Genomic DNA, 144,179 nt, shown 5'->3' with positions numbered 1-144,179 from the left:
AGTAAGGGTGCCTGGACATCCCAAAGGAAGAAGCAGAATGCGTCATCACAAACGGTCAACTTCCAGGACTTCCTTAGTCCTTCCTTGAAAAATGAGGTCTTTTGGTTTTCTTAAAGTCTGCATTTGATAATGTTGTGATTTTCCTTTGTTCCCAGAGGCTTTTTACCTGTGTGTAGGATTGAGGATGATGATTCTTTTCTCCAAGGATGGCTGTGCCATTTTTTTGGTCGCATTGGTCTCTGGGACTTTTTTTTTCATTTTAATTGCTTTGGATTGTAAATTGGTATGATTTTACGTGTCTGCTTTCAGCAATGTTTTCTTAGTTTTCAGATGTTTGCTATGGCATGGTAGTATGGATTTCTTGGTTTGTTGTGTTTGGGGCTTTCTCGGATTCTTGAACATACTAAAAACAATAATCTTGAGATGATTTCTTCAGTTAGTTTTGTCTTCCTCACTATTTCTCTTTTCAGGGTTTTCAGAACACAGTCTAACAAGTTTGGTAGTGTCTGAATAACCTCTCTGCCTCTCCTCCCATATTTTTAATATTTTTTTCTACTCAAGTTGAGAAATTTCTATAATTTTTTATGTCATAAGTTCAGTAATTTTGTTTTCCCTCTCACTTTCATTCCCTCTATTCTGCTGTTGTGTCTAAGTGCTGAGGTTTTGTTGGTGGTGGTGTTTTATTGCTGGTGACGGTTTTGTTGTTGCTGTTTCTTATGCTTTATCTATGGTGGTCTGGATGATCAATGTTGTCAGTAGTCCTGGGCTTTGAATATTTCATGCCCTGTTGCTGATGCTGGTTGAGGGGTTTTAGATGAAACAGCCTTGCTAGAGGAAGTGTTGTTGGGGGAGATTTGTGATTAAAAGTCTCTATTTCTCTGTGTATGTATAGTTGAGATGACAGTACTCAACTTCTTGCTATGGCTACCATGACTGCCAGCTGTGGCCATGCTTCCTGCCACTGTGGACTCTCCCTTTGAAACTGCAAGTCAGAACAAACTCTTGAACATAATTTACTTTTGGTCACAGTGTCTTATTACAACAATGGACAGGTAGTAAGTATAATGTTGTAGGTTCAGAAAGTTGAATGTTTATATTACATAATTTCTTTGCTGAGACTAGCTCTTTCCTGATATTTTCTATTTTATTTTGTAGCATATTTTAAAACATTTTAATTTCTCTATGAAATATCCATCATGATCATTTTCAAATGTACTATCTCTATTATCTTGGTGATTATTTTAAAAATAAGTTTGAGTTCTGCTTTTCAGTGATTTCCAACCAAATTGTGAGCATTTGCATTTATGTCCAAAGCTCTGGCTATGTTTTTAATCTCTTACTTCATATTATTTTCTGTACTATGACCATGATTGCTAAATGATTTCTATACCTGGCTACAAATATATGTTGTACACTTCTGCCTGCTGACTCTCCTTCTTGTCAGGTGGAGATGAATGTTCTGAACCACAGCAAGTCCACTCAGATACCTTCCTGGGAGGCAGAGTTGGGGTGCCTCCTCATTGTTCCCCAGGAACTGTGTTGATGGGAGAAAATATTATATATTGCTGGCTGGAAGCAAGATTCAGGTTTTTAGTTACCACTGGCATTGCTGTGTTGCTAGATCATGGGGTTGACAATTCTGGTTGTGAGTCATACATGCAAGTGTCTGGGTGTTTCTTAGTTGCTAGGAATGGAGGGCTAGCCACTCACTTGTGTAATTCTCATTTGAATGACCATAGTATTTCTGGCAGGAATCTATGTATAAAACCATATCATTCTTCCATTACCTCAAGAACCTGCTGCAATTTACCACAAGGATTAAACAACCCACCAGGTACAGTTAAGTAAAGGAATGTTGAACTAAAGTATACATAGCCATACCAGGGAAATTTCTCTTAGGACTCAGGATACTTAGGGAAATGGAGGAAATGGTCAACCTGTATGGTCCAAAAGGTCTTTTATTTCCCATTTGGGCCCCATCTCAGATGTGGATAAAATGACCCACTGGCGCTGCTGCTAAAATAAACACACAACAGGCACGAAGTGTAGTTCAAGATTCATACCATGATCCCTTACCTCTTAATGAACTGCTAGGTCACCAGAATGATAGTGCTAATTTACTTCAAATTGCCTTCCAACCTGAATTCTTGAGAGTATTTCAATAGTAAAGAAAGTTCCCCTACTCTTTTCAGCAGTCACACTTAGCCAAAAGTGCTTAGCACTCATCATTTGAAAAAAAACAAAACAAAACAGCCTATTGATTTCATGGACACACACACACACACACACACACACACACACACACACACACACACACCATAAGCACACATGATTATTTAGAAACAGGAAACTCACAAGATTTGATTTGGCAGAATGAAGAGAACACAGCACTAAGGAACAGAACATCGAATAGGATGTTCTGCAGACTCATCTGATAATAAAAGCAGAAGTAAAACACCCCAGGTGAAGTCCTGAGGGACTACACTGATGATATATTAATATTCCATCGGTGATGAAATGCAGCCAATGGGTTCCAAGTAGAGAAAAATAGACAAATAGACAAATAGTGTTCAGTTTTGAAAAGAAATAAAAATACAGCAACTTGGAACCATTTATACTAGAAGGCAAACCCTTGAAATGAGAAACATCTATAGTCCTGTTAGCCTTTAGGGCTGACTGTATACCAAACAATGTTTCAGTACTTATATATGTTCAATATTTCTGCATAGATTTGTAATGAAGAAAGACATATATCTATATCTATATCTACATCTATCTATCTATCTATCTATCTATCTATCTATCTATCTATCTATATATATATATATATATATTTATCTGACAGTTGTGACCATCTGTCAGTATTCAAAAGCTCAGGAAATACAGTAGCAATATTATTCTAGAATATACTCACGCAACCAGTATAAGAATTACGTATGGGAAATTCAATGACAGAGTAGACATGATTAATAGCACTGAAATACTTAGCTAGTAATATTAATTTGGCCAAAGTGTCATAAATAGTGTTTAGAAATAGATCATGATCCATACGTAGATATTGATGAAAGAAAACATATACTGTAAAAGAGTAACTTGGCTCCAGTAATTTGTTTTGTGGATGGCCTAATGGTAAGAGTGGGACACTAAAGTCTATCACTATCAGTTTGTGAGAGACAATATGTGATATTAGTAGGCATTTTATAGACTTCAGTGCCCCTGTGTTTGGTGCACAGATTTTGAGAATTGCAATGTCTTCATGATGCATTTTTCCTTTATGTCTTTCACTGTCTTCTAATTTGTTTTGGTTTGAAGTCTATTTTGTAAGATATTAAAATGGCTGCACCAGCTTGCTTCTTAGGCCCATTTATGTACAATATACTTTTCCATCTTATTACACTGTAATATAAATGAACAATCTTTGTTGATTGCTGTTCAATCTTGATGTTGATTGTGGTGGGGGTGGTGGTGGTGGTGGTGGTGGTGGTGTGTGTATTTGCCTGTATGTCTGCTTGTCTATGTGTCTGTGTGTATTTGCCTCTGTCAATTTGCTGGTCTGGGATTATTTATTTCTTGTGTTTTCTTTGGTGTCAATCATTTTATGCTGGAGTTTTTTTTCTCCAGCACCTTATGTAGTGATAGTTTTGTAGAAAGATACTGCTTTAGTTTGGTTTTGTTATGGAATGTCTGATATTTTTCATCTATTGTGATTGAAATTTTTGTTTTGTAGGAGATTATGTTTCCTTTCATCATGACTTGTGCACATATTAAATGCTTTTAACACTGGGGAACTTAGAATACATATGCCTGAGATCTATTTCCCTGTGCCTTTAACATTAGTTTTGGCCTTCTCTGACTCTTAGTTGTCCACATGTAGAAAAATGCAAATAGATCCATACTTATTACCCTATATAAGCTTAACTCCAAATACATAAAAAAGTCAATAAAAAACCAGATACACTGAACCTAGTAGAAAGTGGGAGAATAGCCTTGAACTCATTAGCACAGGAGAAAATTTTCTAAACAGAACTCTGTTCGCACAGGCTCTAAGAGCAACATTTAATTAATTAGACCTTATTCAACTGAAAAGTTTCTGCATGGTAAGGGACACCATCATTCAGACAAACTGGAAGCCTATTGAGTGGGAAATTATTTTTAGCAATAATACATCTGATAGAAGGCTAATATTCAAAATATATAAAGAAAGTACAATAAAAACCCTAGCTATCAAGAGCACTAATAAACTAATTTAAAAATAGAGAACAGGTCTCAAAAGAGGAAACTCAAGTGGCTAAGAAATACTTAAAGATCCAATCATTCTTGAAGACCTCATCTCCAGTTAACTTTAACACACAGCCTTGGGATTATATTTCCAATGTATGAATTCTAGGGATATTCATACTGCATTATTCTCCAGGCTGTTCTTTAAGAACTATGAGAAAATGAGAATGCATTTACATTTTCTGAGGTATAAAATTTTATGTTAATGTGATAGTGTAATATTTTGCTATTGCTGTTTATATTATCAAGGAAGTGGATATATCTTACTAAGTACTCTATCAAAATTCCACCAACTCAAAAGGTTCAGAAGGATACACATCTTTCCTTTTGTAATTTCGAAAAAATGTTATTATTTTCAAAGCCTAGCCATATAGATTTACTAAGTGAGAAAGAACTCCTTATAATCAGAGGGACTCCATGGAATAAATACTCAGAATGCACCTATTTTGATCTAATTTGTGGATATGCATTTATTTGAGTATGGAAGCAAAGTTTCTAAATGATCATTGTGATTATAAGCTTCGGAATGAATTCAATTTAAATTCGATTGCATCTCTTTTCATTTTAGGGAAATGTGTATGTAAACACTACTCTACAAAAAACTGGCAGTGGTGTGTTTATAATGAAAATAATTCATTATATTTATTGAAATCGTATCTTCTGTAGCAGCAGCATCCTTACAGAGAGGATGGGAGATAGTACTCATTAGATACTTTTCTTCATTTGTGAGCCAGGCAGTAGATTAGTTTTATCCAATTGCCATCTGCCATCCATTTTGTATACAGTATGCCTGAAGAACTCACTACATAGAAGGGTCTAGAAGATAAAGGTAACCATATTGTATTTATATTTGTAAATACTGTATGCACTAAATTACAAATATTTTTGTGCCATTAAGGTCTGGATAAACGATATACAGAGTGGAAACAAACACATCTTTTGTGCTTAAAGCTAGGGTTTGGGGATTAGGATTGGCTAGAAGTGTGCTTCCTTCATATGTATGTTGTGATTGTCAACTATATGAATGAATTGCTGTGATTTATTTTCTTACTCCTTTGCTCAGCACTGCTCATTTGGAAAGCTATAAGGAAGAATTTCTATATGCTTGCATTGACATAGTTGGAGGCACTGAATCCATGGATGAATTAGGAAAATACATAAAATATTTAAATATTGAAAGAATTAAATGTTTATTAAAATTATCCAGTGATATCACTTGATAATTACATCAATAATAGCATATCAATAGAGGGCCACACATTGGAAAGAAGAGTTGGATTGTTATTTATATTCTGAAATATTAGCACTCAGCATAAAAATATAAGCTATGTATTATAACAACTTTAAAAAATAAATTATCTGTAGTCTAAACATTTAGATATACCCAGAAATGAATATATATGAATATATTCATATATGTATATATATGAAACCTCAAAAATTTATATTTTGTTTGAAATGGGGAACTCATCCATTTTGATATTTTGAGAGTAGAAATCTGACCATTACTTATTAAGCAATGGGTTGACCTTGATGTTTAGGAAGGCAGGGATAAAGCCAATATGACAGATCTAGTGGGCCCTGGCAGATTATGCATTGCTATTCCAGTATGACAAAGAGCTGTGTGAACATGAAAGCACATGTAAGTGAGTATGGTGTGTACAGGCAACATGGTGCCCAAGGAAATAAGAGGAAATGAGCCAGAAACTCCACATTTTGCTGGCATCTATGGAGTGTCACCATCTGAGAACCATATGACTACTGGCAGATTGATATGTCAGTTCAGGCATGTCAAACTTGACCGCGTTGAGCTTGGGTTGTTTTATCAGTTTACAACAGGATTATTGGTACAAGTTTAATGGCATCCTGTCCCAGAGACTCAAATCCAAACACTTTGAAACCTTCTCCAAACAGATATGATACATGTATTCATGGTTTAAAACATTCATGGCCATGTCTGAACATCTCTCTTTCCATGTTTCTACTGTAATTGAACTATTGTACATATATATAAATTACACTGAATACTGTAGAAATAATAGCAATGTTTTGTGTGACAACACTGGCTTTTACCCTGTTTGATTAGTAAGTGGTAATTGCCATGTTCTGTCATGAGCCAAACGTATGTTTTCAGATGCCCCATCAATGTATCTACTAAAGCAGGAAGCATGACTGCATCTTGCCATCTGAGTTGAGTAAAGGAGGCCTATCTTGACACGATGCATACTTTATACAAGTAGAAAAGGTTGGCACATTCAGTTTTCATTAACATAGGGAGGAAGTTAGTTATATTGATGTCTCTGGGGTAAAATAATCTAAGGTATGAATGAAACAGTCTGTATACTGTGAAATTCCCTCCAATAGAATCTTTAGTCATCTGCTGCCTTATGAGTAGCTTTGAGGACTAGAATATTGCATTTCATTTGTAGAAACAGGCAAGAAAGACTAGAGGAAGGCAATCCATTTATTTTATAAAGTCTACTAAGACTATACTATTTCTAGTTCATTTTATGAACTGACAATGGAGAAGAGTAAGTTTGTGCTCGTTCCTGTTAAAATAATCAAGGCAACACTAGCATGCTTTCAGGAGCACCTTGGCTCATATCTCAGTCAATCCCATTTCAGCACAATGATGAGAGAACTTGTGTGTCAGATCCCTTCTCAGAAGTAACCCCATATACTCTATTTTGCATTCCTGTAGCCCTTTCCAAAAACCTATTGCCAATGATGTTGGGATACGAGTTCACTCTAAGGGCATTTCTCCAACAGTTGGGGGACAAACAGAGATGTTTCAAGACACCATCTTCATACTCCTTTCCTCCTAAATGAAGCACTAGAATATCAATTTCCTGTTGTCCCAAGCACTAACAGGTTCTGTTCTTTTCCAAGTTATGTATTTAATAGATTCATTCTGTTTGTTTAGTTTTAAAGGAATGGTCATACACTCCATGGCCATACTGCCTCAGCTTTTAGAGTGCTCAGATCATAAGTTTGTGCCACAAAGATGGCACTGGCATTTGTTTGGCAATGGTAAGATCCTTATTGTTGAAGATAAATCTTGACAAGTATCTTCAGAGTTGATTCAGGCTCTCTCATGAAAAGTCAACATTCTTATGCAGCTCCCTAGTGACCTAACGTTTTCCTGTGAGGTCTTACCTCTTTAAAATCCTACCGCTTTCCACTCCATCACACTGATAATGAACTTTCTGGCATTTTCATTCCTGGGGAAAAAAATCTCATACTATACCCAGTGCCATATCTTATATAACCTAGGTCCTGAAAACATGACTAAAGGTGGCAAAGGAATGAAAATCTGGGATATATGGACATGTAGGTTGAATAAAAATGGCCCTCATAGATCCATAGGAAATAACATTATTATGAGGTATGGCCTTGTTAGAGTAGATGCAGTTTTTTGGGGGGAGAAAATGTTTCACTATAGAAGTGGGCTTTGAGGTTTCAAAAGCTCAAACCAAAGCTCAGTGGCTCACAGTCTCTTCCTGATGCCTGCTGATCCATATATAGAACTCTTAGCTCCCTTTCCAGCACCATGTCTACTTGTATACGTACATTCTTCCAGCAATGATGATAATGGACTAAACCTCTAAAACTGTAAGGCAGCCCCAATTAAATGTTTTCCTTTATAAGAGCTGCCATGGTCATGGTGTCTCTTCACTGAAACAGAAACCTTAATTAAGACACTAATTAACTTCACTGCAACTCATGACCTTGGCATGCTTATTAATTCTAACACAAGGTGAGGAGGTAGCTAGTCAGGGCAGGAGGTATCTATAGGAGAGGAGTCTCAAGGTGAAAGCATCTGAGAGGAGGAGGCTGCAGGTGCTGTTTTTGCACCCGCTAACCAATTATTTGTCTGCATTGATACTTCATATACTGTCAACATTCTTTCCCATGGGTAAAGGGGCACTGGATTTTTGACATAGCTGTATTCATATCAAACAATATACATTTACTTCATCTATTTTTTATACATTTAATCATGGCTTCTTTGACTCCCACAACCCAAATTATAATGTGGCTCCTCCATTCCCTATCTTTTACCACAGCCTTATTATCATTTACATGGCTCAGACTCAAACGAACTTCTTTTACCAATAACTTCATCTTAAACACTGTCTTCACAGTTAATATGTCTTGTGTATTTCATCCTCCCACTGCACAGCCTTGTTAGACTGTGTGTCGCCAAAGATGAGTTGTGAGCTGCAGTCCTGGTTTTTTCATGCCCATGACCCACACTCCAAGGTCTAGATGTCATCTCATTCTTACATACCATGCAGGATTTTTCACATTTTGTTTTAATTCCTTTATGGATCCAAAGTTCTTTGGAAATTAAGGTCCTCTAAGTGTATGCTCAAATGGCACCAGTAACTATGATTTATAGCATACTATAACTATATGTTTTACATTGCTATTTTACTAAAGCTTTAGCTCAAAGCTGTGAGACCAACTCCTGTCAAAGAGGCTGATGCCAACGTTACACTTTAGAGAACTTTTCCTGCCAACCCGTTCTGTGAAAAACCACCACCCAAATGCACGAGTCAAATGGAAAGCTGAGAACAAAATACAATTCTCACTTCTAGCACCATTATACAAGCTATTTAAAAAAGTCTTTTTAGTTGCTGAGTGGGGCACCTTACATGGGAAATACACAAAATGATGAAATTAACTAAGAGATTCTGTACACAGCAAAAAGAAAATGTGTGTTATGAACACTGATAAAGAACATTTTATAAATACACGACATTGTTCTGTAGTTACATTGTTCTGTAGAATGCTCTATGTAGTATGCAGATCATTTATCTGTCTGTTATTTCCATCACCTAATCCTTTACTTATGCTTTAGCAAACATTTGTGGAAAAATACAAAATACATAACTTCTTCTGTTAAATATTTTTACAGCATAAAGTTTGGATGAAAGACTTCAAAGCAAAAATTTAAACTAGTGTTAAATGGGATTTTTCAAGTGATAATTCTGAAATCACACAAAATTTCTCAAATCTAAAATAGAATTCAAGGACACGATGAACTTCATTTAACTTGGGGACAATTAGACAATGGTGAAAGACAACCTGTGACCCTGCCAATTACATTCTGGTTGAGATTTTGCCTAATATCCCTCAAACCACTCATTTAAATGTTGGACAGTGGTATTTATTTCCTAGAGAGCTTTTCTCGTCCTTTTGGTAAATGTTAACATACCTGTTCTAACTGTTTTCATCATTGTAATTTAGTCAACGAGTGACAGAGTTCCTATTTAAATATTATACAGTGTATGTAAGTATCAAAACATCTGAAATTGGGATGTAGGATGGGTCATGTGGTAAGGCTGTTGCTCTGAAGTGTAGGGAGCTGAGTTTAGTCTTGAAAACTCTCATTGTAAAGGAAGAAAACTGATTTGAGAGGTTACCCTTTCACTTCCACATGTGCACTGTGGCACATGCATATCCACACAGACAAAATAAATGTAATAAAAAATCATGGTGCTCCAATTATGGACAATTTTCATGTTTCACATGTCAATTAGAATAGATTTTAGTAAAAATCAAAAATCTAGCTTCGTTCTTCTCAAGTTGGTATTCTGTTGATGGTTAAGTAAAAGACCAAAGCAAAATTCCATAATATAGACGTTGTTGATGAGAATATAGAATTTTTTTTAAAATACAAGTATAAAGTTCCTTTGACCTGGTATAACTAACCCACACGGTGCTAGATCAGGTATAAAACAACACACACACACACACACACACACACACACACACACACACACACACACACACACACACAGAGAGAGAGAGAGAGAGAGAGAAAGAGAGAGAGAGAGAGAATGTGTTTCCTAAAGTAAAAAAAAGAAGTCTCCTTTACTTTATACTTTATAATAATAAGGTAAACCAGATGTCTCTTTCTTTAAAATAGCACTAAACAATACACTTAGGAATAGAAGACCATTATGCTGGGCTTTGTAGTGCCAGGAGTACTGTAGTGCACAGGAATAAATTAAAACCTTTGTGGTGATTCTTTGAACCTCATTTCTTAGTAGATCCTACAAAATCCAGGTTCTGTTCATATCAGATCTAACTTTTGCATTGTTGCCTAACTCAATAGGAAAAGAATATGAGTTAGAGCTGAGATTTTTTTGTCTGCTTGAACTGAAATTTTATGTTAATATAAAAGCCAGAAAATGAAATAAAATATGACAAAGTTTCACAGTGATAGTGTGTCTCCTTACATGTCAGGATCCAATGGAAACCAAATAACAATGCCCAAATCCTGGACCTCCTTAGGCCCTTGAAATACAGGTCCTTCCTCTCATGTTAAAGCTCCCTTTTGTGAATTAATGTGCCTCATTAGTGCTGAGGACTGCTACTTGGACATTTCCTTTGAGGAACTGTGTCATTCCAAGTGAGAGAAGCCACAGCAATATTTCTTGAGAAGTTTTACCATAAATTTAAGCGCTATAAAGTCTAAAATTAACCTTTAAGCCCCACTTGTTCAAGACTGATAGCTTCCTAGAATGCTGGGGGGCTGTGGTTCTTGTGAGATAGCAAGTCATGTATTTTCACTTCAATAAACAAGATTGGTTGTCCCAACTGAATGTGCATGATCACACATAGGCAGGAGATACATAGACAGGAAGTACATCAGGATAGATGCTTGTCCCTTTTTCCCCACTGGATGAAAGTAGAAAGTATTTAAACTTGGAGGAGGGTGTGCTTTTATAGACACCTGTCTACAAAGCTCAAAGCCATTCTCTGAGGATCCCAGGCATGGACTTGGCTAGTGGCCCACTTCCTGGCCAGTATTAAATAAAGCTTACTTTAATAGGATAATTGTGGAACTGGTCTTTAACCTCACCAGTCTCAGGTAAAACAGTACAAGCTTTGGAAGTTTCCATTCGCTCCTACAGGTGAATTTCAGCAATCAGAAGAATTTGAGGCAAATAGACTTTTAATCAAGCTATTTATTTTTGAAGAAAATATGTCTATCTACAGTTACAGTGCGTAGAGTTGCTCAATTTTCCATGTATAACAGAAATTTGTTACTTGGTTGCAGAATTATATAGAGAAATATGCCAGAGAGAGTCTGATACTTAATTCTTTCTTTAGATGGCATCCCTAGATTATCTTCTGACCATTCCCTACCCTTTCTGGCAAGAAGATGCTCTGTTTCTGCCACTCAGAATTTATAGATTTATTCCATATTCTTAGCTGTATATAATAACTAATAACTGAGCTATATAGCTTTGTTTTGTCAGCCTTCTATTGTGGAGAGCTTTTGGGACCGCCTTGTACGGAATTTGGCAGGAATTTGCCATTGGGCTGGAACACAGAAGTAGGGTCGGGGAGGATAAGGACTCAGGAAATAGGCTCAGATTAAGATTATTTATATTTTGACTAATACAAAGTTTAAGGCAAAGTCAGTCAAGGAATGTGTGGCATTCCTTTGATTTTGGTCATCCTGATAAGCCCTTAAAAAGTCATCATGGGATTTTGTTTATTGCCTTGTTTTTTCTTTGACAATGTGTGTTTTTTGCCTTGTTTGTTCCTTGACCTAGAACTGACTTAGAATGGTATCAAAGCAGGCTGGAGAAAAATAAACTTGCTTCAGCCTTAGCACTGTCTGGAGTCGTGTTATAGTGTCTAATTGTCTTTTTCTTTTTAATCCTTGCTCTCTCCTCCATTGAGACCCAGTTGACTGACTGAGCTGGCTTGGTCATATGACAAAATCCCTGTCAGAAAGAATTTGTGGAAGAAAGACTTACTTTGGATCACTGTTTCAGGGGGTCTTAGTCCAGAGAGGCTGTGAATGCCTTGGGGAGGTCTTGGTATCAGCAGAGTGTAACTGAGGTACATCTTTTTTTTTCTTTTCTTTTTCTTTCATATGACCACAGATCAGCCAGCAAAAAGAGTTGGACTGAATAAGGGCTATACATAGTCTTGAAAAGGTTACTTTTGTGGCCTTCCTTCTGCCAGCAAGGCCCCAACTTTTAAAAGTTTCCAAGCATGCCACTAGCTGAGAAATAAGTATTCAAATCAAGAGAATGGGGGGAGGGACATTTCAGACTCAAACCTCAGCACCGATATTTCTCACCTTCCTTTGGGTAGGCCCAAGGGTTTTATATCCTCTTCCTTGTTGACAAACTGCCACAGATGAATGAATCTCTTCCCACTTTCCTAATTCTAAGCAAAACACACATCTTCTCTTCACTGACTATAGCTGGCCTGTCTCTATAACAAATGGCTCTCATAACCTTCTCTGGAAAAGGATGAGTTAGGTGAGTGAACCCATCTACAAGTCAGAAAGATACCTTTTGAAAGACCATCATATTTCAAGAAGAATCTGCGTTTGAAAGAGCTGTCTTTAGAGAATCTGAGTGGAATGTATCAAATAGCTGAATTATGCCCATCTGGAAAGATGCATGTGGAAAGAACATTAATAGAAGCCTCACCTACAGAGCTGCTTGTAACCATCAAGGAAATGTTGGTGTATCAACAGGCAGGACAGACCTCTTTTGACTAAAAGGCACTTACAGGAGGATAACAAATCAAGCTCTTTTAGCCATTTTGGTTCTTTTCCTGAGGTGAAGTGGGAAAGGGATGCAGCTGCAGAGTCTGAGTCATTCACATAGGGGAATTCATTTTCAGTGGCCTGTGGATGGCTTGGAGTCAGAGCAGATTTCCTTGCAGGAATGATCTATGGGTCAGGCATTCCACCCCCTTTGCTCACACAAAGACTGATTGCATGGCCCACAGCTGGATCCAGAGTCCTGTTTAATTAAATGCGAGCCCCTCATTCTGTTGCATTACATCAAAGCAGGGGAAGGTGACTCAGAGGTGAAATGTCTAATGTAAATCTTCAACCCTTAAAGGATTGAATGGGGAATGGATAACAATTCTAGTTTTAGGCAGTGTTTGTTTGGAAATAAAGAGTATACATATAATTGAGACATCTGTGACTGTTTCTTTTCCTATCAAGATCAGCCTTCAGAAAGACATTTTCTGTAATGCACTTTGGTAGAATAAACCTAAATAAGTAAGTAAATAAATAATCCGAACATACATAAAACTGCCTATGAAATAGTTCATCGAGAAAAGTCATGTAAATGGCATCATAGGGCACATAATGGACTCGGCTGAAGTAGGTTTAGGCAAAACTAGCACTAAAGAGTCCTGTTTACATAGTATAATGCTTTAGGGCCTCAGAATGTTTAGCATTACCATTGTCATTTGAAACTTAGGTATACATTAAAGTCAACACTTGAATAGATGGATGTATGCATAAATTTACACAAAAGATTTTAAAAGCCAATTTTATTCTTTCTATAACATGATACGTGCCTTATAAATAGTAATGCTTTTGTTTTCATATTAATTATCATTCTACTATGTAATTAATGAAGCAATACCCAAGATATGGCTAAGAGAAAACTTTGGGATGGACATATTTTCCAAAGAGATTCTCTACCTCTTCACTTTGCATACTATGTCTTAAACATTTGTTCACTTCCTGCCTCAGCACTGGGAGCTGATCTGGCTTGACCTGTCTAGGTGCAGTGTATTCTGCCACTGACTCTGTTACTTTGTATGCTGTTTGGAAGATACACTTTCTTTAGAGTCAATCAACACCTCTGGGCCTTACAATCTGTTTCTTCTGGATAAATTCAATGACCCTTGAGGAGAAGGGTTTGACAAAATAGTTCCCATTTACTACTACAAGTTTCTTTCTTGAGGGCTGAGCAAGGCGTTGATCTATGGCTACATGTGTCATGACTATATAGTAACTTTATTGCTAGTTTCTTTAGCAGATCAGTAGTATTAGGTTTGTTATCATCCCTCCTTTCCCCTAAGCCATGACCTTTCTAGTCTCAAGTTCTGGGTTAATTAGCAGTGTTAGAAATGGTTTTTATCTCATGAAGTGTGCCATAATTTCAGTAATTCATTGGTTATTCCCATATATTTATGCTACTATTGCACAATTACAACTTATGGAAGGTCATTTTTATAGACCACATGGTAGCTGAGAAATATTAATGATTATCTTTCTCCTCTAGTAACATGTAGAGTACTTTTTGTTACCATGAACACTAGTCAGTAGGGAGGAAGCTTCTAGTTAGGCACAAGTTCAATTTCTCCACAGTAGATGACATCAATTTGTGCTATCTTTTTTTTAAAAAGATTTATTAATTTATTTTATTTACACGAGTACACTGTAGCTATCTTCAGACATACCAGAAGAGCATATCGGATCCCATTACAGATGGTTGTGAGTCACCATGTGGTTGCTGGGAATTGAACTCAGGACCTTTGGAATAGCAGTCAGTGCTCTTAGCCACTGAGGCATCTCTCCAGCCCAATTTGTGCTATCTTAAACAATAGGACTTTACCAAGAAATTGTGGAGAGCAAGCAATATATTACAATCATTTGTGATGTCTGGGAGTTTCCATAGTGTTCTTTTGGCCAATGACTCAACAAGATGCAGCCATTTTGGGCACTGGGGACTTTACTTGGTAAGATAAGATGTCTAGTTAGGACACTGTCTTCCCTATCGTTTGGTGACTCTATTTATATTCCTTTAATATGTTAATACATTTTAGGTAGGTTCTACAGTAGTGGATTTATATATGATTTTTCAAATGATCTTTAGTGTTACTTATGCTCATTAGACTCCCTCCTTCTCTTCCATCCCTTCTCTATTTAAAAATTCTATTTCAGTTTCTGTCTTGTTTCTACCTAACAATATACATTATTCCAGTCTTATTGGAAGATCCTCTCCTTTGCCCTCTCCTCATGCCTGGTCCCTTAGTAGATACTTAACATATAGATAAAAGAGAAAACACACAATGTTCACTTTAGGTTTACTTAAATTGAAAGACCTCCGGAGAGGACCTTTCCCTCAGGAGGAGACCCAAGCGCCCAATGACCAAGCCCAGACTTCCAAATGCCATCAGCAAGAGGGTTTATTGGAAAACACAGGTACCTGCGGGCACACAGTCTCTTCGGAGGACTTGCACGTCCAGCAGCTCCAGCATAGGGCTTTTATAGGGTTTGGGGAAGCAGAAGTGGGCGTACAGAAGCAGATGCATAGTTACGGGGATTGGTGGATATAGGGAGCAGCACGGCGAAGTAAAGATGGCGCCGACAGCCAGCCCCGTCCGAATGTGAATAATTTACCGTGCATGCGCAGGCTTGTCCCCTGTCAGGGCAGCTGTATGATAATGAGGTGAATCTGGCGCCCTCCTGTCGTGAACAACAGTACTGCACATGCGTGGGGTTTTGCACCTGACGTCAGTCTGGCTGGGGCGGTACTATGCTAATAAGGTTCATGCCTCACCAATCTCTGGAGGACAAGTAGCTGGGATGACAGTGGGGTGACTCGTGCCCCACCAATCCCTGAAAGAATATTAGCATACTGTTGTGTATATAAGGTGAGCGGCTTTGCCGCTCAGCGTGGTAATATTTGAGGCGGTAACATTTGAAGCTGTAACACTTGGAGCTGTAACACTTAGAGCTGTAACACTTAGGGCTGGCTGCTGCTGCCGCCTCCCTGTATCAAGAATGAAGGTGTCCTGCAGTAAAGGCTGTTGAGAAGAATCCAACCGTGTTTTGTCTTCCTTGCCGGCCGAGGTGGGCGCGACAAGTGGTGGCCCTGGACGGGGAACGGAGGACATCCTCGTGGATCTCAGAACTCTTTACCTTCAGGACGAGCGACATCAGAAAGTTCCCGGATAAGGGAGGTAAGATAAATAAAGTTCTCTGGAGGTAAGCAGAGACGATAAAAGCCTTGGTATAGAGGCAGAAAGGTTTGGGAACTACGGCAATGTTGTTTCCAATTGATCCTTTGTGGGTGGGGCTTGTAATTTTGTTTCTTTTCTTCTTTGTGTGGGATAGAGAGGCCACAGAGGGCAAGCTTAAGCCCGGACCAAAACCTCTTTGGCAAATGGTCCCTGCCTGTTTAGAGGATAAACGATGTGAGGATGATGAGGCTGATCTCGAGGAAGAGGCTGCTCAGTGTGAGAGGGAGAGACTAGGCAAGAAAGCAGTTATACCAACAGCACCTCCATATAACCTTCAATATAAAAGCATGGTGAAGCCAGCAGGGGCTGCTTCCTTTTGCCCAGAGGTGTGGAAAGAGATGGGATTAAGTTTTCCAGTGTTTCTGGATGCTAACGGGCATAGATATCATGAACCCGTTGACTTTAAGACTGTGAAGCAATTGGCAGAATCAGTCAGAACCTATGGGGTCAGTACAACTTTTGTTATGGCTCAAGTTGAGGCTGTTGCTAGGTATTGCCTCACCCCTGGGGATTGGGGAAGTCTGGCTAAAGCCTGCCTCTCCTCAGGTCAATACTTAGATTGGAAATCTTATCTTTTTGAATACGCTAATACTCAGGCCGCCATTAATCTGGCCTCAGGAGTAGACCCTCAGAGACATTGGGATGCTGACATGCTATTGGGTCTAGGGAGATTCGCTCTGGACCAGACTGGTTATCCAGAGCAAGTTTATAGCCAAGTAAATGAAATAGCCATCAAGGCATGGAAAGCACTGCCTAATAAGGGTGCAGTCTCCAGGAACCTTACCAAGGTTCTGCAAGGGCCCACAGAGCCGTTTTCAGACTTTGTGGCCCACATGGTAGAGGCTGCTACCAAGATTTTCGGAAACCCTGATACAGCCATGCCTCTCATTAAGCAGCTGGTATATGAGCAATGTACAAAAGAATGTAGGAATGCCATAACACCATACAACCATAAAGGTTTAGAAGTTTGGATGAAGGTCTGCAGGGAACTGGGAGGACCATTGACTAATGCTGGCTTAGCAGCAGCTGTAGTACAGTTAGGGAAAAATACCACCATAGATACCTGTTTCAAATGTGGCAGTAAAGGGCATTATCGAAGACAGTGTCCTGAAAGGGATAAGGGAAGATTTAGTGATAGACCAAAGCAGCCTGGACTATGTCCACGATGTAAAAAGGGAAGTCACTGGGCAAGTGAGTGTAGATCTATGAAGGACTTAGATGGCTGACCCCTAGCGACAGGATATGGTGGTGCATGGCCAAAAAACGGACAACGGGGCCCACGTCCCCAGGGCCCTCAAATATATGGGGCTCTGCAGGGTGACAGACAGGATCAGGACAATCAGAGGCCTTGGCCTTTCCTTCACCACCCAAAGGACCGAGGAGAGCCGTTAAAGGCTCCGCAGGACTGGGCCTTCACTCCACCACCAGACTCGTACTAACCCACTAAATGGGAGTGCAGCCTGTAGACACAGATTTTAGAGGACCCCTCCCTAAAGATACAGTTGGGCTATTGTTGGGATGCTCCTCCTCTGCCCTGGAAGGTTTACAGATTGTACCCGGAGTAATTGATCCTGATTATTTAGGTACAGTAAAAGTGCTGGTAGCCTCCCCCCAGGGAGTCACTGCCATTTCTCCTGGAGACAGAATCGCTCAAATGCTGCTTCTGCCTAACTTGCATAAGCGCTTTCCTGATGAAAATAGGAGTAGAAGGGATAGGGGCTTGGGATCTACAGGTTCCCGATTTGCCTTTATCTCATTGGAACTGAGTGATCGTCCAATGTTAACATTGACTGTGGAGGGACGTTCATTCCTTGGCCTATTGGATACTGGAGCAGATCGTAGTATTATCTCTGCTCATGACTGGCCACCTAGATGGCCTACGCAAACATCATCTCAGGCTCTGCGTGGTTTAGGGTATGAAATGGCTCCTTTAATGAGCTCCAAAGAATTGACATGGAGAGATACAGAAGGGAGATCAGGAAAGATTACTCCCTATGTTATAGACATTTCAGTGACACTGTGGGGCAGAGATGTTTTGATAAATCTAGACATGAGACTGACTAATGATTACTCCCCGCAAGTCAAGGGTAAGATGGCAGAAATAGGCTACGTGCCTAGAAAGGGTCTAGGAAAAAACTTACAAGGACGAGTTGACCCAGTACTGTCGAAACAAAAACAAGACAGGACGGGTCTGGGTTTTTCCTAGGGGCCATTGAGGGGGGAATACCCATTACGTGGAAAACGGGGGATCCTTTATGGGTTCCTCAATGGCCTCTATCCTCTGAAAAATTAATTGTTGCTGCCAAATTAGTATTCGAACAATTACAATTAGGACATATTCAACCATCCAGATCACCTTGGAATATGCCCATATTCGTCATTAAGAAATTACGGCAGCCATAATTTCAGCCATCGTGCTGTCTGCTGCCGCAGCTACTACAGCTGCAATCACTATGACCAATCAAATACAGACAGCTGAGACTGTCAATCAGATTGTAGAAAGAACTGCAGTGGCGCTAGAGATACAAGAAGAATTTAATACCCATTTGGCATCTGGCCTTTTATTAGCCAATCAAAGGATAGATTTAGTTTAAGAACAAATTGAAGCACTGTATCATATGACACAGCTGTCTTGTGTTTCCTCCCTAAAAGGTTTATGCATTACTCCTTTGCAAGCTAACTTTTCTCAGCATTCTCAACAGAGCAAAGAAATCTCGAATGATCTGAAAGGAAACTGGTCCATGAAAGCAGAGCAACTATCAAGACAATTGCTAATGCAGATTGCTGTCTTCAACAGCACTAGGCTGAACCCCATCACAATTGAAGACTTTACCTCATGGGTTACCAATGCTTTCTCCTTTTTTAAGGAGTGGGCAGGTATGTTTGCTTGGGGAGCTATTGTCCTCCTGGGATGCAGAGTATGTCTCTGGCTTATTGGCCGTTTAAAAAGGGAACATGCCAGACACAAAGCGGTTGTTTACCAGGCTATAACCGCTATTGATGATGGTGCTTCTCACAATATATGGCTGGCCTCTTTGAAAGATTAAGAGTTCGCCCTAGATCATTTTGTCACAGTCATGTGGGGTCATTGTATCCAGGGATGGGCAACTTTCCTCGAACTCAGACCAACCTAAGACACGGGGCCCGGTGGCGATAGGGTGACCCAGCTACGGGTAAGGCCGAGTCATCGTAAGGAACGACCTAAGACAGGAGTAATGACAAGGTTGACATGGCACCCAGATCTAGACCAGTCATTTTATTAAACAAAAAAGGGGGAGATGTAGGGAGCGGCGCGGCGAAGTAAAGATGGCGCTGGCAGCCAGCCCCGTCCGAATGTGAATAATTTACCGTGCATGCGCAGGCTTGTCCCCTGTCAGGGCAGCTGTATGATAATGAGGTGAATCTGGCGCCCTCCTGTCGTGAACAACAGTACTGCACATGCGTGGGGTTTTGCACCTGACGTCAGTCTGGCTGGGGCGGTACTATGCTAATAAGGTTCATGCCTTGCCAATCTCTGGAGGACAAGTAGCTGGGATGACAGTGGGGTGACTCGTGCCCCACCAATCCCTGAAAGAATATTAGCATACTGTTGTGTATATAAGGCGAGAGGCTTTGCCGCTCGGCTCGGTAACATTTGAAGCTGTAACACTTGGAGCTGTAACACTTAGAGCTGTAATACTTAGGGCTGGCTGCTGCTGCCGCCTCCCTGTATCAGGAATGAAGGTGTCCTGCAGTAAAGGCTGTTGAGAAGAATCCAACCGTGTTTTGTCTTCCTTGCTGGCCGAGGTGGGCGCGACAGGTGGATTTAATCGAGGCATAAAGACATGTTCACATATGATTGGTTATCTCACATGATGAGGTAATAAGGTATAGCTACACACATTGGCAGGTTTGAATCATATTCGAATGAGGTTGTAACGTGGTAAGAGAGTACGTGCGGGCTGGGACGTCCTGAATGTCGGGGGCTAGGGGCTTATCGCTTCCTGCCAGGTGGCCTGTGAGTCAGATCCGGTACTCCTAGTCTGTTCTGTATTCCTTTCCTTTTATGGTCTGTTAGTTTTAATGGTGACTCGGCCCTAGGTATCTGGGTGTGCCTGGGCTAGTTCAAGCCTGTTGCAGCTCTGAGTTAAGACTCATTGGGGGGGGGGGTCTTTCATTCCCCCATTTTCTTTTAGACTTGAGTAAAATCTTTTACTCAAATTGAATTCTAAGGAATCTCTTCCTGTTGCTTACCCTCTGGTATTGTTGGGTGAGAACAAATGTCTGAATGACTGAGAGTCTGTCCTTTATGAACTGCATCAATCTGTTTAGAATGCAGGGGCCAAAAAGGAGGATAAGGAGGAGGATGATTAAGGGTCCCATCAAGGTGGACACCAGGGTAGCAAACCAAGGGGATCGGTTAAACCACCCCTCGAACCAGCCTTGTTGGGAATCAAACAGCTTCTGTCTCTGGGCCAAGCGTTCTCGGAGCTTAGCCATGTTATCTCTCACTAATCCTGTATGGTCTGCATAGAAAGAACATTCTTCTTTTAGAGCAGCACATAGCCCTCCTTCTCGAAGGAACAGCATGTCTAGCCCTCTCCTATTTTGTAAGACTACTTCAGACAAAGATGTTAAGGACTTTTCTAATGCGCTCATGGATTCCTCGATAGCTTTTAGATCTGCATTCATAGCCGCTTGTAGCTGATGAAAGTGACCCGTCTCGATGAGGGTGGTGGTCCCTGTCCCTATACCTGCAGCCATTCCTCCTAAGGTGATTCCTCCTAAGAGTAGAGCTAGGGTCATGGTGATGGGTTCTCGCCTGAATCGAGTCAGCCCCTCAAAATGTGAGTATATGTACTCGGGCCCATGGTAGGTGACCTTAGGCCGGATTTCTACCAGTACACAGTAGTCGGAGGAACTGCGGAGGATTGCGGCGGAGATATAAGGTGTCAATCCGGTGTTACAGGCCCAATAGGTGCCTGTAGGAGCTGCTAGGTAGTAGCTTCCAGTGGGGATCCTCTTGGTGATAGCGCAGAGGACCTGGTGAGTGGGGGTTATGGTCCCTATACAGAGTCCCTGTCCTGAGACTTCCGGCAACGTCAGCCTATGGCTAGGGAGGGTTGTGCAGCTGGCCGGGGCCGTGGTCTGATTAGTATAATTCCCCATGACTGCCACACCCTCATAATAGGGCAGGCTAGAGACCAGGCACAGCCAGCATTCTTGGGTCTTGTCAGGTTCTGAATAATTGAGTGCCAAGTATGCCCCAGTCACTAAGTTGATTACCTGGTCTCCCGTTCCTAGCAGCGGAGGGGCCGGTGTGGAAGGGTCCCTAGTCGGGGAGGGAGTTGTCAAGATATCCCCAGAGTTCTGAGTGGTGTTTAGCCATAGTGTGGGTTCGACCGGGGGCAGTGCCGGTGCTGGTCGGGAAGGGGGCTTTTGATCCATGAGGACTGGGTTTGGACCAATCTCTTGTCTGACCCATTCTCTCACCAGTTGGAGGGAGAACAGGAGTCCTGGGTTAGTTTGGCCAGGGGTATACAACCGTATCCCCCACCTATGCCCCACCTTCCAGTCTGTGTTTTTACCTTGATCCGTGAATTCTATTGTAATTCGAGATTCGCCTGGAGTCTCAGGGGAGAAGGCCACTAAGTCCCCCTTCTTGGTCCCCCACCATCCTCGAGTGTAAGTCTTACACCCCCACTTAGCGCAGTAGAAGGTCTCAGGACCTCCGCACTCCAGTGTCCTCTTAACTCCGGGACAAGTATACCAATCAGAGTGTCTGCAGGGTGGGTATGAGTTGTGGGGAGTCCGCTCAGTATGCTCCCAGGAGTCCTGAGCCAGTTGACAAAGGTCGAAAGTCAAAGGGGGCCACCAGGTTCCTTCAGCATGCTTACCATTAACTAGGACTTGAGACCAGCCCATCTCTAAATTAGTTATTATCCAGGACATATTGTATACCTGGTGGGGGCTAGCCCCCAGACTCGCCCCACCCCTAGTCCATAAGACAGTTAAGAGCAACAATGTGAAAATCTTAGCTTTAGGGGGTTTTGAGTGCGTTGAGCCTTCCATGTCTGGGGTGCGATGTTGTGATCTGACGTTTCCTCAGGTTGGGCTGCCTTGGTGTGAGACGCGTGGATCCAAGCCGCAATTCCGTCTACCTTCAAGGCTGTCGGGGTAGTCAGAACTGTATAGGATCCTTTCCACCGCAAGATTCTTGGTCTGATGTCTGCGCACCCACACGGTGTCTCCGATCTGGAACGGGTGCGGCACCGTCGGTTGTTCAAGCCTGTCTTGGTAGGCCGAGGCTAGAGGTTTCCAGATGTCTCTCTGCACGATTTGTAGGGCCTGAAGATGTGCTGCCAAGGAAGGGCTATTAGCGAATTCAGCGGATTCAGTGGATATTAGCACCCCCACCCCCCGCCAAAGTACAGAATACCCAAGATACAGTCCACAGAACTCAAAAAGGTCAACAAGCTGAAGGGTCCAAGTGAGGATTTCTCAGTCCCACTTGGGAGGGAGGAATGGAGGGACAAGGAAGGGACATGGGATGTGGGTGGGGGGAGAGGGGAACATGATCTGGTATTGGGTGGGGGAAAACGCTGGATCTCAATAATAACAAAAACAACAGATAGTCATACTCAGGGAAACTGAACAACTTTGTACTCAATGATACTTGCCCAGGAAAGAAATAAATTATATAAAGCCTTTAATTTCTTTCTCTAATGAAAGTAAAGACACAGCATACCCAAACTTATGGGCAGAATGAAATAGTGTTGAGGAAAATACATAGCACTAAATGCCTTCATAAAGATATTGGAGAGATCCCATACTAGCAACTTTAACAGTACACCTGATAGCTCTAGAATAGAAAGAAGTGAACACATCCAAGATGAGTAGAAGGTATGACATAGTCAAACTCAGGGCTAAAAACCAATTAGAAACAAAGAGAACAATACAAAGAATCGACAAAACCAAGAGCTGGTTCTTTGAGAAAATCAACAAGATAGATAAATCCTTAGCCAAACTAACTAAAGGGGACAGAGACATTATCCAAATTAACAAAATCAGAAATAAAAAAGGAGACATAGCAGCAACTAAGGAAATTAAAAAAAATCATAAGAACTCACTCTAAAAACCTACACTCAGCAAAACTCGAAAATCTAAGTGAAATGGATGATTTTATAGGTAGATACCATGTCCAGAGTTAAACCAGGGTTACTTAAACTCTCTAAACAATCCCATATAACCTAAGGAAATAGAAGCAGTCATTAAAAACCTCTCAATCAAAAAAGAGTCCAGGGCCAACTGGCTTTAGTGTAGAAGTATACCAAACCTTCAAAGAAGAGTTAATACCAATACTCCTCAAATTATTCCACAAAATAAAAACAGAAGAAACACTATCCAATTCATTCTATTAAGCCACAGTTATTGTGATACTTAAGCCACACAAGGACACAACAAAGAAACTGAACTTCAATTTCACTTATGAACATCAATGCAAAAATAGTCAGTTAAATTCTCACACCGAATTACAGAACACATCGGAACCATCATTCCTTATGATCAAGTAGGGTCCAATCCGGGGATTCAGGGATGATTCAATATGCAAAAATCCATCAATATAATATCCTATATAAACAAATTCAAGGAAAAAAGTCATATGATCATTAGATGCTGAAAAAACATTTGTCAAAATACAACACTCCTTCATGTTAAAAGTCTTAGAGAGATCCTGGCACATATCTAAACACAATAAAACCAATATATACCAAAGCAACAGCCAACACCAAATGAATTGAAGTGAAACAAGAAGCAATCCCACTAAAATTAGGGACAAAAAAAGTTGCCCACTCCTTATTTATTCAATATAGTACTTGAAATTATAGTTCGAACAATTAGCTAAACCAGATACAGTGAATCTAAAAGAAGAGGAAGTGGGAAAGAGCCTAAAACTCATTGCTCAAAAAAGGAGATCAAAGAGATACAAATCGGAAAGGAAGAAGTCAAAGCACCACTATTTACAAATGATATGATAGTATATATAAACAATACACAAAATTCTACCAGAGAACTCCTACAACTGATAAATAACTTCAGCAAATTGTTAGGATATAAAATTAACTCATACAAATCAGTAGTCTTCCTTTACACAAATGAAAAACAGGCTGAGAAAGAAATTAGAGAAACAACACCTTTCAAAATAGCCACAAATAGTATAAAATATCCTGGTGTAACTATTACCAACCAAGTGAATGATCTATATGACAAGAACATCAAATCCCTGAAGAGAGAAATTGAAGAAGATCTCAGAAGATGGAAAGAACTCCCATGTTCATGGATTGGTAGGATTAACATAGTGAATATGGCCATTTTACCAAAAGCAATCTACAATTTTAGTGCAATCCTCATCAAAATTCCAACACAATTCTTCACAGACATAGAAAATCAATTCTCAATTTCATAAAAACAAATATCCAGGATAGCCAAAATAATTTTGAACAATAAAAGTATGTCTGGGTTAATCACCATCCCTGACCTCAAGCTGTACTACAAAGCAATAGTGATAAAAACTGCATGGTATTGGTACAGAGACAGACAGGTTGATCAATGGAATAAAATCAAAGACCCAGCAATAAGCTTTCAGACTTATGGACAATTGAATTATGACAAAGAGGCCAAAAACATACAATGGAAAAAAAGAAAACATCTTCAATTCATAGAACTGGTCTAACTGGTGGTCTGCATGTAGCAAAAAGCTCAAGTCCAAGTGGATCAAGTACCTCAATATAAAACAAGACACAGTGAATCTAATAGAAGAGAAAGTGGAAAATGGCCTCAAACTCATTGGCATAGGGAGAAATTTCCTAAATAGAACACCAGTGGCTCAGGCTCTAAGATCCCATGAAATTGAAAATCTTCTGTAATGCCAAAGGCCATCAATAGGAAGAATCAGCAACCTATAGATTAGGAAAAATCTTTACTAATCCATCATCCAATAGAGGGATAATATCCAAAATATATAAAAAGCTCAAGAAGTTAACCTCCAAAAAACAAATAACCCAATTAACAAATTGAGTACAGAGTTAAACAGAGAATTAACAAAAGAGGAATCTCAAATGGTCAAGAAGAACTTAAAGAAATGTTCAAGTCTTAATGACTTTGAGATTCCACTTTATACCAATCTGAATGACTAACATCAAAAACTCAAGTGACAGCATATGCACTGCCATCCTTGTCTTTGCTAAACATGCTCATGTCTTTCAACTTCCCTATTTTATCACTAGCTTTATTTTCTCTCAGTAGTTCCCACTTTCTCAATGTATCACTCTACAAAGTTTAAAATGTTTAAATTGCATTTGTATGTGTACGTCCACATGCACTCACACCATGACAATCATGTAGAAGTGAGAGGACAGCAGCAGCTCTCTGCTCCCAGACCCCGTGGGAAAGAGACCTCACCGCCTGGTCAGGTGGGCACTCCTGAGGCGGCAGAGCGGAAGACACCACCAACACTGCCCACCCCTGCCCACATCCCTGGCCCAAGAGGAAACTGTATAAGGCCTCTGGGCTCCCGTGGGGGAGGGCCCAGAAGCGGCAGGACCCCTGCCTGAGACACAGCCGGAACCTGAGGGAAACAGAACAGATAAACAGTTCTCTACACCCAAATCCCGTGGGAGGGAGAGCTGAACCTTCAGAGAGGCAGACAAGCCTGGGAAACCAGAAGAGACTGCTCTCTGCACACACATCTCAGGCGCCAGAGGAAAACACCAAAGGCCATCTGGAACCCTGGTGCACTGAAGCTCCGAGAAGGGGCGACACAGGTCTTCCTGGTTGCTGCCGCCCCAAAGAGCCCGTGGGCAGCACCCCGAGAGCGAACTTGAGCCTCGGGACCACAGGTAAGACCAACTTGTATGCTGCAAGTGACCTGCCTGGTGAACTCAAGACACAGGCCCACAGGAACAGCTGAAGACCGGTACAGAGGAAAAACTACACACACGAAAGCAGAACACTCTGTCCCCATAACTGGCTGAAAGAAAACAGTAAAACAGGTCTACAGCACTCCTGACACACAGGCTTATAGGGACAGTCTAGCATATTTGATCATGATGCTGGAGGAATTCAAGAAAGACATGAACACACTTAGGGAAACACAGGAAAACATTAATAAACAAGTAGAAGCCTACAGAGAGGAATCGGAAAAATCCCTGAAAGAATTCCAGGAAAACACAATCAAACAGTTGAAGGAATTAAAAATGGAAATAGAAGCAATCAAGAAAGAACACATGGAAAAAACCCTGGATATAGAAAACCAAAAGTAGAGACAAGGAGCTGTAGATACAACTTTCACCAACAGAATACAAGAGATGAAAGAGAGAATCTCAGGAGCAGAAGATTCCATAGAAATCATTGACTCAACTGTCAAAAATAATGTAAAGCGGAAAAAGCTACTGGTCCAAAACATACAGGAAATCCAGGACTCAATGAGAAGATCAAACCTAAGGATAATAGGTATAGAAGAGAGTGAAGACTCCCAGCTCAAAGGACCAGTAAATATCTTCAACAAAACCATAGAAGAAAACTTCCCTAACCTAAAAAAAAAGATACCCATAGGCATACAAAAAGCCTACAGAACTCCAAATAGATTGGACCAGAAAAGAAACACCTCCCGTCACATAATAGTCAAAACACCAAACGCACAAAATAAAGAAAGAATATTAAAAGCAGTAAGGGAAAAAGGTCAAGTAACATATAAAGGCAGACCTATCAGAATCACACCAGACTTCTCGCCAGAAACTATGAAGGCCAGAAGATCCTGTACTGATGTCATACAGACCCTAAGAGAACACAAATGCCAGCCCAGGTTACTGTATCCTGCAAAACTCTCAATTAACATAGATGGAGAAACCAAGATATTCCATGACAAAACCAAAATTACACAATATTTTTCTACAAATCCAGCACTACAAAGGATAATAAATGGTAAAGCCCAACATAAGGAGGCAAGCTATACCCTAGAAGAAGCAAGAAACTAATCGTCTTGGCAACAAAACAAAGAGAAGAAAAGCACACAAACATAACCTCACATCCAAATATGAATATAACGGGAAGCAATAATCACTATTCCTTAATATCTCTCAACATCAATGGCCTCAAATCCCCAATAAAAAGACATAGATTAACAAACTGGATACGCAACGAGGACCCTGCATTCTGCTGCCTATAGGAAACACACCTCAGAGACAAAGACAGACATTACCTCAGAGTGAAAGGCTGGAAAACAATTTTCAAAGCAAATGGTTGGAAGAAGCAAGCTGGAGTAGCCATTCTAATAGCAAATAAAATCAATTTTCAACTAAAAGTCATCAAAAAAGATAATGAAGGACACTTCATATTCATCAAAGGAAAAATCCACCAAGATGAACTCTCAATCCTAAATATCTATGCCCCAAATACAAGGGCACCTACATATGTAAAAGAAACCTTACTAAAGCTCAAAACACACATTGCACCTCACACAATAATAGTGGGAGATTTCAACACCCCACTCTCATCAATGGACAGATCATGGAAACAGATATTAAACAGAGACGTAGACAGACTAAGAGAAGTCATGAGCCAAATGGACTTAACGGATATTGATAGAACATTCTATCCTAAAGTAAAAGGAAATACCTTCTTCTCAGCTCCTCATGGTACTTTCTCCAAAATTGACCATATAATTGGTCAAAAAACGGGCCTCAACAGGTACAGAAAGATATAAATAATGCCATGCGTGCTATCGGACCACCACGGCCTAAAACTGGTCTTCAATAACAATAAAGGAAGAATGCCCACATATACTTGGAAATTGAACAATGCTCTACTCAACGATAACCTGGTCAAGGAAGAAATAAAGAAAGAAATTAAAAACTTTTTAGAATTTAATGAAAATGAAGGTACAACATATCCAAACTTATGGGACACCATGAAAGCTGTGCTAAGAGGAAAACTCATAGCGCTGAGTGCCTGCAGAAAGAAACAGGAAAGAACATATGTCAGCAGCTTGACAGCACACCTAAAAGCTCTAGAACAAAAAGAAGCAAATACACCCAGGAGGAGTAGAAGGCAGGAAATAATCAAACTCAGAGCGGAAATCAACCAAGTAGAACCAAAAAGGACCATAGAAAGAATCAACAGAACCAAAAGTTGGTTCTTTGAGAAAATCAACAAGATAGATAAACCCTTAGCCAGACTAACGAGAGGACACAGAGAGTGCGTCCAAATTAACAAAATCAGAAATGAAAAGGGAGACATAACAACAGATTCAGAGGAAATTCAAAAAATCATCAGATCTTACTATAAAAACCTATATTCAACAAAACTTGAAAATCTTCAGGAAATGGACAATATCCTAGACAGATACCAGGTACGGAAGTTAAATCAGGAACAGATAAACCAGTTAAACAACCCCATAACTCCTAAGGAAATAGAAGCAGTCATTAAAGGTCTCCCAACCAAAAAGAGCCCAGGTCCAGAAGGGTTTAGTGCTGAATTCTATCAAACCTTCATAGAAGACCTCATACCAATATTATCCAAACTATTCCACAAAACTGAAACAGATGGATCACTACCAAATACCTTCTACAAAGCCACAATTACTCTTATACCTAAACCACACAAAGACACAACAAAGAAAGAGAACTTCAGACCAATTTCCCTTATGAATATCGACTCAAAAATACTCAATAAAATACTGGCAAACCGATTCCAAGAGCACATCAAAACAATCATCCACCATGATCATGTAGGCTTCATCCCAGGCATGCAGGGATGGTTTAATATACGGAAAACCATCAACGTGATCCATTATATAAACAAACTGAAAGAACAAAACTACATGATCATTTCATTAGATGCTGAGAAAGCATTTGACAAAATTCAACACCCCTTCATGATAAGAGTCCTGGAAAGAATAGGAATTCAAGGCCAATACCTAAACATAGTAAAAGCCATATACAGCAAACCAGTTGCTAACATTAAACTAAATGGAGAGAAACTTGAAGCAATCCCACTAAAATCAGGGACTAGAGAAGGCTGGCCACTCTCTCCCTACTTATTTAATATAGTTCTTGAAGTTCTAGCCAGAGAAATCAGACAACAAAAGGAGGTCAAGGGGATACAGATCGGAAAAGAAGAAGTCAAAATATCACTATTTGCAGATGATATGATAGTATATTTAAGTGATCCCAAAAGTTCCACCAGAGAACTACTAAAGTTGATAAACAACTTCAGCAAAGTGGCTGGGTATAAATTTAACTCAAATAAATCAGTTGCCTTCCTCTATACAAAAGAGAAACAAGCCGAGAAAGAAATTAGGGAAACGACACCCTTCATAATAGAGCCAAATAATATAAAGTACCTCGGTGTGACTTTAACAAAGCAAGTAAAAGATCTGTACAATAAGAACTTCAAGACACTGAAGAACGAAATTGAAGAAGACCTCAGAAGATGGAAAGATCTCCCATGCTCATGGATTGGCAGGATTAATATAGTAAAAATGGCCATTTTACCAAAAGCAATCTACAGATTCAATGCAATCCCCATCAAAATACCAATCCAATTCTTCAAAGAGTTAGACAGAACAATTTGCAAATTCATCTGGAATAACAAAAAACCCAGGATAGCTAAAACTATCCTCAACAATAAAAGGACTTCAGGGGGAATCACTATCCCTGAACTCAAGCAGTATTACAGAGCAGTAGTGATAAAAACTGCATGGTATTGGTACAGAGACAGACAGATAGACCAATGGAATAGAATTGAAGACCCAGAAATGAACCCACACACCTATGGTCACTTGATTTTTGACAAAGGAGCCAAAACCATCCAATGGAAAAAAGATAGCATTTTCAGCAAATGGTGCTGGTTCAACTGGAGGTCAACATGTAGAAGAATGCAGATGGATCCATGCTTATCACCCTGTACAAAGCATAAGTCCAAGTGGATCAAGGACCTCCACATCAAACCAGACACACTCAAACTAATAGAAGAAAAACTAGGGAAGCATCTGGAACACATGGGCACTGGAAAAAATTTCCTAAACAAAACACCAATGGCTTATGCTCTAAGATCAAGAATCGACAAATGGGATCTCAAAACTGCAAAGCTTCTGTAAGGCAAAGGACACTGTGGTTAGGACAAAACGGCAACCAACAGATTGGGAAAAGATCTTTACCAGTCCTACAACAGATAGAGGCCTTATATCCAAAATATACAAAGAACTCAAGAAGTTAGACTGCAGGGAAACAAATAACCCTATTAAAAATGGGGTTCAGAGCCAAACAAACAATTCACAGCTGAGGAATGCCGAATGGCTGAGAAACACCTAAAGAAATGTTCAACATCTTTAGTCATAAGGGAAATGCAAATCAAAACAACCCTGAGATTTCTCCTCACACCAGTGAGAATGGCTAAGATCAAAAACTCAGATGACAGCAGATGCTGGAGAGGATGTGGAGAAAGAGGAACACTCCTCCATTGTTGGTGGGATTGCATACTGGTACAACCATTCTGGAAATCAGTCTGGAGGATCCTCAGAAAATTGGGCATTGAACCTGGACATTGATCCAGCTATACCTCTCTTGGGCATATACCCAAAAGATGCCCCAACATATAAAAAAGACACGTGCTCGACTATGTTCATTGCAGCCTTATTTATAATAGCCAGAAGCTGGAAAGAACCCAGATGCCCTTCAACAGAGGAATGGATACAGAAAATGTGGTACATCTACACAATGGAATATTACTCAGCTATCAAAAACAACGACTTATGAAATTCGTAGGCAAATGGTTGGAACTGGAAAATATCATCCTGATTGAGCTAAGCCAATCACAGAAAAACATACATGGTATTCACTCATTGATAAGTGGCTATTAGCCCAAATGCTTGAATTACCCTAGATGCGTAGAACAAATGAAACTCAAGATGGATGATCAAAATGTGAATGCTTCACTCCTTCTTTAAAAGGGGAACAAGAATACCCTTGTCAGGGAAGAGAGAGGCAAATATTAAAACAGAGACTGAAGGAACACCCATTCAGAGCCTGCCCCACATGTGGCCCATACATATACAGCCATCCAATTAGACAAGATGGATGAAGCAAAGAAGTGCAGACCGACAGGAGCCGGATGTAGATCGCTCCTGAGAGACACAGCCAGAATACAGCAAATACAGAGGCGAATGCCAGCAGCAAACCACTGAACTGAGAATAGGACCCCCGTTGAAGGAATCAGAGAAAGAACTGGAAGAACTTGAAGGGGCTCGAGACCCCATATGTACAACAATGCCAAGCAACCAGAGCTTCCAGGGACTAAGCCACTACCTAAAGACTATACATGGACTGACCCTGGACTCTGACCTCATAGGTAGCAATGAATATCCTAGTAAGAGCACCAGTGGAAGGGGAAGCCCTGGGTCCTGCTAAGACTGAACCCCCAGTGAACTAGACTGGTGGGGGGAGGGCAGCAATGGGGGGAGGGTTGGGAGGGGAACACCCATAAGGAAGGGGAGGGTGAGGGGGATGTTTGCCCGGATACCGGGAAAGGGAATAACACTCGAAATGTATATAAGAAATACTCAAGTTAATAAAAAAAATAAAATGTAAAAAAAAAAGTGAGAGGACAACTTTCAGGTGTCATTTCTCTCCGTCCAACATGTGTATGCTGGGCATTGTCTTCAGGGCATTAGCTCTACTGGCAGGAGCTTTTTCCCTGTGAGCCATGTTACTCACACTGTGATTGTCCTTTCTGTACTCCAGTGTTATATCCTGATTCTATCATGCAAAGTCTGCCTTGATTTCTTAAATGCTTCCTATCATGTACTAAATTTTGTGAAGGACAGATCGCTGATTAAAGTGGATAAAGCTCCTTTTTTTTGGTATGGTATACATTTTTTTTATTGCAAGATAGCTATTTGAAAAAAAAATCTCAAGATCAGACTATTATAAAATTGTAGTGAGTATACTGAGGTGCCAAGAACAGTCTTTGGAAAATGTTACTGGAGCTGAGATCCCAGGGATAAATAGAATTGAATTTTCTCTCAGATAGGAGTGCTTCATTCAAGAGAACATTGCATCTGTTTGCTTCTAAAGGCATATAGCATAGCAAGTATCTGGGACCAGCTAGAAGGAACAGCCTCATCAGACACAGAATGTAAGATATGAGTAAGGACTTAGCAACAGCTAGATTGTGGTGAAAAGTGTGAATTTCCATCTTAATCCAAACAGCAATGGAAAAAGCATTTATTTTTAAATCAAGGGGTGGTACAAAAGGAAATCTATTATAAGATGATGCAACTAGGCAAAATTCATTGGGAAAGGATAATAGAAAACCTGAGAAGTGTGAACTTAGAGCAGCCTGATAAATGAAAATAGAGTAATGTGGGCATCTTCAGGACAGATATCAGTCTCATTAATTTGAAGGCATCATGGTAAATGCCATAATGTAAAGGAACTTCATTGAGAAGCCTTGGGAGAAGGCTCAGTTGGCATCATGTTTGTTTTTGTTGTTTTTGTCAACTTGACACAGCTAGAGTTCAAAGGAAAGAGAAACCTCAATTGAGGCCATATCTTCATAAGATCAACCTGTAGGCAAGCCCATGGGACATTTTCTTGATTGATGATTGATGTGTCCATCTTAGCACACAAAAGAGATAGTGGATCAATTGCAGAAATCCTCTTCGTGGCCTACATTGTTCTCCTTAAACTCTAGGCTTGGGCAGTTCTGGGTCTGTGCCAAGGACCACATTTTGCATCTTAGATGCAGTGTGTTGATCTTCAATTTGCATAGTGATTATAATGGACATGCTTCCAGAGTGTAGTACATACACAGAAAAGACTGTGTGCTATCCATCACACTCAACCTAATAAAAGTTGTGTGTTTATGATTTAGCAGCATAGTTTATGATGATATACCAATTTAGTTGATAAATGATACCCTAAACTTAGATCTTCTGACCTTTCAGAAATCAAATTATCAATCTAATTATTGATTAATGGTTGTAGAACTGAAACAGGGGGTTAGATTGACTTATAGTTTGTGTTTTATATATAAAGTAATAGTTATTTGAAGGATAAAGATCACAGACCATGCAATAGTTAATATTGATTGTCAACTTGATATAAGCTAGAATTATTCAAAGCACAAACCTCTAGCATTTCTGTGAGGAAATTTTTTATATTAAATGTAATAAAATGGAAAGACACACCTTAAGCATTAGGGGAATTTCATGAGCTAGGATCCCAGATTACAAAAAAGGAGAAAAGCTAGCTCAATAAAAGCATTCATCTGTCTCTTGTTGGAATAATAATTTTATTACTGTGTGAAGGTGTGTCTCTCTGTCCTTCCTTACCTGCCTAAGGCTCCTTTTGATTTGTTTAATAAAGAGCTCAATGACCAGTACCTAGGTAGGAAAGGAGAGGCAGAACTTCTGGATAGAGATAGGCAGTCTGGGAAAGAATCAGGTTCAGAGAATTCTCCTACCAGACAGGAAGGAAGAATCAGATGCCAGGACAAGAGACTGAGAGGTAACTAGTCATGTGGCAGAACTTAGAATAGAATAAACTGAATAATAAGTTTTAAGAGCCAGTAGGGAACTTTTAAGCAAAGGACTAAAGCATTGATAATTAGAAAAAAAGAGACAAACTGCTTAGATGATCACAGACCAAAACTAAAGGTATTTATAAACGATACAGAAATTGAAGGTATGGCAGACATAGGAACAAATGTAACAATAATTTCATCTAAGTCTTGGCCTCCATATTGGCTTCTTTAGGAGATAAATATTCAGTTTCTAGGGGTTGGCATTTTATCCCAGGTAAGAGAAAAATGTGAAATGGCTTAGAAGTGAGGGGCCAGAAGGTCAATAGGAAAATTAAAGCCATATGTGCTTGATATAGCCATGAATTTATGGATATGTGATTTGTTGTAGCAATGGAAGAAAACACAGATTAACATCATTTCAATCTCAGATATAAACCATAAGATAAAAAATTAAAAAAAACATAAAACCAGTTGAAAGATATTATCAAGAACAGTCACAGAGTGTCCAGGTTGTCTATAAACAGGACATGACAAGTGTTAAGACCCCCAGAGTTAGATTACATAGTGCTTTACTACATTTACATTTTTAAATGCTAATGAGCAAAAAACAACAGCTGCTGAAAGATATAGGATTGTAGGAAAAACTTCTGAATGAAATCATCCTATATATTATAAGGATGTCTTTACTTCAGAATGGAAGTCAAGAAATGTGCTACATTGGGGAAGAGGATTTTCCTTTGTTTCAGCAGGAAATGAAAAGTTATGGATTCCTTCAAAACACATAAAAAATTAGATTGGACTCTGGGTAAATTCCTGAAAAATTTGTCTTCAGACATAAAAAGACTGATCCCTCTACTTGGGAACAGGTCTGAGAATGGCTAAGACATGAATGTTTCTGCATAGTCAGTAAATCCTGTTGGCTTCTGAACTTATAATATGTTGTTCTTTTATATGGTAGAATGGAGATTTATATTGCAGTTTGGTTATAAAATTCAAACAAATAGCAGGGAATCATCTAGCTGATTTGTGCACACTGCACATTCTATACATGTGTTAATTCATGAAGGCATTACCTTTAACTTTTTTTATTATTATTAACTTGAGTATTTCTTATATTATTTCGAGTGTTATTCCCTTTCCCAGTATCCGGGCAAACATCCCCCTCCCCCTTCCCCTTCCTTATGGGTGTTCCCCTCCCGACCCTCCCCCCATTGCCGCCCTCCCCCCACCAGTCTAGTTCACTGGGGGTTCAGTCTTAGCAGGACCCAGGGCTTCCCCTTCCACTGGTGCTCTTACTAGGATATTCATAGCTACCTATGAGGTCAGAGTCCAGGGTCAGTCCGTGTATAGTCTTTAGGTAGTGGCTTAGTCCCTGGAAGCTCTGGTTGCTTGGCATTGTTGTACACATGGGGTCTCGAGCCCCTTCAAGCTCTTTTAGTTCTGTCTCTGATTCCTTCAACGGGGGTCCTATTCTCAGTTCAGTGGTTTGCTGCTGGCATTCGCCTCTGTATTTGCTGTATTCTGGCTGTGTCTCTCAGGAGCGATCTACATCCGGCTCCTGTCGGCCTGTACTTCTTTGCTTCATCTATCTTGTCTAATTGGATGGCTGTATATGTGTGGGGCACATGTGGGGCAGGCTCTGAATGGGTGTTCCTTCTGTCTCTGTTTTAATCTTTGCCTCTTTATTCCCTGCCACGGGTATTCTTATTCCGCTTTTAAAGAAGGAGTGAAGCATTCACATTTTGATCATCCATCTTGAGTTTCATTTGTTCTAGGCATCTAGGGTAATTCAAGCATTTGGGCTAATAGCCACTTATCAATGAGTGCATACGATGTGTGTTTTTCTGTGATTGGGTTAGCTCACTCAGGATGATATTTTCCAGTTCTAACTATTTGCCTACGAATTTCATAAAGTCATTGTTTTTGATAGCTGAGTAATATTCCATTGTGTAGATGTACCACATTTTCTGTATCCATTCCTCTGTTGAACGGCATCTGGGTTCTTTCCAGCTTCTGGCTATTATAAATAAGGCTGCTATGAACATAGTGGAACACGTGTCTTTTTTATATGTTGGGGCATCTTTTGGGTATATGCCCAAGAGAGGTATAGCTGGATCCTCAGGCAGTTCAATGTCCAATTTTGTGAGGAACCTCCAGACTGATTTCCAGAATGGTTGTACCAGTCTGCAATCCCACCAACAATGGAGGAGTGTTCCTCTTTCTCCGCATCCTCGCCAGCATCTGCTGTCATCTGAGTTTTTGATCTTAGCCATTCTCACTGGTGTGAGGTGAAATCTCAGGGTTGTTTTGATTTGCATTTCCCTTATGACTAAAGATGTTGAACATTTCTTTAGGTGTTTCTCAGCCATTCGACATTCCTCAGCTGTGAATTCTTTGTTTAGCTCTGAACCCCATTTTTTAATAGGGTTATTTGTCTCCCTGCGGTCTAACCTCTTGAGTTCTTTGTATATTTTGGATATAAGGCCTCTATCTGTTGTAGGATTGGTGAAGAACTTTTCCCAATCTGTTGGTTGCCATTTTGTCCTAACCACAGTGTCCTTTGCCTTACAGAAGCTTTGCAGTTTTATGAGATCCCATTTGTCGATTCTTGATCTTAGAGCATAAGCCATTGGTGTTTTGTTCAGGAAATTTTTTCCAGTGCCCATGTGTTCCAGATGCTTCCCTAGTTTTTCTTCTGTTAGTTTGAGTGTATCTGGTTTGATGTGGAGGTCCTTGATCCACTTGGACCTAAGTTTTGTACAGGGTGATAAGTATGGATCCATCTGCATTCTTCTACATGTTGCCCTCCAGTTGAACCAGCACCATTTGCTGAACATGCTGTCTTTTTTCCATTTGATGGTTTTGGCTCCTTTGTCAAAAATCAAGTGCCCATAGGTGTGTGGGTTCATTTCTGGGTCTTCAATTCTGTTCCATTGGTCTATCTGTCTGTCTCTGTACCAATACCATGCAGTTTTTATCACTACTGCTCTGTAATACTGCTTGAGTTCAGGGATAGTGATTCCCCCTGAACTCCTTTTATTGTTGAGGATAGTTTTAGCTATCCTGGGTTTTTTGTTATTCCAGATGAATTTGCAAATTGTTCTGTCTAGCTCTTTGAAGAATTGGATTGGTATTTTGATGGGGATTGCATTGAATCTGTAGATCGCTTTTGGTAAAATGGCCATTTTTACTATATTAATCCTGCCAATCCATGAGCATGGGAGATCTTTCCATCTTCTGAGGTCTTCTTCAATTTCTTTCTTCAGAGTCTTGAAGTTCTTATTGTACAGATCTTTTACTTGCTTGGTTAAAGTCACACCGAGTTACTTTATATTATTTGGCTCTATTATGAAGGGTGTCGTTTCCCTAATTTCTTTCTCGGCTTGTTTCTCTTTTGTGTAGAGGAAGGGTACTATTTTATTTGAGTTAATTTTATACCCAGCCACTTTGCTGAAGTTGTTTATCAGCTTTAGTAGTTCTCTGGTGGAACTTTTGGGATCACTTAAATATACTATCATATCATCTGCAAATAGTGATATTTTGACTTCTTCTTTTCCGATCTGTATCCCCTTGACCTCCTTTTGTTGTCTGATTGCTCTGGCTAGAACTTCAAGAACTATATTGAATAAGTAGGGAGAGAGTGGTCAGCCTTGTCTAGTCCCTGATTTTAGTGGGATTGCTTCAAGTTTCTCTCCATTTAGTTTAATGTTAGCAACTGGTTTGCTGTATATGGCTTTTACTATGTTTAGGTATCGGCCTTGAATTCCTATTCTTTCCAGGACTTTTATCATGAAGGGGTGTTGAATTTTGTCAAATGCTTTCTCAGCATCTAATGAAATGATCATGTGGTTTTGTTCTTTCAGTTTGTCTATATAATGGATCACATTGATGGTTTTCCATATATTAAACCATCCCTGCATGCCTGGGATGAAGCCTACATGATCATGGTGGATGATTGTTTTGATGTGCTCTTGGATTCGGTTTGCCAGAATTTTATTGAGTATTTTTGAGTCGATATTCATAAGGGAAATTGGTCTGAAGTTCTCTTTCTTTGTTGGGTCTTTGTGTGGTTTAGGTATAAGAGTAATTGTGGCTTCATAGAAGGAATTCGGTAGTGCTCCATCTGTTTCAATTTTGTGGAATAGTTTGGATAATATTGGTATGAGGTCTTCTATGAAGGTCTGATAGAATTCTGCACTAAACCTGTCTGGATCTGGGCTCTTTTTGGTTGGGAGACCCTTAATGACTGTTTCTATTTCCTTAGGAGTTATGGGGTTGTTTACCTGGTTTATCTGTTCCTTATTTAACTTCGGTACCTGATATCTGTCTAGGAAATTGTCCATTTCCTGCAGTTTTCAAGTTTTGTTGAATGTAGGCTTTTATAGTACGATCTGATGATTTTTTGAATTTCCTCTGAATCTGTAGTTATGTCTCCCTTTTCATTTCTGATTTTGTTAATTTGGACATACTCTCTGTGTCCTCTCGTTAGTCTGGCTAAGGGTTTATCTATCTTGTTGATTTGCTCAAAGAACCAACTTTTGGTTCTGTTGATTCTTTCTATGGTCCTTTTTGTTTCTACTTGGTTGATTTCAGCTCTGAGTTTGATTATTTCCTGCCTTCTACTCCTCCTGGGTGTATTTGCTTCTTTTTGTTCTAGAGCTTTTAGGTGTCCTGTCAAGCTGCTGACATATGTTCTTTCCTGTTTCTTTCTGCAGGCACTCAGCGCTATGAGTTTTCCTCTTAGCACAGCTTTCATTGTGTCTCATAAGTTTGGGTATGTTGTACCTTCATTTTCATTAAATTCTAAAAAGTCTTTAATTTCTTTATTTCTTCCTTGACCAGGAAGAGTAAAGCATTGTTCAATTTCCACATATATGTGGGCATTCTACCCTTATTATTATTGAAGACCAGTTTTAGGCCGTGGTGGCCTGATAGCACACATAGGATTATTTCTATCTTTCTGTACCTGTTGAGGCCCGTTTTTTGACCAATTATATGGTCAATTTTGGAGAAAGTACCATGAGGAGCTGAAAAGAAGGTACATCCTTTTGCTTTAGAATAGAATGTTCTATAAATATCTGTTAAGTCCATTTGGCTCATGACTTCTCTTAGTCTGTCTACATCTTTGTTTACTTTCTGTTTCCATGATCTGTCCATTGATGAGAGTGGGGTGTTGAAATCTCCTACTATTATTGTGTGAGGTGCAATGTGTGTTTTGAGCTTTAGTCAGGTTTCTTTTACGTATGTAGGTGCCCTTGTATTTGGGGCATAGATATTTAGGATTGAGAGTTCATCTTGGTGGATTTTTCCTTTGATGAATATGGAGTGTCCTTCTTTATCTTTTTTGACGACTTTAGTTGAAAATTGATTTTATTTGATATTAGAATGGCTACTCCAGCTTGCTTCTTCCAACCATTTGCTTGGAAAATTGTTTTCCAGCCTTTCACTCTGAGGTAGTGTCTGTCTTTGTGTCTGAGGTGTGTTTCCTGTAGGCAGCAGAACGCAGGGTCCTCGTTCTGTATCCAGTTTGTTAATCTATGTCTTTTTATTGGGGAGTTGAGGCCACTGATGTTGTGAGATATTAAGGAATAGTGATTATTGCTTCCTGTTATATTCATATTTGGATATGAGGTTATGTTTGTGTGTTTTCTTCTCTTTGTTTTGTTGCCAAGACGATTAGTTTCTTGCTTCTTCTAGGGTATAGCTTGCCTCCTTATGTTGGGCTTTACCATTTATTATCCTTTGTAGTGCTGGATTTGTAGAAAGATATTGTGTAAATTTGGTTTTGTCATGGAGTATCTTGGTTTCTCCATCTATGTTAATTGAGAGTTTTGCAGGATACATTACCTGGGCTGGCATTTGTGTTCTCTTAGGGTCTGTATGACATCTGTCCAGGATCTTCTGGCTTTCATAGTTTCTGGCAAAAAGTCTGGTGTGATTCTGATAGGTCTGCCTTTATATGTTACTTGACCTTTTTCCCTTACTGCTTTAAATATTCTTTCTTTATTTTGTGCGTTTGGTGTTTTGACTCTTATGTGACGGGAGGTGTTTCTTTTTTGGTCCAATCTATTTGGAGTTCTGTAGGCTTCTTGTATGCCTATGGGTATCTCTTTTTTTAGGTTAGGGAAGTTTTCTTCTATGGTTTTGTTGAAGATATTTACTGGTCTTTTGAGCTGGGAGTCTTCACTCTCTTCTATACCTATTATCCTTAGGTTTGATCTTCTCATTGAGTCCTGGATTTCCTGTATGTTTTGGACCAGTAGCTTTTTCCGCTTTACATTATTTTTGACAGTTGAGTCAATGATTTCTATGGAATCTTCTGCTCCTGAGATTCTCTCTTCCATCTCTTGTATTCTGTTGGTGAAGCTCATATCTACAGCTACTTGTCTCTTCTTTTGATTTTCTATATCCAGGGTTGTTTCCATGTGGTCTTTCTTGATTGCTTCTATTTCCATTTTTAAATCCTTCAACTGTTTGATTATGTTTTCCTGGAATTCTTTCAGGGATTTTTGTCACTCCTCTCTATGGGCTTCTACTTGTTTATTTATGTTTTCCTGGAATTCTTTCAGGGATTTTTGAGATTCCTCTCTGAAGGCTTCTACTTGTTCTGTAAGGGAGTTCTTCACATCTGTCTTCAAGTCCTCCAGCATCATGGTCAAATATGATTTTGAAACTAGATCTTTCTTTTCTGGTGTGTTTGGATATTCCGTGTTTGCTTTGGTGGGAAAATTGGGCTCTGATGATGCCATGTAGTCTTGGTTTCTGTTGCTTGGGTTCCTGTGCTTGCCTCTCGCCATCAGATTATCTCTAGTGTTACTTTGTTCTGCTATTTCTGACAGTGGCTAGACTGTCCTATAAGCCTGTGTGTCAGGAGTGCTGTAGACCTGTTTTCCTGTTTTCTTTCAGCCAGTTATGGGGACAGAGTGTTCTGCTTTCGGGCGTGTAGTTTTTTTCCTCTCTACAGGTCTTCAGCTGTTCCTGTGGGCCTTTGTCTTGAGTTCACCAGGCAGGTCACTTGCAGCAGAAAAGTTGCTCTTACCTGTGGTCCTGAGGCTCAAGTTCGCTCGAGTGGTGCTGCCTACGAGCTCTCTGAGGTGGCAGCAACCAGGAAGATCTGCGCCACCCTTTCAGGGAGCTTCCGTGCACCAGGGTTCCAGATGGCGTTTGGTATTTTCCTCTGGCGTCAGAGATGTGTGCAGAGTGCAGCCTCTTCTGGTTTCCCAGGCGTGTCTGCCTCTCTGAAGGTTTAGCTCTCCCTCCCACGGGATTTGTGTGCAGAGAACTGTTTATCCGGTAGGTCCCTTACGGTTCTGGTGGTGTTTCAGACGCAGTGGATATGCTGCTCCTGGGCCTTCCTCTACGGGGACCCAGAGGCCGTATACAGTTTCCTCTTGGGCCAGGGATGTGAGCAGGGGTGAGCAGTGTTGGTGGTCTCTTCTGCTCTGCAGCCTCAGGAGTGCCCACCTGACCAGGCGGTGAGGTCTCTCTCCCACGGGGTTTGGGAGCAGAGAGCTGCTGCGGGCAGGGATCCACCAGTTTGGGCACCTTTAAATTTTTATGTGCTTTTATAGCAAAAGGATCAGGACCAACAAAGACAAGACAGGTAGCCCAGGTGTTCAAGCCTCACAGACTGTCTCAACAGCTGTTTTCTCAAAAATCTGCATCCAGAACAACTTCAAATTGAGTAACTAAGATGGTCCTACCCCTCAGACTTTCCCAGCCAGGACTTCCAGTTAAGCCCTGTACTTTTCCATCACAAAGTGACTGGACAGCAAATGATTGAGCTAGCTCTTGCAGGACTTAGCTAGTGTCCCAATTTTCTTAGGGTCTGCAAAAGACGTCATTGCACCCAGGACAACAGGTGCAAGTTTAAGAGAATGATGCATTGACCCTTCAGAGGCAGAATGGGTAGTTTTTGGTCATTTAGTAGGTTATAGATGTTGTTGTTTAGCAGAGGTTGGTCCCAAATTGCTAAGGGGAGAAAATAAAGTGAAGGAGGCTAGATTCAGGGATCTTTTTCTTTTTCTCTATTCTTTTTTCTTTCTTGTGTTAGGGAGAAAAGAGGGAAAGGGAATAAAAAGAAAAAAAGGAAGTTATAGGAATGATAGGATAAAAGTGTACATTATTGAGTGTACTTTTAGACCAGAAAGCAACAGTAAACCAAATACTTTTACATTGGTATGGAATTTTGTATGTTGACAGAAATTTAAGTTTATTTTTGCTAAACCATACTGTGTATATGTGTTTCAACTCTTTAAGGTATTGTACCTATGTAACTTATTTTAAAATATATAATGTAATATAAAGTTTTTGTCTTTGAAAGCTACAATTAACAACTGTTTAGAATAACTGAGAAATGGGTGTTAGTAGTCAGCTAATCAAACTTGTGGCTTGTGATCATGTTATTTACTACTCAATTAATAACAAAAATAAGCTTTATTTAGTCTCTTGTAGATTTTTCAATGTTAGGCAAGTAATAAATAACTGATAAAAAGCAATGCTTGTTTATTCACATACACTACAGACAGATTGTCTTCAAAAACTTCAGAGTTCTATAGAATATAGTACTTAAGATGTTTTAATAATAAAAGGCTATTCATGACATCAAGACACCTCTGCTTCTGGTGGCACTCCCATACTATATCTAAGAAGATGATGAGTATTGAAGACTCTCCATATGGAGTTTACATCAAATGTGTCCAAACTAGCTAACTGGGCAAAAAAAATCTGCCCTTTTCTTGAGTTCTGACAGCATGCTCTCCATACTGTGGATAAGCAAGACACAAAGGAAGCTGACTGCCAAGCCTTGTCAAGCCAAGGTAAGGCAATCCTTCAATATTCCTGCTTCACAAAAAGTCTTTTAGGTATTCTGGACCCATAGACTAAAGATGGGTGCTCTAACATTACAGAGGAACTTTGGGTGACTTCCAGGCAGCCTGTGGTCTCTATCATTTCTAGAGTTTTGGAAAGTACTTGCTCTGCACGCTTTGTTTACTCAGGTAATATTTATCCCTTTATGGTCTCTGATAGTGTTGAAGACTAGATAGTAATAACCTCACATATAAGTTAGGTTGTTTATATTTAAAACAATGTATTAAGGTCAACAAGATATCTTGAGGTTGATAAAGGCAAAATATATAGAAAGTGATTTAGGTACAGAATATTGGATTCATCAAGATAGAATAGATAGTACTTCCTTTAAGATTGCCAAATACAAATGTACTAGACGTTGTTAATGTAATTCTTACCCAATAGTTTTCATAACTGTTCTTATTGTATACAGTTGAGTGATATTAAAGTAATAGTTTTTTTCTTGGACTAAAATGGGAAGATGTTGGGATATTTTTGTACACTGTGTAAAGTTATGTTTTTGTCCTTCCTTACCTGCCTGAGGAACCTTATTATTGGTTTAATAAAATGCTGAATGGCCAATAGATAGGCAGGAGATGATAGGCAGGGCATTAGGCAGAAATAGGGACTCAGAGAAAGAATCAGGCATGGAGAATTTGCCAGCCAGACACAGAACGAAACAGGGGTCAGTACTAAGGAGAGGTAATGAATCATGTTGTAGAACATAGATTAGTATAAGGGGGTTAAATTTTAAAAGCTAGTTGGGAACAAGCCTAAGTTAAGGGCAAGATTTCATAATTAATAAATGCCTATGTACTATTATTGGGAAGCTGGCAGGCCTAGAGAGTTTTGGAGGCCATACTCTTTCCCTCTCTGTTTCCTGACTATGGATGCAAATGTGACCAACTCCCTCCTGTTTCTGCCACCATTACTTCCTGGCTATGACATCTTGAACTCCCAAACTGTGAGAAGAAATAAATCCTTCTTTCCATAGTTGCTTCAATGCACAAGACGAATTTCTGTGCCCTCTTCCCTACAACAGAATAATTCAGATTAGCAACATGGGATATTGTTTAGGAGGTAATAGCATATGTAATGTAGATAAGAAATAGCTTGAAATAAGGTTCTACTCTGGGAGAAGATTATCTTTGTTTTTTTTTCTGAAATTCAAATCATATACTTTATTTCTTTAGTTCATAAAAACAAGTTGTGTACATACAAACCTGGAGGAGAAACTGAAGTAGAAGCCATGGATAAATGTTGCTTACTTGACCATTAAGAACAGCAAAAGTGTTGAATGGAGTTTTCCTGAGTCTACAATTCAAGACAAAAGAACAGAAATAAGCAGAAAGAAAATTACTTATTTTAGCTCACAGTTCAAGGTATCTTCATCATGGTAGGGAAGACATGACAGCAAGCAGGGAAGCATGATGGCAGAAGCAGGAGGCTGACTGCCTTTTAAATTCATGTTACTCTAAATACTTGCTCAGAACAATGATCAGCAACTCAAACCTCTACTATAAAGAAAAATGATCTGATGTTGGAGATAATCTTTAAGTACTAGAGTGTGGGTAGAGTACTTCTATAATGTAAGTAATCTCAATACATACAACACTAACAAATGGTGTGTTAGGTTGCTTTCTATTGCTATGATAAAGACCATGAGCAAAAGTAAGGTATAGAGGAAAAGATTTATTTCATCATGTAGTCTTCAGTCCATTGTGAAGGGACACCAAGACAGAAACTCAACATACAAACCTGGAGGAGAAACTGAACTAGAAGCCATGGATAAATGTTGCTTACTTGATTCTATCTATGGCTAACTCATATTGCTCTTTAATACACTTGTCTATCTGCCTAGGGGTTATAATACTCACATAGAGCTGGGTGGTCTTACATAAATCTTTCATCAAGAAAATGCCATCACTGAATAACCTATAGGCAAGTTTGATGGAGACATTTTCCCAGTTTAGGTTCTTTCTTCCAAAATAACCCCACCCTGTGTTAAGTTGACAAAACCTAAGCACAGTTGATCCCTTATTAGCTTGACACACAAACACATCACTATTATACCATACCATTTCCTTTATTTATATCTCAGATTTTATGCTAATGTCATAATATAAAACATCCTGCAACTTTAAAAGTAATACAGTCTTTAAAAAATCTAAACACTTTAGAAGTTCAAAGTCTCTTAGAAATATCCAAAGTCATAACTTGACTTTGTGTTCTTGTAAAAATTAAGACTAAGTTGCATACTTTCTATTTAAAATTGGATGAAGCTTCACAGAATAGCCACAATCAAATCAGAGTAAAAACACAGTGCAGTTGTGTAAATAACTTGGTGTACAATATCTGGGATTCACTTATTAATGATCTACTGAGCTTCCAAGGGCTGAACAGGTCTGCTTACTTCTGCTCTCAAGACATCTCTACTACACACTTGTCCTTAATGGTCATTACAAAATCCTGGCTCTGATATGCTGGAATCTCTATTGTAACTGAGGCTGCACTTCACAATGACTTTTTATGACATCTAGTAGTATCAAACCCCAGCTTTTCTCTTTGATATCTTAAGTTTTTAAGTTTTTCTCTTACCCAAACTAGTACTTTTACATGTAACCAATTTAGCTGATGGATTGAAATTCAGTTGTGGTGCTCTGGACCACAACTACTGTATCCTGATTCTGAGAAAATGTTTTTCCAATGATTTTACTTCAATATTACCAGTCTCTGCTTAATCACAGATGATCTCAAAGCCAATTATCCAGTAAAACAATGGCTTAATTTCAGTTATGCTGGTTGCTAGTTTGTCATGGCTGATTTTTCAGCCTCAGATGACCAGAAACCACAGATTCTTCTTAATAGAAATACATACAAGAGTGTTCCTGATAGAATCATCATAGAATTTGAAATGTCCCTCTGAAATTTAGCAAGCCTCCATCATCTGCATTGCACTCATCAGTCTTATCTTCCAAGCTCCCACAGAAGCCCAAGTTCTAAATACTTCCACAGTCCTTCCCCAAACAATAGGGTCTGGTCTCTCATAAGAACAACCCACTCCCTGGCACAAATTTTTGTCTTTGTTTGCATTCTATTGCTATGACAAAGACCATGATCAAACACAACATGTCGAGGAAAGAGTGTAAGTCTATTTACAGCTTATAGTTCATTATTAAGTGAACTATCCAGGCAGGAGCTGAAACAGAGGCCATGAAGGAGTGCTGCTTGCTTGCTTGCTCTTCATGGATAACTCATCTTGCTTTTTTATAAAACCCAGGATTAACTGTCTAGTGGTAACACCAACTGTAGATATAATATTTTTGTGTACTATTTAAAGGTTATCCTGTTTTATTCAAATGCTGATTTCTCTGTCCTCATATCTTGCTTCAATCCAGATATGGTATTGTAATGCTTATATCAAGACTCTCCTGTCAATTTTGTGTAACCAAGTCTAACCATTTGTTCTCTGCCTTGCCAATAAATGCTGAACACCCCATGGCCATGGCTGGCAGAAGTGAGAATAGGTCAGAAGCTTCTGTTAGTCAGGAGAGGAGAGCAGAGCAAGAGTGAGAGTGAGAATGAAAGAGAGAGAAAGAGGGAGAGAGAGAGAGAGAGATGGGAATATTATCTGGGAGAAAGTCTGACTAACTTGAAGGTTTAGGATAGACTAATAATTGCTCAGTATTTGGCCTAAGTTAATTTTAATAAATCTTAATCTCTCTGTGTGGTTATTGGGGAACTAGCAAGCATGAAGAACTGCAGCTGCTGGATTAATTCAGTTTCATTTATATTAAAAATCAGTAATTTTATACAACCTACAGTGGCTGGGCCCTTTCATGTTAATCATTAATCCAGAAAATTCTCCATAGGATTGATATAGGGCAGTCACATATGTTCTTTCCTTTGAGGTGACTGTATGACTGTAACTTGTATGTAATAGATAAAAAAAAATACTAACCAACACAAATGGCAAAACAAAATTTCTTCTAAGAGAATTGACTATACTCTGTTACTGGAGCAAGAGGCATCAATTACTTCTTCCTGATGTCTTCTTTTTGTCCTCTTATCTCTTCTTACCAACTATTTGTTTTATTTCATAGATGGAAATAAAATTATGAGATCTTTCAAAAACTAATTGGCTAAATTTTGCCAATAAGTTTTAATAGGATAATAGAGATAATGTATATGGAATGAAAGTAGGAACATAGGGAGACATCCAGGCCCTGCAGCTCTAAGGCAGCTGGAAGAGAGATGCCCAAGTGATCAGTGCCACTATGATTAGTGAATATGTGTTGGAGGCAACAGAGAAATGGAAGATAAAGTGAAGCTGAGTAGGTTCATTCCCTATGACGAGTGGTGAGGAGCAAGAGGATATGAAGAACCTGCCAAACAACTTGGGGCCATGGTGATGTCTGGGCTTGGGCTGCTGCCAAGTTCCATGTCTAGGTCCATGAACCTACTGAAGCTTATGTCTCTGTTGATGTGTGTGAGCTGAGTTACCACCAGGGACCATGCAGATGTCAAGTGGTCTGGTCTGCCACCTGAGATGCTATTGATGTCTGAGGTCCATGCTGCCACCAGGGGCCACACTAATATGTGTGGTCTGTGCTGCCACCTGATGTCATGGAGACATATGGGTCCATGCTGCTGTCAGGGGCCATGTGTGGATCCATGGTCCAATCTCAACCAGGATCTGTGTTGATGTCTGAGACCCATGTTACTTACAAAGGCCATGGGAATCTACCTCGTCTGGGCTGCTACCTAAGGCCATGATGACATCTAAGCACTGTGCTAAGCTGGCCCCTATCCCTTGCCTAGGCAGCATGGGAGACCTGGTGGTGGTCGTGTGGTCACAGGAGAGCTGGCCCCATGAAGTGAGTCTGGGAGAGATGGCCCTATGAAATGAGTGTGGGAGGGCTGGCCCTACTCCTTATTGTCTACGGCACTTGTGAAAGCAGGCTGTACCTTGCTTGGGCAGAACAGTAGAGCTGGTCCTGGAGGGATGTGCAAGAATGAACCAGCCCCTAGGAATGAGCATGGGAAAGCTGGCCTTGCTACTTATCTGCCATATTGGGGTATGGATGTCCTAGATCCAGGGCTCTAAATTGGCTCACCACAGCATCCACTCCATTTCTGAACTGCTAGAGTGTATAAAGGGGTTGGTACTGCTGATTCAAAGCTACAGGATTGCCATGACACAGTACAGCAATGGGATAACAATGGGAACTCTAAGAGGAGTTCCAAGGAGAATCCAGTATTGATATTGTAGTAGAAACCAGAGGCCTCAAAACAGACCAATGACTTATTGCAATGAGCATTTGCAAGTAAAGATGTGTGGACAAAAGGTGTACCGTGTGACATACCATGACACAGTACAGGTTCTACAGGAGGATGTATATTTGCTTGTTTGTTTTCTTTGTGGCTGCCTTGTCTGACCTCAGTGGGAGAGGAAGCACCTAACCTTGCAGAAACTTGAAGTGCCAAGGTGTGGGAGATTACCCAAGGGGATACCCACCCACTCAGGGAAGAGTATAGGGGAAGGATTGAGGAGGTGACCCGGAAGGAGGCAGCAAGTGGGATATAAAGTGAATAAGAAATATTAAAACAAAATGAAATATGAGGAGGAGGAAGATGATGATGAAGAGGAGGTGATGATGGAGAAGAAGGAGGAGGGGGAAGAGGAAGTAGAAAATGAAAGGAAGGCATTTCTAACATGTTCCTCAATGCTGATGTTGCAGGTGGTGGGAGCTATCTGTAAGTAACTCAAAAATCACTCTGGCCATGGTGGAGGCAGGTATACAATCACTAATGGGGCTGTGGAAAGTATTCCTATGTTCTTTTTGTCTTTGTTCTATAAAACTTCCTTTGTTAAATTGATGGAGCTCTTTGTTATTTTCCCCAGATAATGACGAAAATTGCAAAGATGATTTTGGTTCTGAGCTTATGAGTTAAGACAATGACAGAAACAAATATTATAAATCCAGAGCTGGGGGAAGGCTATGAGGTGCTACATGGGATTACATATTGGTAACTTGTTGATTTTCTCATATAACAAAGGCCCTTAAGATTCAAATCTAAATTTATATTGGAAAAAACCAACATGGGCCTAACTCTATTTGAAAATCATTCTATGGTCTCTTATTTTGCAAAACCTCATATAGATTCATTCTAGTTCTTCCCTTGAGTCTTTATCCCTACTTCTCTTCCATTCTTTCTACCTGTTCTATAAAAATAGTTAAAATGAAGGAGGCCTGAAACGTTGGGACCCAAATCTTGATATTTACACATTTCAAAGTTTCACATTGTCTACAGAGGTCACAAAGAACATGAAAGTCGGACATGTGGCAGATTTGTTTCTATAACAGGTCAAAAAGAATGATGGAAATTCAGCTAACATAGGTAATTTTAGTGAATTGAGTCTCAGCATAGAGGCTGGGTTATTGTGTGACTTCTTTAGGAACAAAGTGCGGAATGTCAGAATCTGATTTTAAGGCTGTTAAAGATGGTGTTCTCTGAAGCCAAATGCAAATTCTTACCTGAACCCAAATGTAAATTCTTCCTGCTTCTTTTCTAATCCAAATTCAATAAAAACATTTTAGAGGTAGGAAAGGAGGATGTAAAGGATAAAGAAAAAATGTGGCTAATAACGTTATTTTTTAAGCATGAAGCTTATAATTAGACTGTCCTATTTAACTAAGAATAATGATGCTTCTGTAGGGCGACCTTCTGTTTTGTTGAAATCTGTATCTTTTTATTCCACTGTAAAGATGTTACAATGTCTTATTTGACATTTCCTTCATATACTCAAACCACTCATACTTTGAAAAAATTAGCACTGTGAAAATGTTTGTCATTTTATTGGAAGAGAATTATTCTGTGTACAATAAAAGGTTTCATAATGTAGAAGTCTTGAACTGAAACAATTGCTTGTGTACTTCCACACAGAGAGTCCTAGCCAGGAAAGTGAGGCTGGGCACTGTGCACAGCAATGTTTGACGAAGAGGAGTAGCTCGCAGATGTCATGCACAGAGGAACTCACCAATGGGATGGGCAATAGGTGCTCACACATAGCACACCTGGAACAGGTCTTGGTTGTACCACCTTGTTAGCCTAGTAACTCTCCTATGAACAGGATTTCCATGCAAAACCACACAGGCATATAGGTAAAGGTAAAAATCAAAATTTAACTCAAAGTCGTATTTTCTATGTCTCAATGTGTTTATTATAGCAGAGATCAGAGATCCCTTTTCTCAAGAAAGCTAGGAAGCTTGAATATTTGATTCATACCATTGGCAAAGCATTAAAACACCTTTTAACATGATTTGATAATTTTACATACAATGTATTTTATTTATATAACTTCCTAATCACACTTTTGCTATTTTATAAACTTTATCACAAAAATTTCAAATAACAAAATCACACGTGAAAATGAATCAGATCCAAAGTCTAGACATCTCAAAGAACTCCTGCACAGTTTGGAGATTCTACAGCTATGGCGCTTCGTACTGGGCTTTACCCTTTCACTCTCGAATGTAGACTACATATTTCTCCACCATGAAAACCAATTAATTAAAACTAGAAAATCCATTGGTGTTATATGCTCTTTTATAACCCTAGTCTATTACCTGTGTTCTGTTCTTCCTCATCCCAGTATTTAGCCTTTCCTGTTCTCTTTTCTGCATGTTTGATTGCTGTGTTAAATGACTAAATACTAAGCCTTATTATTAAGACGAGAAAGTTCCACAGGCCTCTGTCTGCTGTATAAAAGGAGAGAACTGCAGTTTTATGAGGTAACTTGGTCGGTATCTAGCTACTAGAGACTAGCAACACTTACCTGAAAAGTAATGATGGCCTTAGTTTAGCACTAAATGATTTAGCCCAGAATGGCTTAAAAACACAGACTGGTCATCTGGCCACGACACTAATATAGGAATTTTGTTTAGCTCATGGACGCAAGGAACATAGCCAGCAGGGCTGGTAGAGGTCATGCCATGAAGCAGAGCCTGAGGTGAAAGAGCACTGCTTACCTGCGAAGAGCCAGGCACTCCGTCATTTTAATAGCACACTAATTCCAAAAAGTTTTAGCACTCACGGCCTTGAAGCTTAATTACTCTCATTTATCTTGCTAATAAATGATGCTAGAGCTTACAAAAGCCAGTGATTTGCAAGTGGTAAGTCAGTAAGTGAATGTGGGTGCATAGTAATATGGGAACAACCTCGGCACCTGGTGCCAAAAGTGAACCCAGGGTACCAAACTAACAAATCACAGTGCCTGCCATGCAGTGGCGACTCTCTCACAGTCTCTCCCAAGAACTGGCTGAGAACACATTTTTTGGCACATGTAACTTTGGTACCTAAATATTAACAACCATAGAGACTAATAAAAACGAAAAATAATTCTGAGATTGAGATCTGGGAAGGGCAGGTTTGGCTTTAGCCATGTTGAAATCCCTGAAGGATAGTAGAAATGAATATACAGCATTGATGAGAATTTCTACATAATGGCGATCCTAAACTCCAATATCAGACTGAGTGTGGGAGCTCATTAGGGCTCATGCGGATTAATGACTTGCCAAGGTTGAAGGAAAAGTTCGAAGGATAAGGTAGCTTTGCACTGCTTGGGTTCAGCTCTGGATGCTATGTGGGAACCCTGTTTGGTAAATTAATGAGTGCCTGCTCTTTCTTAAACTACTGGTTACTAGAAAAGGAGTTAAAATCTTAGCTGTTTGAAACTAACCCACACTACAGACCTCTTTTACAGAGATATCTAGATTTTACTCTTAATCATGACTCTATTTCCAGGCTCTGGGGGAAAGACACACAGTTACATATGGTGAGCATTAGTTTGAAGTGGCCTGTTTGCTTTTGCTAAGTCCTCTCATTAAATTTCCTGGATGGCTTCCTATCCAGCTTAATCTGCTAAATCTGAAGTTTGCTCAGGTGTTTAATGTGAAGAATTTTAAAAGCAGGCAAATAGCCCCCAGTGCTAGAACAAAACACAAGAACCAGCTAGGAACCTTGTGTGTTCTAGGTGAGGTTAGAGAGCTGATGAGCAGAGGGTGAACTGCGATAAGCATGATAAAGAAGAAATAAAAGAAAAAAAATCCAAAACAAGTAGGGCTGTTCCCAAAAGTCCCACAGAAAACAGGGAGGGCTGCCCTGAGCCCTGAAAGCACAATGTCAGTGCAGTGCTGGGAAAGTGTGGTGATGAAAACACTGAACAGTTCTGCCACACTTTGCTCTGTGAAAAGCCTGCCCTTGGACTAAGAACACATTGTATCCTGTGTTCCCACTAAACAGAAACTCTCACTACTACAACCTTGAATTTGATTCGGAGGACTAGGAATGTGATGTCATTTGTCCAGGACACAGATAGTAAATGGGAGAAGCCAGATTAGTAATGGGAAACGAGAGGTACAGTATGCAGTTATTCACTCTAGGAAGTGATCCTCTGAGGAGGAACTGCTATCAGAGAAACTCTTTCCTGAAGTTAATTGCAAGCAAGAGACTTTCCCCTAACTCTGACAATTCAGTTGTCTAGTGTTTCTTTCCCTTTTTTCAATAATTTTATTTTTCTTGGATATTTTATGTATTTACATTTCAAATCATATCCCCTTTCCTCCTGCTTCCCTTTCCCTGCCCCCTGCCCCTGCTTCTATGAGGATGCTCCCACTTCCACCCACCCACTCCAACCACAATGCCCTGGCATTACCCTACGTTGGGGAAACAAGCCTTCACGGACCAAGGGCTTTTCCTCCTATTGATGCTGGACAATGCCATCCTCTGGTACACATGTGGCTGGAGCCATGGATCCCTCCATGTGTACTCACTGGTTGGTCGTTTAGTCCCTGGGAGCTCTGGTGGTGTTTGGTTGGTTGATATTGTTGTACTTCCTATGGTGTTGCAAACCCCTTTGGCCCCTTCAGTTTTTTCTCTAGCTCTTCCATTGGGGTCCCCTTGTTTAGTCCAATGGTTAGCTGCAACCATACTCATCTGTATCAGTAGGGCTCTGGCAGAGTCTCTCAGGAGGCACCCATATCTGGCTCATGTTAGCAAGCACTTCTTGGCATCAGCAATAGTGACTGGGTTTGGGGGCTGCATATGAGATGGATCCCCATGTGCAGCAGTCTCTGGATGACCTTTCCTTCAGTCCCTGATCCACCCTTTTTTATTTTTCCGGAGCTGAGGACTGAATCCAGGGCCTTGCACTTGCTAGGTAAGCGCTCTACCACTGAGCTAAATCCCCAACCCCTCCACTCTTTATCCCTGTATTTCCTCTGGTGAGTATTTTGTTCTCCCTTCTAAGAAGGAATAAAGCATCCACATTTTGGTATTCCTTCTTCTTGGGTTTCATTGATTTGTGAATTTTTTCCTTAGGTATTCAAAGCCTTAAGACACCAAGACAGAGCTCATGGTCACATAGAGGAATCTTTTGATAGATTCCATTTGCGCAGAGTTCACTGTCAGTCTCTGAATAAATCACCCGGAGGCTGTAAAAAATAAAATCCTAACTAAAAGGATACCTCCAATAATATCATACTGAACACTCATTGTGAAAAAGCAACACACTTGGTGGTTAACGTAATTCATTCCATGTACTCTACATAATGCTGTGATGTGGATATAACAAGACTTTATAGGTCAGGAAATAAAACCTGGATAAGTTAAAACAGCTTGGTTGGACATCCACAGTAAATGACAGTACTGGATTTATACAGGCAGTGTATGGAACAAGCATGGCACTGCTGTGACTGAACAGTTATTGAAAGAAAAATGTGACTCCAGAACAGGAAAAATGTAAGAAGTTATGATGTTGAATAAACCTTGAGAAACCCTCTAGATACCAGAGACATCAGTATCCCACACAACTTCTTCTCAGTATATATGGAGTATGAACTCCATAATCCTCCACAAATACCAAAGTAGAGACTACTTAAATCCTTCATACAACATTGTATCTACATAGAACTTGTACACAGCCTCATGTATCATTTCAGTCATATTTATAGTGCTTCTGTAAGGGTCTGTGATTCACTGAAGAATAATACCCCTGACTCACATAGTAAGCAAAGCAAAGAGGATTTATTGTTCAGAGATATAGCATGCAGGGTCCCACCGTACATTAGGATGGAGGACAGATGTAAGTTTTGCAGGCACAATTTAAAGTCTAATAGGGAAGAAGCAGGTGACTTTTACCTTTCTTTCCCTGGATTGATTGGCTTTATCTTCAGGGTACCTTCAGGATTGGTCAAGGTTCTGGGGAGTTCAGTCTTTTCAGAACTGTTGCTGATTAACTATTACTGTCTCAGGCCAGGTGGGGTGGAAGCTCCTGGCAGCTCCTGATTGGCTTCTCATAGGGGTGGGTTTTCCCCCGCTGAAATCGACTTCTTTTGGACTTTTCTAGTTCTGGGAAACAGAAACTTAGGTCTAGTATCCGAAACTGCCAGTTTACAATCTGTCATGGAGTCAACCTGGCTCTGGCTAACGAGTCCTCTCACTTAGACACCCAATGCAATTTAAATACTATGTAAACAGTAGCATTGTTTAGGGAATAATGAAAAAATATACTCATTTATTCCATGTAGGATGTGAATATTTTCTATCCACAGTTGGTTGAATTCATATCAGCTCTAGAATGCCTGAGTATTTGGTTCTGTCTGGTCTCCTGGCCAAACAGAGCTGCTTTTCTTGATTATGGTCATATGCCCAAAATTTCAGTGTAGTGAATGATGTTGAAACATGCCAGACATTCTTCCTTTCTGGTGAGAATCATTTCAAATAAAATTTATCATAGGATATTCTCTGTAGAGCAAGAACAAAAAGGGAGAAAGGGATGACTACTCCAAGCAGTCTGTCATATGTACAGTAACTTGTTTGATTCATTCCAAATAAAAATAATAAAACATTTAGAGTCTATCAGACTAGAAAGATTGAATTATTTCTGTTCTTGCAGTAGTAAATAATGTACAAAAATTTTTTTATATAGAAAAAATCTATCAAAGAGCATGCAACTTAAAATATAGGGGGAATAGTTGTGTACTAGACATTTAGTACAAAAATTATAAATTTATGAAAAATATATGCAATAACGGCATACAATATAATGGTTTGACTTTGCTTTTATAGGTATGAATTTTACATTATCTGACAGGTTTTAAGCAGTCATATTTCTTAAATTTTCTTTCTCCAGTATTGTTTTGGCTACTAAAAATGACAAAAATGTTTATGTGTCTTCATATATTATATATACATGTACAAGTGCATACACATATAAAATAAATCAAGTATTTCTACGACAAATCCCAGTTGATGTTTAACTTTTTTTAAATACGTTACTCGGTTGGACTTTTTCCTCTTAGGTTGAGAGTTTTTAAGTCTATAAGGTATATTTTTCTTACTTATTTTGATATTGCCATTATCCAGCTTTGATATAAAGGATATAGTTTATAAAGTTTGTCCCACCGTTTTACTTTTTTGTAGATTTTAAGTAGTCTTGGAGATCCCTCTTTCTTTATTTAAAGATTTGGTAAGTTTACCTGTTAGATGTTGTAGGGCTAGAGTCCTGGTCCTCCTCATTGGACTTCTTTGTTTGTTTTCATTATATGTCTTTATTGCTTCTTGAAATAGTTGCAATACTTGGCATTTTTATTTTTAAAATAAAAATAATATTCCATATTATTGATTTACCTCTTTTGTTTAAACTATTTATTCCATTTTCTAGGAATAAATTTTTTCTAGAAGTTCAGAAGAGGGATCCTACTTTTATTCCTGGTTGTAATCATTTGAAATAGCTTTCTTTTATTCTATAGTTTAACTAAAGATTTCTCAATTTATCCAATGTTTTCAAAAAACCAATCTTTGGTTTTATTATTCACTTAAAATTTTGCATAGCTTATTTGCTTATTTGTTTGTTTATGCTATATTCATGTACTTTCATCTCTATAAGATCCACTCTTCTTTCTTTTATTGCTGTTTGTAAAATTCTATTCTTGATCATGTATAGTCACTGAATTCATTGTTCAGTTTTCTCGGTGGTCAGCTAGTAATTAAACAGATTTCCTTCAAAGTTCAGAAAAGTAAAAAAGCCTCCCTTTCCAGGCTCTTCTGTTTTTACTGGGGTGCACCTTTGATTCCTCATAAATTACAGCCCTTCTTTAGCCCTTATTGTCTTCCTGCATGAAAATCAAGCTGAATCAGTCCCTTCTGACCACACACACAGCCTTGGACATTGTTTGTTCTTCTTGAATTCCAAGAATATAACAAAGCCTCTCAAAGATGGTTGTACAAAACCATCTTGCTCTTCGCCCTTTCCTTCCTATGTCTAGTGTGTGTGTGTGTGTGTGTGTGTGTGTGTGTGTGTGTGTGTGTCTGTGTGTGTGTGTTCCACATGTTAATTTGCTGCTTTTGGCAGCTACAACTGAAACATTCACATGTAAATATTTTCAACAATACACTCACCTTAGCTTCTAACCCTCCTTAGACACTACTCATTGTTTCTGTGGAATGCCTGGAGTTCTGTGGTGGAGCTCTGAGCCACCCTGGTTAAAACAAATGATAATGATTCTTAGCTAACACAGCCTTCTGCTTTCCCCAATCATGCAGGATTACTGAAAATTTCAAGTCTACCATTAAGGCAAGGGCTTTGAGAGTGGGTTTAGGATGAGTTAAGGTATCATGAATCTTAACTCATTATTCTCATCAACAAATAGGACTTTTTCTTGAATTGAGTAATTTCTGCATTGTTATAAGCTTTTGACTAGTGTTTAAGTTCTAACAAAAGTTTATTTCTTCATATTTTGTTAATATCTTATTGCTTTTGTAAATTAGAAGAGCTTTGGAGCAACTATATCATCTGATTTCATTACCATAGCTTCTTTTGTACCTAGTTGTATATATTTATATCAATATAATATTCCTTTACCTAAGTAAAGCCAAGTCACACAGGACAGTTGAAAATTGTGGATGGTATTCTTTGAGGAACAATGCACAATCATAGGATGGAATTCAGTTTTGAGGTCAGGGGATTAAAGAAGAGATTTAAATGTCCTCACAGAAAAATTAAACTCGATCAAAAGAGATAGGAGATAGTATGGAGATCCTGAAAATCTATTCCAGGCCAGAGGAAACAAAGTATAAAATATCAGAAAAGCTGACATAGTATTTGGAGAAAAATACCTGCTTCGGTTTAATTTTGGAGTATACTATTAGGCATGTGACTGAAGAGGAGTGGGCCTACTAGTACTAGACAGTAATCTCAGCTACTCAGGAGGTTTAAGCAGGAGCATCACAAGTTCAAGGCCAGTCTGAGGGAACTTAACTAGACCTTTACATAAAATATATTTTAAAACAGACCTACAAGCAACTTAGCAGTGCAAGGCTTGCCTAGTATGTATGGTGTCCGAGGATCAATTGCCAGCTACACACAAAGAGGTAGAATGAAAAACAGAGAAAGTATAGTAAGGCCTCAAATGTTCAGATTAAGGATTTTAATACCAAATTTTATTACCTGAATACTAAAAAATAGTATGTCTTTCACCCTGAATTGTTACTTTGTCCTCAGGTAAGAACCTCACAGATTATTTTATAAATAGCATTGTGTATTGTCCCGCTATTACTTTTGTTGCCATCTGCAAGCCATACCTTATGCAATATTCCATGTGCTTAAATAACTTGGTTGTGAACCTAAATACAATTCTGGTATGTATGGGGAGATGGCATTTTGGATGCTCGTCCATCACTTCCCAGAATAACTTTTGAATGGGGCATCCTTAGTCAAGTCAAAATAGACTACCACTAGCAAAAACAACAGTGTGTGTGTGTGTGTGTGTGTGTGTGTGTGTGTGTGTGAGTGTGAATTAGAGGAAGCAACAGAGATAATTACTCAGAGCCAAAAGGAAACACAACATTCTGAGGTTTAATTTTTGGAACTGGTGAGGCTTCATAATAGCTGTTCACTTCTAATCATCCTCAAATAATGAATGAATAGAACAGTCAAAGCTATTAGAATAATTTACTATTCATCAAGAATAATAAATGAGGGGAATAGGTTGTTTTTCAAAATTATCTAAAAATAGCAAAAAGGAGAAAGAAAAGCACTGCTGGTGTTCTCTGGTCTAGAATGGACTTGTGCAGTGGTGTTGGTATCACTGGGGCACTGGGGGCCACAGAGATAACGTGGAGCCAAGTGTGTGTGCATTCAGTTCCTCTGGATTGGCTTGACACCAAAGTCAGTTGAAACAATGAGAGTCCTTTTGAAGTCTCCATCTCTAAAAAGCAAAGACTTTCCTGCTTTACTAATGCAGTGCCCTCTATCTGTTGTTCTTTCCTCTCATTAATTATGAACACTTCTGACAGGAAGCTCACAAATCCCAAACACAGCACACAGAGGTAGATGCTTTCAGCCACTTCTGGATACTCAGGGCTGTTCATTCATAAGTAGTAATGTCATCACTATCAGCCCTTGCATCCCTAGTTCTCTACACAATGCAAATGAGACTCAGTCATCTTTGTCCTTCTTATACTCTCCTGGCAAGTAAGAAGCTTAGATGAACATTGGGACACAGTATCATAAATGAGAAAAGGGAAGTAGGAAGCTTGAGTAGCTTCCTGTCAGTACTGCAGGCACTGAATTGCTGTTAGCCTTACCTTTTGGTTATTAGTGGTACACTGAACCTTGATCTGAAGTATCAGCAATGAGAAGTTACACAGTTTCCAATGAAGTGGCTCAAGCAACCCAGAACCTGCATCCATCCCACTCTTGTAACTTCAATAGATTGGTAGTGTCAGATTCCATCAACATTGATAAGAAGATTTCTATCATGCATTCATGTTTCTCTATCGTGCAATCTTAAAAGCTGGGCTACCCAGTGTTAGATAAATACATAAATACATACCATACACAAACAATACACATTCACATACACTTCTTTTACTAATAGACTTCTCTACACAATGCAAAATACTTCTGTATATGTAATTTGCAAGGAACAGATCTTCTCTAGATCTCTCTGGCAACATCTAAGACCAGAGTAGCATGGATTTATTGAGGACGGTATATTGAGAGCTCAAGGTTATCTTCAAATGTCTTATTTCTGACATAGAGTTGCAGTATGCTTGTATTAGCTTGACATATCAATTTGTTAGAATTTTCTTTCTTTTTAAAAAGAGATAGAATCTCACTATGTCATCCAGGCTGGCATTGAATTAGTGACTCTCCTTTCTCTCTCTCCCATGGACTCATAATAAAATGTCCCCAAGTCCTGTGGGCATGTAAACCATATGCATAGCCCTGCAGTAGATTTTTTTTAAGTTGATATGAAATTTATTTTTCTAGGTTCAGGTTGATAATCGTGATTAAATTCAAAATTCAATAATTAATGTCTTTTAAAAATAAGTATTTTCTTTTATATATTGCACAGTTTTCATAATAGTAAAACTTTATTCATTGTTTATTTTAATTGAAATTGAACTTATTGTATTATTCTTCAGTTTACCAAATCTGGCAACTACATCACATAAATCTTTGCTTGGATATCGCTGTAATACTATGCCATATATACAATTAGGAGCCTTTTGTGGGTGGGTGTTCCTTGCAGAATTAGTCATGAACTTGTTATTGAACATGTAAGAAGGTTTGTCTCTGACCCGCGGATCCCGGCCCGCAGCAGCTCTCTGCTCCCAGACCCGGTGAGAGAGAGACCCAACCGCCTGGTCAGGTGGGCACTCCTGAGGCTGCAGAGCGGAAGAGACCACCAACTCTGCTCACCCCTGCCCACATCCCTGGCCCAAGAGGAAACTGTATAAGGCCTCTGGGCTCCCGTGGAGGAGGGCCCAGGAGCGGCAGGACCCCTGCCTGAGACACCGCCGGAACCTGAAAGAAACAGACCTGATAAACAGTTCTCTGCACCCAAATCCCGTGGGAGGGAGAGCTAAACCTTCAGAGAGGCAGACAAGCCTGGGAAACCAGAAGAGACTGCTCCCTGCACACACATCTCGGACGCCAGAGGAAAAAGCCAAAGACCATCTGGAACCCTGGTGCACTGAAGCTCCCGGAAGGGGCGGTACAGGTCTTCCTGGTTGCTGCCGCTGCAGAGAGCCCGTGGGCAGCACCCCACGAGCGAACCTGAGCCTCGGGACCACAGGTAAGACCAAATTTTCTGCTGCAAGAAAGCTGCCTGGTGAGCTTGGGACACACGGAAGCAGAATTTCTCTAGGACCTGGCACGTTCTGTGTTTACCGGAAGTCCCACACCCGCGGATCCCGGCCCGCAGCAGCTCTCTGCTCCCAGACCCGGTGAGAGAGAGACCCAACCGCCTGGTCAGGGTGGGCACTCCTGAGGCTGCAGAGCGGAAGAGACCACCAACACTGCTCACCCCTGCCCACATCCCTGGCCCAAGAGGAAACTGTATAAGGCCTCTGGGCTCCCGTGGGGGAGGGCCCAGGAGCGGCAGGACACCTGCCAGAGACACCGCTGGACCCTGAAGGAAACAGACCGGATAAACAGTTCTCTGTACCCAAATCCCGTGGGAGGGAGAGCTAAACCTTCAGAGAGGCAGACAAGCCTGGGAAACCAGAAGAGACTGCACCCTGCACACACATCTCGGACGCCAGAGGAAAAAGCCAAAGACCATCTGGAACCCTGGTGCACTGAAGCTCCCGGAAGGGGCGGCACAGGTATTCCTGGTTGCTGCCGCTGCAGAGAGCCCGTGGGCAGCACCCCACGAGCGAACTTGAGCCTCAGGACCACAGGTAAGACCAAATTTTCTGCTGCAAGAAAGCTGCCTGGTGAACTCAAGACACAGGCCCACAGGAACAGCTGAAGACCTGTAGAGAGGAAAAACTACACGCCCGAAAGCAGAACACTCTGTCCCCATAACTGACTGAAAGAGAGGAAAACAGGTCTACGGCACTCCTGACACACAGGCTTATAGGACAGTCTAGCCACTGTCAGAAATAGCAGAACAAAGTAACACTAGAGAAAATCTGATGGCGAGAGGCAAGCGCAGGAACCCAAGCAACAGAAACCAAGACTACATGGCACCATCGGAGACCAATTCTCCCATCAAAACAAACATGGAATATCCAAACACACCAGAAAAGCAAGATCTATTTTCAAAATCATATTTGATCATGATGCTGGAGGACTTCAAGAAAGACATGAAGAACTCCCTTAGAGAACAAGTAGAAGCCTACAGAGAGGAATCGCAAAAATCCCTGAAAGAATTCCAGGAAAACATAAATAAACAAGTAGAAGCCCATAGAGAGGAGACACAAAAATCCCTGAAAGAATTCCAGGAAAACACAATCAAACAGTTGAAGGAATTAAAAATGGAAATAGAAGCAATCAAGAAAGAACACATGGAAACAACCCTGGAAATAGAAAACCAAAAGAAGAAACAAGGAGCTGTAGATACAAGCTTCACCAACAGAATACAAGAGATGGAAGAGAGAATCTCAGGAGCAGAAGATTCCATAGAAATCATTGACTCAACTGTCAAAGATAATGTAAAGCGGAAAAAGCTACTGGTCCAAAACATACAGGAAATCCAGGACTCAATGAGAAGATCAAACCTAAGGATAATAGGTATAGAAGAGAGTGAAGACTCCCAGCTCAAAGGACCAGTAAATATCTTCAACAAAATCATAGAAGAAAACTTCCCTAACCTAAAAAAAGAGATACCCATAGACATACAAGAAGCCTACAGAACTCCAAATAGATTGGACCAGAAAAGAAACACCTCCCGTCACATAATTGTCAAAACACCAAACGCACAAAATAAAGAAAGAATATTAAAAGCAGTAAGGGAAAAAGGTCAAGTAACATATAAAGGGAGACCTATCAGAATCACACCAGACTTCTCGCCAGAAACTATGAAGGCCAGAAGATCCTGGACTGATGTCATACAGACCCTAAGAGAACACAAATGCCAGCCCAGGTTACTGTATCCAGCAAAACTTTCAATTAACATTGATGGAGAAACCAAGATATTCCATGACAAAATCAAATTTACACAATATCTTTCTACAAATCCAGCACTACAAAGGATAATAAATGGTAAAGCCCAACATAAGGAGGCAAGCTATACCCTAGAAAAAGCAAGAAACTAATCGTCTTGGCAACAAAACAAAGAGAATGAAAGCACACAAACATAACCTCACATCCAAATATGAATATAAAGGGAAGCAATAATCACTATTCCTTAATATCTCTCAATATCAATGGACTCAACTCCCCAATAAAAAGACATAGATTAACAAACTGGATACGCAACGAGGACCCTGCACTCTGCTGCCTACAGGAAACACACCTCAGAGACAAAGACAGACACTACCTCAGAGTGAAAGGCTGGAAAACAACTTTCCAAGCAAATGGTCAGAAGAAGCAAGCTGGAGTAGCCATTCTAATATCAAATAAAATCAATTTCCAACTAAAAGTCATCAAAAAAGATAAGGAAGGACACTTCATATTCATCAAAGGAAAAATCAACCAAGATGAACTCTCAATCCTAAATATCTATGCCCCAAATACAAGGACACCTACATACGTAAAAGAAACCTTACTAAAGCTCAAAACACACATTGCACCCCACACAATAATAGTGGGAGATTTCATCACACCACTCTCATCAATGGACAGATCATGGAAACAGAAATTAAACAGTGATGTCGACAGACTAAGAGAAGTCATGAGCCAAATGGACTTAACGGATATTTATAGAACATTCTATCCTAAAGCAAAAGGATATACCTTCTTCTCAGCTCCTCATGGTACTTTCTCCAAAATTGACCATATAATTGGTCAGAAAACGGGCCTCAACAGGTACAGAAAGATAGAAACAATCCCATGCGTGCTATCGGACAACCACGGCCTAAAACTGGTCTTCAATAACAATAAGGGAAGAATGCCCACATATACGTGGAAATTGAACAATGCTCTACTCAATGATAACCTGGTCAAGGAAGAAATAAAGAAAGAAATTAAAAACTTTTTAGAATTTAATGAAAATGAAGATACAACATACCCAAACTTATGGGACACAATGAAAGGTGTGCTAAGAGGAAAACTCATAGCGCTGAGTGCCTGCAGAAAGAAACAGGAAAGAGCATATGTCAGCAGCTTGACAGCACACCTAAAAGCTCTAGAACAAAAAGAAGCAAATACACCCAGGAGGAGTAGAAGGCAGGAAATAATCAAACTCAGAGCTGAAATCAACCAAGTAGAAACAAAAAGGACCATAGAAAGAATCAACAGAACCAAAAGTTGGTTCTTTGAGAAAATCAACAAGATAGATAAACCCTTAGCCAGACTAACGAGAGGACACAGAGAGTGCGTCCAAATTAACAAAATCAGAAATGAAAAGGGAGACATAACTACAGATTCAGAGGAAATTCAAAAAATCATCAGATCTTACTATAAAAACCTATATTCAACAAAATTTGAAAATCTTCAGGAAATGGACAATTTCCTAGACAGATACCAGGTATCGAAGTTAAATCAGGAACAGATAAACCAGTTAAACAACCCCATAACTCCTAAGGAAATAGAAGCAGTCATTAAAGGTCTCCCAACCAAAAAGAGCCCAGGTCCAGACGGGTTTAGTGCAGAATTCTATCAAACCTTCATAGAAGACCTCATACCAATATTATCCAAACTATTCCACAAAATTGAAACAGATGGAGCACTACCGAATTCCTTCTACGAAGCCACAATTACTCTTATACCTAAACCACACAAAGACACAACAAAGAAAGAGAACTTCAGACCAATTTCCCTTATGAATATCGACTCAAAAATACTCAATAAAATTCTGGCAAACCGAATTCAAGAGCACATCAAAAGAATCATCCACCATGATCAAGTAGGCTTCATCCCAGGCATGCAGGGATGGTTTAATATACGGAAAACCATCAACGTGATCCATTATATAAACAAACTGAAAGAACAAAACCACATGATCATTTCATTAGATGCTGAGAAAGCATTTGACAAAATTCAACACCCCTTCATGATAAGAGTCCTGGAAAGAATAGGAATTCAAGGCCGATACCTAAACATAGTAAAAGCCATATACAGCAAACCAGTTGCTAACATTAAACTAAATGGAGAGAAACTTGAAGCAATCCCACTAAAATCAGGGACTAAACATGGCTGCCCACTCTCTCCCTACTTATTCAATATAGTTCTTGAAGTTCTAGCCAGAGCAATCAGACAACAAAAGGAGGTCAAGGGGATACAGATCGGAAAAGAAGAGGTCAAAATATCACTATTTGCAGATGACATATTAGTATATTTAAGTGATCCCAAAAGTTCCACCAGAGAACTACTAAAGCTGATAAACAACTTCAGCAAAGTGGCTGGGTATAAAATTAACTCAAATAAATCAGTTGCCTTCCTCTATACAAAAGAGAAACAAGCCGAGAAAGAAATTAGGGAAACGACACCCTTCATAATAGATCCAAATAATATAAAGTACCTCGGTGTGACTTTAACCAAGCAAGTAAAAGATCTGTACAATAAGAACTTCAAGACACTGAGGAAAGAAATTGAAGAAGACCTCAGAAGATGGAAAGATCTCCCATGCTCATGGATTGGCAGGATTAATATAGTAAAAATGGCCATTTTACCAAAAGCGATCTACAGATTCAATGCAATCCCCATCAAAATACCAATCCAATTCTTCAAAGCGTTAGATAGAACAATTTGCAAATTCATCTGGAATAACAAAAAACCCAGGATAGCTAAAGCTCTCCTCAACAATAAAAGGACTTCAGGGGGAATCACTATCCCTGAACTCAAGCAGTATTACAGAGCAATAGTGATAAAAACTGCATGGTATTGGTACAGAGACAGACAGATAGACCAATGGAATAGAATTGAAGACCCAGAAATGAACCCACACACCTATGGTCACTTGATTTTTGACAAAGGAGCCAAAACCATCCAATGGAAAAAAGATAGCATTTTCAGCAAATGGTGCTGGTTCAACTGGAGGTCAACATGTAGAAGAATGCAGATCGATCCATGCTTATCACCCTGTACAAAGCTTAAGTCCAAGTGGATCAAGGACCTCCACATCAAACCAGACACACTCAAACTAATAGAAGAAAAACTAGGGAAGCATCTGGAACACATAGGCACTGGAAAAAATTTCCTGAACAAACACCAATGGCTTATGCTGTAAGATCAAGAATCGACAAATGGGATCTCATAAAACTGCAAAGCTTCTGTAAGGCAAAGGACACTGTGGTTAGGACAAAACAGCAACCAACAGATTGGGAAAAGATCTTTACCAATCCTACAACAGATAGAGGCCTTATATCCAAAATATACAAAGAACTCAAGAAGTTAGACCGCAGGGAAACAAATAACCCTATTAAAAAATGGGGTTCAGAGCTAAACAAAGAATTCACAGCTGAGGAATGCCGAATGGCCGAGAAACACCTAAAGAAATGTTCAACATCTTTAGTCATAAGGGAAATGCAAATCAAAACAACCCTGAGATTTCACCTCACACCAGTGAGAATGGCTAAGATCAAAAACTCAGGTGACAGCAGATGCTGGCGAGGATGTGGAGGAAGAGGAACACTCCTCCATTGTTGGTGGGATTGCATACTGGTAAAACCATTCTGGAAATCAGTCTGGAGGTTCCTCAGAAAATTGGACATTGAACTGCCTGAGGATCTAGCTATACTTCTCTTGGGCATATACCCAAATATGCCTCAACATATAAAAGAGACACGTGCTCCACTATGTTCATCGCAGCCTTATTTATAATAGCCAGAATCTGGAAAGAACCCAGATGCCCTTCAACAGAGGAATGGATACAGAATATGTGGTACATCTACACAATGGAATATTACTCAGCTATCAAAAACAATGGCTTTATGAAATTCGTAGGCAAATGGTTGGAACTGGAAAATATCATCCTGAGTGAGCTAACCCAATCACAGAAAGGCATACATGGTATGCACTCATTGATAAGTGGCTATTAGCCCAAATGCTTGAATTACCCTAGATGCCTAGAACAAATGAAACTCAAGACGGATGATCAAAATGTGAATGCTTCACTCCTTCTTTAAAAGGGGAACAAGAATACCCTTGGCAGGGAAGAGAGAGGCAAAGATTAAAACAGAGACTGAAGGAACACCCATTCAGAGCCTGCCCCACATGTGGCCCATACATATACAGCCACCCAATTAGACAAGATGGATGAAGCAAAGAAGTGCAGACCGACTGGAGCCGGATGTAGATCGCTCCTGAGAGACACAGCCAGAATACAGCAAATACAGAGGCGAATGCCAGCAGCAAACCACTGAACTGAGAATAGGTCCCCCGTTGAAGTAATCAGAGAAAGAACTGGAAGAGCTTGAAGGTGCTCGAGACCCCATATGTACAACAATGCCAAGCAACCAGAGCTTCCAGGGACTAAGCCACTACCTAAAGACTATACATGGACTGACCCTGGACTCTGACCCCATAGGTAGCAATGAATATCCTAGTAAGAGCACCAGTGGAAGGGGAAGCCCTGGGTCCTGCTAAGACTGAACCCCCAGTGAACTAGTCTATGGGGGGAGGGCGGCAATGCGGGGAGGGTTGGGAGGGGAACACCCATAAGGAAGGGGAGGGGGGAGGGGGATGTTTGCCTGGAAACAGGGAAAGGGAATAACACTCGAAATATATATAAGAAATACTCAAGTTAATAAAAAAAAAAAAGAAGGTTTGTCTCTAAAGCCTGTTAAACTGTTATTAACATGTGACTTACATTGTGAATAAAATACCAATAAATATGTATTATGATAAAATAAATAGGATGAACAAATGTTTCCAAACACAATTCACTTGATTCCCAATGTTATAATCAAATGGCTTCATGCAAATGAAATTGCACCAGTCGTTATCAATGTAATGATGTTGTGAAGCAGCCCTACTGTCTTTTATGCACTTCTCAAAATGCTTAAAATGTCACACTAAAGCACCTTTTAATTAAGTAATGCCTTGCTATTTCTGAGGTGAGATGCCTGCTGGGTTTAAATCATTCTTAAAGAAATGAAAAAACATTGGCAATTTTTTCCTACAAAATTAGGTAGTTATCTGATTCTGTGAAAGAAATACATTAACATATTTTAAGTTAAGCTAAACACTTAGTAAATGTTTTGTTACAGCAACCCGTATTACCAAATAATATGATTGCTCCAAACATGAGTCTGAAAGTTAAACAAGGAAGTCCAGAGCTCTCTGCAATAATATCTAGGGATTTCCAGATGTTTAAAAAGAAAGAGAGCAGCATTTGCTCACCACAGCATCAGAGTATCTGTCTCTTTCTCTCTCTCCCTCTCTCTCTTTCTCTCTGCCCCTGTCTCCCCCTGTTTCATCTCTTCCTCTGTCTTTCTGTCTCTTCTCTCTCCCTCCCTTTTCCTTTATCCCCTCCTTCCCTCCTTCCCTCCCTCCCTCTCATCCTTCCTTCCTTCCTTCCTTCCTTCCTTCCTTCCTTCCTTCCTTCCTTCCTTCCATACTGATTCTTTTCTATTTCATTTTTTTTCCATTTTTTATTCAATATTTTCTTTCTCTACATTTCAAATATTATCCCCCCTCTCAGTTTCCCTTCTGGAAACTCCCTATTCCATCCCCCATCCCTGCCTCCCTGAGGGTACCCCTACCCCCACCCAACCACTCCATCCTACCTCCCCGAAAGGCCTCTCTTCCCATTGATGCCGGACAAGGTCATCCTCTCCTACATATGCTGATGGAGCCATAGGTCCATCCCTGTGTACTCTTGGGATGGTGGTTTAGCCCCTGGGAGTTCTGAGGAGTCTGGTTGGTTGTTGTTCTTCTTATGGGAACGCAAACCCCTTCAGCCCCTTCAGTCCTTTCTCTAACTCCTCTAGTGGGGACTTGGTTCTCAGTTCAATGGTTGGCTGCGAGCATCTGCCTCTGTATTTGTCAGGTTCTGCAGAGCCTCTCAGGAGACAGCTATATCAGGCTCCTGTCTTCAACCATAGTTGAGGTCATCCCACATCAATTTCAAGCAACACAATGTACCAAATCATGAAGTGAGGAAACCTAGGCTGTGCTTCCACATTCCATCACCATTATGCTCTGCATCCTTGATCGTGGACTGTGGCTACATGATGTTAATGGTCTCAGTACTCAGGTACAAAACTCAAACAGGTTTTTAAACCTTAGTTAAATAAAGTACATGATGTATCTGTAAGTGATTCCTGTAGGTGATTCCTCCATGTGTTCCAATGCTCAAAGTCATATTTTCTGCTCTGATACCTAGTCTACTGAAATTTAGAGTAACATGTTATAGTATGTTCCAGTAAAACCTCATAGGGTGCTAAAGGGAAAGGAAGTTGCTCTCCATTTTTCCATTAAGTAATTTGTTTATTCACTTTACATCCCAGTCACAGCCCCCCTCCACATCCCACCAACACAAATCCCTTCTCAGAGAAAAGGTTGACCTCCTTGGATATCTGGCCATCCTAGGACATCACGTCAGTCACCACAATACTAAGTGCATCCTCCTCCACAGAGGTCCTACCTGTCACTTCAGCTGGGGGAAGGGAATGCAATGGCAGGGAACAGAATCAAAATCAGCCCCTGCTCTAATTGTTAGGGGACCCACATAAAAACCAAGCCTCACATCCACTACAAATGTACAGGAACTGTAGGTCCTGCATGCTCTTTGGTTGGGGATTCAGTCTCTGTGAAATCCATGGGCACAGGTTAATTGACTCTATAGGTCTTCTTGTGGTGTCCTTGACCCACTCCCTCAGCTCAGCTTGCTCAGTCCTATCCCCTCCTCCTTTATAAGACTCCCCAGGTTTCACCTGATATTTGGTTATGCCATCTGTTTCCATCCACTGCTGGATAAAGCCTCCTGGGAGACAGTATTGCTAGGTTTCTGTCGCCCACCCACACCCCCTGCCACAAACAAACCATGCTGCCACCACCATCAAAATATCAGGAAGTAAAAATTTACTGGTCACTAATATCTCTCAACATGGCCTGAATTACACAATATAAAGACACTGACTAACAAAATGTATATGAAAGTAGGATCCATCATTCTGTTGAATACAAGAAACACACCTCAGTCACAAAGGCAGACCTCAGAGTAAATGGTTTATGTATTCTAGCTGTTACCCCTTTACTAAGTATATTGTTGGTAAATATTTTCCTCCAGTCTGTGGACTGCTCTGTCATTTATTTTCTTTGCTGTGAAAAGCTTATCAGTTTGATGTGATCAGTTTTGTGCTTAGTTTGTTTGTGAAAAGAAAAACAAAAAGAAAGTTGCTAATGCCAACATGAAAGGCATTTTCCCTGACTGCTTTTCATAGAGATTAATGGCTTCAAGTCTAGGATTCAGGTCTTTAACGTATTTTCAGCTGGTGCTTGTATATGATGGGATGCAAAACCTGGTTTTATTCTGTTGCTTACAGATACCCAGGTTTTCTAACACTGTACATTAGATATTCCCGATCCTGTTTTCTTGGCAGCCTTAATGAAAATCAGTTTACTATATATTCTTGAGATTTTTTTCTGTGTGTTTTCTGTTCTGTTCCATTGGCCTTTGCATCTAACTTTATGCTCATCCTATGCTGTTTTGATTACTGTAGTTTGGAAGCAGGAAGAGTGATTCGTCCAACAGCAATGAGACCAAAAAAAAAAAAAAAAAAAAAGGACAGGAAAGACATTCTCATAAAAGGGGAAGTGGTACAACCCTCTCCATTGTCTTTCAGACAATCTCACTTGGTTCCTTCCAGGAATTTAGCAACAGTGACCTAGCAACACCTTCTCTCTCTCTCTCTCTCTCTCTCTCTCTCTCTCTCTCTGTCTGTCTGTTTGTCTCATCCTACCCTTCTCCCTGCCCCTGTCCCTCCTCCCTCTTCTCCTCCCCCTTTTTCTCTTTCTCTCTCTCTCCCTCCCCTCCTCCCTTCTTTCCACCTCCTATTCTATCTCCATCTTCTTTGTGTTCCTGATTGGCCTCTTCCTCTCTTCCTCTCTCTCTTTTCTCTTTCTGACCTTCTCTATCTACCCTTTCTCTGATTCTGCCCCTTTCCAGGTCCCACTCCCCTCCCTTTCTCAGTAAACTTTATAGTAGATCTGTTCTGACATGATTATTCAGGAGAATATCTTTGCTGGCCCTGCCAAGTTGTTCCTGCCACTGCTACCACCATATTACACTGTATAATACCACCATTTTAGAAAACATAATACTTCCTGTTTACAAATTATGATTATATGTTTAGAAAAATATCTTTTATGTTTTTCATATAAAAACTATAAGAAATAATTTTTTTAAATAGCATGCCACAAATCGAAAGTATTAAATTTATTTGAATTTCAGGCCTTTGGCAGCACACATAGGGCTGCTGCATATATGAACTCACAGAGACTATTTATCCCAGTGTGCATAGGTCCAAGCCAGATGGTGTCCCATTGCTAACAGGGGGAAGCGGACACAAAGTAGACATATCCCTACCCGAAGGCCTATCTCCAATTGTCCTTCACTTACAAAGCAAAAATTAACTCTCTCCAATGGAGTTTTACTGGGCAAACAAACCACACTTAATGGTAGGCCCCATACCCTAGCAGTAAATTGCTAACACAAAACAAAGGTATTTTCAGACATTTTGTTTCATATTGATTTGTTTGGGTGGGGTTTTTTTGTTTGTTTGTTTTTTTTGTTTTTGTTTTTTTGTCTTACTGCTCTTTTGCCTGTATATTATGGTTTTTGATTTGTGTTTTTATGGATGTTTCTGAGTGTGTTCCTTGTGTTTTTCCTTCCTTCTTTCCTTCCTTCCTTTCTTTCTTCCTTTCTTTCTTTCTTTCCTTCTTTCTTTCTTTCTTTCTTTTCTCTGGGGTTGTTTGTTTGCCTGCTTTCTAAAGATAGAAGTGAAAGAAAGGGTGTAGAAATCTTTCTCTACAGTAAGGAAGTAAACTATTTGCAAATACACACTGAATCTGTCCAATGTGGGTAGAAAAAATGAAAGGAAACACAGTAAATGACAGCACATTTCACACGGAGAGAATTAATACAATTAAAATGTCTACCCGAGTCACATCCTATGCAGATTCCACAAATATAGGTGTTGCAGGTCAATTGATTGGAGAAAGAGAGCCACTAAACAATGAATCCAAGGTTCTTACTAGCAGAGGAGCAGCCTCCTTGGGACTGAACCCCTACCTCCTTGAAGCTCTTGTTATTGTTACACAAAAGGCACCTTTAGTAAGTCAATTTCTGCTGATCAAAACATCTTACCTGATCTAGGGGCTATCTTGAAATAACCATCACCTAAGCAGTTTTCACCCCGGGAGACTTCCTGGTGTGCCAGGCATGTCTCTGGACTAAGTCATCCAAAGGCTGGGAGAAAACTTCAAAGGAATAACCCCATAAAAATCTCAGATAACAATCACTGACAAAAGCCTACATCAAAGCTTAAGTGCCATCATTCCAGATTCTTGGCAGATAGGAGGGCACTGTTAATCTGTTTAACACACAAAAACCCTATCAGGATTCCCATTTTCACATAAATTTAAAAACAAAACAGAACAAAACAAACAAACAAACAAACAAAAACAATGCTAAAATCTACATGGAAGCAAAGAAGAGCCAGGCTGCTGTTGTTTAGATCTTTCCTGTTCCTTTCTTAAAAGAGCTAGGTTTTGCTCCCAGGGCATGGCTTGTAAATTAGTGTTTTTAGGCTGATTTTCAAGCTTGGTTTAGGTTAGTTCAAGTGTAGTTTCCCTTTCCGAGTCATTCGGATTTTCTTGGAAGACAAGTTCTTTGTGCCTTTATTGTGCATACTTAGGGTTCAAGAGTTTGCCACTGTGCTTAGTCAGAACAAACACGTAAGCTCTGATAGATCTGACCTTCTACTTCTCAAGCAGCTGTTCTTTCTCTCATTTTATTTATCCAGCTGTGTACATTCTTGCCTTGATCTGGTCACAGCCTTAATTTGGCATATTTGCTATTTCCACTATTCAGATTTTTAGCTTCCTTTCTTATGTTCATCAATGTTAGCTCAATGCTTAATTCAAAATAAAGAAAATCTTTACATGTTAGAAAATATGTACATATGTGGGAGATAAACAATAGAATGACACATCATGAATAAACAATAAAATTAAAGTACAAAGTATGATATCAATAACCTCTATATAAATCAAAAGTGAGAGGAATCAGGATATTGGAGACTGTGATTTTAAAAAGATGATCAACATAGACAATACTATATGTATAATGCTCAGACAGTGCATTATATGTGGTAACTAGCTATGTGAATCTTTGAGAAAAGGGCTAAGGGAGCAAAGGATGTTCCTCAAGTTCTAGAGAATCAGGGAAGATGCCATCTGGTTACTACTAGGACCGAAAAAAGCTTTGTCAACTACTTTATTGACTTTGATTTCTGTTGTGAGTGTGGTTGGTGTAGGTTTGCTAGTGAATGGTACTTACTTATGTTTAGAAAAACCTGCCATTGCTGCTACTGTTGTAATCGACAGTAACAGAAGCCAAATCATTTGACAGAAATGGTGACAGAAGTAGCATAAAGTTTTTAGTTTTTGCATAAATATGCAGAAAATGTAAAGCTCATAGAATCTTACAAAATAGTGATTGCAATCATGTGAAAGAGATACGAAAAGGAACGCTAAAGATCACCAAGAGTCCAGGCTTGAGAAACAGGAAAGATAGTGCCATTCTCCAACATGATAGAGAATGCTGTGGATAAGGCAGTTTAGTAAGGAAGAACGGGGTTAAGTTTTAGACTCACATTTTAGATTCCTAATGAGCATCCACCTGGAGATGTCAGGTAGGCAAATGGCTTCATATTTCTGAGATATCTTAAGTGGGGATATACATGTAGAAGTTTTCCAAGAAATTACATATGAAGTGCTGAGATTCAGTGGTGTCACCAAAGAACTATGTCCTGGCACATAAGAACATAGTTCTATCATAGAGGTTCTACCATAAGAGGGCAGTGAGGTGAAGAAGCAAGGGGCCAAGAAGGATGTACAAAGGAGGGGGAAAAACAAGAGAGAATGATATTCTAGAAGGCATTGTTGCAATGCGAACAAAGTAGCTCTGCTAACTGCTGAGTGCAGCAGGTCACAGCTATAGCCTGATAGGTGTTGACTCCACAGTGGGAGCGGGGAGTGGAGGTACAGGAATAGCAAACTGTAGTCTAGTAAATCCCAACAAGTTCCATATCTCTCAGTAAGAAAAGTAATGGCCAGGCATCATCCAATGAACCTAAAGTTCATGATCACAAATAGAGAGACCAAGACTAAGTGAGAGTAAGTTTTCTTTCAGTAATATCCTTCCGATGTGCATGTCATTGATAGGTAGTGATATGGATTCAGTCTTAACTGTATATGGTTGTCTCATAAGGGATTAGGTTATACTGATAAACCATGGAATTTAAGGTTAAAAGGAAAGTGATCCTGGTGGATTAAGAGATTGTGGGTCTTGGGAAGTGTGTAGCTGTAGAACAGAATCTGAGCAGATACCACACCTAACCATCTGGCATTTTAGAAATTTCATATCGCCTGAAGGGTGTAGTAAACTTTATCCAGGTGACAAAAAGGGAACAGCCTTCAGACAGGGAGCTATTGGGGCACTGATTTTTCAGATATACTAAACATTATTGTGGAACTGAAACATTGGAAGTAGGAGAAAAAAGACCAGACAAAAGACCAAAAGACACCCCATATCCTCCATGAAGGATCTGAAACATGTTGGAAAATCCATATTCACTCTCTCACTGCCCATCACTCATGGAGTTTCAGACCCTAAATTTTTAAGGTTTAGTAGATAGTAGATTTAGAGTTTTACTAAATGTTTTTATATATTATTTAAATTCTATCTAGGCTGTTAAGGAATGTGTGGTTATGTTTTATTTGTCACTTAATTCTACATGTTTCTGATGCAATGGCATGAAAATAGTCTACATGTATAGCATATGTAGTCATAGGTCAGTGGGAGTCAGTATCTGTATCTTTGTTTTATTGCTTTGTTAGTTTGTGAACATTCAAGTAACTCTTCTGTGGATCTATATAAACTGCCTATCTAGTTTTTGAGAACTCTTGTGTTAGCATTTCATTGCTGAGAAATAATTTGTGGGAAAACAACTTGAAGGAGAAAGTGTTTATGTTGGCCTATTTCACAAGTATCAGACTACAGTAGTTTAGCACAGTATTACTGAGCTGCACAGCATGAGTTCATTCCAAGAAACTGAATGTAGTGGTAATTTTCTGTCCTTCAGCTTCCTCCTGCCATGCCTCCCTGTATGCTTCCTGGCCTCTTCTCTTTTTGCTGAACTCAACATTTTAAAATTATCACTTATCACAATGAACTTCCCTTTTACTCCTGTGTCATTTTGGGTTTTGTCTAAAATGTTCCTCAAAAGGTATGTGCTAAAGCTAATCTCAACAATGAATGAATTGACAGTTAGACAGAGACTTTGTAGGTGACACTAACTAATGGACAAGCCCGCATACTCCCCCAACCCTGCTCTCTCCCATCTCTCTGCTTCCTTGCTGCTATGTGGTAAGCAGCTGTGCACAAGCAGCTGTGTATCCTTATTGCTGTGATGTGGTTGCCATAGGCAAGAAACATAACAAAACAAAACAAACACTCTTTTTTCAAGTTGTTTTTCTCAGGGTTTATGTTATAGCTACGGAATGCTAACAAAATTATTTTAAGAGATTTTTGAGTTTCCTGCCCATCTCTTTCTGTTTTTTAATTGTTCATTTGTTGCTGAAGAACATAAAAATTGACTATGAAATTTCTGTAATCTTTGTGTATTTTTCATGATTATTCTCACTGATTATATAATTTCCTGGTTTCATTCCACTCTGGTCTCATAAAACACAATAAATTGTGTTGGTTCTTTCTGTACTTTTAAGATTTTCTTCATGGCCTAAAATTTATTTCATTAACTAATGTGTTCTGTTTCAAGATTTCTTATTGGGTAATTTTTGAGAAATATAATTTCTTTGTATTTGATTGATTTCTCCATTATGCTCAGATTTGCTTTTAGTACTTTTGTTGTTGCTGGTCTACCTGTATGCTCTTGCTGTTTCTTAGAATCATTATTTTGAATCACTTCATATATTTCCTCTAGGTTATGATCATATATGGAGTGTTATTTTGATATTCTGGAGCATCCATGCTTCTTTGAATGTTTCCTATATTTCTACATGCCTATGATTATATAATTACACCCTTACTGACTGGAAAGTTGAAAATAAGTTATTGTACTGAATAGAAAAAGTTAGATATTTACCCCTAGGCTGGTCTCCAGACTCTGAAGTCCTAGGCATCTTTATGGGCTTTCTGATTTTCCCTTCTTTTCCGTATCCCAGTTCAGATACATGTAAGCTTCCAAACTTGCATGTATTCAGGTTCCATGGACTGAGTCTTGATGTCCCTTTAGATTGTAGCAGCAGATACTTCAGTCTTGGTAGTATGGAATATGAAAAGAACTGTCCCCAGTCCCATGGGTTAAGTACAAATGACAGAATCTATTGTGATATCACTAACCACAGAAGTGTGTCACACGATGTAAAGAGTTGCTCCTTGCTCCTTGCTCCTTGCTCCTTAGGTCCTTAGGTCCTTAGGCAGGGGGTGCTTGGACCTGTAGAAGCAGTAGTCATGGTTCCTACAGCACAGGATCAGAAAGACCCTTCCCAGGTCCTATAGCATGATCTCAAATGATAGAGGGGACCATGGTATCAGTGATCACCATCAACTCAAGGTCATTGGATGGAAAACAAATCTTTGTAGATCCCATAATAGTCCTGTTGCTTACAGCATGAATGAACATTTTTCTCTTTCTCTGGCTGTCTTCTCCAGATAAAAAGGAATAAATACAGCAACAGTAAAATTTGGGGCACAAGGAGCTGTGTTTACAAGGCTGTAAGCCAGAAAGACGACTTTCTCTAGGTTTCTAGTGTATGTTTGTGTATATGTACAGGTGATATTTAAAGTCACTGTGCTAATGTGAAGGACATGGAGATCTCTATGTGGAGCTATAACTTCTTCCAGCTTCACATTTTAAAGCATGGAAAGAGGCATTCTCCAGCTGCAGTGAAGGAAAGGCAGGTAGAATGGCAGGTTTACAGTGAAACAAATGAAGCAAGCAAAACAAAATAGAGCATGAAAAATACTTACAGACACAAAGACACAAACATGGACACACACACACACACACACACACACACACAAGCACACACACACACACAGTCCCCTTTCCCTGTCTGTTAGAAATCATAATAGATAAGAAAGGACAAAGATAAATAAGCTGTGGGTGGGGAGGACAAATCATTGTGAGCCTAAATAAATATATAAATACATTAATAAACCTTTGAATTTGTTTTGTGCTGGCATGGGCCTTCCCTTAACTATGGTTTGTATGCCCAGTGAGACACTGGGAAAAACTCCAGTTTTTGAGCAGTTGCCAATTGGAGATAGCTTCTGTGTTAAGAACAGGGACTCATGTCTACTGCCCCTTCTTTGTGCTAGAATTCTGTCTGACTTGGACTTCTGCAGACCCTCGATGTTGCCACCATCTTTGTGGGTTCACATGTGTGTCAGCACCATTGTATCTGGTAGACTGCTTTCTTGGTGTCATCCTTCCCCTCATGCTCTTAGAATATCTCCACTTCTTCTTCTGCAGAATTCCCAGAGTCCTGACAAGAGGGTTTGATGAAGACATCATATTTAGGACTGAATGTTTATCGTTGCTCTGAACATTGTCCAGTTGTGGGTCTCTATATTCATTCCCACCTACTACAAGAGAAAGTTTCTCTGATGATGGTTGAGCAAGAACTGATCTATGAGTACAGAAGAATGTCATTAGAAGTCATTTTACTGCCACATTGCTTTAGCTGAAAAATGGTATTTGATTTTCATCTAGGTCCGTGCCCATCTAGTTATAGATTACTGACTATCCAAGCAATGTCAGGCCTGGCATCCATCTCATGGGCTTTAAATCCAATCGAGTAGTGGTTGGTCACACCCTGTACGGAGCCATATTGGATTTGGGCCTAGCCGCCTTTTGACTTTATGGCTCAAAGTGACTAGGTGACTCTGGGCTGTTTGGCCACAGATATTCACCCCTAAGATGACTGCCATAAGTCTTAAGATTGTTGGACAAAGCCTCTCCCATGAATTTACGGCACAGGAAGATAACATTCAAGGGATGCCTCAGCTCGAGCAGATACCAGTTATCTCCTGAGTCAACACCCGGTGTCTCCATCGCCTGACCTCATCATCGTCTACCACCTGACCTCTGCCTCCAGCTATCACTGTCTATATCTTCATCTCCCCCTCCTCTGTGTTTCACAAAGGACACTCCCCCTACCTGAAAGCCTTAAAAGTTGTAACGTTCACTCCAATAAATGAGACCTTGACAATAGAATCTTGCTTGGTCTCCTTCTTCTCTCACCCCCCACATGGTTTAAGAGTAGCTTCTCTGCTTCTCTTGGACCAGCCTGTTCTTTCAGTCATATTTAAAACACATGAGACTGTGGAGTTCTCATACAGTCAGAATTCAAGGTGTTCTGCTGTGATGGGGGTCAACAGTCATCTTTATCATGTGAGAAGTGTGGAGTCCTTTATCAACTGGGAACTGGAGTTAAGGCTTCAGTTACTGTTGGACTCTTCTTGCTGTTCAAGGTCACAGTGTTTTCCTGGCTGCTTTCCAAAATTCTCTTTCAGTCTCCTCAATATTAGCTTTTTCTTCTCTGGCCAAGTTCTTTTCTGTCAAGTGTCATAAGCAATTGACCTGTATTTGGTGGTTTCTGCATTGTCAAATTTATATTAATGTAGTTTTTTTGTTTGCTTGTTTGTTTCTATAACGAAATACCTGAGGAAGCAAAGAAGGCATGGTACTCATGTCTGGCTTATTTTACTTTATAGTTCTATCCATGCTGCCTTAAAGAAGGGGTTCCATTTTGGGGGTTAACACCGGTCATTATAAAATATGCAACAATTTGTATATCCATTCATTTATCAAGCAACCTTAGGTGATTCTACATTTTGACCATTTTCAATGGTGCCATAATAAACACTGGAGAAGACTGCTAGTCCCTTTATATACTGATTTCATTTCCCTGGATGTTTTTCCAGTTGTGGGTTGGCAAGATCCTGTGGTAGTTAGTTCTATTTACCATTTTCTGAGAAACATTCCCACTGTTCTCCATAATGATGAGAGAAATTTACATTTCAACAACAATGTGCTGGGACCCCCTTGTCTCACCTCAATGGCATTTGTTGTTATTACCATTACCATTCTCACTGAGATGACATAATGCCTCATTTTGAGTATAACATTTGGGCTTCCTTGATGATTAATGCTGTTGAACATTTTTATGTCTTTGTTTGGCATTGTTATATCTTCTTTCAAGAAATGCCTTTTCAGATCATTGTTACAATATAAAATACAACTGCTACTTTTTGCTATTGAGGCTTTTGGGTTCCTTGAGTATTTTCATTATTGGTACCATGCTTGTAGATGTTTTCATCCGTTTCATCTTTAGATCTCTTCATTTTAAAGAATGAAAGATTATCATCCACAAAGCTTATCTTAGGTTTCTATTGCTGTGATAAAGACAAGACCAAAAGTAACTTGAGAAGAAAATTGTTATTTTCGTCTTATACTTCTAGGTAAACAGTCCAATACTGAAGGAAGTCAGGAGAGGAACTCAAGCAAGGCAGGAAAATGGAGGCAAGAACTGAAGCAGATACTGTAGAAGAAGGATTCTTACTGGGTTGTTCCTTGTGGCTTGCTCAACCTGCTTTCTTACACAACCCAGCACCACCCACTGTAGAATGAGCCCTCCCACGACAATCATTAATCAGGCAATGCTCAATAGATTTGTCTATAGGCCAATCTTACGGCAGTGTTTTCTCAATTTATAGACCTCTTTCCCCTTTGTCAAGTTGATATCAAACTAACCAACACAGTGATATTTAAAAATCTTTACCATTTGTTCAGACAAAGGGTGAGAAGTAACCACAAGCTACAGCAGTCTATGTCAGAGCTGCCCTACACCCTATAGAGAGTCCAGAAAGAGATGTCCCCCTCTTATCATTATCCTGATCACAGAGATAAAATACATGCCTGCAGGCTTCACTTTGTTTGATATAATCTCATTTGTCTCCTTTTGCCTTTGTCGTATCCTCTTTTGAAGTAGTGTTAGAGTCACTGCCTACCATCAGTTTCTTGAAGGTTCTCTGTTATATTTTCTCCTACTGGTTTCACAGTCTTTTACCACATGACGTTTTGGAAGCATGATGGTTTACTGACATCTTATTACTTAAAATTATTCAAATTTTATTTTAGGTAACTGGAAAAGAACTGGCTATTTCTGAGGCATAGTAAAGACTTGGAACTCATGGGAAGTACTTTGGTGAAACTGGAGGCTCTTCAGTAACTGTCCCATAGGACACATGTGACCCACCAGAGCTTACTTCTTCTTGCCTAATCCTCTTTTTTCTCTACTTTTGAGAATTTCATACACCCATACAATGAAATGTGTTTATGTCTATCCGTCATTTTCCACCCCTACTTCTCATAATTTTCCCTTAATATGATCTTATCTAATTCCCTGTAGTTTTTTTATAACCCAGTAAGTTCAATTAGGGATTCTCACAAATGATATTTCTTTTTTTAACCAACTGCCTCTGTTGGCAAAGGAGTAGTTGGCCTCCTACCCAGCCTAGCTGCACTCACAATCCAGCATCAACTTCCCCAATATCCAGGTTCTCTGTGTTTCTATACCAGCATTTCAAAGGTACTTTCACAGGGTTCCGCTCAGCCACTTTCAGCTGGAACTAGATAATTGTCTGCTAGTTGCCTAATCAATCAATTTAATCACAAAAAGGTGATGTTACATAATCAATTGGTTTAAGCACTAATGCTTTCCAGACCAATAGAATTTGGATGAATAAACATGTCCATGGAATGAATCATATGACCTTAAAAACTATTTTTAAATAAACACTTTTCCTCGATGCCAGTTTCATAAACTTTAGTTTAAGCACCAGAAATGCAAAATAACCTCGCCAGCATCTTCTACTTTCTGTGGTCATTTAAGAATTAGCTTTTCTCAAGTTAGTTTTTTAAAGCTAAATTAATATATAAACTAAATTTGTAGCCAGTAAAACTAGGATTAAAATGGAACTAAGGTTTAGCATAAAAGTAAAGGAGAAACAAGGCCATGTAAGTAGAATTGAAAAAAAAAAAGGTGCCCGAATGAACATTTTAATTAACTCACATGCAATTTTAATTAAAAACATAATGTGTCAGGAAAATGAGTAATGCCTTAGGGCAATAAAATATCTGTGTTTCCTGCTTAATCTTCTGCTTCATCTCTTTCATAGCACGTGTGTGTTATTGTTAAGATTTTTTTCTCCTCTATTTTACAGAGAGCTTCTGCTGACAGAATGAGTCCAGCATAATGAGAAAGTTGTACAAAAATACTGTGTGAGAATTCTTTTTCTTTCTTAAACAAATTCTTGATTTTCTGATTATTTACATTTTCAAAACACACTGTTTCCTGGAAATTTGATAGCTAAATAGAATTAAAATGTCTAAATTCACTATGGTACAAATTTATTACCTCCTTTGTGATTAGGACTATAATTACCGGACACCAGTTCGGGTAATATTCCCTTAGCTGTTAAGTGGGAGCACTTGACACTTTGTGGAATCCAGAGGTAGTGCTGACTTACAGTTATGTGATTTCAGAATCTATTTTTACCTATTTATGATCCTTGATCTATAGATACATATCCCACTGTGGATTAAACATGGAAATTATGTCCTCTCCCTCTTTAGAGTTTTATTATCGTGAAATGAAAATTGTTTTGTGTTCTTTGTTTATGACCCACCATTTCCCTCTAAGGAGACTTAGTCTTGGCAACTGCAAAACTGGAGGAAATGGAAACCCATCAGGAGCCTGGGCACCATGTAATGAGAGGAATAGGTGGAAAGTCTATGAGGGGAGTTAGAAAGGAATATCACATCATGGCCAACACACATGGTCAGGGATATCTTAAAACCTCTTACTTTAGGGTATCTGATATAAGCCACCCTTTCTATCTTTTTGAAATAAGTCTGGAAATCCCACACTGCTCACTTTGGATTTGTCACCTGGATTTAGAGCTACAAAACTCTTAAAAACTCAGGTAGAGGGCGTAGCTGACTGCTAAATTTCACTGGAGTGTGATAACATGCTGATTCATGAGTAAAAAGACTCAACTAGAATCTAGAATCCATTAATCCCAATGGCAGCTCTAGTTACCTTCCAGTCAAAGGTGTGGCTGTCTCCTATAGCTACGTTTTCTACCACTACTTTTGGTTTCTGGGAAGTCTGGGACATATCTTCTATAACTTATTGAAACCAAATCATATAAAAGTATGGCATTACAATTTATGATTATTGTGTTTTGTCTGACAACAGACCTTTCCTAAAGTCCAAGAGGTAAATTATGATGAAAAAAATGTATTATAACTGTTTCATCATCCTTCTTAGGATTGGCTGGTGCCTGGCAATGGAAAAGTCGGTGTTTCCTTGAAACTACAAGAGATATCAATCAGTATAAAAGAAGTAAACAAAATTTAAAAAGTGAGTAGAAATGCCAGAGTCCAAAACACCAGACAAGGCAACTGCATACCACAAAGGCTTTCTAGTTAAGCAATATAGAATCTGCATGTTGACTGTAGTGAATGTGGAGAATTTTTCCAATAGGAATGACACTGATGAGAAACATGGCATCAGCCTTGGAGTGATTTCATGGCTTCCCCCCCCAAAACTTAGATTCACAGTTAAGACATGGCTTTAGGTGTCAGGAACCGGACTGCCGGACTAGGCAAAACTAGAGCCCTGCCCTGAGCAGATTCCTGAGAAGGGCTTGACCTTTTCAAAGAACATGTTCCCGGAAGACTGTTGCCTCATTGTCTTGCAGTTTAATGATTCACCTTGTGTCCTTGAGCACTTCCCAGTACTCTCCCCCTCCCTAAGCTTCAGTTCCTGCTACAATTCCTGCTTCAGAGCTTTAAATGCTGTACAATCCTCTCAATAAACAGACCTTGACAAGGACACTGCTTGGTCCCGCTCCTCTTTCTCGCTCATTCCTCCTCAGGCTTGGATCCCCCTCGGTTCCTGTAAATTACGAAGCCCCTGCAGGCAGGGGCATTTAGGAACCAACCAAGGCATAGTTTGTGGTTGGTTGCCTTATGTAAAGAGCTAATCTCAAAAGATGAGCTCTCCTTTGGTGAGATACTTATTCAACATACAGAACTGAAGTACAAAACCTTGTGTTGCTCTTGGTTCCCAGAGAGATCTGATTACCTGGAAGGTTTCTTCCTGTTCTCAACTCTCCTGTGGCTTCCCACACAGTTGGGGAGCCATCAATCTAACAAATCAGGTATATTTTATAAAAGCCTTTTATTCCTTTCAATAATTTGTTCACAAAACATTACTTATAAAAAGACAAACTTGTTTACATTTAAAAAAATCTTACATTACCTAAATTCAATGTTTCTATACTAAATCTTAATGCTAATTTCAGGTTTTCTTAACAAAAATCTGTTTTAAATTATTTTGTGTCTTACTAGAGGCTCCATTGTAATTTTATATTTATCTACTTTGTTATGAGATGGTTCTCACTATATAACCCCAACTAGCCCAGAACTCACCCAGGATGGCTTCAAATTCAGAGTTCTGCTTGCCTCTGACTTCTGAGAGCTGGGATTTAAAGGATTTATACACCACTCCTAGCTTGTAATTTTACTTTTTAATCCAGCAAAGGTGAAGACTGGAATAGGCAGCATCAGACATTTTAGAGCTGAACTAGAAGTGTGCTGTAACTATCCCTTGGTTTTGCCTCTGCTCCAGTTCTGCCTACTTCTCTGGGATCAAGGGAACTTCCTAAGCTAAGTCTAAGAATTCTTAATTCACTGTCCTCACTTTCTCTAGATTAAATATAAGTAACTGTGAACAGACAAGCACCGGAAGTCACATGTACTGGGCTGTGCATTTTCAAAAGCAATCATATCACACACAATCTGGGATTTTTACTTTTTTACCCTTTTGGTACCTGACCTGTTTTCAAGTCTGTAAGCTGAAGCAAAAGATTTCAATGAAATGTTAGTCGACCTTCATAGAAGAAAAACTAATATTTCTCTGACAGCCTAGACTTAGAGATTTAGCAGAAGTCAATAAACAGTGTGTGGGGGAGCTAACCAAAAGAGAATCCTTTTTAGAGAGACTGGGTTATGGTCCTTGAGGTCCTTGCTTTGATTCCTAGAGCAGGAGGTGACATTCTCACCTCTACCTTTGTGTGTATTTTCTGTATCAACTCCTACACCCATCAGAGGATGGTGCAAGAAAGCAATACTGGTGACCTCCCTTATGTAGTCTCAGTACTTCAGGGAACATAGATGAGAACTGCTGTTTCTCCTTCAATTTTCACAAAACTCTTCAGTTTTTTGGGACCCTCCCCATGTGTTTTTCTTCCCGTGCCTTCTCCCTATAGCTCAAATAGCCGCAGGGAATCTGTTACTAGTAAAATTAATAAAACTGTAATCCTACTCCCCAACTTCCTTCTATCTATTATAATTTTATCAGTTCTTTGGAAGGAAGTCAATGAAATGAATAGTGTATGCCCCATTGGGTACTAAACCCAGCCTTGGAAAGTGCAGGTCACCCAAAAGGCAAACGCAATGGTGACTGAGTCACCTGTATGCAGCCTATACTCTGTATTTCCTTCAAAGGGTTTTTTGCTGAATAAGAGGGACAAGATTCTTGGTCAGAGAAAACTCACATAAAACTTAGCAATCACTCAGAGCTCATTGAAATCCCCATGGTGTGCGGTGCAGTCCCTAAGGCACTCCCAGCTTTGCCTAGTCTTCAAGGCAGGCAAAGTGGTATCAATTATTTACTAAGGCTCTGATGCTGGCTTCTCTTGCCATAGGAGACTTTATGAAAAGAAGAAACCCTTGTGACTTTATGGGGCATGTCTCCCTGTAGGAGATAGGGATTGCAGAAGAAAGCCTGTGTCTAGAAACTTGTACTATTCAGGGTGCCTTGGGTTCTTATGGCTTCTGTGCTACCTCTGGCCTGACAAGGGAGATTAAAAATCATTTCCTAACCCACAGGGGTGCTTCTGCTTTCACTGGATATAAAGTCATTTTATTAGATTATTATCATTTTAATGGGTACTAATCAGCTGGTAAACATACGGGCAAAGCTTGTATCCACACCTGTTCTCAGCTGGTATGAAGATCTCTTTGCAGCATTTCACATACATAGGCTGAGTTCATTAAATACTAAATACTGTATTAATAATTGACTTCCTTGGAAACAAATTGGCCCCAGTGCTGTGTGTTCTGTTTTAATTTTCCTTACAGAGACACGAAAGGCATAGAAGGCTTCTTGTATGGAGTATTTTAACCGAGTAATAAAGCTTGTTATTGAAAACAACAGTTCTGACGCAATTTTGCTAGTTCCCAGGGACTCGTGAAAAATTCCTTCTTTGCTTTTGCAAGACTATTCATTTCATTTAGCTTTTAAAGCCTATCTCCATTCTGTCTCAAAGGCAGCATTTTGCATTTTGAAGCCAAAATATAATGCCTTTTTATGAAAATAAGAAGAAATAAGGACTTTATCAACTTAGCCCAATTTACTGAATACATGTCTGCAGTTAGTAGTTAGTATTATTTTTTAAATATACATTTTAGATCTTCATTTGATTATTAAACTTTTAAGGATGAAATGAGTAAAATCAATGCAACATCCAGGAACATCAGATAAGGACAGTAAAAGAAAGAAAATTTAGCTTTTAACTCAATATTTTTAGATTTTCATTGAGAACTCCATTAGGATGCATTTTGATATGCATAACCATGTCCCACCCACTTCCTCAAAGGTCTCACTCTTCCTGATCTTCTGCCCAACTTCCTGCCCTCTTTTATTTTTAATTTTTTAAATAACTCATTGAGTCCAACTTATGTTGACTGTGCTTTGATGGAGGGCCATCCACTGGAGCATGAACAACTTTCTAGGGACCACATTCTTAAATAAAATTGTTATAGAAACTCTTACCACATTAATTGCCAGCAACTTTTCCAGTCAAAAGTCAGGTTTCTTGGATCTCCCTCCCTACCACCTACCATCACCACCTATGTTGGGGTGTTAACTAGTTTGATCTTCGGCAGGTTTGTCCAGGCAGCCATTGCTGCTCTGAGTTCTTCAGGGCATGGTGCATGTCACGTACAGAAATCACTATCTCACAGCAAGTGCTCCCAGTCTTTGGCTCTTAGACTTTTTCCACCCCATTTTATACAATGTTTCTTGAAATTTTTGAGAAATGTATAGAATAGATGTCTCACCAGGGGCTGAGCACTCTATAGACTCTGTACATTGACCAGTTGTAGGTCTTCCCTCCTCAGTGGTAAAGAAAAGTTTCTCTGATAATGACAGAGAAGTGCATTAATATATGGTTCTAAGGGTAAGTATTTAGGAAGCATTTTGATACTATATTTATTTAGCAAAACAATACTGTAGTGGTAGGTGGTTAATCTGCTCCAATCGCCTGAAAGCAGCATCATGTGCTCCCTGTTATCTGCCCTATGTTCTGGATTCTTGAATGAAAGACACACATTCCGTTTTATATTTAATATGCCATAAACATCTCAATGGCTCTATCACTTCCAAACTTCCACGTTGCTAATGCCTACCCCTAGATACTCCTAAATTATTACTTACTAAAATCTATATTGCATCTTTGCTACCCAAGACCCAATGGGCCACTATTCTCAGCTCTCACATGATTGCATGCTCTCTCTTCTATAGCTCTCAATGCTGCATCTTATTCCTTTCCAGGCAATGGTGATTCTTTTACTCTTCCTGTGTCCCTTGTCTGGGAACTTAAAAGTCCTGCCTTTGTCTCCTTACCCAGCCATTGGCCTAATACTGCAATGTTATTTAACAATCCAATGCAACTGGGGACAGAGACCCTCAATATCCTACAGGCAGACATGCAGGTTCCCATGTGATTTTGGGAGCCAAATGAACACAAATAGCATTAGAACCAATCTACAACACAATACTGTTTCACTTTCTTCTAGTACCTGTCACCTCCTCAACCTTGGACTATTAACCACGTTTGCATCACTAATGCGTGAGTTACCTTCTACAGAGTAGGCCTTAAATCTAATCCATAAGTGATTGGTTACTATTATAGAACGCATGTCATCATTGATCCAATAGGTATATCTTACCAAGCTTGTCATTATTGTAGCTTCCATGTTTCAAAGCTGACTTCTTTTGCCCCAGCATCCTACAACGCATCTTTTGGGAGCATAAAAGCTACCTAGCAGGAGGGAAGTTACTACATTTTACCAACTTGAATTTTCCATGTCCTGTTACCAAATGGTGCAGAGTTTTCAGTAAAATGAGTCTATCATCAAGCTCTAGTGGAACGACCTGTGTTGTTTTCTTGGTTTCTGAGATTCCCTCTGAATAACAACTCAAAAGGAATATATTCCACATGTGGCACTTGGGTAATTGTTTGATAAGTTATGGCATCTGAAAGGATCACTGTCCCCATCCCAATCTCTCCATGTAGAGTAACTCTGTTCAAGATTACTATTGGAAAAAAATATGACTAATATATAATGTATAATATATAATACATAATAAATATATAATATATAATTTAATACAATATATGTAATATGCAATATACAATGTATAATATACAATATAAAATATGCGATAAATGATATATAATAATATATAACACACATATCTATATTAGAAAGACCTTGGAATGGTAGGTTTCCACATGTTTCACATACCCCAAGCACATTAATGCTAGGTGTTCCTTTCCCTGCCAGATATCCTCTGCCCTATCATCCCATACATTCTCCACTTAAGCCTCTCCTTCCATTAGTCAGCTTCCCCCACCCCACTTCCATGAGCATAAGGACACTTTCTAGAAAGCCTGATATTATTTCATTTAGTCTTTAAAACATATTTTTATCCTGCCTCAAATGCAGCATTTCACTTTCTGGATCCAAAATACAGAACCTTATCATACTGATTACCAAATCTATATGGTAGAAGGAAAAGATAACCCACAAAATTTGTCCTTTGACCTCCACACTGGTGCTATAGTAGACATCCCCTAAATGTGTGAAACGTATTTTCTAAACAAGTGATCATAATCCCCCTGAATTCCTAGTTAGAAGCTTAATGTAACACCACTGCCAATCATTTACTGTCACCAACATTTTAGTTGTTATAAGGTAAGTTAGCTACAGAAAGGAGCAAAGGAAGAAGCCTTCATGGTGACCAGTGTCTAGGACAGACACAGAACTGCTTTACTGCAGAATACCATGTGACTCTTCAAATAGTAGAGACTCAAAACTGGCTGGAATCAACATAACCACAGGATGACTGCTAGCTATTCTTTATTGTAATAGCTTCTTTATACAATTAGCCTTGTAGGATTGGCTATTTGCACAGTATACATGATACCATGACATAAAAAACAGATGAACACCAAAGATCCTGACCAATAATTGAAATTACTCTCCTTTTCCTCTCTTTATAGTTCGCCCATAAGGCCCTCTATCCAAACTCCTATTTGATACTACTATGTTGAAATGGTTGCACTTAGTCTTTAAGCTTATATTTTTTCCCTATAATAAAATTTCCTTCCAGTGCCTTACTTTGTTTTATCTCTAAATTCTTTCTCTGATGTTGACAAGAACCTGCAAAACTAAACTAGAGAAGTCTCAATTTCCCTATGCCTTAAACTTACTACTGACACCAGGTACACCTTCTATGTAGTAGCAGTGTCAAACTTATAAAACACTTATTATTGTCTGAAGTTTTCAAGGTGAACACTCCTAAGGTTCAGTGAGCTTAATATTTTTACTACTTGAGTGTCAAAGCTAAACATGAGGCCGAGAGCTTAGTCTACTTTGTTCTATGTCATACTTTTCTCTCTCTGATAAGAACATTTACATTTCCTAATCTCAGTGTCATCTCTGACATGGTTATTTTAACAAGAAGCAGAGGTGGAAATAAAGTCATTTTTTTTTCTTGTCCATATTAACAAAGGAAGAGACAAACACATTTTCGCATCTAGATCCACATGATATTCAACCTGAGTTATTGCTGCATACACACACATTCATGCGCACATATAAAAACATGCTTTAAAATTTTGCATGGCTTGTTCCTGAATATGTGAAATCCCTGATACACACATGTAAACACACACAGATACACACACACACACACAAACACAAACACAAAAATACAATGGTGTGATTCTGTTTTCTCAAGTTGTTTACATATGAAGACTAGTGGAGGTGCTATTGGGAAGAGGGATTACAGTGGAATTAATAAACATGGAATCTTTTGAAATAGGTAGTATTTAAATACATGATTCTAGTACCTATCTCACCATAAGCCTCTCTCTATGTGCGGGAATGTGCAGTTTTGCATAGTTCCTAGAACCCCTTGGGTTGTGCTCATAGCCAATTAAAATAACTTCCCTTTTTCTTGGAGGGGATACTGAATGAGCAGTGGTCTTCTCACTCTCAGCTCCACAGTCTGTTCCTCCCAGAGATCCCAGAGCTGGAGCTTTGGCTCCTGCTGATATACTCACCTCTGCTCAGTGCAGTCCTTGAACATCATCAAATAGTTGGGGACTGTCTTGTACAGATGACTTTGGATGGTGACTACCTGTCACTGATTCTCATCTGTAAGTTACACACCTTATTGTGACCTTGCTGATGCATTCTTTAAGTGATATGCTGAGTTACGACTGAACTTGCTCTGTCCATTGTCTATGGCCATTTTATAGACTTATTCTTAGTTACATCTCAAACTTATTTCATTGGAATGAGCCCTATTCACTCTGTCTATTTGAATAAATGCACTATGTCTATCTCCAAACCAAGAAAAATGGCTGTCAGTCTTATTCAATCAGTTTTAAGCAGCTACATAAGCATGAGTCCCACTGTAAATATATTTTTAAGCATCCAATTCATTTTCTTTCTTTTTTCTACTAGCTTCAGTTTTCCCTGATGCATTTGTTAAAGTGAAAATGGACCAGTTAAAATCTTTGAAGAAAAAACTACATTCAGAATTTGGAACAGTGGATGAAATTTGTGCTTTTACTTCTACAAAGGAAAACTCGCTTCCAAGTTCTGAGTGTATAACACACACACACACACACACACACACACACACACACACACACACACACACAAGAATCAGGATGAGTAGAGACTGCCAAGTCATTGCTGTTGCTAAAAAGGTGTCAATGTGAGGCTGTACCTCTGTGCTGGAGCTCAGTGAACAAAACCATTTCTCTTCATCGACACACAAGTATATGGCTGGCAGTATTCTACTTGTTTAATTAACTTTCAGTTAGTATGCCACAGGGATGGATATAGATGAAAACTCCAAAGTTATCTTACAAGATATAAACAGTTCCTGGCAAATGCTCTTAAAGAGAACAGAGAATATACTTTGATATTCATAACTTGATTGTCTGATCAATAGAAACCCAACTCACCAAATCAGCACTGATGGATGTTTGTCCACTACATAGGAACCATTGTATTAAGTGCTGATAAAGATGTGTGTGCTGGAGCAAGGCTATGATGGTTTGTATACAAGTCACCAGAAAAGAAAGAACTTTAGACTGCTTCCATAATATTATTCAGCCACTCTGTATGAGTGTGAGTTTGAGTTTGAGTGTGTGTGTGTGTCTGTGTGTGTGCGTGTCTGTGTGTCTGTGTCTGTCTCTGTGTGTGTGTGTGTCTGTGTCTGTGTCTGTGTCTGTGTCTGTGTGTCTGTGTCTGTGTCTGTGTCTGTGTCTGTGTCTGTGTGTCTGTGTCTGTGTTTGTGTCTGTGTGTGACCATGAAAGGCAGCCTGGTTCCTGGTTGAGCTAAGGCTAGAAATCCCAGTGACCCCAGGCACCAGGCCCCTGTCAATAGCCACCCCCCTCCAGATTTGTGACCATCAATCAAATAAGGGCAATAATCCAAGCCTCTCCACATGTTGAGGACTTGACCTGTGGTTATATAGGCTTAAGACAGATCTCCATTTTAATGAGGTACTTAAAGGCATGAAGAGCTTAGCCAATAAGCTTTCTTTTCCAGACATTCCTCCCTGCAAAAGGTATTTAACCACAGGCCAATCCCAAGAAGGGGGTTATGCTTTTACTGATCCACTTTCTGTCATGACAATAAATGCCTTAAAACCAAGGACTGCCTCTTTTCATTGGACCTCCCACGGGGTGTCATGGAGAAGGCCTTGCCTATAGAGCCACCATCTAATCTCCTGTAGAAGGCTTCCCTGTGCTCCCAGCCGTGACAGCCAAGCCAAGCTCAGGCCAACGGCTGACAAGCTAAGGACTCTCCATATTGGACCAGCCAGAGCTTCCCCCTTTTCCCCTGGCCCTGTGCTAGATCCAGCCAGTAGGCCCCAGTTCAGTTCTCAGCTCTTCCTGACAGCCCTGGCCTCCTTGGAAGCCCAGGGATTCCCAAGCCAGCTCTGGCTTTCCTGTACCTCAGGTTGCGCTTCCCCACCCCTGGAACAGTGTCCCACAATTTCCCTATTGCCCGATACCTGCCTAGTGACAAACGTAGCATAAGCATATACTGCCTCCTTGAGCAGAAGTCTCTATTTTTAGAATCCTTTTATTTCATAGGCCACACCCAACATTTTATACCCAATAATATCATTTCATATATGTCTGCAGCTCATGTTATTTAAACTTCTTTATAAAGTTTTCAGAATTGCTAATAATTTGGGGGAAATATTTCAATCTAGTGAGTCTGCATTCAGTTTGCCTTATTAAAGCCTAAAATTCCAACTTAAATTTCACAACATCATATATGTTTATATTATTTATCTTTATTATCCAGACACTATTAATGCATAATTACAAAAATTTCAAACAATTTTTAGTATCACCTTATTTTTGTAATATCTAAAAGGAAAAATAATAATAAAACAAAGTCAGAAAATACAAAGTAAAAGTAGAGAAATAATTTGGGGGAACATATCTGGCTGAGCATCTAAAGGTCAATGGCAAAAGAAGGCAAATGTCACAGTTTTTAAAGCCAGGGAAGAGAAATTAGAAAATTAAGTGAAATTTTTTTTGAGGTAAAACATGGTCAGCCCTGGAGAAAAAATACCCACCTGAATATTGATATTTCTGAATCAATATTTTGAAATCTCAATGCAAGTGAGAAGGTAGTAGGTGTTGTGGCTTCTTTAAGTGAGGACAACTCAGTTTTCGATACCATGTATGTCTAAGACCCTTAGTGTACCTTATCATCATGGGCTGTTCTTATATTTTTGAGTATAAACGAATAATAAATCTGTTTCTGAAATTTGCTTGAAGGCTTTCAATACTGAGTTTATTTTGTTTTCTTTGGAATGAGGTCTATTGGGACTTTTGGATGTCGTTTTTATTACCAAATCAGATTCATATTATTCCCTGGTAAGTTTACTGCCCAGAGTTTGCACACCTTTCCCTGAGGGCTGTATGTTTATTTAGCATTTTGGATGTTGTTTAGCAGAAGTATTCTATAGGAAGACAGTAAGGTACATGACTGCAAAGTCTGTCCTTCAACCAGCACCAGGACTTGAGGAGTTCAGGTTTTCAAAAAAGCCATTCTTTGTAGAGCCTGCTTTGAATTACCATTGCTAGGTTTGCTGTTCCTAAACATTTGAGTGATCCCTGGCAACAGATGGCTAGTCATCTAGTCTAGTCTTTGTGAAAAAGTAAGGTGTAGAGTTGTTGAGAAAAATCCTGAAGTTAACCTCTGGTCTCCAGAGGCATGCACACACATTATGTTCAACATAATATATGTGCATATGCATCCAGATTTTTATAAATGCAAAAAAATCCCTCTGTGAAGGGTTAATGGTGTTGACAATCCCTTGAGATTTTCTTTTCTTTTCTTTTCTCTTGTTTGATATTTTCTATAAAATCGTTTCACCCAGATAATTTTACAGAAATATTTTACTATATTTATGAAGTTGACAAACTCTAATTTGTATTATTTCTTGGGGAGGGGCTTAAAAGACTAATTAGGAGATGATTCCCTTCTAGACTCCATCTTGCACCCAGAGCTAAGGCTGTCTCACAGCCCTTTGGACCCAAAACCTGCCCTGAGACAATTGGTCTCCCAGGAGTGTTCTGCCTCCTAAGTGCACAGGTGAGACCCTACTTTTGTTCTACTAGCTATCTAAAGAGGAACCTGTCAGGAGCACACAGAGCACAGGAACCATGGAGCGGTCTGGAACTGGATCCTTCCAGTCTTCATCTGCCCTCAGAGCTCAGACTCAAAACCTGACTAGAGAGATCTGGTCTTGTAGGAGTTCTCTCACTCCTAAGATCACAGGCTCACAGGCCCACTGGAGGGACAAGCTCCAGGCTGAGATAGTAAGGCCAAGTAATATCAAAGATAACCAGATGGTGAGAGGCAAGCACAAGAACCTGAGCAACGAAACTAAGACTACTTGGCATCTTCAGAACACAGTTCTCCCACCACAGCAGATACTGGATATCTAAACACACCAGAAAAGCAAGATTTTGATTTAAAATCACATCTCATGATGATGATGGGGACTTTAAGAAGGACATAAATACCTCTCTTAAAGAAATATAGGAGAACATAGGTAAGCAAGTAGAAGCCACCCAGCATCTAAAAATGGAAATATATACAACAAAGAAATCACAAAGGGAAATAAACTTAGAGATAGAAAACTTAGGAAAGAGATCAGGATTCATAGATATAAGCATTACCAACAGAATACAAGAGATTGAAGAGAGAATCTCAGGTACAGAAGATACCACAGAAAACATTGACACAATAGTCAAAGAAATTGCAAAATGCAAAAGGCTCCTGACCCAAAACATCCAGGAAATCCACTATACAATGAGAAGACCAAACCTACAGATAATAGGTAAAGAAAAGAGCAAAGATTTTCACCTTAAAGGACCAGTAAATATTTTCAAAAAATTATAAAGGAAAACTTCCTTAATCTAAAGAAGGAGATGCCCATGAACACACAAGAAGCCTACAGAACTCCACATAGATTGGACCAGAAAAAATTCCTCCTGTCACATAATAGTCAAAACAGTAAATGCACAAATCAAAGAAAAATATTAAAAACAGTAAGAGAAAAAGGTCAAGTAACATATAAAGGCAGACCTATCAGAGTCACACCAGACTTCTCACCAGAGACTATGAAAGCTAGAAGATCCTGAGGAGATGTCATACAGACCCTAAGAGAAAACAAATGCCAGGGCAGGCTATTATATCCAGCAAAACTCTCAATTAACATAAAAGAAGAAACTATGATATTCCACGACAAAACCAAATTTACACAATATCTTTCCACAAATCCAGATGGAAAACTCTAACACAAGGAGGGAAAATATACCCTAGAAAAAGCAAGAAAGCTATCTTCTTTCACTAACCCAAAAGAAGATAGCCACACAAACATAATTCCACCTCAAACAACAATCACTTTTCCTTAATATCTCTTAACATCAAAGGACTCATTTCCCCAATAAAAGACATAGGCTAACAGACTGGATCTGTAAAGAGGACCCAGCATTTTGCTGCATACAGGAAATGCACCTCAGTGACAAAGACAGACACTACCTCAGAATAAAAGGCTGGGGAAAAAAATTTCCAAGAGAATGGTACCAAGAAACAAAAACAAGCTCTAATATCAAATAAAATCGACTTCCAACAAAAAGTTACCAAAGAAGATAGGGAAAGACACTGAATACACATCAAAGGAAAAATCTACCAAGATGAACTCTCAATTCTGAATAATTATGCTCCAAATGCAAGGGTACTCACATTCATAAAAGAAACTTTACTAAAGCTTAAAGTATACATTATACCTCACACAATAATAGTGAGAGAATTCAACACCCCATCCTCATGAATGAACTGATCATGGATACAGAACCTAAACAGAGTCACATTGAAAGTAACAGAAGTTATGAACCAAGTGTATTTAATATATATCTATAGAACATTTTATCCTAAAACAAAAGAATATACTTTCTTCTCAGCATCTCATGGTACCTTCTTTAAAACTGATCATATAATTGGTCACAAAACAGACCTCAATGGAGACAAGAAGATGGAAATAATCCCATGCATCCTATCAGATCACCATGGACTGAGTGGTCTCCAATAACAATAAAAAATGACAGAAAGCCCACATACACATGGAAACTGAACAGTGCTCTACTCAATAATAATTTGTTCAAGGAAGAAATAAAGAATGAAATTAAAGATTTTTTAGAATTTAATGAAAATAAAGGCATAACATACCCAAATTTATGAAACACAGTGAAAACTGTGCTAACAAGAAAACTCATAGCTCTGAGTGCCTCAAAAAAGAAATTGTAGAGAGCATACATTAGCAGCTTGACAGCACACCTAAAAACTTTAGAACAAAAAGAAGCAAATACACCTAAGAGGAATAGAAGGCAAGAAATAATCAAACTCAGGGCTGAAATCAACTAAGTAGAATAAAAAAGTATACAAAGAAATCAACAACACCAAGAGCTGGTTCTTTGAGAAAATCAAGAAGATAGATGAACCTTTAGCCAGACTAACCAGAGGACACTGAGAGAGTATCCAAATTAACAAAATCAGAATGGAAAAGGGAGACATAACAACAGAATCTGAAGAAATTCAAACAATCATCAGATCTGACTACAAAAGCCCATATTCAACAAAACTGGAAAATCTGGATGAAATGGAGCATTTTCTAGACAAATACCAGGTACCAAAGTTAAATCAGGATCAGATAAACAATCTAAACATTCCCATAACTCCTAAAGAAATAGTAGCAGTTATTAAAAGTCTCCCAACCAAAAACAGCAGAGACCAGATGGGTTTAGTGCAGAATTCTATCAGACTTTCGTAGAAGACCTCATACCAATACTGTCCAAACTATTCCATACAATAAAAACAGAAGGAGCACCACTCAATTTCTTTTATGAAGCCACAATTAGACTTATATCTAAACCAGAGAAAGACCCAACAAAGAAAGAGGACTTCAGACTAATTTACCTCATGAATATTGTTGTAAAAATACTCAATAAAATTCTCACAAACTGAATCCAAGTATGCCACAAAACAATCATTCACTATGATTGAGTAGGCTTCATCCCAGGGATGCAGGGATGGTTCAATATTAGGAAATCTGTCAATGGTATCCAGTATATTGAAAAACTCAAAGAAAAAAAATGTGATCATTTCATTAGATGCTAAGAAAGCATTTGACAAAATTCAATACCCCTTCATCATAAAAGTCTTGGAAAGATAAGGAGTTCAAGGCCCATATCAAAACATAGTAAATGCAATATACAGCAAACCAGCAGCCAACATCAAAATAATTGTAGAGGAACTTGAAGCAGTCCCACAAAAATAAGGGACTAGACAAGGCTGCCCATTCTCTTCCTACTTATTCAATATAATACTTGAAGTCATAGCCAGAGCAACTAGATACCAAAAAAGAAAAAGAAAAGTCAAAGGGATACAAATGCTAATGGATCTGCAGGATTAATATAATAAAAATGGCCACCTTGTCAAAAGCAATGTGCAAATTCAATGCAATCCCCATCAAAATTCCAACTCAATTCCTCATAGAGTTAGAAAGAGCAATTTGCAAATTCGTTTGGAGTAACAAAAAAACATAAGATAGCAAAAACTATTCTCAACAGTAAAAGAATTTCTGGAAGAATCACCATCCCTGATCTCAAGCTGTTTTATAGAATAATATTGATAAAAATAGCATGGTATTGATACAGAGACAGGCAGGTAGATCAATGGAATAGAATTGAAGACCCAGAAATGAAACCAAACATCTATGGTCACTTGATCTTTGACAAAGAAACTAAAACTATCAGAAAAAAGACAGCATTTTCAACAAATGGTGCTGTTTCAACTGTAGGTCAGCCTACAGAAGAATACAAATTGACCCATTCTTATCTGCTTGTAGAAAGCTCAAATTCAAGGACCTCCACATAAAATCAGATACACTGAAACTATTAGAAGAGAAAGTGGTGAAGAACCTTGAACACATGGGCACTGGGGAAATTTTCTTGAACTGAACACCAATCTTTTATGATGTAAGATTAAGAATTGACAAATGGCACTTCATAAAATTGCAAAGCTTCTGTAAGGTAAAGGATACTGCCAATAGGACAAAATGGCAATCAAGAGATAGGTAGATGATCTTTACCAATTGTATGTCTGATAGAGGGATAATCTCTAATATATATTATATATAGATAGATGTAGATAGATATAACTCAATAAATTAGACTCCAGAGAACCAAATAATCTTTTTAAAGAATGGGGTACACAACTATACAAAGAATTTTCAACTGAGGAATATCAAATGACTGGGAAGCACCTAAAGAAATGTTCAGTATCCTTAGTCGTCAGGGAAATGAAAATCAAAACAACCCTGAGATTCTACCTTACACCAGGCAGAGTGGTTAAGATAAAAAACTCAGGTGACTGCAGATGTTGGTGAGGATGTGGAGAAAGAGGAACACTTGCCATTGTTGGTGGTATTTCAAGTTGGAAATCTATATGATGCTCCTCAGAAAATTGGACATAGTACTACCTGAGGACCCAGCTATACCTCTTCTGGGCATACACCCAAAAGATGCTCCAACATATAACAAGGACACATATAGCATCCTTATTTACAATAGTCAGAAGCTGGAAAAAATCCAGATGCTGTTCAATAGAGGAATGTATATAGAAAACCTGGTACATTTCCACAGTGGAGTACTACTCATTAATTTAAAATAATACTTTATGAAATTCTTAGGCAAATGGAACTAGAAAATATCATCCTGATTGAAGTAACCCAGTCACAAAAGAACACACATGGTATGTACTCACTGATAAGTGGCTATTAGCCCAAAAGCTCAGAATACCCAAGAAACAATTCACAGATTACGCGAAGCTCAAGAAGAAGGAAGACCAAAGTGTGGATGCTTCAGTCCTTCTTAGGATGTGGAATAATACACTCACTAGAGAAAACACAGAAACAAAAAGTGGAGAAGTTACTTAAGGAAAGGTCATCCAGAGAGTGGGAATCCATTCCATATTCAACTATCGAACCCAGTCACTATTGCTGATGCGAACAGGTGCTTGCTGACAGCCTGGTGTGACTGTCTCCTGAGAGACTCTGCCCGAGCCTTTCTAATACAGATGGGGGTCTTGTAGCTAACCATGGGGCTGAGCACAGGAACCAGAATGGAGGACTTAGAGGAAAAACTGAAGGAGCTGAAGGGGTTTGCAACACCATCGGAAGAACAACCAGACTCCTTAGAGCTCCCGGGGACTAAACCACCAACCGAAGAGTACACATAGAGGAACCCATGGCTCAGCCACATATGTAGGAGAGGATGACGTCATCTCTCATCAATAGGAGGAGAAGCCCTTGGTCCTGTGAAGGCTCTTTTTCCCAGTGTAGGAGAGTGTCAGGATGTTTAGGTGGGAGTGGGTGAGTGGGAGTGGGAGCATCTTCATAGAAGCGGGCATAGGAGGGAGGCAGAATGGGAGACGGAATGAGGATTACTTTTGAAATGTAAATACATAAAATATCCAATAATAATAAATAAATAAATTTTAAAAACAGATGATTTCACTAATCAGCAAAGACCAGTTCATCATTATTACTATTTGGGTTGCTGTAACAAAACACCCAAGGCTAGATATTTTTTTTTTTTATTAACTTGAGTATTTCTTATATACATTTCGAGTGTTATTCCCTTTCCCGGTATCTGGGCAAACATCCCCCTCCCCCCTCCCCTTCCTTATGGGTGTTCCCCTCCCAACCCTCCCCCCATTGCCGCCCTCCCCCCACCAGTCTAGTTCACTGGGGGTTCAGTCTTAGCAGGACCCAGGGCTTCCCCTTCCACTGGTGCTCTTACTAGGATATTCATTGCTACCTATGAGGTCAGAGTCCAGGGTCAGTCCATGTATAGTCTTTGGGTAGTGGCTTAGTCCCTGGAAGCTCTGGTGGCTTGGCATTGTTGTACATATGGGGTCTCGAGCCCCTTCAAGCTCTTCCAGTTCTTTCTCTGATTCCTTCAACGGGGGTCCTATTCTCAGTTCAGTGGTTTGCTGCTGGCATTCGCCTCTGTATTTGCTGTATTCTGGCTGTGTCTCTCAGGAGCGATCTACATCCGGCTCCTGTCGGTCTGCACTTCTTTGCTTCATCCATCTTGTCTAATTGGGTGGCTGTATATGTATGGGCCACACGTGGGGCAGACTCTGAATGGGTGTTCCTTCAGTCTCTGTTTTTTTTTTTTTTTTTTTTTTTTTTTGGTTCTTTTTTTCGGAGCTGGGGACCGAACTCAGGGCCTTGCGCTTCCTAGGTAAGCGCTCTACCACTGAGCTAAATCCCCAGCCCCTTCAGTCTCTGTTTTAATCTTTGCCTCTCTCTTCCCTGCCAAGGGTATTCTTGTTCCCCTTTTAAAGAAGGAGTGAAGCATTCACATTTTGATCATCGGTCTTGAGTTTCATTTGTTCTAGGCATCTAGGGTAATTCAAGCATTTGGGCTAATAGCCACTTATCAATGAATGCATACCATGTATGTCTTTCTGTGATTGGGTTAGCTCACTCAGGATGATGTTTTCCAGTTCCAACCATTTGCCTACGAATTTCATAAAGTCATTGTTTTTGATAGCAGAGTAATAGTCCATTGTGTAGATGTACCACGTTTTCTGTATCCATTCCTCTGTTGAAGGGCATCTGGGTTCTTTCCAGGTTCTGGCTATTATAAATAAGGCTTGGATGAACATAGTGGAGCACGTGTCTTTTTTATATGTTGGGGCATCTTTTGGGTATATGCCCAAGAGAGGTATAGCTGGATCCTCAGGCAGTTCAATGTCCAATTTTCTGAGGATCCTCCAGACTGATTTCCAGAATGGTTGTACCAGTTTGCAATCCCACCAACAATGGAGGAGTGTTCCTCTTCCTCCACATCCTTGCCAGCATCTGTTGTCCCCTGAGTTTTTGATCATAGCCATTCTCACTGGTGTGCGGTGAAATCTCAGGGTTGTTTTGATTTGCATTTCCCTTATGACTAAAGATGTTGAACATTTCTTTAGGTGTTTCTCAGCCATTCGGCATTCCTCAGCTGTGAATTCTTTGTTTAGCTCTGAACCCTATTTTTTAATAGGGTTATTTGTTTCCCTGCGGTCTAACTTCTTGAGTTCTTTGTATATTTTGGATATAAGGCCTCTATCTGTTGTAGGATTGGTAAAGATCTTTTCCCAATCTGTTGGTTGCTGTTTTGTCCTAACCACAGTGTCCTTTGCCTAAGGCTACATCTTTTATAAAGAGTTTTATTTAACTTTCTGTTCTTGAAACTCAAGAGTACGGTGCTCAGCTTTGGTGAGGGCCTCCTGGTATTGCAATAGCAGAACTGTATTCAGGAAAACCACACTGCAAAGCTGGATACAAAAGAGAAATAGGATGCTCTCCATCACTTTGTTACAGCCCATTTCTTGTCAATCTACTGTGCAACAATTCCTTTCAAAGGATAATGCCTTCTTAACTTAATCACTGGCCACAAGGCTTTACCTCTTAAAAATTCAACAATATCAAACATCACACTGATGACCAAAATCTGCCATGTGTAGTATTGGAAACACCCTAAAATTAGCAGTGTGTTATAGCTTTTTCCCTGTGATGTGGGTTTTTTTAAAATCAGCATTTTCTTTTTCAAGAATTAATACATCCTAATAAATGATGAAACCAACATCTGTCTGAAGCATCTTGAAGTCACTCCTGTGTTCATGCCAGACTGCCATTTGACAACTGCATTTTTCCTTTCTTCAGAGGAAACATTGTTATTTTTGTCTATTAGAACTCCACTCTAAAACTTGGGTGTAATCTCTGATCCTGTGAGGAGTTTATGGTGTTGATAATCCCTTGAGATTTTCTATAAAATCAATTCGCAGAGTTAATTTTACAGAAATAGTTTTCGATTTTTATGGAGTTGACAAAGTCCAATTTGTTTTCTCTTTCTTTCTTGAGTAGGGGCATAAAAAGAGTAATTAAGTTAACTATTTAATTAAATGTTCACTCAACAGTATTTAATCCAAATAAACAACTTGAAATGTTCAAAAGAAAGTGAAAATGTGTTATGAAGCTGTGACTTTCTTTGGTGATAATGAAAAGCATATTCACATGACAGCCTTTATTATTGTGGCTCACACGATAAGAAGGAAAATTTTTAGTTATAAGATAAAAGAAATGCTTTGTACTAATTCAAAAGCTTTAAAACTTTGGAAGAAGAATGTTTGTACATTAGCTGCTCGTAATTTAAGAATAATCTTGCTAGTCTTGTGAGTCAAGTAAGGTGCCATTGCTTTGTAATGTGTTATAAACCACATCTATAGAGATCATACTCAACAAAATGGATGGTAATCATGAAGGGCGTTGTGAGGTGTGGCTTTATGAAACTCATGGGGTGTTATACATTTTAAACATACTACTAAAAATAATAAAATCCAGATGCTTACGTGTAAAACCTTGGAAAAACGATTAATCCTAGGACATCTATATAGATTCAAAATAAGAAATAGATACAAACATTAGGTGGCTGAGCCTGAGTTTATATCTTTCTTCTTTAAGTTGCCAAAGGCTTAATGATATACTGAAATGATTTTTGTTAGTATTTTATGTGTTCATTTTTCTTAAGTAATATACATGTGAGAAAGTAAGATTTCTTTGTTCTGAGGGGAAGATAATTACTTTAGGATAATAAATGATACATTCCACAAAATCACTTACAATGGTTATATAAATATGCAAGAAATTAAAATAGATGTTTTATTTTTAAAGTTGTGCCATGGTGGAATATATTATAGTATGTATTATGAATCGTTTTCTATGTTCTCGAGATCTAAAATTTTACTATCAAGGTTAGAAGTATTAAGATCAATTTTCTGGGATGTATTATCTATGTCCTGAGTTAATAACCTGCTTTTAAAAATTATCACTTATGTCATATCCCATTGTATTTCTAAGTTGATATTACTAACCAAAGCAAGGTACCTGTATAATACTTCAGTTTTGCCATTAAAAAGAATTAGCTGTATTTCTGTAATAGCTCCCTAAAAATCCAAAGTGTAAAAATTTAATTTTCCGAAAATGACACCAAAGAAAAGTGACCTTGAGCTTCAATGGAAGGAAAACAGCCCAAGGGGATACATACATTGCAGCAGAGATACAGCGGCAGAACTCAGAACATTGGTTGTTGTTTTGCCTGAATTACCCCAAACAAAAGACACAGACCAGTTCCTCCTGGCTGACTCCATTCCACCAAAGAATCTCAGTCAGGATCTAGGATTCTGTGTAGGCCATAACTATGTAAATAAGCAGCTCTTCCTCCAGATTCTAGAACAAGTCAATGATGAAATATCTGTTGTTGCTGCAGGTGGTTATTTCTATAGTTTGGTATTCTTTTAACTAGGCACTTTCTTCTTTTGAAATTGTCACCCCAGTGAGATCTTGTGTCTCTCTGAAAAGTATGTTTTATATAGAAGCTCTGAAATGATCACAGATTATAATGCTAAGTAAATCTACAGTCATTCTTAATGTCTCAGCATAGGCCTAACATAGCTGGACATTAGGTGAAACTTGCCTCTGATTCTAAGAGTTACTGCAGCTGATGCACCTTTATCTGCAGAAAACCAATAATTTTCAATAAAATGCCAAGAGTTGATATGAACATGTCATGACACTGAGTTGTAGTGCCCAGCTTCCTTCTTTGCTAGCTCAGGATGTGGCATGCTGGCATATAAATTCTTCACTTGACCTACAGCTGTACCATTAGGCATAGAAAACATCCAATGACAGTAAAAACAGTTAACACAGATGCTAGGATTTTTTAATACACAGGTGAATGCTAGCAGCAAACCACTGAACTGAGAATGGGACCCCCATTGAAGGAATCAGAGAAAGGACTGGAAGAGCTTGAAGGGGCTTGAGACCCCATATGAACAACAATGCTAACCAACCAGAGCTTCCAGGGACTAGGCCACTACCCAAAGACTATACATGGACTGACCCTGGGCTCCAACCTCATAGGTAGCAATGAATATCCTAGTAAGAGCACCAGTGGAAGGGAAAGCCCTTGGTCCTGCCAAGACTGAACCCCAGTGAATGTGATTGTTGGGGGGAGGGCAGTAATGGGTGGAGGATGGGGATGGGAACACCCATGTAGGAGGGGAGGGGTAAGGGTTAGGGGGATGTTGGCCCAGGAACCGGGAAAGGGAATGACAATCGAAATGTAAATAAGAAATACTCAAGTTAATAAAGGTTTATATATATATATATACACATATATATGTATATATATGTTATATATATATATATATATATATATATATATATGGCTTAGGTTTCATAATATAGATCCCTAGGTGCAAGACTTATTACAAAGACTAACAATCATTTCTCTGTGGTGTTTATGTTGCTGATATACTTGATCCAGAGTTTTAAAAACTACTACATAATTCTTATTATATATAATAACTCAACCATACTACAGCAAAAGAAAAAGGCCAGTTAACCTTTTCCAATAATGGAATATGTTCTTTGACATCCTTTTGAATAGTTAAATCTTTACCATAAAGAAAAATAAAACATTAAAAAAAGAACCCCAATTATCCATGACCAGGTCTTTGTCTTCCCTTGGTCCAAGTTCAGAAAGAACAAACAAGCTCTATCAGCTAAAATCTGGGTTGGCAATAGTAGTTTTTGACATGTGTTGGCAATGGCCTGACATTCTCAGTTGTGTCCTGGGATTCTCCAATTAAACAAGAATATAGAATGCCAATTTCAGAGAAGGCCACTGTGGGACAATAGAAGATTAAGACAAAAGCTAAAGGTTACTAAAGTCATAATTCCATACCAACACACATTGAAAAAAGTTCAAATTTCTGTAATGATGAAATTTTCCTGTTCTTGTCTACTACACATGATGATAGAATGTTTAGCAGAGCTTTACATAGTCAATCAGAATTCTACTGATGGTCAAATCCACAAAGACTTGATTGCTTAAATGTGTTTTAAAGGTGCCACAACAAAACCAGCTACTGAATGGAAGTAGTCATCTCTAGAATCCCAATATGTCCCATCATTCCACAAAATATGAATTCATTTTTGAAAAAACAAAAATATTAATTTCAAATAAAGAATGTCTTTGACTTTTGGAAGATGATGGCAGTGAATAAATATAATCAGCAGCAAAAACCTCAACAATTAGCTAATTTCTACATACATTCCACAGTCAACACAGGGCACTTCTGAAAAAAAGTGTTTATATTTTTCCCCACACCAAGTCATTTTCTAATATCAGCTAGATGTCCTATAATGGAATTGAATTCTAAAGTTAGCTGCCAACAACTAGTATTAGTTTCCATAACTTATTCCCATTAGACCTGAGTGCTTCTGCTTCAGATGTTGCTGTGGTTTGAACGTGTTCTCAGAATTCATGCATTGGGAACTTCCTCCTCATGTGGTCATGTTGGGAGAAAGAGCTTAGACAGAAATGATTAGACTGTGAGGACTAACCTTTATGAGTTGATTCAGGCCATTACCACAGAAAAGAAAACCACCGTCTGAAATTCCCCTTTGCTCTTTCTGCCCTGATCTCTAGCCAGTGGCCCTTGGCAGATGTGGACCATGGGACTTCCCAGACGCTAAAACTGTGGGATATAAATGTGTGTTCATGATAAATTAACCAGACTGCGTTACTTCATTATAGCAGCACAAAGCCGAGTATGACAGGCCAGTTATAAATTGCAGATTGTAGCCAAAGTCTTGGGAGTAACATATAAATCAAAATTTTTTTGCAATTTCTCTCAATTCTATAAGGCACTGAGATGGCTCACAAAGTCAGGGAATTCATCCTTTTATTATAAATAATTGAACAAAGTATATGTGAATAGCCAGATGGGAGGGATACATAGGTCAGTGCATGAGGGAAAGTGTGGAGCACTTCTGCTCTTCCCTGGACATCCTCCATGCTGGGCAACCTGGAAGCTCCCCAAGTTCTTTTCATCTAATATAGAATTGATCTATTTTGTGACCAGTACTCATTCAGGAATCCATCCACACTTGTCTTCTCAGAATAATATATGTCCCTGTCACCCATGACATTCCAAGGGATAAGTGTTCTCTTTTAAGAGCTGTGGTTAAAGACACAGTTGAACGAAAAAGTTCTAAGTTGTTGATAAGCAAGCTACAGTATATAATCACATAGGCATAACCAAAAAGGTTAGGTATAAAATAAGGAACCAGGGAGATGGATGGATCTTCTTAGGAAGGAGAAATAAACAGTTATGGATAGATAAATTGTGTGTGTGTGTGTGTGTGTGTGTGTGTGTGTGTGTGTGTGTGCGCGCACGCATGTTGGGGAAGCTTGAATGGGAAGGTCAAAGAGGGAGATAGATAGAAGAGGAGAAGGGAGAGGAAATATATACAGGGACAACTAAAACTAAAAGTTTTAATGTAATCGTCATATGGAAACGTAATCTACTAGAAGCATTCTAAAATTATTTACATACATGAAGTTGATCTAAGTAAAATAACCAAATGATATGGGAGACAGAGCCCTAACTAGACATCTCTCGTCAGCAAATGAGAATTCTAGTATAAGGAATGGACTATGTTTAATTAAGTTGGCCAAAGAGGAAGCACCAAACAATCCAGGCTATTGGCAAGGTTGTTCTCTATAAATTGTCAATAAGTCTTCTATTTCCAAAGACAACACTTACACAACCTTTCAATCAATGAGAAGTCAAACTGGTACCTACCTGTGCCTTCACCCCTACAAACTAACATTCACTGTACTGGAAGGTATTTGGCATTATACCAAAGAAGAAACAGAAACACTAACCCAGCTACAAACCCTTAGATCTATAATGATATATCATGCCTGCAAGTATACTGGTGAAATATTGGCACAAAGTTTTTAGGCATAACCAACAAATGTTTGATTTGATTTAAGGCCCACTCCATGAGATGCAAACCCGTGCCTAACACTGCTTGGATGGCAAAGACCTGCTACTAGATAAGCCAGGGACTGAGGAAAAAACAAACACTACTGTTCTGTTAAAGGAACACAGGTCAAATGACTCCTAAAAAGCGCCTTGCTCAGCCATCAGAGAAGCTTTCCACTCCAGGAGATGGGAACAAATATGAAGATCATTATGCAGAGAACGAGAGACTTGGAACACTCAGCTCTAAATGAGATACGTCTATCAAATGCCTCCCCCATGGCTCATGTAACTGTGAGGAAAAGAAATCAGAATGTTAGAACCAGAGGGCATGGAGGACACCAAAGAAACAAGACCTTTTAAATACAGCAGGACTGCACATTTATGAGTTCACAGAGATTTGACCACTTGTACCTGGTCTACACAGGCTGTAGAGCTGAAAGGAGAGGAGGACACATGTCTAACTTGGAAATAGCTAGAAGTGATAACTCCTTTCAAATAAATACTTAATTTTCTGCAAGGGAGTGTCACTGGAAAAAAAAAACAAACAACAAACGACTTTTAAGGGTAATCCCATGCTCAGCAATAGATAACCAATACGAATGAACTAACACCATCTTTGGAGGTACTTTGTATCACAATGTTGAGTCAGGAAATTTTGTTTTTTCTGTTTGTTTGTTTGTTTGTTTGTTTGTCTGTTTTTTTTTTTAATTTTTACCGGTCCTTTGCGTATATATTATGGCTTCCAGTTTTGTGTTTTTATGAGATTCCCGTGTACGTGAACATGTGTGTCTATACATCTGTATGTTCTCAGGCTTTTTTTTGGCTCCTTTTTTTTCTACCTGTTTTGACCTATTCTGTTGTTTGCTTTTGCTTTATATATTATATTATATTAATTATATCATATTAGATTATTCCTAAGATGCACTTTGGTTTTTTTAATGAGGACACATTGGAGTTATGATTTTCATTTACCACTTTTCCTTTCAAAATAACTCGTCTTTGCTGTTGGGGAAAATCTCCTACATTGCTGTTTTCAGCTGCCTTTGTTTAATCTAAATATCTTCCATCTTAAAAATACGAGCAGAGTAAGTATGCTCAGTTCAATTTGTAGTTCTTAATTCCTTTATCTTCTCATGCTGCCTGCATAATCTAGTAGCTCAAATATCTGAAATAGATAAACAGGAAATAGTTAATAGCTGCTTCTGCAGCAGCCCATCAAATTAAAATAATCAAATCTGTCTCAGAGTAAACTCATGTGCACACAGCTGTGAATAGTAATCTCATTGAAAAGTGGAAATCACTACAGAAACATTTCAGGTTCTAGATGAGAATAAGTTATAACAAAAGGATTTTCCTAATTAGAGTTGATTTTATTTTTTTTTTAAACAGAGAAATGAAAAGACAGATCCTCACAAAGGGGATAGAACCCCAATAAGTTTGTGAAAACCAAACCAAACCAAACAGCAACAAAAACCAAACCAAACCAAACTAAAACAAGACAAAAAAAAATCCTGAAAACGTGTCCAAATCAAATAGAGAGAAAATGTTGAGGGAAGTCTACAAAACACATCTCCTTTCTTCCAGACTACCACAGAATGGAATATAATTGAGGCAGAGATGAGACAGTGAGCCGAGTTGCTGTGGAAGAGGAATTTAGTGGTTTGGCCATGCTTTGAAAAGGCCTCCATTTTGGATGTGTGCCAGGTTTCAGGAACCCCCCACCCCCAGTACACACAATTACTGCATTTGCATGTGTAAATTGGGTAATGGCGTGCTTAACTATCAGATTTGTATGTGAAAATGCTATCGGCATATGCACTATTGGTTGTGTGCCCACTAAAAGAGAACTTTTAATGGGGTTGCATTAGTTGGGGAGGAAACTGTCAAAGAAGTTGAGACGATGTTCTACATCCTTGGATCCAGCTCTGGCGCCCCTAGGGATAATTGGCACCCCTGATAATTACTTTGTTGTTGTATATTCTCTCAAATTCTGTCTAGGGGAGGAAATTCATCAGAGGATAATTTGACCAATTCTAATTAGCACAGAACAGAATTACACCCAAGTTCCTTTTGGCAGTGCCTATCCAAGCCAGATGAACAGAATGCTACACAACCAGGCCATTCATCTTGGCCATCTTAGCAGTCAGCATGGGCCCTGATAAACTGACTTAGTCCCTTTTCCTGTGAAGACAGTATTCCTCAAACATCCTTAACCCATCTTTTCTAAAAGTTTACTAGTATCTCTTACAGGGAAGAAATAAAGTTGTTGTTCTCTACCCTACAAAAAATGAGAAATTGTGATCATCCCACTTCAGCTTTCCCTTTTTTCTAGAACTTTCCGTGCTTATTTATTAGTACTTGGCAATGTACAGATACTTAATCTATTTGTATATTTGTACAAGAAGCATAACAACCTTATATCCCAAATCAACAGTCAGTATATACAATGAAAGAGAAATAGATATGTCAACTGAAAAGTGTTTTTAAAATCTGGGCTGTTATGTAAGTGCTTTGCTCTAGGTGATTTGCTTTTCTGATAATTCTTAGTTCTGCTGATTTCCTACTTTAAAAAACCAAAGAATAAAAGAAATTCTCTAATATAAAACTACTGTTCTAGAGTGGCCCCTTATAACTCTTCTTTCTGCTGTTTAAAATAGTGCAAAATGGCCATCCCAGTTATGGATTTAATCTCTTCAAATAAAATTTCAAAACTGCTAAAACCCAACAAGTTGTATAATGTTTGGTTTTCTTTTTACCAAACTGTCCTCCCATCAGTCTTTCTCAAAGTTTTTTCTGAAGACCATTGGAATTGCCTCCAAGGATGCAGATCCATTTCCCATTTCGCTTTGATGGAAGTTAGACTTTGGTCGAAGGAGATCTAAATATTTGTAATTTATCAGGTTTCCTGGATAACTGTTGATCTTTTTGTTGCAAAGTATATGTGTTGTGCAAAATTTTAAATTAGTTTAGAAATTTGTCCTTTTATATACTGCAGAGGATGTGTAGTATTGTGATGGAGCCTAACTAATAAAAGCAGGTATCAGTATGCTGGATCATGGTTATAATGATGAAGCCTCAGGAAGAAAACATAACTTGCATGTTCAAAATTAATGTTATAGCCTAAAATATGCTTTTGTTCAAGGAGATCACTGCCTTAGTCAATCTGCCTGTTTTACCTACAGGTATTTGGGAGAAATGGCAAGCTGAGAGACCAAGATCATCTCTACTTAAGCTTTAGCCTGTAATGGGTACCCTCTAGGGGCCCTAGTCCCTATAATGCATGCTGTAGGTCATAAGAATAGACTGATTTATGATTACTCAATATCGGAAAGGTGTATCATTCCATTTCACAAATAGTGTTCTGCTAGATTAGAAAATATCATAAACACATTGGAGAATCTTCAGTCCAGGAACTATAAACTGCTGGTAGTTTTTTTCACCATTTTAATTTAGCTATCTGTTTTGGATTACATAAATAAAAACCAGCCTGTATTTTCCTTATCAGATAAATCAATCTCTCTACATACGAATCACTAGATTGAACATTAGGGCATATATAAAATTGGATCTTTAAAAGATATGAAAACATTTCTCAATGAGAGAGAAGCTGCTCACAGTGACCTTCATGTGGAGCAGTAGGGGGTCAACACAGCCAGTAAATCATTTTTATTCACAGATGAGATCAACATATTCATATTTGTTTGCCAAATGTGTATTTTAATTTAAGCTTCCTCTGATTGATGTGTGTAATTTATGCTGCCTAGAACTAAGGCGTCATATTTTTCTTTTTTCCTAACTAACAGGGGGAGACTTTCTTGGAAACAGATAAAGGAAAGAGTCCAGTAATTTGTAGCAATGTGACTACAGCCACACATGCTCTAGAATTAATGTTCTTCATTAGGGTGAGTAGGATCAGCTGTATGTATACATCATGTTTTTAATTAACTCAGTCCCCACAACAGGACTCATGATTCAAACTGCATTTTTTTCTTAAATCACAAAATTAAAAAAAAATGGGTGGCACTTTTTTCACATGCAAAAAAGGGGGTTATTTAGAGGAATGAAAGGCTCTTTGTATTATGGGGAGGGTGTTCAGAAGAGCTGTGTAATCCTGTGTTAATCAGATAAAGAAGAGCTTGGCATTGAATGATTCTGCTGAGATGTGGCAATGTCGACCATTGTGACAGTTTTCCCTCTGTAGAATAGCTATGATTTCAACTTATTTGTCTGAATGTCTTTAATGAGTGTAATGTGTTACATGCCTTGCTTCTGCAAAACTGACCTGCTGATGATTTCACAAGATACTACCAGCTTAAGGGAACTGCAGCCTGGCAATGCGAATACACAAGTGAGGGGTGAGGGGAGAAACTTTTTATAGACATTTCATTCTCTGAGATCGTATTAACATAAATCTGACAGTTAATCTCCATATTGCAAAAAGGCTGCCCAGACTCACTTAATTAAACCGAGAACAAACCTGCTTCTTTATTTGCCAGGTACAGTTTCTATCGTAAAAATACTCACTTTCAATTATGATGCATGGCTACAGTTTCTGTCAGGATTTTGGGGTAGTAGATGGTGGGCTGGTAAGTTGGGGTATATACCCACAAATCTGCCCAGGCCATTCCTCATACCATACACAGTCCATTATAGAGGCCTCAAGTTTACATAAGTTACTATTTTGCCTTATATTGTAATGACTGATTAAATTTTATAGAGATTTGTTGGAAAGCCACTTAAAATCTAATCTTTACTGAACATTTACTGATTTTGTTTTTGTTTGTTGTTGTTTTTGAGACAGGATCTCTCTTCGAAGCCCTTGTTGTCCTAGAACTCACTATTTAGATCAGGCTCACAGAGGTCTTCCTGCCTCTGGCTCCTAAGTGCTGGGATTAAAGTATGTGACACCATGCCTTGCCCGTTTATTTTTGTCTATAAGCTGCATTCAAAAAAGACCTCAAAACATGCATTGAAAACGCCTACAGAGGAAAGTATAATACCTCAACATTGGTAAGCAGAAGTTTTTCAATTTCTACTTAGCATTCTTCTGTACCAAACCCAACAAGTCCTTTGTTAACCAAAGTTAATAACTTTTGTGAGTTTGTAACATGCACATACATTCAATAAATATTTATGAAATATGCTCTTTCTCTCTCTTCCTTTTGCAAACGTGACTCCTTTAAAAATCCCTGCCCTTGTGGAGCTTCTACTCTAGTGAGAGAAATAGGAGTAGTTTATTCCATAATGTCAAACATTTTAAGTTCTAAAAAGTTATCCCGTAAAACAACAGTGGAAAGCCTGGTATCAACAGGGAGAGGCATGACTAGAGAAAGCAGAGAAAGATCTTTTTGATAATCTGTCATTTGATCTCTCTGGAGTGAAGTAAGGAAGCAAAGACTGATAATTATGTGAAGTAGAGATCCAAGAAGAGGAAACTAGCTTCAAATTTCCAGTCAGCCAAATGACAGCCAGTTTTAGTAAATGAAACATCAAGGAATGACTTCTGGCCAGATGCTTTTAATCTCTTGGTTCTTTCTGGAATCTTATGATCCAGGGCTGCACAGTCTGCATTCCTTTCTGTAACACTGTCTTCCAGGCACGTATGGGAATGACTCATTAAGTTTTGATTGTGGCGTTCAACTGCTTTTCAAACCAGAGTGTCAACGTCTTCTCCATTTCTCCAAAACACAACACAGCAGTGGGATTTTTCACAGCAGCAATTCCAGTGCTGGTAAGAACTTTTACTCTAGCTATGTTTTGTTACTATGATAAAATATCATGACAAAAAAAAAACTTAGAAGAAAGAGGTTATTTTGGCCTGCAGTTCCAGCCAGGGAGACAAAAATGGTGGGGAAAGCTGGGAGTAGGTGTCAGAGCTTATTTGTAATCACAAACATGAGACAGAGGGAATGAACTGGAAGTGAATTGAGGCTGTAAAGTCTCATAGCCCTGTCCCAGTGATATATTATTTCTATTGAGTTTCTATGACCTAAAAGTTTTCATGACCCCAAAGAGTGCCATCACCCAGGTAGTATTTGTTCAGCTATCTGAGCCTATGAGAATAATTCATCATTCAAACCATCACAGACACTGCATCACAAAGCAAAACATTAAGAAACTAAAATAATTTAGGTATTCAATAATTTCAAAGAACTTCACATGATGGGTAACAGTAAGATTGGATGTCACATGGGGCTTATAGGAATTCTACATAGGCATAAAGGTAAATATTCTCAACCTTCATTAGATGCTTTGAAATATTAAGTTGTAATAAGATGCCCATGGAAGTTCCTTGTGAGTTTTCTATTGTATACATATGCTCACCACTGTGGTATGTGTGCTGTTACATACTGAACCATATACATTAAAAAGTAGGTTGACCTCAAGTGAACATAACAGGTGAAGTTTTCTGCTCTACTTTCTTGTAAACTTGAGAGGTCACACTGACTTGGTAGGACTTTTACACTAACAGGATAATCTGCTAGACTCTACAGTCTATGACTCAACATGACTATGTTGTTTTGGTTCCTCAATGGCTATCTAATATCTGTTTAAATAAAGAAAACCAGTACATAGAAGGATATATAAGACTTGTTCATAAAACAACTTAAATATCTAACCTCTACTAGCAGCCATGTGGTACATGAAATAATTTCCATTTGCCAGCAATAGCTAAAAATCATTTTAAGTCTTCACTCCTACAATGATTATGATGATTGTCAAAAGTTAAAATAGTTTATAAACTAGAGGAGGCAAGCAAACAATGAAGGTGGTTGAGAGGGAGCCCGTGCTTCCCTTCATGCCACAAATGTGGTAGGCATAACCATGGCTGCTCTGCATGGATACTTGAGTCTCATGTATTCATTTTCTAACATCCTTGAAATTGCCAAAGTCCTCTGAATTAAAGGCTTCCTGCTGTGTGATTCTGCTACTATATAAGAAGGTTTCACATTATCAGAAAACCATCATTTAGAAGAACACCAAAAGATATCAAATGGCCAGTGATGTGGTAGGAGCCATGGATAGGAAGAACAATTCACGGTCTGTCCCTTCGCTCTTCACTGTCTGGCTGATCATTCTCTATGTGAATCAGACCTCATATTGCTGCCAGTTTTTTGAGGTTTCTTTACCTTCACAAATACAGTTGTCTCTTGAATAGCTTGAACCATGGTACATTGAGAAAACAGAAGAGAAAAGCCATGTTGTTAAAATTATTAATAAATTATACTTTACCCTTCATATGGTAGTTAAAATATTTATTAGTTTATCATTAGTGGATGTGGGTCAAATGAAGAAACTCATGTTTTGGGCAAGACATATGCATGCTATATCTTACAGAAATGATTCAAACATTGCATTGTTTGATAAAGGTGGAAGGTTTTAAAATGTTCCATTTTTTTGTAGATAAAATATATTCACTTAGGTTGTATGACATGTCCAAAGATGTACAATTTATAAATAATCATGACTCTTTTTGAATCGTCTTCAGGTCTTTGTTGACATTCAATTAGGTTCAGAAACTTTGTATTACCTTACAGCCTCCATTTAATGATGTTAGTCTGTGAATTAGTGAGGAATCTTGGAGGCCAAAATCAACTTGGGCTCAATAAAGCTAAGAGGCAATATTTGTTAGAATTGCCAAGTAGCTTAGAGAAATTCTATCCCTTATGCAACCAAACTCCCCAAGATAGACTTTATTACACTCTTGTGTAGTGCTTCTGTTCATTAAATGTTCACTTCATCAATGCTTTCTTCATCAATATGTTTATTACTCATGGGTTAATAACCTCATACAATCTACCTTTATTCTCCTTCTGTCAGTAGTATTTAGAAATCCCCAAAAGAGGGGAACAAAGAACCGAGTTTTCCAATTCTAACTCTACATACCAAAATACAAAAGCAGAAAATATCCTGGGTCTGGAGTTAGGTCTCAGGTTAGTCTTGTTCCAGCATGACTTTAATTTTTTCAAATCCTTTTCACTCTAACTACCACAAAAGTTGATGTTTCATTGAGTTTTCATAGCTGTTAATAGTATGCAAATTATGTCCATACTAAAGTTCTGTGACAGTCATTGTAACCATTCTACTTCTAATTTATTTATAACAATTTCAGTTTTCTGGTCTGTCCTTACAGTCTGAGATGTTTTATTATTCATTTCTCTTTGTAATATGTAAGTATATGCTCTTCTCTAGTGGGATCAAAATATGCAGTGTACTGCAAACCTGCACTTGCCAGCCAGGAACACTCTAGGTTCTTATCCTGAAAGCCATGTAGAAGTCATGAAAGGCTCATGCTCAGAGCCTCCTCTGAGTATAGAGAAGAACATAGCTGAAGACCCTTGATGATTTGTACTTCACTTTTCTATCTCTCTTCTTTGTTTTCCTCACCAAATTTCTTATCAAATTACCTGAAGTATCTTCACCTCTTTAGATGCCTTAAGTTTTCCAGTAATGCTTGTCCATGTATCTTTCTTCTGTCCTAGGGGACCATCACTGGGATCCTATGTGATCCTCATATTTCAAAGTCCATCATACTTGGTAACAAAATTGAATCACTATGAGTAGATGTAATGTCTTTGTCTTCTGAACAAATACGACTTTCTGTATGTGCAATGATTTTATTACTATGTGCAGACATCTTCCATTTTTTTCTCAGGGTGGCACACATTCTAGGTTGATTTAGGTAGATTTCCATCAGTATACCAGAGTATCCAGTAATTGGAAATGACTCAAACAGAATTTATTAACATCCTGTGGTTCTATAGATATTTTTAGTTATTAAAGCTTAATGATTTTTGTTTGTTTTATCAAGACATTATATGTCTGTTTGATGTATCATATCATTCACATTTTATAAAAGAAATTCAAATCCAGATAATAGTCAAATTAAGAACTAAAGCTGGAAACAGGAGTAGCATTAAGTTTTTTTTGGTTGCCAGAATAGCATTACTCATATTCAATTTTTGTCTACTTTTCTTCCTCCACATTAGCTAATAGTGGTTATTAAAGGTAAGGTTTTCATCACAGTTGATCAAGACTGCACTGCTTGAACATTTCATAGTGGACATGGTTTTTCTTTACCCATGAAGATATTATAGTCAGTCTTGATGACCTAATTTCAAACTATTCTTTGCTATGGATGCTGACTCTGAGAAATAGGTCACAGTTTGTCCAAGAGCTTTAAGAGCAGCTAGAGTTAAATGTTTTGATGTACACATAGTATGATGACTCCTTGCAATATGGGTTAAGTGGGAAAGTATTCCAGAATATTAAGGCTTGTGCTATTGGTGACATAATACTTCTGAATTGATTAAAAAGAAATTATCTTTATTAATGACTCTTTAATGATACTTCCCTTTGTCCTAAGGAGAGAAATCCCTGATGATTAACAGAATAGCATCTAATGCTGGAGTAAAGAAACACTACATTTAGACCATGATGTTAATCTCTTTATGTAACTAGCAACTTGATTACATACTTCTTTTGTTTAAGAAAATTATGGACTCCATTTCCAGCCGTACAAAGAGATTTATGTACACAAGTGTGGGGGAGAGGACGATCACTTTGTAATTTCATATGTATTTCTAGTCACCAGTGCTAGGGAATGTTGTCAAATATTTCTGAGAAAGCTCACACTGTCTCTGTAGGTTGATTAGATGAGCTCTCGTGCGTCGGAAACCTGACTACTTTCCAACAACTTGATTTCACAAATGGAAAAACAGCATCTGTTTTCCCGCAGCTTCACATATGGCGATCATTGTTGCTAAGACAAGCTAAAGCAGGTAGTCCATGTGATTGTGCCCCTCTGGAGTGCTGCAGCCTCCTGGGACCAGATTACACTGGTCTGCTGTGAAGGACTCTGACTCCCCAGGCAGTAGAAAGTGCATATTTAATCAACATATGCAAAACATCCCTATGAACAGCAAATTACAGAGGAAATAATCAAATGCAATATTTACCACCTCTGTGTTTACAGTGGGCTGATTTGGATAGGTAGTCCTCATGCCACACACAGCTAGGATGACTGCTAAGGAAGAACATCAGCCATTTGCGTACAGAGTCAAAAAAGCCAAACTGCTTGTTTATGCACAAGAAGTATGGTGGAGACGAGAGAGAAGCTCTGTACAATTTGACTATGCAGTACTCTCTTCCTAGATGCTTTCCTGTGTTTTACACCATCTGTGTACATACTACACATCAAATTATTGGCCCATTTTAGGGGGGAAAGGGCCCCTGTTTGACAAAACTCCTGTTTGTCCCTTCCAAGATCATTGTTTGTGTCTTAATGGTCAGATGATTAGCAGCAATAAAACGAAATCCCAGAAGAATCCAACAGCCAAGTGTCTTGCAAACTGACTTTTTCCTCTCCATATCCTTCTTCCTTTCCCCCTTGCTCTCCCTCTCTCCCCTCTTCCTCTCCCTCTCCTTCCCTCCCCCTCCTCTGTCTCTCTCTCTCTCTGTCTCTCTCCCTCTCTGTCCCTGTGTGTGTATGTGTGTGTGTGTATGTGTGTGTGTGTGTGTGTGTGTGTGTGTGTGTGCGTGCGCGCGCGCGCGCGTTCCCCTTTTAAATTGTTCTACCAATGGCTTTAACCCTGATTTGAAAGAAAACAATCCTATACATTACAAAAAGCCGTTGGAATGTAACAGCTCGTAAACACATAGTCACTTATCAGGAACGCTCAGCACAGCCCTACACAGCTCATAGTAGATTAGAGCTAGAAAATCTGAAAATCTGAAAGTGCTTAAGCTTTATTATGTTAATTTGTAGTCCTAACTTACAATTTGAAATTTTTTAGAGATGTCCTTTTTTAGACACCAGCTTTATTCTAAAAATCCAAGGTGATGGTAAATTTGGAGCATTGCAGTCTTTTGGGACATTTGATTACCAAGAAATATAGGGAGAAGGCAAAGACTGAAGGTACAATGACAGATTGAATGTTACAAAAGTACATGAATCAGAAAGAAGTCACAAGGAAGACAGTGGCGGTATCTTAGTTTTTAGCAAAGCTAAGGACTAAGAATCCCACAGAGATGGAGGGGAATGAGGAGGTACCTGCCAACTGTGTGCTCCATGACTTGAACCCTTACAGTACACAACTGAGATGTGGAGATGTTGAACTTAATATGACTCAGAATAGCAGCACAACTAGACCCTTCAGGCAGGTCCTTCCCTGTGAGCACTGCACATGTATTTCAGTAGCTGGGAAGACTGTACTCAGATTCTATTCACCTCAGAACACACCGAAGGTTTCTATCTTGGACATTGTCTCTTCATTCGTTTGTTCTTGCTCCCTTCATTGTTTGTCTATTGAAATGGTGTCTTAATACATAGCCCACTTTGGTAAAATATACACCGCCATCCCCATTGCTGTGGTTTGTTTCTACAGTCAATGGAGATAGTAAAATATTAGAGAATTCCAGAAAGAAATAATCCCCAAGTTTTAAATCATTTTATATTGTTACAATGTTACAATTGTTTTGTTTCACATTACTAAATTTTTACTGTATTATTACTTTTATTATCAGAGGTGTGCATGTGTAGGGAAAACTATACCATATGTACTAGAACCATCTGTTCTTTCATGGTATGTTGGAGAGTCTCAAAAGGTATTTCCATTTCCACTGCCATGTGAATTTAAGACACCTATTTCTTATATTTTAAAAACAATAGCAGGGGCTGGAGAGATGGCTCAGTGGTTAAGAGCACTGACCTCTCTTCCCAAGGTCCTGCGTTCAATTCCCAGCAACAACATTGTGGCTCACAACTGTCTGTAATGGGATCTGATGCCTTCTTTCGGTATGTCTAAAAGACGATGATAATGTCCTCACATATATAAATAAATAAATCTTTAAAAAACAAGAATAAATAAAATTGTATTTTATATATATGAATGTTTGCCTGCATGTGTGTATATGAACCATGTGTGTGCAGTATCCATGGAGGCAAGATGTATGTGTCAGATCTCCTGGAACTGGTGTTACAGATGGTCATCACCTGCCAAATAGGTATTGCAAATGGAACCACTGTCCTCTGAAAGTGTAGCAGGTGCCCTTAACCTATAATCCATCTCTCCAGCACAAATAAATCTATTTATTTATTAGTATTTTTAACTGTATAGTACGAAGACTTAACTTGAAATAGTGTAGTACACTAGAGACCCAAGAGGGGAAAACGGTTTGCAGATAGTCCTACAACCACATTTAACTGAATGCAGAGCATCTGAAATTTCTGTATAGTTTTATTTAAGCTTTGTTCAATCAACAGGAATTTTTAGACCTCTGAAGTAGGGTCAATAATTCTACTCTAGGATCAATCATTTAGTCATTTATCCAATCGACCACAGATTAACCATTTGTCCAGTCTTTGCCAGAATCAGTCTTCATTTGGACACTAAAGAGTGTTCTGAAATCTTTTCTGATGAAATGTTCAAAATCAAGGTAAATGATGTAATGTGAGACTTGAAAGTGGACATTTTAGTCTCTAGTATAATTTTTATGGTAGAACTAGCTATACTGTAGGCATATAATATAATTCAGTGGTGGTTTATAGAGCTCATGATTGTCAATACCTTTTTGGTTCTGGAAATGCAAAGATTATTGGAGTGTATTAGGTGTTAAAAGAGAACAAGGTTAATATAACTGACTGAAGGTGTAAACCCAAGATAAACAGTTTAACAATGTCAAAAGAATATATATATTCACACAAGGACTCTGCTCCTGATCTTAAAGGCTATGCAGGTCTGTGTTTCACAATATATGTGATGAACCTTGTGGAAGTTGAACAAATATGTTGACTCCAAAGCCATTGATATATATTCACTCCAGAGATTGTTTTTCTGAGTTCAAGTAAAAATGAAAACCTTAAAGTCGACTAAATTACTCTTACTTAAAAGAAATAAGTTCTTTAATGGTTACTTACAAATTTGGTAGCCTTAAGGGTTTTGTTCTCCAAAAGAATTACATTTGTGGTGGCAACTGGGGGAAATACATGATCATAATGATTCAAAACTTTGCAAATATGTACAAAAAATGGCTTGTTATTTCTAGCACTATGAAGGCCACAGAGCCATTCTCCTGTTTTTCCCTTGAACTCCTTTGTAAGGCACCTCTGGGTAATGATCTGCCCAGGGATCTGTTAGCTTATTACAGTAGATACCACCATATCACTAAGCAACATCCCAACCTCCCAGAAAAGCTTGCTGGTGCCAGAAAATCAGGACATATCTAATTTTTAAGTCAAATAACTCCAAAGATATGGTATTATGTCATTTTATGAAAGCAGAGCCTCGGAAACAAAATTAGTCTTCAAAATCCATTTCTTCCCTAGAATGTTGTGCTGAAGAGGGCTTCACATGTAGCAGCTACCATCACTTATTGTAAAACATTCAAAAAAAGGAGTGATGACTATACTATAGATTTTTAATTACCTACCCGGGGAAACACCTCTTAATAAAAAGAGGGTCCCTCCATTGAACTGCCTGAGGATCCAGCTATACCTCTCTTGGGCATATACCCAAAAGATGCCCCAACATATAAAAAAGACACATGCTCCACTATGTTCATCGCAGCCTTATTTATAATATCCAGAAGCTGGAAAGAACCCAGATGCCCTTCAACAGAGGAATGGATACAGAAAATGTGGTACATCTACACAATGGAATATTACTCAGCTATCAAAAACAATGACTTTATGAAATTCGTAGGCAAATGGTTGGAACTGGAAAATATCATCCTGAGTGAAGTAACCCAATCACAGAAAAACACACATGGTATGCACTCATTGATAAGTGGCTATTAGCCCAAATGCTTGAATTACCCTAGATGCCTAGAACAAATGAAACTCAAGACGGATGATCAAAATGTGAATGCTTCACTCCTTCTTTAAAAGGGGAACAAGAATACCCTTGGCAGGGAATAGAGAGGCAAAGATTAAAAGAGACACAGAAGGAACACCCATTCAGAGCCTGCCCCACATGTGGCCCATACATATACAGCCACCCAATTAGACAAGATGGATGAAGCAAAGAAGTGCAGACCGACAGGAGCCGGATGTAGATCGCTCCTGAGAGACACAGCCAGAATACAGCAAACACAGGGGCGAATGCCAGCAGCAAACCACGGAACTGAGAATAGGACCCCCGTTGAAGGAATCAGAGAAAGAACTGGAAGAGCTTGAAGGGGCTTGAGACCCCATATGTACAACAATGCCAAGCAACCAGAGCTTCCAGGGACTAAGCCAATACCTAAAGTCTATACATGGACTGACCCTGGACTCTGACCCCATAGGTAGCAATGAATATCCTAGTAAGAGCACCAGTGGAAGGGGAAGCCCTGGGTCCTGCTAAGACTGAACCCCCAGTGAACTAGATTGTTGGGGGGAGGGTGGCAATGGGGGGAGGATGGGGAGGGGAACAACCATAAAGAAGGGGAGGGAGACGGATTAGGGGGATGTTTGCCCGGAAACCGGGAAAGGGAATAACACTCGAAATGTATATAAGAAATACTCAAGTTAATAAAAAAAAAAAAAGAGGGTCCCTCTTAGTGAAGAGAGATCTTTCATAACATGGGGAAAATCAATGGCTTTGGAGTCAACATATTTGTTTGACTTCCACAAGGTTCTTCAGATAATATTGTGAAACACAGACATGACATAGCCTTTAAACTCTGGAGCAGAGTCCTTGTGTAACCAGAAGGTTCTGTCACATGGAAAATTTCTTTGCAGACACTTAGGCATTGCGTATCAGCTTTGCGATTTACTGGGTTCTAGCTAGTGATCATGGTTACATCGCTGAATCTTTTAAAACCTTATCTTTTTTTCCTCCTATGAAGCAGTGGCAGTTTCTCATAAGCTCATTGTCGAAACTGAATAGTAGGAAAAGGATCAGCTCATTTGCCGTAAAGGGGATGTTTGGTATATGATAGATAGGCACTTCTTTCAATATTGTTCTTGTGTTGAATTAAATCACCAGAAAACAAATATCAATACTTGGGTGTCATGAATGTTTGCAAGGAATTCCTTAGGAAAATAAGTGTCTAGGTAACTTCTCTCTGACATAGGCAGGAGGCATGCTTGAGTAGAGAAGGCTGGAGAGATAGCAGTCTTCTGTGGTAAAGAAAGCATGTTTACTGATGAGGCTGCTAGAGTTCTTAGTTGTGGTGTGGCCAAAAAGCAACAGACTGAGGACCCCGTATGTATCTAGGACAGACTGATATGCTTTGCTTGTGTTTTTTTCTTTAGGCAGTACCAACTAATCCCTCACCTCACTCCAGGCTTTGTTTTTACTTTCTCCTCTTAGGAACTTGGTATGTTATCTTCACATTTATCTTAGATGCATGACTTATTTTTTTCTGTTTTTCTAACATCTTTTAACCATGATTGAAATGCAATTTTTGGTCACTTTATATTGAATAATTTAAACACATTTTGTACAACAAAAAGTGAATGGGGAAGAAATAGCCATACAGAAAAAATATATTACAAAGTTTTCTATCTAGGAAAACTGAAATGAGACAAAGAAAAATTAAAATGTTGATGGAAAAATTGAGATCAGAGCTCAATCATCAAAGGTAAATGAAGCTTGTAATTTAACAATCAAGAAGAATAAACACATCAGAACAAAATGCTTTTGCTTATAAAATCAAAAATATCAAGTAAAAGAAAAGCAATTACTAAGACCAAGCTTTTCTTGCAATGATGACGATACTTCAGTATTGCCAAATGTATAAATAAAAATGGAAATTCCAGTTAATGATTTTTAATTACTCTCTTATAACTGATGCCAAATATATATTAACAAACAGCCGAATGATTGACTGAATGTTTTGCTTTTCATCTGTATGCTTGGTGTCATGTAGATAAATACTCAATCTAAGAAGTATATTAAGAAATCGTGGAGCAAAACAGTTAGAATTATAAAGGATTTTTAAAGACCCTGTCTTCACAGATAAATACCCTGGATAAATCCCCAAATCAACACATCCATCTGCACCTGTTAGCATCATTTTTAGCTCTTTCTTGTGCTTTCTCTGCATTATTATGTCTTTCTTGAACTCTTTCATATTCTCAGTTTTCTCATATTTAAGATTTAATGTCATTAGTAGGTATTCATTAATCAAACTCCAAATGCAGATAGAATAACCAAAACATGTCTGTAAAATGTGGTCAAACATTTTTAGCAAAGCACAAATAATAAAATGAAACTATAGCTTATGGACATGGATTGCAAAACAGAAAACTTCATATATAGCATGTATATATATGTGTGTGTGTATGTGTGTGTATATGTATGTGTGTATATATGTATGTGTGTGTATGTGTATGTGTTTGTATATGTATATGATATGTAAGTATATAAAGGATAGTTTGGACTGTGGGTAATCCAGTGGTAGTAAATATTAAGTCTGCCATCTCTTTGAAGCACTGAAAATTTCATTTTGGAGGAAAAAGAAAAGCTAAGAAACATAACACTTCCTTTTACTTCTCCTCCTCTTTTCCTTTCTTTCATTGGTGCATTCCTTGGGCAAGAAGCCCCTGTTCTAAGATGTCCTCCTTATATTTCACCATTTGGTGTCATTTGCACATTTTTTATTGGTAAAAGATTTTGAGGGTCAGAAATTACTTTTGCTTGTGAGTTTTCCACCATGAATCAACCTCTGCAATGAGATGCAATGAGACCCTTCCTTTTCTATTGTTTTAGGGACAGGACCTCCTTATGTAGCATGGAATAATTTAATTTTAAGCATGTCATGAAGTTGTCTAACTTCACATTGGTGATTCCCCCAGTCTCAGTTTCATGAATGCTGGGGGAATTTGTATTACCACACCTTGATGCAAAAATTTTAACTATATTTAAGTGTACTTACAATGAAAGAATCCAGAAACTCTACTTGTACATCACACTTTAAAACTAAAGTGAAATTGTATGCAATGAACAACAATATGCAAGGAGTCACCTCCCTACACGGTGCCACAAACTACAGATGACCTTGCAGCATTTATGCTTGACATTGGTGTACTTTTGTGATCGAATATTTGCCAGAAATGTTACTGGTAGTTTAGGGAAAGTGAAATGTGTTATTTCTTTAGCCTGAAGGAATGGTGTTATGAATTGGTTGAGGGAGGACGATTCAAAGCACAGATGCTATCTGCTGTCAGCATCAGCTACTTAGTCTTTGCTGTAGGGGAGCTACACAGATGTCAGTTTCTCTGTTGTACCACCCGTTTTATATTCAGTATAGGTGTCTTAGTCACTTTTCAATTGTGGTGAAACATCATTACCAAGGTATCTATCAAGAAATAGTTTGCTTGAGACTTACAGTTTTAAAGAGTTGGAGCCCATAATCATCATAGCAGGGAGCACGGCAGCAGGCATGGTGCTAGAGCAGTAGCAGAGAGTTTATATTCTTGACAATAACCATATGGTAGAGAGCTATAACTGGAAATGGCCTGGGTTTTTGTAACTTTAAAGCCTAACCCCAGGGATATACTTCCTCCAATACAAGCACACCATATAATCCTTCCTAAACAGTTCCACTAACTGGGGACCAACCATTCAAATATATGAGTGTATAGAAGCCATTCTCATTCAATCCACCAAGATTGGAAATCTACAAATGTAACAGCGTATTTTGATAATTATTACTGAGATAACTGATTTATAACAGAAAATGTTCATTTAACAATAGTTTTTGCCCATGATTGATTAACTCTCTTGATTTTTTTCTTTGTAGTGAGGCACTATTTTGCCAAGGGCCTGTTCTGATGCAATACTTCTCATTTTTTGCTGCTCCAATATACAACAAAGACACATGCTCCACTATGTTCATAGCAACCTTATTCATAATAATTTTTGGGAGGCTGAGGTAAGAAAGTCATGAAGGGGCTACAAATACTAAAACAATGATGAAAATGCTTTATACTTGGCCTGAGGTCCCACGCCCGCGGATCCCGGCCCGCAGCAGCTCTCTGCTCCCAGACCCTGTGGGAAAGAGACCTCACCGCCTGGTCAGGTGGGCACTCCTGAGGCTGCAGAGCGGAAGAGACCACCAACACTGCCCACCCATGCCCACATCCCTGGCCCAAGAGGAAACTGTATAAGGCCTCTGGGCTCCCGTGTGGGAGGGCCCAGGAGCGGCAGGACCCCTGCCTGAGACACCGCCGGAACCTGAGGGAAACAGACCAGATAAACAGTTCTCTGCACCCAAATCCCGTGGGAGGGAGAGCTGAACCTTCAGAGAGGCTGACAATCCTGGGAAACCAGAAGAGACTGCTTTCTGTACATACATCTCGGATGCCAGAGGAAAACACCAAAGGCCATCTGGAACCCTGGTGCACTGAAGCTCCCGGAAGGAGCGGCACAGGTCTTCCTGGTTGCTGCCGCCGCAGAGAGCCCTAGGGCAGCACCCCGCCTGGTGAACTCAAGACACAGGCCCACAGGAACAGCTGAAGACCCGTAGAGAGGAAAAACTACACACCCGAAAGCAGAACACTCTGTCCCCATAACTGACTGAAAGAGAGGAAAACAGGTCTACAGCACTCCTGACACACAGGCTTATAGGACAGTCTAGCCACTGTCAGAAATAGCAGAACAAAGTAACACTAGAGATAATCTGATGGCGAGAGGCAAGCGCAGGAACCCAAGCAACAGAAACCAAGACTACATGGCATCATCGGAGCCCAATTCTCCCACCAAAACAAACATGGAATGTCCAAACACACCAGAAAAGCAAGATCTAGTTTCAAAATCCTATTTGATCATGATGCTGGAGGACTTCAAGAAAGACGTGAAGAACTCCCTTAGAGAACAAGTAGAAGCCTACAGAGAGGAATCACAAAAATCCCTGAAAGAATTCCAGGAAAACACAATCAAACAGTTGAAGGAATTAAAAATGGAAATAGAAGCAATCAAGAAAGAACACATGGAAACAACCCTGGATATAGAAAACCAAAGGAAGAGACAAGGAGCCGTAGATACAAGCATCACCAACAGAATACAAGAGATGGAAGAGAGAATCTCAGGAGCAGAAGATTCCATAGAAATCATTGACTGAGAAACACCTAAAGAAATTTTCAACATCTTTAGTCATAAGGGAAATGCAAATCAAAACAACCCTGAGATTTCACCTCACACCAGTGAGAATGGCTATGATCAAAAACTCAGGGGACAACAGATGCTGGCGAGGATGTGGAGAAAGAGGAACACTCCTCCATTGTTGGTGGGATTGCAAACTGGTACAACCATTCTGGAAATCAGTCTGGAGGTTCCTCAGAAAATTGGACATTGCACTGCCTGAGGATCCAGCTATACCTCTCTTGGGCATATACCCAAAAGATGACCCAACATATAAAAAAGACACGTGCTCCACTATGTTCATTGCAGCCTTATTTATAATAGCCAGAAGCTGGAAAGAACCCAGATGCCCTTCAACAGAGGAATGGATACAGAAAATGTGGTACATCTACACAATGGAATATTACTCAGCTATCAAAAACAACGACTTTATGAAATTCGTAGGCAAATGGTTGGAACTGGAAAATATCATCATGAGTGAGCTAACCCAATCACAGAAAGACATACATGGTATGCACTCACTAATAAGTGGCTATTAGCCCAAATGCTTGAATTACCCTAGATACCTAGAACAAATGAAACTCAAGACGGATGATCAAAATGCGAATGCTTCACTCCTTCTTTAAAAGGGGAACAAGAATACCCTTGGCAGGGAAGAGAGAGGCAAAGATTAAAACAGAGACTGAAGGAACACCCATTCAGAGCCTGCCCCACATGTGGCCCATACATATACAGCCACCCAATTAGACAAGATGGATGAAGCAAAGAAGTGCAGACCGAGAGGAGCCAGATGTAGATCGCTCCTGAGAGACACAGCCAGAATACAGCAAATACAGAGGCGAATGCCAGCAGCAAACCACTGAACTGAGAATAGGACCCCCGTTGAAGGAATCAGAGAAAGAACTGGAAGAGCTTGAAGGGGCTCGAGACCCCATATGTACAACAATGCCAAGCAACCAGAGCTTCCAGGGACTAAGCCACTACCTAAAGACTATACATGGACTGACCCTGGACTCTGACCTCATATGTAGCAATGAACAGCCTAGTAAGAGCACCAGTGGAAGGAGAAGCCCTGGATCCTGCTAAGACTGAACCCCCAGTGAACTAGACTGTTGGGGGGAGGGCGGCAATGGGGGGAGGGTTGGGAGGGGAACACCCATAAGGAAGGGGAGGGGGGAGGGGGATGTTTGCCCGGATACCGGGAAAGGGAATAACACTCGAAATGTATATAAGAAATACTCAAGTTAATAAAAAAAAAAAGAAAAAAAATGCTTTATACTTATATATGAAATAATGAAGAAATGAATATCTCCAGTTTTAATATGAAAAATTTAATAATAAACAAATGTTTCCAAATACAAATAATTAAAAATTTTTAAAAAGATAGAAAATACTAATCTTTAGTAAGCTATTGTTATAATCTGGTTATTCATCCTGTGATTTAAATCTTTGTATATCACATAAAATGAGAATTAAGAATCATTTTTTGGTAATTAAATAATCAAATTTGAAGACTGCTTTTTAGATGACTAGTATATTTTAGTCAATTTATAAATTTTATTTTATAAATTTTTGACCTCTTATAATAATAGGAACATTACTTCTATTTCCTGATATTATGTTACACAGTTGTAAGACATTTGATTTTAGTTTTTCTGCCTTCCTTCTGTTTCTGTTCTGGTCTGTATTTTATCATGTCTAATAATTTTTTTAGACATGGATGACTTGATTATGTATGCTTTAAAAACTTTTCAACATGTTGGCTATGTCACACTGTTATGGATGGTGAGTCTTGTCTTAAGAGATAGTACCTTTTAATATTTTAAAGTAAATATCAATGTCCTTAGAATTTCCATTTTTGGGGTTTATGAGAGATTTTTTCCATATTTCTTTATCTACCTCCAAGTACTTACAGATATTATTTGAAGATCTAAAGTGTGACTGTGAGTGTGTATGTGTGGCACAACCTAGAAGTTGATGTAATGTCAGGTGTCTTTCTCCTTGTCCATCTTAGTTTGGAAACAGGGTTTCTCATTGATCCTGGAGCGCAATGCTTTGACTACATTGGCTGGCCAATGAACTCGGGGAATACACCTGCATCTGCCCCTTCAGTTCTTAGTTATATGCACAAACTAGTGCATTTTTAAAATGTGGTATATGTTGCTTCTGCAGATCTGAACTCAGATCTTTATGGTTCTGAAACAAGCATTTTATCATTATTGTACCATGCATTTTATATTCAATACAGGAAAGACACACACATCTTAATCAACGTCCCATTATGTTAGAACTAAGACAATTGGTGAATAAGGGAGAAAGGTTCATTTCTGTATGTGAGCATCTCCCTGCTTCATACTACAACTTTTTAGTACATGTTTACCTTTAAAGTTTTTTTTATAATAATTCATACAATCCATTTAATTGTTCTTTCATTCACCTTTAAGATGATTTTCCTTGGCAATGTTTTCTCATTTTGCTCACTAATATTAACTTACATTTGGGTAAGCTAGACCATACCTTCTTAAAATTTTTGTAACAAAAACACAGAGTATTTCCTGGATTCTCTTATACTCATATATTTGCTGTTATATGTTCAGACTTAAATTACATGGTTAATTGTTCCTTACCAACAGTCTTGAAATATTTTCCTTTTACCTTGGGCTTAGGATAAGTCTGTAACTACCATGGTTTAGTTGCTTAATAAGAATCATGTCTCTGATCTGCATCCACAAAGCAGGCACACTGTTTTCACTGTGTCATTACCTAGAGGGTATTTTTATTATCTTACAAGTCCTAAAGCTTCAATTGGACAGACTTTGGTAGTTCCTTTTTACTAATACTGTTTAATGACATAGACTTTGAGTATGTTGAAACAGAGTTCCTCATTGATCCTGGAGCGCAATGCTTTGATTACATTGGCTGGCCAATGAACTCAGGGAATACACTTGCATCTGCCCCTTCAGTTCTTGGTTATATGCACAAATGAGTGAATTTTAAAAATGTGGTATATATTGCTTCTGGAGATCCGGACTCAGATCTTTATGGTTCTGTAACAAGCATTTTATCTTTATTGTACCATGTATTTTATATTCAATACAGGAAACCCTTAGCTCTAAAACCTTTATTGGTGTTGTGCCATGAGAATGGTATACTAAATTTCCAGGTGATATTTCAACTTTTTTGCCCCACTTTGCATTCTTTGGGTATTTTATCTAAGTTCTAAGAACACATCAAATCTACCCTCCTACTGATAACATATTTTCAGCATTTAAATTATGGTCTTCATGACAAATTAAAATTTCAAACTAATTATTATTTCTAAAATAGATCTATAAATTTATAAATGAATTTCTGTATATGGAATTTAAATGTTTTAAAGCTTTCTTTTTGATTTCTAAACCTGTTTAAAAATCAGTCCATGGCTCATTAACTGGTATGTTTTTGCTGTTCAACCCACTGACTTCTCAGATATTCTACGTCTATATCTACATTGTGGATTCATTTTAGTACAGTGAGGGGCTAAGGACTGGGACGTGAGTTAAGCAAATCATCAATTGAGACACAGAGGTGCCATTTAGAATTACATGTTATGGTGACAGCTTAGTCTTTTACAAGATGGCTCAAGTAATGTTAAAATTAAATGAGGACAAAGAATAAGGAAAGGTATCAACAGAGGCTATCAAGAGCTGTATAAGACTAAAATCATAGTAAGTAAAATCCTTGGTAATACTTTGACACTAGAAGTTAATATTGATACACAAATATCCCAGAAATGAAGGTTGTATAGTTAGTATAATAGACTTGCAAATTAATGTAACTATGACCTTATTGCATCACGAGTCTAGAGAATGTAAGGCAGAGGTTTTCACCTTCTTGTGGGGTTTGACCTCTTCGAAGGGTCAAACAACACTTTCATAGGGCTTGTCTAAGATCATTGGAAAACACAGATATTTACATTACAATTCCTAACAATGGCATAACTAAAGTTAGGAAGTAGCAACAAAATGATTTTATGATTGTGGGCATCACCACACTATGAGGAACTGTATTAAAGAATTACAACATTAAGAATGAGAATCACTGACCTAAGCTAATAAAGGCTCTATTAGAAATCATGGCAGACAGTCTAGTGCAGTGGAAAATTAAGCATCAACATCTTCAGCTTGGTTCAGAAGATGGATCCCTGTGATGTGGTGCTTTGCTGGAATGAAAAGGCCTTGCATCTAGTCCTCAGCGCTACAAAAGTAATAACAATGAAAACCAAGCACATAAACAACACAAACTAGAAACCTTGTCTCTCCTCACGTAGAGCCTGGAGTGTTCTTTAAACCTTGTGATGCCAGCTGCAGCTTCCTCTGTAGGCTCCACCGTCCCATGGTGAGGTGGCTTCCCAAGAGTTGAAAACATTCACTTTCAGTCCATTTCCTATTCTATGTTTATTGTTCTTCTTTGCAGGAAAGTGACTGAAATTCTACAACAAAAATTTAAGATTTTCACCCTCTCTCTGTGTTCATTGTGACCATTTGGAGTGTTTTCCAATTTGAGCGGAGAGGAACACTGGCAGTTCCTGAAACTTACTGACTTTCTCACGACTCACAGTATCCTGAGTATCCTTCCCGTGTCAGCCCTTTAGATAATAAGATGAACATAAGTGACTCACTTCTGCAGAGTTTCCTTAGCCAGTGCCCCTTGTGCTGCGTGATAAGACTAGGATGGCCAGAATCCAACAAAAGGGGAAAAAAGCCCAGCTCAGCTAAGGTTATTTTAGGGGTTTTTGTTTCCAAATTCACAAAGGAGCCAAAATGCATTTTACATACAGTGGACTCCTGCCTCCCATTGCTTATATAAAGGAAAGACTTTGTTTTTAAAGAGGGGAAATCCACCTCTGAAATTGCAGAACACTGACACAGCATCATCTATCTTGGCAAAAGTTGACGGAGCAGATGATGTAGATTCACTTAACTTGGACTCAATCAAAGGCTTTGCTATTTTCATTTCACAGGCCAGATGTAGCTCATCATCAGTTGGAATCAATTCCAGAAGAGGTGTTAGAGTCTGTTGGTCCAAAAGAAAGTCTCTTCCAGGCACTGAAAAGAGCCATAGGAAAATGAATATGATCTCCACCAATATCCCCACAATTCAGGTAGTCCAGTATTCAGCTCAGACTAAGCAGTTACATAATCTAGAAGAGAGCCATTTTAGGAATTTCCAAAGTTACAAAACTTAGAGTCTTTGTCAGTGTCCACATGCCGTTTTGCTGGAAATATGCCACCATATCAGAATGTATGGTACGATGAAATAATCATGTGAAAACACACTCAGGTTTTCAGTAGATAAAAAAAAATACTAGAAACCAAATATAAACTCAAGACAAGGCTAACTAGATTCTTCTATTGACTAAAACCTGACTACCGAATGCCTAACAGCTCTTCCTTGTAGGCCCCCCCCCCCAAAAAAAATAAAAAAACCTAATGAAACAACAAGAAAACCTCAATTAATCAATTAGGGGGAAATGAATCAATATTTTCTGAGGCAAATTAAAAAATTATGAGGAATTTGTATGTTAATGTGCATTTCAATAGAGGCACCTCATTCTCAAAACTGCAGGCTCTCCAATTTGAATTTCTTCAAACACAGCATCAAAATTTTACAGATTTAGATAAAGTAATAAACTACCTTCAATGCATTGCTATTACCTGATAGGACTTGGGACTGTAAGAAATTACATTTTCCACACATCTGTGGTAAATAAGCCAAACCAAACCAAAACAAAATCCCTCAGAAACCAACAAATCCAAATTGGAATATCAGATTGTGCCCAAGCACAACCCTGGCAGGAGTCCAATACAGGGAAAATTGTCTATAGTTCTTCCCAAGATGAAATGGCTCAAATCTCAAGGAGAATTTAAAATCCTACCCACATATATGGACAGTTAGGAGTACTGCTGGTGTTATGGGTTGACTTTCTTCCCACGTGATGACGAAATTCTGGCACTTGATATTTGTGAATACAGCCTAGCTTAAAAGTAAGGTCTTGGTAGATTGTTCAGTTAATACAATACCAGTTGGCTAAACTTTAATCTAATGGACTTCCTTTTTTAAAGAGGGTAACTTCAGACTATTACATCGGGAAAATACCATATAAAACATAGAATCATATTGTCATAAGCTGAGTGCTGCCAGGGATAGAAGCAATGCCTGGGACAGATCCTGGTACCAATAGAAGAAATATCTTAATTTCTGACTGCTGGACTCCAGGACTCTGGCGTTGACAAATACTCAGTTTAGCCACTCTGTTTGTGAAGCTTTGTTCATTATGAATTAGCAAATTATTAGAAATGAGAAATTAAATGGAAAGCTTTGTAGGGTCTGTTCATAGAGAACTGCACTTCATAGAGAAAGAGGGAACAATGTGAAAAAAGATTTTTTTTAAATTGACTGATAAAGAAAAAGTTAAAATAAGGTAGAGTCTCATGGGAACAGTATCATACCAATACAAGGTGCACAGATCCTCCCAAAGATATACTTCATTTAATTTTAATATTGCTTTCTATTAGCATATCAGTTGCACATGTCCATGTGAGTCAGCATGGTATTTTCATATATGCAGAGTACAATAATCCCTTTCTCCTGGACTCCAGTGTGCTTTGTAAGACTTCTGAGTGCTTGTGGAAACAAGACAAGAGTCTTGTGACCTCAATTTCTTCAAAATACAGACTTGCTCTTGGAATGTGTTTTGTGCTGCTCTCGGGTATAGTGGTTAGGAATGCATTTACTTCAGTTGTTGTTTGTCAAATGGAAAAACATCTTTTTTGTCATGTGTGGCTTATCCTTGTGACTGAATTCTTTTCTCAGGTGACACTTTTTGACCATTTTCCCATATCACTTTACCCACAGGTTTTCTTTCTGTGGCTTCAGTTATTTGTGTTAAATTATGGTCCAAAAAAATTAAGTAAAACATTCTAGAAACTGTACTTTAAATTGTTTGACATTATTATCAAATGCACAGCAGGGAAAAAACAGGTCCATTGTATATCTTGTTTTATCACTTTCTTGTTTTCTTCATACCATTATATATGTCATCTCCTAAGTGTCCTATGTTCTTTGTTCCATTGTATATTTTGTCTCTTCTATCTCTTGTTGTTTTTTTCCTGTGTGGAGCTTTTAGATGGCTTACAATTCTTTGTGACAGTTTTTTATATTATTTTCCCAGACACTGAAGTCATATATAGCAACTCCTTGCAAATGGTTATGTCTCAAAACATTTTTATTTGTTTTTCTAGAAATGTTTGTGTTTCAAGTATTACTGAAGTATTTAATCCACTTCATGTTAATATGATGTGTGAAGTGAGAGAGAGAGAGATCTATTTTATTCTATATGTTGATGTCCAGCTTTCTCAGCATCATTTGTTAAGATTCTATTGTTTCTCCAACATATAGATTTTTTCATAGTTTTGTTAAATATCACATGGTGATATAATTTATTTGGGTTGTGTATACTATACCATTTGTGTGTGTGTGTGTGTGTGTGTGTCTGTCTGTCTGTCTGTCTGTCTCTGTCTATCTTTCTGTACTACACTGTTTTATTACTTAAGCTTTGTAGTATAGTCTAAAATCAGGGACTTCTGTATTGGCAGCTCTGAAAAAATGCATTCCTATTGACTTAATTCTGCTATATCTAGTTACACTTGTTCTTAAAATATATTTGCTGACATGAATCTAAATCCTTGACACTTCCCTGTCTACTAGGATTCTGCATATTTTTAATGATTTATTCCATTGAGGCATGGGAACTTTGGATTTGGAGATAAAAAGTACAGTCTCTGGCCTTCTAATCTGAGAATCTCAGTTGTATTTTTTTCCTGGGTGTTTTGTTTGCTGAACCACTATTACTTGATTGTAGTGGCACAATGGGTCTCTTCTCTGGTGTCTGCTTGCTACACGGAGAAAGTCTCTGGTCAAATCTTTAGTTTTAACAGAAAGCCCAAACATGGAAAATGAACAACTCTCTACTCAATGATAACTTGGTCACAAAGATATAAGAAAGAAATTAAACACTTCCTGGAGTTCAATGAAAATGGTGACACAACATACCCAAACTTATAGGACACAAGGAAAGCAGTGCTAAAAGGAAAATTCATAGTAGTAACAGCCCTGGTAAAGAAATTGGAGAGATCCTACACTAGTAACTTAACAGCATATCTGAGCGCTCTAGAACAAAAAAGAAGTAAACCCACCCAAGAGGAGTAGAAGACTGGAGACAGACAAACTCAGGATAGAAATCAAACAAATAGAAATGAGGAGCATGATACAAAGAATCAATAAAACCAAGAGCTGGTTTTATGAGAGAATCAACAAGATAGATAAAACCCTAGCCAAACTAACTAAAGGGCCAAAAGGCAGTATCCGAATTCACAAAATCAGAAATGAAAAGGGAGAAAAAACAACAGAAACTGAGAAAATTAAAAAAACATCATCAGATCCTACTACAAAAGCTTATACTCAATAAAACTGGAAAAACCTAGATGAAATGAATGGGTTTCTAGATAGATACCACATACCAAAGTTAAATCAAGAGTAGAAAAACTATTTAAACAGGCTCATTTCCCCTAAGAAAATAAAAGAAATTATTAAAAACTTCCCAACCAAAAAAAAGGCCAGGGCCAGATAGATTCAGTGCAGAATTCTACCAGACCTTCAAAGTAGACCTAATTCCAATATTCATCAAACTATTGCATAAAATAGAAACAAAAGGAGCACCACCTAATTTGCTCTATGAAGCCACAATTACTCTGATGCCTAAACCACACAAGGATACAACAAAAAATAACAGAGAACATCAGTCTAATTTTACTTATGAATATAGATGCAAAAATACTCATTAAAATTCTTGCAAACCAAATCCAAGAACACATTAAAACAGTCACCTGATCAAATAGGGGTCATCCCATGGATGCAAGGTTGCTTCAATATACAAAAATCCAGTAATGTAGCCCATTATGTGAACAAACTCAAGGGAAAAAATCACCTGATCATCTCATTAGATGCTGAAAAAGCAGTTGACAAAATAAAACACTCATCCATTATAAAAGTATTGAAGAGATCAGGAAGTCAAAGCCCATACCTAAACATAATAAAAGCAATTTACTGCAAACCAATATCAAATATCAAATTAAAGGGAAAGATACTTGAAGCAATCCCACTAAAATCATGGACAAGAGAAGGATGTCTACTCTTCCCATATCTATTCGCTACAGTACTCAAAATTCTAGCTAGAGCAACAAGAAAACAAAAAGGTATCAAGGCTACAAATTGGTGAAGAAGAAGTAACGGTTTCATGATTTGCAGATGATATGACTGTATACATAAGCAACCCCAAAATTCTACCAAACTTCTACAGCAAAGCAGCTGAATATAAAATTAACTCAAATAAATCAGTAGCCTTCCTTTATGCAAATGATAAACAGACTGAGAAAGAAATTAGGGAAATACCTCCCTTCACAATAGCCACAAATAATATAAAATATCTTGTGGTAAGACGAACCAAACAATTGAAAGATTTGTATGATGATAACTTCAAGTCACTCAAGAAAGAAATTGAAGAAGATCTCAGACAGTTGAGAGATCTCCCATGCTCATGGATTGGCAGAATTAACATAGTAAAAATGGCCACCCCATCAAAAGCAATCTACAGATTCAAAGCAATCTCCATCAAAATCCCAACAGAATTCTCCAAAGACATGGAAAGAACAATTTTCAAATTCATCAGAAGTGAAAACAATTCTTTTTTTTACTGGATATTTTCTTTATTTACATTTCAAATTTTATCCCCTTTCCTGGTTTCCCCTCCAGAAACTCCCTATCCCATCCCCCTTACACCTGCTTCCTCCACCAAACCAGCCATCCACCCACCCATTTGCTTCTTTTTCCTGGAATATCTCTACACTGGGGCATCAAGCCTTCACAGGATCAAGGGCCTCTCCTCCAACTGATGTCTAACAAGATCATCCTCTGCAACATATGCAGCTGGAGCCATGGGTTGCTCCATGTGTACTCTTTGGTTGGTGGTTTAATCCCTGGAAGCTCTAGGGAGAGGGAGGAATCTGGTTGGTTGATGTTGTTATTCCTATTTGGTTGCTAACCCCTAAAGCTTCGAGTCCTTTTCTCTAACTCTCTATTAGAGACTCCTTTCCCAGTCCAGTGGTTGCTTGAAAGTGTCCATCTCAGTATTGTCAGGGTCTGGCAGAGCCACTCAGGAGACAGCTATTCAGGCTCTTGTCAGCAAGCACTTCTTGGCATCCACGGGATGGATCTCCAGGTGGGAAAGTCTCTGGATGGCTTTTTCTTCAGTCTCTGCTCCACATTTTGTCTCTGTATTTCTTCCTGTGAGTATTTTTTCGCCATTCTAAAAAGGAAGGAAGCGTCCACATTTTGATCTTCCTTCTTCTTGAACTTCACATGGTCTGTGAAATGTATCGTGGATATTCTGAGGTTTGGGGCTAATATCCACTTGTCAGTAAGTACATACCATGTGTGTCCTTTTGTGACTGGGTTAACTCACTCAGGATGCTATTTTCTAGTTCCATCAATTTGCCTATGAATTTCATGAAGCCATTGTTTTTAATAGCTATGTAGTACTCCATTGTGTAAATGTACCACATTTTCTGTATCCATTCCTCTGATGAGGAATATGTGGGTTCTTTCCAACTTCTGGCTATCATAAATAAGGCTGCTATGCACATAGGGGAACATGTGTCCTTGTTATATGTTGGAGTATCTTTCGGGTACATGCCCAGGAGAGGTATAGCTGGGTCCTCATGTAGTACTAATCCAATTTTCTGAGGACACACCAGATTGATTTCCAGAATGGTTGTACCAGCATGCAATCCCATCAACAATGGAGTTGGAGGAGTGTTTCTCTTTCTTCACATCCTTGCCAGCATCTATCACCTGAGTTTTTGACCTTAACCATTCTGACTGGTGTGATGTGAAACCTCAGGGTTATTTTGATTTGCATTTCCCTGATGACTAAGCATGTTGAGCATTTATTTAGGTGCTTCTCGGCCATTTGATATTTCTCAGTTGAGAATTCTTTGTTCAGTTCTGTACCCCATTTTTAATAGGGTTATTTGATTTTCTGCAGTCTAACTTCTTGAGTTCTTTGAATATACTGGATATTAGCCCTCTATTGGATGCAGGATTGTTAAGGATCTTATCCCAATCTGTTGGTTGCCATTTTGTCCTATTGACAGTGTCCTTTGCCTTACAGAAGCATTGCAATTTTATGAGGTCCAATTTTTTGTGGAAGTCTATGATCCACTTGGACTTGAGTTTCATACAAGGAGATAAGTTTGATTTGATTTGCATTCTTCTACCTGCTGACTGAACACCAGTTATACCAGCATCATTTGTTGAAAATGCTGTCTTTTTTTCCATTGGATAGATGGTTTTAGCTCCTTTGCCAAATATCAGCAACCATATGCATATGGGATTATTTCAGGGTCCTCAATTCTATTCCACTGATCATCCTGCCTGTCTCTGTACCAATACCATACTTTTTTTTAAAATCACCATTGCTCTGTAATGTAGCTTGAGGTTAGGGAATTCCCCCAGAAGTTCTTTTATTGTTGAGAATAGTTTTGCCATCCTGGGTTTTTTGTTATTCCAAATGAATTTGCAAATTGCTCTTTCAAAGTCTATGAAGAATTGAGTTGGAATTTTGATGGGAATTGCATTAAATCTGTAGATTACTTTTGGCAAGATGGCCATTTTTACTAAATTAATCGTGCCAATCCATGAGCGTGGAAAAAATTTTCCATCTTCTGAGATCTTTTATTTCTTTCTTCAGAGACTTGAAGTTCTTGTCATACAGAACTTTTACTTGCTTGGTTAGAGTAACACCAAGGTATTTTATTTTATTTGTGACTATTATGAAGCATGTCATTTCCCTAATTTCTTTCTCAGCCTATTCATCCTTTGAGTATAGGAAGGCTACTGATTTATTTGAGTTAATTTTATTTCCAGTCACTTTGCTGAAGTTGTTTATCAGGTTTAAGAATTATGAAATATATCCATATTTATCTCTTTGCACAGAGCTCAAGTCCAAGTGGATGAAGGGCCTCAACATAAAACCAGATACACTGTATCTAATAGAAAATGAAGTGGGAAAGAACCTTGAACTTTTTGGCACAGGGAGAAATTGGTCCTCTCTCTAAGATCAAGAAATTATAAATGGGACCTCGTAAAACCGGAAAACTTCTGTAAGGCAAAGGACACAATTAGTAGGACAAATGGGAAACCTACAGCTTGGGGAGAAAAAAAAACTTCACTAACCCCACATCAGTCAGATGGCTAATATCCAAAGTATAGAAATAACTCAAAAAGCTAATCATCATAAAAACAAAGAACCCAATTAAAAACTGGGGCATAGAACTAAACTGAATTGACAACAAAGGAATCTCGAATGACTGAGAAGCACCTAAAGAAATGTCCTTAGTGATCAGGGATATGTAAATCAAAATAATCTTGAGATTCTACCTTACACAATTCATAATAACTAAGATCTAACCTCAGGTGACAGCACATGCCAGTGAGATATGGAGAAAGAGGAATACTCTTCCATTGCTGATGGTATTGCAAGCTGGTACAATCACTCTGGAAATCAAAGTGGAGATCCCTCAGATAATTGGAAATAGATCTACCTCAAGATCCAGTTATACCACTCTTGACCACATACTGAAAAGGTGCCCCACCATGCCACAGGGATACATGTTCCAATATGTTCATTTCAGCCTTTTTTTTGTGATAGCCAGAAGCTGGAAACAACTCAGATGTCCAACAACAGAAAAATAGTTACAGAAAATGTGGTTTATTTATACAATGGAATACTACTCAGCTATTAAGAACAAGGACATCCTGAGTTTTGCAGGCAAATGGATAGAACTAGAAATTACCATCCCGAATGAAGTAACTCAGACTCAAAATTTCAAGCATGGTATGTACTCACTAATAAGTGGATATTGGCCAAAAAAAAAAGTACAGGATACCCAGGATACGATCCACAGAACTCATAATGTTTAACAAGCAGAAGAGTGTAGGAGCCTGAGGAAAAAGAGATCAATAGACAGGCCCAACGTGGGATCCAGCTCAAGGAGAGGCCTGAAGACCTGACACTATTACTTAGACTATGAAGCACTCACAAAAAGGTGACTATCATGACTGACCTCTGAAAGACCCAACAAGGAGTTGAAAGAGTCAGATGCAGATATTTATACCCAACCAATGAACAGAATATGCTGACCCCTGTGGTTGATAGGGAAAAGCTGGAAGAAGCTGAGGAAGGGGATGAGTCCGGAGAAGGCCCAGCAGTCTCAACCACTCTGAACCTCCAAGATCTCTCAGACACTGGGCCACTAACCAGGCAGCTGGTATGTGGCCCCCAACACATGTAGAGCAGAGGACTGCCAGGTTTAGGCTCAGTCAGAGAAGATGCACCTAACCTTCAAGAGACTTGAAGCCCCAGGGAGTGGGGAGGTCTGGTGTGGTAGGGTGTGTGTGGGGTGGAGATATCCTCGTGGAGATGGGGGTAGGAAGTATAGGATGGGGAACAGTCAGAGGGTGGACCAGGATGGGGATAAAATCTGGACTGTAAAAATTGATTAAATAAAAAAATAAAAATTAAAAGAGAGATAACTAAAATAATATTGGTCACATAAAAAAATCTTTGGTTTTGCTAAGTGTCTACCAGTAAACCTGTGAATCTTCCCCCATGTTTTTCTTCTTTCCAGGAAACTCTGGTAAGGGGTCCTCTCCTTTTTCTTCTACTTTGCTGAGCACTCTATGGGTTTTGTGCATTGCTTCCTTTACAAATCTGAAGTTTGGTATCTCCGGATTTCATCTGGTCGGAGTCTATTGTTGACTGCTACTGTCCTTTGGCTATCCACTTAACTTATCTCTTTCTACAAGCAAACCAGGTAATTTGTTTCAAGTTCACAAAGATGCTGCTGGAGGTCTCTCATGGGCTTTCCCTCCAACATCCCAGAGAGGGTTCTAGTTTGAAGGAATTCAGGTATCTTCCTCTGCCCCCCAATAAAAGCAGTAACAGTTACTCCAATTTGTGGTTTGCCTTCTCTCTTTTTTCTTAGTCTAGCTACAGGTTTGTACATTTTGCTTAACTTTTAAAAGTATTTATTTTTATTTCATGTGTTTTGGTGTTTTACCTGCATGTATATCTGTGTGAGGATGTCAGATCCTCTAGAAATGGAGTTAATAGACAGTTATGAGCTGCCATATGGGTGCTGGAAATTGAGTCCAGGGCCTGTAGAAAACCAGTCAATACTTTTAACTGCTGAGGCATTTCTCTATCCCATATTATTTACCTTTTTGAATAACTACTGGTGTTGATTTTTCTCTATAATTTTTTTCTATCCTTAGTATCTTTCCTGTTCTCTATTACTTTCTTCTGATAACAAAAAACTTAGTTGTTTTTATTTCATCAGATTCTTTCTCTTTTGTATAGAGGAAGGCAACTGATTTATTTGAGTTAATTTTATACCCAGCCACTTTGCTGAAGTTGTTTATCAGCTTTAGTAGTTCTCTGGTGGAACTTTTGGGATCAATTAAATATACTATCATATCATCTGCAAATAGTGATATTTTGACTTCTTCTTTTCTGATCTGTATCCCCTTGACCTCCTTTTGTTGTCTGATTGCTCTGGCTAGAACTTCAAGAACTATATTGAATAAGTAGGGAGATAGTGGGCAGCCTTGTCTAGTCCCTGATTTTTAAAGTGTACACAAAGATTATCAAGTTAATGTCCTATGTAGTAATATATATATGTATATATATGTATATATATATATATATAAGCATTTGAATTTATGAATCTCTCCATTATCACTTCTAGCACATTCGATAAATGTTGGTATATTTTCATTTTTGTGTTAAGGTATTTTCTGATTTCCTTCATGATTACTCTGTGACCAATACTTTTTAAAAAAATATATTGTTTAATTCATACTTATTGCATTATTTTTATTACTTATATGAAGTAGAAACTTCTGGTGTCTTCGTAGAGTTAAGACAAATGATGGTGTGCTGGGGCACACAACTGAAAGGAAGTCTTGCTAAAACAAACATATGAAAGACTCTTTTCCTGAAACAGTCACAGGTGAAAGGATGTTTAGATATAACAGACACATGAAATGACCTGGGAAGAAGGAATGTAAATATGACCCCACAGACAATGGGAGACAAGCACTGAGCATTGGTTTGGTTTGCTCCATCTCACCATTCTTTGCTAAACACACACATGTATTTGTTTTTGATCTCAACTTGTAGTAACACTACCATTGAGTGAAAGTTGCCCAGGAACTGCTTCGGAGTTTCCTGCTGAAGCTTGCTGCCTCTGCAACCTTATTGAGCATGTTGATTTCTTCAGGGTTGAACTACAGCTGCCTGGTGTCTGTTTGCTGAAGGGACTGGACTGTAGCTGCCTGTTTGTGCCTGGAGTCTCATCTGCCTAGAGGACTGGTCTGCAGCTGCTGAATTGTATTTCATGTTTGCTGTGGGACTGAACTGATGCCAAAGAATAACAAATTCATCCCAAAAAGATCTGCTGAATAGGTCCATTTCATCTGCCCCGTGTCCTAATAAGTTTCTCTCCCACTACCTTTGCTAGGAGGTAGGCTAAAGAAGTTGAATCCTTATTAAATGTATGTTGCAAAAAAATTTATGCCTACACTTATATTTATTTTCTTCTATTCAAGTAAGAGACATTTTGCATGATTTGAGTCAGGGTTCTTAATAGTACAACATGAAATCTTCCTAAAGAATGTTCCATGTGTACTTCAAAAAGAAAATAATCTGCCCTTGTATGGTATATTAATTCCAATTGGTATATAGTGTTAAGTCTTCTATTTTTCTTAATGATCTCAGACTGTTCTATCCTTTATTAAAAGAGGGATGTTAGAGTTAGTAGAAGTGCCTGGTTTTCATTTTCATTTGATTAGTTCATGCATCACACATGTAAGAGTCTTAATGTTTGATACATATATGCATATATACATATATACACATGCACATATATGCACATATACATAATGTTTGATAATTGCTACATACAGTTGTTACCAATGACCTTATCCTTTTTGCATTCTAAGAAGCTTTCATTTAATTCTAATATGTTTAACTAACATCTATTATAATTTAGCCTCTTTTGTTCATTTGGCTTATTATTCATGCAAGAAGCATTTATCATTTCAACTTTCAACTTTACTTTCTGTTTCACATAGGATACCATTAGATCTTGACATTCTTCCTTAATTTTCACATGATATGTTGTGCTAATGTGTATGCAATGTTTTATATTAGTGGATGCATGTGGTAGTAGGCCTGGGCGTCTGTGTATGTGCACACATGTGGAGGTGATAGCAAGAATCATCCTTATTCTCCCATTTTATTTATCAAAATGGGGTTCTCTGTCAAACTCAGAGTTCTCAGAAAAAACTAGCCTTGCTAGCCAGCTTGCCCCAATGACCATCTGCTTCTGTTTTCCACAGACTGAGGATACAGAGAGGCCTTCAAGCCCATCCTGCTTATACACATGTTACAGGGACCCCAACTTAATCAATGCTAGTAAAGCAAGTGCACTAACCACTGGGAAATCTCCTCTCAGCCTTGATTTTGCTTTTTAAATCCATCCTTTCTGTGTCTTTTCTCTAATGTTTGTTGCATTATTACCAACAAAGAGAGCCTTGTTCTTACATCATGTCATACCTCATTAATCTTATGATATTATTTTGTGAATATATGGGTTTTAACATCTGTTCAGTGAAGATCTACATTATTCATAAATTACAAAAAATTTTCAGAAATTATCTTTGTAAATAGCTACAATTCTTTTTTTCTAAGCCTATGACTATATAATTTATTCTGTTTTTATACATCCCTGATATATTGATTCTCTATCAACATTCATATCTATTGTGAAAACCATGAGTGCTTTCTAATTTTTATTATTCCTTTTTAATTATGTATTTATTATTATATATAACTTGCACTTTTCTATACATTTTCCTATTTTCTATATGTCCTTTGATTCCCTTTCCTTCTTGCCGCTCCTGTCATGTAATACCTCCACCTTCCATTCCCACTCTAGCTCTTGTCTTTCTCTTAACTGTTATTCTCTCCCTCTCTCTCTCTCTCTCTCTTTCTCTCTCTCTCTCTCTCTCTCTCTCACACACACACACACACACACACACACACACACGCACACACATACACACACAAGCACACACACATACACACTTTCATGCATACAAATATATAGATTAAGCTGTTGTGTATAGTGTTGCAGGCACATGATTTCAGGGGTGATCACATGGTATTTGATTACAAATTAGGGGATCTTCCATGGGTAAAACTGATTTTCTTTTTTATCTGTATCTGTTTCGTAGTTTTCTTTGTTCATTGTCTATCAGTAGGGACCTTAAGATCTCTCCTGTCAGCATGTCTATTGCTCAGTCATTGCTTAGGCAGCCATATAATTGAACTATCATAGGTTAAATGCTCTTGTCATTTCCCTTTTTTTTCTTTATTAACTTGAGTATTTCTTATTTACATTTCGATTGTTATTCCCCTTCCCGGGTTCCAGGCCAACATCCCCTAACCCCTCCCCCTCCCCTTTTATATAGGCTTCCCCTCCCCATCTTCCCCCCATTACCGCCCTCCCCACAACACTGGGGGGTCAGTCTTGGCAGGACCAAGGGCTTCCCCTTCCACTGGTGCTCTTACTAGGCTATTCATTGCTACCTAGAGGGTTGGAGCCCAGGGTCAGTCCATGTATAGTCTTTGGGTAATGGCTTAGTCCCTGGAAGCTCTGGTTGGTTGGCATTGTTGTTCATATGAGATCTCGAGCCCCTTCAAGCTCTTCCAGTTCTTTCTCTGATTCCTTCAACGGGGGTCCCGTTCTCAGTTCAGTGGATTGCTGCTGGCATTCGCCTCTGTATTTGCTGTATTCTGGGTGTGTCTCTCAGGAGCGATCTACATCTGGTTCCTGTCAGCCTGCACTTCTTTGCTTCATCCATCTTATCTAGTTTGGTGGCTGTATATGTATGGGCCACTTGTGGGACAGGCTGTGAATGGGTGTTCCTTCTGCCTCTGTTCTAAACTTTGCCTCCCTATTCCCTGCCAGTGGTATTCTTGTTCCCCTTTTAAAGAAGAGGTGAGGCATTCATATTTTGGTCATCCTTCTTGAGTTTCATGTGTTCTGTGCATCTAGGGTAATTCAAGCATTTGGGCTAATAGCCACCTATCAATGAATGCATACCATGTGTGTTTCTCTGTGATTGGGTTACCTCACTCTGGATGATATTTTCCAGTTCCATCCATTTGCCTATGAATTTCATAAAGTCATTGTTTTTGATAGCAGAGTAATATTCCATTGTGTAGATGTACCATAATTTCTGTATCCATTCCTCTGTTGAAGGGCATCTGGGTTCTTCCCAGCTTCTGGATATTATAAATAAGGCTGCTATGAACATAGTGGAGCACGTGTCTTTTTTATATGTTGGGGTATCTTTTGGGTATATGCCCAAGAGAGGTATAGCTGGGTCCTCAGGTAGTTCAATGTCCAATTGTCTGGGGAACCCCCAGACTGATTTCCAGAATGGTCGTACCAGTCTGCAATCCGACCAACAATGGTGGAGTGTTCCTCTTTCTCCACATCCTTGCCAGCATTTGCTGTCACCTGAGTTTTTGATCTTAGCCATTCTTACTGGTGTGAGGTGAAATCTCAGGGTTGTTTTGATTTGCATTTCCCTTATGACTAAAGATGTTGAATATTTCTTTAGGTGTTTCTCAGCCATTCGGCATTCCTCAGCTGTGAATTCTTTGTTTAGCTCTGAACTCCATTTTTTAATAGGGTTATTTGTTTCCCTGCGGTCTAACTTCTTGAGTTCTTTGTATATTTTGGATATAAGGCCTCTATCTGTTGTAGGATTGGTAAAGATCTTTTCCCAATCTGTTGGTTGCCATTTTGTCCTAACCACAGTGTCCTTTGTAGAAACTTTGTAGTTTTATGAGATCCCATTTGTCGATTCTTGATCTTAGAGCATAAGCCATTGGTGTTTTGTTCAGGAAATTTTTTCCAGTGCCCATGTGTTCGAGATGCTTCCCCACTCTTTCTTCTATTAGTTTGAGTGTATCTGGTTTGATGTGGAGGTCCTTGATCCACTTGGACTTAAGCTTTGTACAGGGTGATAAGTATGGATCGATATGCATTCTTCTACATGCTGACCTCCAGTTGACCCAGCACCATTTGCTGAAAATGCTATCTTTATTCCATTGGATGGTTTTGCCTCCTCTGTCAAAAATCAAGTGACCATAGGTGTGTGGGTTCATTTCTGGGTCTCAATTCTATTCCCCTGGACTATCTGTCTGTCTCTGTATCAATACCATGCAGTTTTTATCACTATTGCTCTGTAACACTGCTTGACTTCTGGGATAGTGATTCCCACAGAAGTCCTTTTATTGTTGAGGATAGTTTTAGCTATCCTGGGTTTTTTGTTATTCCAGATGAATTTGCAAATTGTTCTGTCTAACTGTCTGAAGAATTGGATTGGTATTTTGATGGGGATTTCATTGAATCTGTAGATTGCCTTTGGTAAAATGGCCAGTTTTATTATGTTAATCCTGCCAATCCATGAGCATGGGAAATCTTTCCATCTTTTGAGGTCTTCTTCAATTTCTTTCTTCAGATGCTTGAAGTTCTTATCATACAGATCTTTTACTTGCTTGGTTAAATCAGGAACAGATAAACCATTTAAACAACCCCATAACTCCTAAAGAAATAGAAGCAGTCATTAAAGGTCTCCCAATCAAAAAGAGCCCAGGTCCAGACAGGTTCAGTGCAGAATTCTATTAGACCTACATAGAAGACCTCATACCAATACTATCCAAACTATTTCACAAAATTGAAACAGATGGAGCACTACCGAATTCCTTCTATTAAGGCACAATTACTCTTTCACCTAAACCACATAAAGACCCAGCAAAGAAACAGAACTGCAGACCAATTTCCCTTATGAATATCGACGCAAAAATTCTCAATAAAATTCTGGCAAACCTAATCTAAGAGCACATCAAAACAAGCATCCACCATGATCAAGTAGGCTTCATCCCAGGCATGCAGGGATGGTTTAATATATGGAAAACCATCAACGTAATACATTATATAGACAAACTGAAAGAACAAAACCACATGATCATTTCATTAGATGCTGAGAAAGCATTTGACAAAATTCAACACCCCTTCATGATAAAAGTCCTGGGAAGAATAGGAATTCAAGGTCCATACCTAAACATAATAAAAGCCATATACAACAAACCAGTTGCTAACATTAAACTAAATGGAGAGAAACTTGAAGCAATCCCACTAAAATCAGGGACTAAACAAGGCTGC

At 38.9% G+C, this 144,179-nt stretch overlaps 1 long non-coding RNA gene across 14 annotated transcripts; it reads left to right on the top strand.

Moving 5' to 3' along the window:
- The first annotated feature begins 40,558 nt into the window (after positions 1 to 40,558).
- LOC147996184 (uncharacterized) lies at positions 40,559 to 139,695 on the top strand. 14 transcript variants are annotated; one of them, XR_015671364.1, is made up of 7 exons: positions 40,589 to 40,947; positions 42,398 to 42,473; positions 108,451 to 108,549; positions 109,449 to 109,657; positions 110,244 to 110,378; positions 122,378 to 122,509; positions 139,058 to 139,440. It is a non-coding gene; the product is annotated as an uncharacterized LOC147996184 (long non-coding RNA). The 14 variants fall into 14 exon arrangements; XR_015671373.1 differs by lacking the exon at positions 122,378 to 122,509 and having other exon boundaries at positions 139,158 to 139,440; XR_015671362.1 differs by lacking the exon at positions 122,378 to 122,509.
- Positions 139,696 to 144,179: the final 4,484 nt, after the last annotated feature.

Source organism: Rattus norvegicus, chromosome 2 (assembly GCF_021556685.1).
Source record: "Rattus norvegicus strain SHRSP/BbbUtx chromosome 2, alternate assembly SHRSP_T2T, whole genome shotgun sequence".
Lineage (NCBI taxonomy): Eukaryota > Metazoa > Chordata > Mammalia > Rodentia > Muridae > Rattus > Rattus norvegicus.
Note: the sequence above shows the minus strand (reverse complement) of the source record. Positions and strands in the feature narration are given on the sequence as shown.